General features: G+C 42.5%; 3 protein-coding genes across 5 annotated transcripts; 2 read left to right on the top strand and 1 right to left on the bottom strand.

Moving 5' to 3' along the window:
• The first annotated feature begins 43114 nt into the window (after nt 1–43114).
• sgk1 (serum/glucocorticoid regulated kinase 1) lies at nt 43115–77461 on the top strand. The gene is made up of 14 exons (XM_047573657.1): nt 43115–43506; nt 43998–44187; nt 48064–48300; nt 61221–61436; nt 64495–64558; nt 73247–73322; nt 73512–73587; nt 73717–73905; nt 74021–74152; nt 74918–75154; nt 75253–75348; nt 75454–75609; nt 75706–75795; nt 75983–77461. The coding sequence occupies exons 2-14, from the start codon at nt 44050–44052 to the stop codon at nt 76148–76150; spliced, it is 1875 nt and encodes a 624-aa protein (XP_047429613.1). The 5' UTR covers nt 43115–43506; nt 43998–44049; the 3' UTR covers nt 76151–77461.
• An 8571-nt stretch (nt 77462–86032) lies between these two features.
• Nucleotides 86033–95196, top strand: slc2a12 (solute carrier family 2 member 12). Its single transcript, XM_047573881.1, has 6 exons — nt 86033–86184; nt 87386–87500; nt 89799–91085; nt 93359–93481; nt 94061–94193; nt 94283–95196. Exons 2-6 carry the CDS (start codon nt 87407–87409, stop codon nt 94422–94424), a joined length of 1779 nt encoding a protein of 592 aa, XP_047429837.1. The 5' UTR covers nt 86033–86184; nt 87386–87406; the 3' UTR covers nt 94425–95196.
• A 242-nt stretch (nt 95197–95438) lies between these two features.
• On the bottom strand, nt 95439–100302 carry tbpl1 (TBP-like 1). Of its 3 annotated transcripts, none has more exons than XM_047573883.1 (8): nt 100253–100302; nt 99432–99516; nt 98993–99237; nt 98772–98854; nt 98461–98524; nt 97914–98017; nt 97083–97177; nt 95439–96750 (listed from the first exon to the last, which is right to left on the bottom strand). In XM_047573883.1, exons 3-8 carry the CDS (start codon nt 99125–99127, stop codon nt 96662–96664), a joined length of 570 nt encoding a protein of 189 aa, XP_047429839.1. In that variant the 5' UTR covers nt 99128–99237; nt 99432–99516; nt 100253–100302; the 3' UTR covers nt 95439–96661. The 3 variants fall into 3 exon arrangements, with proteins under 3 accessions (XP_047429839.1, XP_047429838.1, XP_047429840.1); XM_047573882.1 differs by having other exon boundaries at nt 100232–100296; XM_047573884.1 differs by lacking the exon at nt 100253–100302 and adding an exon at nt 99964–100218.
• Between the last annotated feature and the right edge of the window lie 9307 nt (nt 100303–109609).

Here is a 109609-nt window from a genome sequence, read left to right as displayed (position 1 = left end):
TTCAAATCCTACAACAAAAGTATTACCAACACACAACTTCGAGCTGATGACCACAGATGAAACGATCACCAATGTGATTACACGTCATTCTAAAGAGAGGCAACATATTAAGTATTAAATTTCAATATACAGACTAAAGGCCACTGTTAAAGAGAAAGGAACTTAACTCTACATGGCTACCGTGCAGACATTGTCTTGTGTCAGCTTCTGTGGAAAAAAAGAAAGGTGTTCACCACCTCCAAATGTAGTCTGGGTCACCTGACTGTGACCAGATCTCAAATGCGCCCTCAGTGCTGGCACAGCACACGCGATCCAATCATTCAAAACGCATGTTAAATGGTGGACTGAACAAGACCATTGGAATCAATAGGTGAACCTCTTGGTGGCACTAGAGTATAGAGGTGCGCAGTGGCGTCCCTTTCCCATCACAATATCCATTAGAGTGGGTGGAAAATGCTCCTTATTGATGCTGGGAAGACGCACAATCGTACCTCAGGTCTATCAAGTGAAGATTTGTTGGTGTGTGGTTGTATATGGGCAAGTTAGTACAACTATGTGCATATTATCTGTACTCTTACTTGAGAAGCTAAGCTAGTCAGATGCACTCAGCCCACACTGACACTTCAGGTAGCTGCAGAGAAGGCAGGAACAGTTTCTCTTAAATGCACGGGTTCATTCCCTTCTTTCAGAAGTGTTTGACAAGATGTTGAGTCTATTTGTTAGCCGAACAACAGGACCTTTCCATTATTGATGTGTTTTTTTGTTTGTTTGTTTTTTGATGTGTGTGGGCTTTCGCAGCCGAGATGTTCGAGCTGCCTCTCGCCGAGCGAGTCTTTTTTGCCACTCAGCAGGTGTAACCAAACCGATTTCTGCCCACTGTGGCCAAAATCAGCAGGCTTCACCCTCAAGGAAACACAAGTGTCTCTGCTAAATTTCACGGCAGTCCATTAAATGCTTGTTTAGATATGTGCGTCTGTATCAAAGCGGTGCTCCCACTGACAAACAGATATCTCCTGCCCTAGAGCTATGCTGCTTTGGCCTAAAAAAAAAAAAAAAAAATAGATTTCCAGTATCTCAGTGCAACACATGCACAATCTGTCTTGCATGCAAAATTGTGTCTTACCTAAAAAAAACATGTCCTGTCCACCGTGTTGTGCACTTGCAGTATATGTCAAGCACAAATGAATACCGCATGTCCCTAGATTGTGTGTATTTGTCACAGCCTCCAAAACACTTGTGACTCATTAGAGAGTGGACATGGGCCTTCTGAGGGCATCCTGTGGTGTCTGGCATCAGAATGCTGTTAGTGGGGGCCTTTGGGACCCTATGAGGGGAGGAGAGGGGGCCTCTGTGGATCAGCTTTGTTCCGGTGCATCCCACAGATACTTGATCTAGTGAACACAAATGCCAGGTCCAAAGGTTTCCCAGCAGAACGTTGAATTGTCACAAGACGGTCAATGTTGTTTACTTCTCCTGTCAGTGGTTTTAATGTTGTGGCTGATCGGTGTAGAGTTCCCTTTGGAATAAAATCTATAAATTCTCTTGCATCTATTGTATGTTGTGCACCTTATTTAGGACTTCCTCTTAAATCCCACCTTAAAAAAATCCAATTCAAAAGGAGCTCTCTCTTTCCAGCCACGTCGACTTTACATCCACAACGTGCAGAACTATGGAATCATGCTTTTAAGTTACAATAACAACCTATGTAAATTCCAACCTCTCCAAACAACTTCACGTTTCGTATCTGCTCCTGAACGCATTGTTCTTGCATTTTTCAGCGCAGCGCCTTGTCCTCTCCTAGCCCCGTTAAACATCTGATCGTGACTTAATGTAAGTGTGAATGACGTGGTGGGTGCATCAAGCATGCAGATAAGAACATGTGCAGGATGCACTGTGCTTTGTTTGGGCCACCATGTCAGCTTAGGAAAAGAGGGCACTTGGGAGGGAAGTGCCCTATCCGGTAAGTGAGTGTGTAAAATCACGTCCCCTGGTGAGCTGTGTGTGACATTTGCCTCAGAGCCAGCGTGTGTGTCCCACCCTCTGTGTTTTGGCTAGGGAATGGGTATTGTGCTAGTTGGCTGCATGGCTGCGCACACACACACACACACACACACACGTACGCTGATTTGCCTTTCTAGAACATGTCGTGTGATGAAATGGATACCACCCAAAAGTCAGGTTGGGGTGTCTGAAGCTTTTATGGCACCAGCGCACACGCCCACGGAGCCATGATCTCAGAAGCGGAATGGGAACACAGTAAGGGAGCATTTATTTCATTTCCCTGCTCTTCCGCCCTTTTTCTTGATTTATCTTTCATCTCCGCTCTTGTGGACGTTTCTCTGAGAAGGAAAGGCCTCGACGAAGGAGGACTCGCCCCATGGTACGTGACTTTGAGGACGCTGCCAGTGGCTTCGGCCAAACCAAGCACTCAACTTTCACCTTAGGCCCTCGCAGGAACGAAGATAGAACATCCTTCCATTTTATATCCACTGAGAAACTGGATTATTTAGCCTGATAGCAAACACAAACAAGCTGTTTTCATGCGTGCTGCAGGGATGCGACGGGCCTCCTGCAGAGGGTCTTCTCAGTGATATGTGTGTGGAAAAGAACAGTCACAGCCAACAGCCGTTTTCTCGCTTCTCTTGGCTCTGACCCAGCTCAATAAGTCTGTGAAATGTTATCTGCTTTCTCTTTTAATTATAAATGTGGACACAGGAACATTTAGTTTCCTCTTTGGAAAGGAACATGCGAGTGTGTGTAACACACACAGAACAGCTGAGATAGAAGAGAAGCGACAGACAAAGGTCAGAAGAAATCCAGTCCTGCCGTGACCTGGATTCATTATTAAGTCTCAGATTTGGCAGATTGAAACCTTTGTTTACTTTTGTGACTTGAACTAACATAGCCTCGTCCACTACGACACGTGAGATCCCAGTTTAAATCACAGCGTGTGGCCTTCTTCATTAATTCTCTGTAAAAGTCTACTTGAATATAAATAATGAAAGCAATCAGTAGTTTACGGTTTTCCTGTCTCCTTTTTCTTCCTGTCTAGGGTGGCCTTTTTTTAAAAAGCTTGGCTTTTCCTTTATTCCCGTTCTCACTAAAAGCTCACGTGCCTCTCACGGCAAGCTTAGCTCTTTCTCGCGGCCAACCTCTTCTTCTTCTTCTTCTTCGCCTCTCACCACACCCCCTGGCTCTGTCACATTTGGGTTCAGGGAATTTTCCACAGTGGCTCGGCCTGGGTTTTGTGGTAGATAAGCACGGAGATGGAGCCCAGTCCTGAGAAAATGCTGCAGTTCAAGCAGGTTAAGCAAACTGAGCCAACGAGCCCAGTGTGTTATGCGGGGACAGAGGGAGGAAGAGCGTTACTTGGCTACAGAGGACCAAATGTTTGCAGCTACTTGTTAATCTCCGTGAGGTGCAAATACTCCAGAACCGTTGGGAAAAGGCAGCAAAGATTATTAGGCCTGCTCTCTGATAGCATTTATTAGCATTTATTGTTGCGTTGTAATCAGTTGAAACCTTAGTATTTGTCCAGTAAACTTTGATTTGTCTTCAATCCCAGTAATTTTTCCCTTTAATTATTTCCGCACTTCTAACTGGGTTAACAGATATTTTTAGCCACTGCAGTCAAAATCACAACAGTCAGCATTAGCATTGATATGCATCTGTATTTCTAACCACCTGGATGATGTGAAAAACTAAAAATCAGGCATTAGGCCTCCTTCCACCAAGCTCTGTCTTGGTGTCTACCAACTTCTAATAGGCGGTTTAGACTTCTGTGTCATTTTACAGCCCTGTGATCATGTTCAGACCCTACAAGCGGCAACCTCCAGCTGACTCCAAAAGGAAGCAAATCCCCATAGACCCTGAAGTTATTTTACTATTCATGAAAACTGTACGGAGAGTGGATTTTTTTTCTAACTTTATTTTTTATTAAGGTTTAAAATGTGCATAATTAAAGATGTTCTTGCTTTGAGTGACCGGCGGTAGCCTGAGCTAACTTGTAGCGGAGAGTTCGGTGGGCTGGTCTCAATGCCTGACACGACCCCCATGTCCATATTTGGAATTTCCAAGTGTGGGCGGAGTAAAGTTCATCCAACGTGACGACCACGGGCTCCGCCCACTTGGGGCTTCATATTCGCAGTTCAGAATCCAATGGGTGACGTCACAATGGGTTTGTTTATAGTATGTACAGTCAATGAGGCCATAGTGATGTAGCTGATGTGCTTCAAAGACACAGCGCCGATGAGCATTTGGGTGGTGTGTGGAAGTGAAGATACCAGTGATCATTAATTCATAGAAAGAATGGTTTGCATTTTTTTGTCCTTATTGTGCACAAAGCTTAGGTTATTGTTATGAACTGCTTGATGAATTTACTGGACATGCATGGCTTAGTAGTAAGAAGAGACATTGACTAGGTGTTTAGCGTCATAAAAGCAAACCTTTCACTATTTTTGTGTGACAGGTATGTGGTTTGATATGGTCATCTTCTTGACGTGTATTCTTAGCTGTGGGAAATTAGCCAATCATGTGATCATCGCTGTCTTTGTGAATACTGTAAGAGACGAATGTTTTCCTGTTGCATCTTTGAGATTGTCCTTGTCACTTTGTGCGTTGAGTGGTGTTGTTACAGAGCGAGCCCGACTGACAAGTGCATGCTGCGTAGGTCCCACAGTACTCTAAAGGAACCTTAAGAAACTCTAAGGTCCATGACACACCCTAAATCTAACAAATACAATAACCCTAACCCAGCTGATGGCCAATGTTGAGACATGTCCTTCACAGTTGTTAGTTGTTTTCATCTTTCTGGCTTGTTGAACTGGTTGCACAGCCCACTGACATTACAAGAATACTGTGTCCGCAGTCTCATAGGTGGTTTAGACTTCTGTAGCTACGGCGACATCGCAGAGCATGTGCAGACTCCATGCAGACCCTACGCTAGTACTTATGCTGCAGCTGATCTGATCGTCCTAGCGTGTTTCCGCTTTAGTTTTTCCGGCTGCTTTTCCATCTCCTCAATTTTCGAGTTGATTGTTTTGGATCAATACAGATGGAACACGTTGAGGAAAGGTTAACTGAGGAGGTTTGGAGATACAAACATTTGTATTACTTTTCTTTGGCTCTTTTCAAATGTTGGTGCAAATCTCACCATTGTTGAAAGTAAAGCAGAAAATAGAAACAAAAATGAACTGGCAAAAAAGACACAGCACCGACTAGCGTTTGGGTAGCGTTGTTACAGAGCCAGACTGATGAAATGGCTTGCACTACTGTAGGCTAGGTACGTAGGTTACGTCGTCTATGTCCCGCAGTACATTAAGTGAGCCTTTAGTTCCTCTAGTTTTAATTTCTGAATGACAAATAGGGAATTATTTCCTTTCGGACGTTAGGACAGTTCATGTTTTTTTTATTTTGTTTGTTTGCTTTTTGTAACTTCAGAAATATACTGAATGACAGGCTAAGCTAATACAGAGCAACACTGCAGTGGTCAGAGCAACGTGACCTCGATCTATTCTTCTTGACAAACTGATTAAATTAAGTGTTTGTCCTGATTAGATTTGAATGCACCATTATGTTTGTGACCATCTGGACTGTATTCACTATCAAGGTAATAGAAAGCCTATTTCACCTCTGGGCGTACATCCAGAAAACTTTCCCATATTGTGTAAACGCATCATGTGACACACAGGGTTTTTCCATGGTTAAAAAGCAAAACAACAAAGACACCATATTGGTTCATACCTACTCCTGTTCTTTGTAGTGAAATTAGAACACTGATATTTTTAGCACAGGAACAACAAGGATTATTTTGAGCATCTAATAACAACACTGACAGATTTGGTGGTGTGTGTGTGTGTGAGTGTGTGCCAAAAGACTCATGGAAAGCCTCTTGTGGTGGCTGATGGTCCTCTGATTGCACATTTGGTTGTAAATTGTTCTAGTGTGGACAAACGGAGAGAAGAAGGGATTTTGATTTTATTTGGTGTAAAAGTGAGCACAGTTCAATCATGTCAGGAAGCCCCAGGTCCTAACATGCTGATCTGGAATGTTGCCCCAATCCATAGTCTCACTCTGAAGTGACCTGATATGATGTGGCAGATAACATGACAGAAAAGCTGCAACGTTGCATCAGAAAACAAGCGGAAAATAGACAACAATCCAGGCTGCTAAAATAAAATTGCAATTGTCTATTGTTAAACATGGCCATAAAATGCAAGCACATTTAATGCCCTGGATTTCAGGTCCTCAGGCGGCAATGATGCATCCCTGAATAAATAGTTCCTCAATCTTAAAGTAGTTCCCCGCTCATTATCTTTATGAGATTCAGTATTTTGCTATTGGGAATTCTCCACATCCGTTTTGGAAGAGCTTGTTACTATCCCATTCTCTCAATAGCGTATAACAGGAGGATGTACAAGATGCTCTGAAGAGATAACCGGGCTGGGTTTAATGCATCAGAGCTCTAAGATTTTTCTTTTCTTTTCGTCATATCCGCATTTGTCCGGCGTGTACCAAGAAAATCTAATTAACTGCAGAGGAAGTCAGTGTTTCTCTTAGTCCTTTCCTACATATCGTTTTACTGAAGCTGCTTCCATGAGTTTGTTTGCTGACTTTACACAGCAAACAAGTTGGACACAAACGTTCGGGTCAACCACAGCAGAGCAAATAATAAAGAGAAACCAGGTCAGAATGGAAATATTAGATGTTTACACAAGGGTGTGTGTTGTATTACAACCGTCAGAAATGCTGAGACCGTCCACAAAAGACCAGGACACACCACATTTTAACTGGTAAAAAAGTCATACAGTGATTTTCGGATTTGTTCAGGGCGTCATTAACCATCAGCATGTTGATTCAGTGTTTACCTCCGTGTGCAGCTCTCAAGCTGAAGGACGGCAACACAAGGTGGGCAGCTGAGGGACAGGTCACCGGTGCCCTGGGGTTGCCTCTCTTCCAGTTATCTAATACTCCTCAACACAATAGGGAGGTAAATGCAGAACATGTTGTCACTTATATGCGGACCATTGTGCAGGTAGTCACTCATCTGGAGTGGAACTGTGCGCGCGCGCTCAGTGTGGGATGATCTGCCCTAAATTACTCATGTCCACCGTTTCACACAAATAATGTGTTTTATGTAATCTAAGCCTTGTTCTCCTTATACGATTATGCACGGTGACACATGCATACAACCAGGTCTGTTGGCGTTCTTTTTTAATAACTGCATGAGCCACATTAGCCACAGTGGGTATGGTTGTCGTAGAGGGTTAGAGGAGGTGGGCCAAAAGATTGTATTAACTGGGTCTGTCAACTATGCTGCAATGGTATTTGTGTACTGAGTGCTGTACTGAGCTGTTTCTGCAAGTCAGCCCCAATAGCTCCAATAACACCTCAAGTGGAAAACGTTTCAGATCAAACTTCATAAAACAAGTTCCACTTAAACACCTAGTGTATGTGGCTATTTCCTGGAGTCGGTGCAACAAGCACTGTTGATGATTATGTTCTGTACTTCAGTTTTATCTTAAGCTTCCCAGATACCAGCTCTTAGAGAGATGAGTTATTACTGAAAAACAGTTAGTGCTGATGCACAGGTAATTAGGTAACTGGATGGTTGACACCAGATTAAAATCGTGTCTAACACGGAGCCTTTAGCTAAGTTGTTCATGGAGTTTTGCTGGTGGAGTGTGGAAGAGTATTAGGGTCACCCATGAGAAAAAAAAAATTAGAGGAGGCAGATTTTTTTTCATCACGCACTTTGAGAATAAAGTCGAAATTTGAAGAAAAAAGTCAAAAGTGGACCTCTAAACCGGCAGTACCGTATGCGTATGGTACCACCAATACTTATAAATAATAATGAATAATGATAATGAAATGATAATAATGAAAAGCTGAGGCCTTGACAGTATCTGTATTATAAAACTATGAAGAAAAAAATCTATTGACTTCCTTCCATAGCCTTCTCTGAAAATGTCAACAAACACGTTGCAGCTTGTGAACCCTGAGATTCCTACTCGCACGCTCGTGAACAACACAGGATGGGAGCGTTCACGAGGATTCTCGAGAACTCTCTAAACATGACTCCACATGGAGGCATCCTGAGTTTTGCGAACTGATCCAACATTTTTTTTTTTTTTTTAATTTCATACAGGAAAACAGGCAGCATATACACGCAGCGTTACACAGTCTCAAGCTGCTTTGCTACGCGCCGATGAATCCAAATCCTCTTCGGTGGATTCTCCATAATATTCTGTACCTCACGGCAGTCGATCCTCACTGGGAAAATGTTCACAAAGGCTTGATTTCATTCTCCGCACAGACGGGAAAGGATGACACCAAATCCTCCCCCTGAACGGAGGAATAACGAAGCCAGCATGTCATGGTGGAACATTGTGCTGGGCTTGTCGCCTCCAGCGTGGCTGCCTCACAAAGGCCATCAGAGCTCCACTGAGACTGCACAGAGCCGAGACCTGTCTGTCAGCGCGTGGGTGGATGTGTGCGCGCTGAGAGAGGGGAGGAGAGGGGAGGACTGCAGTGCTGACTGGTCAGTTTCAGGCCGTAGGACCAGATGGCCCGGTTTGGCCTCCGATTCCTGAGGCCGTTCTCCAGGTGACCGTTTGTGTGCAGTCACAAACACAAAAAAACATGCGCGCGTACAGGCGCATTAAAAGCCCCCATCTCCCGGCTAATGTTTTACTTTGTCATTTTGAAAAAAAAACCTTTTCACACACAGGTTTTACTGCTTGAGCATATTTCTTGTCCGCCCACACTTCAGGTTAGCCTGTGAAAAGTGTGTCTGGAGAATGGAAATGTGACAGAAAAGGAGCATTTGTGAGGAGCCGAGTGTCTATATATAAATATACGAGCATGTGAACAGAGGGTGACAGAAGGAAAGGAAGCTGAATTCAGATGTGTTTATGGAGTGTAACTGTAAAAATGAGAGGTAAACACCCACAATAACACTTCATTTAATCTCCATATATGATTTACTCCAGTCTGGTTGTGAGCAGTTCTAATCACATTTAATCCATGTCTCTGGATAAGTATCAATACATAAGTATCAAGCTATTAATGGTGATAACAGACAATCAGTGACTTTTTAACCCCTTAAGACCTGAACATCTACCTGTGCATAAAAAGAAAGCTTGCGGTATTTGAATTACCGTAACTCACTGATGGACAAAACTGAAAGTGAGGCTGGACGCTGGGAAGCCGCCATTACGGTAATGAATGGCTGCAGGTTGGAGGAAGAGAAGAGTTGTTTAGAGGAATTTGTTGGTTCAGCCACACTTTGGATACTGTCAATAGCGCAGACCATTGTGAGCTACGGTACTTCAAATACAGAATGGATCGCCGGTCATCCGTTCAGGCTTTGAAGGGTTAATATAAGACTATGTTCCCTAAAAGTTCTCCCCGCCCAGAAATTTGAGTGAATTTCACACACACAGATGTTGCTCTGGAGAAGATCTGCTGGACCAGTCAAATCATTTGGGTGATGGACAGGAGAGTAGGAGAAGTGAGATGTTTAGGTTCCCCTATCACGTCTGCTAATAACTTTAAGTGATGAACATTTAATAGTTTAAGGCTTTAGTCACCCATCACATAATCCGTTGCTCTGATTGGTTGTAGGACTATTTAACGCAGTGCAGAGGTAATTTCTTTTACTCGTGTACTTTGGCACTTTAAGGCTTAGATAAATCGATTGTTTAAAAGAGAACATTCAGTAAAACACTTGACATTTCATCACGTTTTCTCTCCTCACACCACGTCGCCGCTCCTTTCATCATGCCGCTGCTCGTGCATCCGTCTCCTCGCCTCACTCGTCTCACTCGTCTGTTGTTTTTGAGGCTTGTACCTTTTCCTGCCGTTCTATTGGATCGCTGAGGACACACCACCTCTGGGAACGCAGCCACGAGAGATCAAACACGGCCAGCTACACGAAGAGTGGCTGACCCTTCCTGGCGCATGACACAAAAAAGGCGCCTTCTGACCTCTTCCACTGTTTACATTCCCTTCCTGTCACTGAACGGCTGTTCAGCCACAGCTCCGTCCAACGGCATCGATCCCTTCTCTCGTAGGTGACACCAAAACATGGAGTAGAATTAACAAATTCCTGACTTAACTTGTGTTTTCCATTACCAAAGCAGTATATTGTTGTTGATTTATCTTTTTTTTATTATTATTATTTATTCATCGATCCGTCATGGATCAGTTTGCTGCTGTGACCTGAAATATAGGCCATATCAGTTTCATAACACACACACACCCCTATTTACCTGTGAAATCAGTGCAAGGCCAATTCAGCCGGTCCATGAACCTAGATTCAGACCAAAAGTATTATTTTAAAAGTGCATTGACCTTACACACACACACTGACTCGTTCAGCTTTTTGGTGACAATGGCTCCTTGTCTCAGCGCATTTCCTGAGCCAGCGCGCAGAGAAAGGGAAACTTTCCGGGGATTCTTCTTTCGCCGCTTTGACCTCGTCCACGAAACACGCTCATCTGTGCAGGGTCTGCAGCTGAACACTCCCAGCGGAACATAAAAAGGATTTGATTCAGTTATACCAATCAGTTGTGAACACCGTCATAAATGCGACGTCTTTGTAGGCAGACAATGAGTCGTTCCCACTGCCCCTGCTTGGTGGCTGGAGTTTAACTCCTGATACGATCGACGCGGGTTTTCCTTTTACGTAAAAGCATCCCACCAGTCGTAGGAATGCTGCTACACCCTGGGACAACGGCAGTTTGTGGTGATTTCATCTCACAAACGGAATTAACCGATTCCATTAGATCAGTCATGGAGAGAGCGTGTCTGCGGAATGGAAATGCGTTGGAAAAAAGAAACTTTGTGAGGAGCTGAACGTCTATAAATAAATATGAACGTGTGAACAGAGGGCGGCAGAGGGAAAGAAACACACAGGAAGCTGAATTCAGTTGTGTTTATGGAGTGTAACTGAAGAAATATGAGGGGGGAAAAAAACTCCCCCCAATCATATATTGACTTATATCTATAAACCACCTCTAATTACCATGCTATTAATGGTAATAACCAATAATTAATGCCTGTTAACACTGTTTAACGTGGCTTTAAACAAATCATTACATTTTATTTGAACACAATGTCTGATGTGTACAACTCATGCCTTTCTCTGATAAAGGGTTAGTGCAACTAAAATACAAGTTGTAATTAGTTCTGTAAAATTCCAATTTAACAGTGAATTTTATCACAAAGAAAGCCAAATATTGACTATGGCACGGTACTCTCACCAAGCATCAGCATTAGTATGGTGTGTTATGCTACATAATATATATCTGTATTCTAATAGTAGTAATAAAACCTTCAAACTATTTTCAGATGTGGATTGACACACATCATTATGACCGGTTCAGTGCATTGTTGTGCACGTGGGTTTGTTGTATATCAAGAAACTTGAGGGATTCCTTTAATTCGGTTTCATCCTTGTGGATATATATATATATGAATTATTAATAAGTTATTTAATTCCCTCTTCCTTTTACATTACTCCTTTCTGTTTATATATACACATGCATGCAAATACACTTACATATATGTCTACACATATACATATACAAACAAGTACACATATATACGCACACATATACTCTTTTTACACTACTTTCTTAATTGTGTTGCCAATATGTAATAATTAAAAGTAAAGAAAACAACAGCGAATACCTGGCGACAGAAAAATAACAGTCATCCCTATATCTTGTGAAAAACATTTTGTGTGAAGTGCATTATGTGTTTTTTGACATTAATGTTTTGCATGAATATGAATATGTGATGTGATCTTTCAATCCTCTCGTCTCCTCTCCTCTCCTCCAAGCTAATTGGATGAGTAGTACCAGTGTGTGTGTGCGCACGTGTGTGTGTGTGTGTGAGCGTATTGCGTAACACCCTGTTTGAGGAGTGCTCGAAAAAGGAAGCTGAGCCCTTTTCCTCAGAAGTGCAGCTGAAACCAACTGTGGGATTAAATAAAGAGAAAGGAGGACCTGAGAGTCACACAAAAAGACAGAGATGCCTGCGTAGACGCACACCAGGGCCTCTTGACGCCCATCGGCCGGCCGTATAGAGGCCCACTGGGATACAACGGGACCGGCTGGGGAGGTGGGGAGAGGAAGAGGAACGCAGGCGGGGAGGAAGGAGGGAGGCGGAGGCAGAGAAAAGAGTGAGCTGAAAGCTTCTGAGAATAGAGATTTATAAATAAAGGTCAGGACGATCAGTAATGGATGGGGAGTGTAAAGAGTTCATTTCTCCCAATAGTTCCTCACTGAAATCAGACCTGAAAAAGTAACCTACAAGACTCAACACTATAACTATGGTCCGCTGGACTGGTTTGCATAGAGACACAATTCTATGGTTTGTGACGGCGAATTTTGTCTACTCCTGCTGCTCTGTTCTTCATCACTCACCTTTTGACAAGCTGTCAGAATCACTTCGTCCTCAGCTTCAGCGCCGCGACTCTCGTCCGCTGATCGCACGTGTTTTCCAAACCAATCAGTCCCAAGTCCCTGTTTTTTTAAAAATTCATTTCCATTCATCGTGCTCCACGTTGTCGCTTCTCATCAGAGTCAGGCCATCAGGACAGCCTCGAAAGCTCTCCATTAAAAATTTCTCTTCACTTACGAATCACCTCTCCTTGTTGAAATGTTTAACAGCTGTAAAAATAACCTATTCTGTTCAATCAGCATCACGAATTATGCGAGTAATTATTAAAATAGAAATGTCGCTGCGTTGAACTCTAGATAATTAACAGCGGAGGATGTATTTTCCCCCAAACATTATTTATTGCTCATTCCATCACGAGTATTTGATGTTACAAGGACACAGACATGTTGAAGTTTAAAGTGGGTTTAAGTTATATTTATGATTTTGGTTCATTTTCCCGCCCACATTTTTTGCAATGCGTATCCGTCGCTTGCAGATGTCACACAGACTCAATCTTAGCAACGGAGAATCAACGGTGACATTTTGCCGTCACACATTTCCATACTGAACTGTGCCGTCGGTGTTAAGGCTCCTGCCTCCGTGTTTCTGATGTGGCGTACTCATTCTGCTCACATCACTGCAGTGGGAGGTCACGATGAACAAAGCGGTCTGTGTCTGATTGTTTTTGGTTCTCGTTGCGCTGCTGCCGCTGGCATGCACGACAGTGGGATGCGTGTGAACGAGAGACGGAATGAGGGACGCAGGGCAAGTTGCTCGTTTACTCTCTAAAAATATATGCGGTGTTGCACGTGGTAGCCATGCGGGTATCTCGGCTGCAGACGCGTTACATAATATTTCCCTCCGGAGAGTGACCTGGTAATATAAGGCCGCCTCATCACACCCTTCACCTGCGGCATGCAGCGGTTTCCACAACTGACCAATACTGAGATATCATCAGAACATGTTTTCCCTCATGTGGTTAAATCAATTGACCTTATTCCCTCCAACTAAACTGAATCCCTCCCTCCCCTTTCCCTGGCCCATTATTATTGCCTGCTTTGCACAATAACAGACACTTGAGCAACAAAATGTGTTTTTGTGTTCTCTGTGAGCTCTGGTATTCAACAAGTGGAATGCAGCTGAGCTGGGCTGAGATCAGATGACTTAGGCAGACAGAGATATTTGGAGAATATTTTAACCTCCTGAGACCCTGCGTCCTCATATGGGGACATTAAGTTTTAGGTTTTATTGCAGCTTGTTCAGCTTAATTTAAACCCACTGTCCCATTTAAACCCACTATTATTTATTTATGATTATTAACATTTCTATTATGTGCAAATTTGGGACTGAATTGCCATGTTCAGGTATTAAAATAAACAGTTTTATTTTTTGTCACACATTGGTGACTACTTTATAATATAAATAATGAAATAATCCCAGTGTCCACATATGAGGACATTGTTTGTTTTCTTTCAAAAAATACTACTTCCTGTTCAAAGGTGATGCTTAGTTTTTACACGTTTCAAGTCCTACTTATCTCGAATACCTCTTTGAACTTTGATATTTTTTGTTGCTAAATATAGCTTTATTCAACAACCATACAGTTTCTTGTATGTCTTTACCATTTTTAACCATTTCTGTTTCAGACACGTAAAAGAGATGGAGTGCGAGTGGTGCTGAGGTCAGTGGGTATACCATTTAAATGGGTGATTCACATTCAAATTCAACACCCAATGAAGTTGTCATGAATGGGGAAATCAGCCACAGAGACAAAACGTTGCACCGGGCTTTAAACGTGTTCATTTAACAAGGAAGTCTATGGGGATCAACTTGCTGTTGGAGACAACCTCAAGTGGCTGTTCAAGGAACTGCAGTTTTTAGTTCTTCCACGTTGACTTTATTTTGGAACCTTAATAGTTGCTGCTTGACTAATTGTCAATTAGCGTGACTAATTGTGTAGTCACGGGGGATATTTGGTCACTATTCAATTAGTCCAATCATAGAAATAATCAAATCTCAGTTAACACACATGAGAAAACTGCTCTTGAACCTGTGTAAACCTTACAGTGTGGGTACTGTGTGTACTATTTCTCACACAGTCCCTTTGATACTGACATAAACACTGAAGTCTGGCATTTTAAAATAGTAAGAATATATATTGAATGTGCTGAATAACATGATGATGATAACAGAAAATGTGTTACTGTACAGTATTGACTCTAAATGTTTTACTGTTAGTTTGTGTGTACTCATCAATAAAACCTTGTCAATGGACATGATAGTACGTGTGCGCACATCACGATAGATTATTAACTCATCCCCGCTACTGTGTGTGGTCACGTTGTACGCAACCCCCAGCAAAACAACCCTCAAAAACTCACATCACAGCACGCACGTCACTGCTGACTGAGACTGCAGGTGTTTTTGTGCTCCATTGTGCACAGCGTGTCAAGGTGGAAGGGGTGGATTCGCTGACAAATAGGGAGGGAGGTAAAGAAGGAGGAGACGAGGAGGAGTAGCAGTGAATGTTTTGGTTTTGAGGAGGGAGTGTGAGGAAAGTGTGTGTAAGGTTTGGGTCAGCGAGGAGCCAGAGCATAAACATGCCAGAGGAAGTGATGTTTGTACGCCCTTCAGTGCGGATGAATGAACACTGGACTGAGGTTACTCTAACACAAATGCACACAAAAACACACCGGCCATGGATCCATTATGTTTGGGCAATACACGGTACAAGAAAAGTGAGCATAAACTTCACGGACAGGAAAGTAGTGTTTACATTCGCTGATGAGACGTGAACCAAAACCACAGCATGCATTCATAAGGTGTTTTTACACTGATTCAGACGTTTAATACACTAGATGTGATCACTTTTGCCACAGACGTAATGACATATAATATGTTTATGGAACATGGCTATAGAAATATAATACAGAAAAGAGTGATTTTATAAATTGGTACACAATGCTGCATGTCATAGTGTTACATATACTGTATATGGTGTATCACAGAGAAGTGAAAGTATATAGTATCATAGTGTTATTAATTTGAAAAGGCACTGTAGTAGATGACCATTTCCAGTTCCAACTATCTTCATTTCATTCTAACTTCTTCTCTTACACAAGAAACAATGACGGCTTACAAGCAGTGCCACAAGTATGAAATGGTGCACAGTGCCCGTCTTCAAGGTGAGTGCTAGAATTGTGGACATTTGATTTCTTTGTCATGCAACAGCCTCCAGACAAAACTTAGCTGTGATTAGCATTAGCATTAAAAGGTGTTACGGACGGACACCAACAGCTAGCTCATTCAGGCTTCTGCAGCTGGTATGAAATGTGACAGTGGATAACATTAATAGTTAATGTCTGCCTCCTTTGAAAAAAAAAATACACATGACTTCTTCTCTTATTGCAGCCTGTTACTGCATAATGCTTGGTCATTTTTTAACATGAATGCACTGATGGACTACTGCTGGTCTTTGTCGACACAATGTAACAGTAAATGCAGAACAACGTTCAGTGTTTATGCCTTATCATGTCTTAGAAGAGAAATGTTTCCAGATCTTGACAGAAAGCTGTCGAACAAAGTTTTTCCTTATTTTTCTTTTGGAAAAATTAAGTTTTCATCCACTACTTTAACAACTAGCTCAACTAACTGACTGTGGGTTGTAATGCAATAGCTTAATTTCTACTCGGTAACAAAGAAGTCTTGACTTAACTGATCTGTAGAACAAGCTGATTTAGATTGATTACATACAGAATATTAAATACACATATAGTAGTTGCAGTTACAGTGATCCGTCTTGCGTATGGATCAAAAAGGGAAAAGCATCTGAAACTGACGTGGCCTTCATCACATTGATTGCTCACTGAGTTCTGCTGTAATATACTGTATATTTTATCTAACATAATAATTATTTGGGAACTCAATATTAAATGTCAGCGAACCTAAGCTCTACATCACTGTGTGATAAATAAAATAGCATTGCCTCATTGCTCAGACATATAAGGTCAATACGCATCCACAGTTACAGTAAACTGTTCAGCCGCTAACACAGATGAAGGCAGATGCATTTTCACAACAATCCTGCTACTCATACTGCTGTATTGTACGCTGTGGAAAACCTGAACGAGTGTGTAATGTATTGAAAATAGGTTGAGATTAGCTGAGGAAAGATCAAAGAGAGGAGACTCATGGACTGACAGGATCTTTGTGCTCCCTGCGACTATTTAAAGAGCAGGGTTGAGAGTGTGCATGAGTGAAAGTGTTTGTGTGCTCCGCCGCGGTTAAAGGTTATGGACTGTATAAACAGGGATGGGATTTGTGCATCGCTTCTTTCCTGATTCCTTTTTCGCCCCACAGATTTCCAAGTCGCTGCCTCTTCCATAGATGGCATCAGATTGCGTGTGTATATGTGTGCTTGCCTCTGACCTGCAGGACACCATGCTCAGACTGCTGTCTCCATGGTGAGGTGCTGCTTCCTGTCATCCAAAGGCTGGGTTTCCTGCACTGAGGTCACTGTTACAGTATGTGTATAATGTGTCTTTTTTTTTTTTTTTTTACATAAAGGCAAAGAGACAGTACCTCCCTTTGCAAGCCGTAAGCTAAGTGTTGTAGTTGGGTTGGCAGTGCATGTTACTGGCTATCTAAAATATTCATCATAAATCAAAGCTCAATGTACTCGTCGCCCAAAAATTGGCAATTCTTCATCCCATTGTTCGCATGGCAGCGAGTAGCGGAGACAGAAACAGCCTCCAGGAAGCTGTTCCGACCCTCATGAAGCCCTGCATGACTCACTCACTCATCTCGATTAGATTCTAGCGAGCACAAGACCAAAAGAAGTAGAGCTGGACAGGCGGGTGGCCGTACGGGGGCCAAACTAAATGTGGCGGAAGCCTCTCAAAATAGCTAAAGGCAGGCCAAAGCCATTGTCTGCGCTGTTCCAGTGTCTTTTCTCTTCCTCCCGTAGACTCCATCCCTGTTCACCCCGCCCTTCGCGCTACACTGACTGGACAGTAGACACACAGGCACCAGGGGGGAAACTATTTCTCTGCACGCTATTCTTTGAGGATGGCCATTGTAAAGTGTTGGCAAAAGGCAACAGGAGGGTGCGTTCAGTAGCATAAATTGTGCAGATGAGTGTGTCAAATGTAAACTCCGAATTTTGCTATTGTACTATGCTGGTGGTTCCATCACGTTGTATACATTTTTTAATGGGAAGGTTTTCCATTGGAATTCACAGTGAGTTATTTTTCTGCTTGCGATCTTTTTTTTTTTCCATATTGTGTCTACAGAAAAACAAAGGCATTGGCACTAAAATTTAAAAGCCTACATCCTTTTCTCAAATTCTTGAAAACAGTTCCCCAAGTTGGATCTGCACCATACTTGGTAGCCTACTGGAAGGAATGTATTTCTGTCCTTAAGGGTAAAGGGCAAAGTGTTATGTAGTGTTATTGTGCAGTACAACGTCTCCTTACTACAAATAAGACTGCTTTACTTTTAACGTAAAAAAAAAAAAAAGATACATATACAGCTCCCCAAAAACGTACCTACAGGCATTTTCTTGCCCGAGTGCCTCAGTGGCTGAACAAGCACAGAAAACTCCGTCTGCCTCCTACAGCTCCCGCCGTCCACTCACTCAGATGTTCTCTTTCTCGTCTGCAGCGCAAAGATTTTGAGTATTTCACATGAGCCGCACAGTTCCATACACAGCCGACTAGCGCTCTAGCCGTGTAATTAGGTGCTGACACGCCAGTGCACAAGTATAAATTATTGCAAAGGCTCAGGCCACTGGCTCAAGCCACTGGCAAAGCCGCCGCATTCTTCTGTTGCATAAGTATGAAGCTTCAGCCGCGCTGCAAACAAACTCCAATCGAGCCGGTTAGCACTGTTAGCGTAGCAGCTAGCTAGATGATCAGGAATAGCGAACAAACCCAAGTTGAGAGTATTATGTGAATTCCACATTCTTTAAACCTCTCAATCTAACAGACTGTGTAATCTGAAGACACATATTGTAAGAGGAACTCATGACTACAGCACTATTGCTATTCATCAGTCATTCCAGGTTTTGACATTTTATTTATACTGACAGTAACGTCCTGCATTTTATTAGGCCTGGCTCGTCATCAGAGGCATGGTTGGAGTTCTCATGACCTTTCCTACTTAAACTGCAACCTTCTGCAATGGAGACGTGACTAATGGCTGTCCACTAGCAGGGCTGTGGAGCAATATTTGTAGGAGTAGCGCAAGCATCCAGTAGTGTGCTAACAATGGCTAGAGAGAAATAATATATATATATATTTATATATAACGACATAAATTAAACTGAGATAAATATAACTAAATCTACCAGGACACCATCATATTAGCTTGCCAGGAGTCCTCGTCCACCAGGGATGTTGCATCCTGGGACATTTAAAGGTGTCTGATACATATTTGTGACTGAGTGGGAGAGTAAAAGTGCTGAAATTTCCACTTTTCTCCATTTTCTTGGACTCAGCAGAAGCTGATGCTTTGTTTTACAGTCATGTAAAAATCAGCTGACATGTACCTGAGTGGAGTTTTGCCGAACTGACAACTTACCGTGTGTTATTCGTCCAAATTAAGGTACCAGTCTGCTGCCCCTCGCTTACATTCATTCAACCCGCCTGAAGTCATGTGAGGCTGCGAGTGCAGCTCCGCAGCGTCTGATGGAACTGTTCTTCTGACAACACTTGACATTTCAGTCAGCACTACTGCGCCATGCACGGAGAGGCAGTCATCATCTTTACGTAATAGCTGATATGTATCAAGCACACAAGGGCGGAGAGATTGCGATGAACTCCTACGCTACCTGAGACACAGTGTGTGGTTGTGCTTCTGCATGGCCACATATAATCCTTCCATGCGAAGCACTGGATATCTGAGATGAAAATCTAAGAGAGGCCGGAGTTACAAAAGTGTCTTCGAGCAGGATCTTGCTGCCTACTCAGAGATAGTGGAGCCTGTGCCCTGAGCAGAGGTGTCGTCCCGATTTGAAAACCAACCTCTCGACATAGGCTGAGCGCTGCTTGAAATACCTGTTCCATTTTTTTACTTTTTTTTTTTTTATCATCTCTGTGTGCCAGGAAGAAAAGGAAAGGCTTAGCAGAATGACTCTCTTGTGATTGTCTTAACTTTATGACTCATTGTATTGTTCTGTGAGGAGAACTATGCCCATCCGACACATGAGGGGCCTGAACGAGACCTTGTAAAAGAATAGCATCTGTCTCATTTCGGCAGTTCCTTTAATAGCCGGCTTCCTGTCCCTGTCAAACTGTAGTCCACGTGCGCACACTTGCAAACAATAGCGATTGGTATCGCATGTGTTGACAATGTATTACGACGAAAATGGTGCCATGTTTTAAATGCGGCATAGAAATGGTGCAAAACGTAACTCGCATAGCAGCTTTATTTAGTGGCTTCTGAAAAAAGGATATGCACCAAAATACACTTAACATCGCATTACTCAGCATTTAATAGCGGATTGCTGACGTGACATACTGTTGTTACCATGCCAACACACGTTTAGTTCAGTTTGGGAGTCATTTTGCAGCGGCTACCCCTGCGATGTTAGCCAATTTCAATCCAGAGGGGAGGAAATTGCAATGAATCTGTGAAACAAACAATCAACATGCCGGCCTTATTAGAAAGTGGTGCCAAGCGGTGAACAAAATTAACAAGTTTGTCAGCATGTTGTGTTTCACTCACAGTTACTGCGCACGAACGCATCACAGTCGCCTCCCTGCCACCAGTGACCCCTGAAGACCTGCCTGCTCCTGTGACGCAACCCAGGAGGTGATGTAACGTCGGCGTAACAGCGGCGACAGCCTTGTTGCAGAGGTGTCTCTTTAATGCGCACATTGAAGTCTGATGCTGATACTTGAACTGATAAAATAAATAACACGATACAATCTGATTATGTAACATCATGCGGGAGGTGACACCCAGATTCTATCCGATCATTCTTCTACCCCACCTGACGAACGATGATGAAGCCTACATATCTTTTTTTTATTATTTAATTTAATCCCCCCCTTCTTTTGCCTTTTCCATGGACTCTTTGTGTACCCGTGTGCCATGTGCAGAGCTAAGCAATCGCATCGGGCTTCGCGGCGAGACTACAAGTTCATCGAGCAGCGCACTGCTGATTTATGAATGTGTATATCCTTGCTGGGAATACAGGCTGACCGGTGGCATGGAGAAACTAATTCCTATGTCAGCTGGAAACACGAGCGGCTCGGATGAAGGGGGAAGTGAGGAGGAGGAGAAGAAGATGATTTAGGAGCGAGAGGGGGTGAGGGAAGGAGAAAAAGAAAGGGAAGATAATTACTCTGTGATAGTAAGAGGCTAATGACTTAGGAGAACAAAGGGTGGGGAATGATAGAGGAGGAGGTTTTAAAGAAATAATAATAATAAAAAAAGGACAGAGTTGGTGGGAAAATAAGAGCAGGAGGGAGAAACCTAGAGACAGGAGCAGGGGAAAGAGACAAATGGTTGCTGACATATAGAGGAGTCAATTAGCAACGGGTGATGAGAGGAGAATGAGAATAGGACGAGACGGAGAACACACACACAGACACAGACTCAAGCAATCAGTAATAATAATACTGATGTCTTATCCCCTTCTCTGTGACTCTGTCCCCTTCTGTCTTTGAGACAGGTCTCCCTGCTCTGTATGCAAGATGTGTCCCCTTCTCCTAATCCGCCCTCTGTGTGTGCGTGTGCGAGCACGTACGCGTGTGCGTGTTGTCGTGTACGTGCACATGCATCGGCATATCAAGATGATTCAGTCACTGAGTAGTTTCACCAGGCCGCCGGTCCACAGACCTGTCCCGCGTGCTCATTGGTTCGAGAGATGAGCCGGCTCAGCCAATGAGACGGCAGCGAGGTTTTACGGCCGTGCTGGTTCGTGCAGTCAATTTCAGACTGTGTGTGACAGAGAGAGGGAGAGGGTCAAACAGACAGCAGGACAGATAGTCAGAACACAGCGTTAATAAACAGGACTGTGTATGTAGAAGACGCGGCGTCTGTGTCAGTGTCTTCTGGCTGTGACAGGGGGAAATATGCGGCATGATATGCACATTAGAAGCAATCTGATCCCTCTCAAGAGGCACCAGGCACCATGGTGGTTATTTATTACTCTGCCCCGCTCTGTTCATCCCTAGCTTTCCCCTTACTCATGCAAGATAATGGGTAAAGACGCAGGAAGGCAACCCTTGGAGAGTCACATCGCGGGGGATCAAAGGATCTCAGCCGGAGCAGCTCTCAGCTGGTATAAAGCTGCCAGTCTGGAGCAGATCGTTTTAACTGGGAGTTGCTTTCTTCTATTAATTTCGTTCATTTACAGAAATTCTGCAGAAGTTTCACTTGACTTTTGGCACTTATCGTCCTAAGAACCTTCCACCTTTACCTTGAATATACAATAATCCTTGTGGTCACATAATAAATAACAAGAAAGTATGATATAATATAATTCTATATTATAATATAATTAAAAAGAAATTCACTCCTGTCACACTGTGTGACCAAACCATTTTTTTTTTTTTGTACCAGGAAGTAAACACGTTTATCACCACTGAGAAGTTGGACATTAACACAGAGGTCTATGGTCACTTGTCTTTTAATCCAACCTGAAGTGGCCACTTTGGGTTGACCTGGATTTTTTAGTCCTGGACGTTGTTCCAGGGTAGAAATGAAGAGTAGAGGTGACATGGTGGTGGATGGACAGGAAGTACAGGCATCTTCCATCACCAGTTCGCATCTAGTTTCATATTATTAATTAGCATACATTCATTTATCTATTTATAGCTTTATCCTTAGTGGCCAGTGGTGATGTGAATGTCAGCAGTAATGAGTCCATACAGTAAGGTAACAGTCTGATGTGTTGAGGTGGACCTTTAATACTCTGTCTGAACCTGTGTTATGCATTGGATTAACTTGGCGCAAGATGAGAAGAACATCTGCCGATGGCAGTTTTGGTAGAATGAAAGAGGATTATGCAAGAGTCCTGTCAGCCTCCACTTCACTACCTTTGCTCTTGTTGCGTGTAATCTAAAAAATAAAAGGGCCTCCACTCTAAAAGAGTGCGCTGCTCACTCATCTTTTAGTGGTAAATCTGCAGGTAGACAAAGGGCAGCTCTGTGGTACTTGGAGCTCGTTTTAGCACCTCTTTAGCAGCCTCCATTGTTGTCCTTTTATTTATTTATCTTTTCGAATTCGAAAATTGAAGCTAAATAGTTGACGAAATATATCAAAGGGTTTAGCTCAAATATGTGCAGAGCGATTTGAACAGAGGCAAATAAATTATGCAAACCTTACAAAGTCAGGCCGCGTCCTTGGAGAACCTTGCAGGTGCCAGTTTTTTTTTTTTCCCCACACATCACGTTTCTTTTTGTGTTCTTGCTATTTGAGTTGTTTTCTTTCTCAGCTCAGTATTCCCTGGAACATGGCCCTGCATTTCCATTTCAAAGCATTGCTGGAGTCTCTAAATTTGTGTGTGTGTGTATTTCTGGACGTGCATATAGACGTGTGTGTGTGTGTGTGTGTGTGGGTGGGTGGGGGAGCCTGTGCAGACTTGCGCGTGCAGACATGCGTGAGCAAACGTGCGCGCATTTGTGCTTCTTGACAAAGACAGCCTTTTAAACGTCTCTGCTGAAATGTTCAGCTGTATCTGTTTGCCTCTTACCCATGAGCAAAACGGTTATCCGTTACACACTCTTCAAAGGCACACCAATGAAGGTGGAAATGCACCTTTTTCCAAGTAATTGAGGTGAAAGGAAGAAAAAAAACAGAAACAATATCTTCAGCGTATGATTATGCAACGTGCTTCCTGCCTGGAATGAAGAGGGGCATGCAGGGTAAGGTCTGACTGCAGCTGAGCGGGGCCGTGTGTTGGCTCATGTTTACGGCTGTGTGTGTTCACCTACCTGTGAATTATCCTTATCTGAGTGCGGTGACACGCCATTTAGATTTCATCATGGGGCCAGTTTCAAAAAAATATCCTTATTCCCTACTTCTTCCTCCATTCTTCCTCTAACAAATAAAGTAAGTAGTTTGTCGTCAATAATGAACATGGGTGAAACCAGTGGTGATCCTATGTTTTTGAGAGGGAAAGGGAATAGATGAAAGGACAACTTGTTGTAGAGCCTTTTCTTTAAATAGATTTAATGGGGTTTATCGTTGTCATTTCAAAATATAACATCTGGGGGCCTTCCTCCTCATGTTTTTTTTTTTTTTTTTTTTCTCTGTGCAGTTTCTTGGTTTGCCTGTTGGGATGGTGCACCCCCTGGGTGGCTAATTTATCTTTAGGTTTTTAAAAAGTTGTGAACAAAATGTGCTTAATAAAACATACCGGTGATGACAGTTTTATAATTAATATGGTCAAAACGTGCCTTAATCGGTTCTCAGCGGGTTCACGTGTGAATGGATACAACGTCGCTTTGTGGACAAATGGAGGATATTCCTTAATGGTTTAGTTTCAGCTGGGATGTGAATACTCTTAAATTAAAGCTGGTATCATTTTAAGCCAGTATTCATTACATTGCTGTCAGTAGGTTTTGATTAAGGCTGTGTGTCAGTGTACGAACATGCGTGCAAATGAAATACTAAAACTGAAAATCTTCCCTCTGCACCAAAAGTTATCAGACTAGTGGAATCCAGGTCAGCAGAAAAAAAAAAATACATAGTCATTCCCCTCACTTGCACATTTTTTTTTATTTCATCACACTTCTTGCATAACTTGTTCTAAATGTAGGATTCACACAGTGTAATCTTTTGGAGTTACTGAGATACTTTGTTTTCTTGCCCCTTGTTCACAGAACATATATTTGAAAGAAACAAACAAAAACCCAACGTGTGCAAAACAACAACAGCAGCTCTGTTATAAATATTTTTGGTCCAAGCTGTTTTCTTTGAGTCGGGTTTTATTTTCCTGTCTTCCCTTTCCCGAAGCTGAGCACAGAAAAGCCCCTTTAATGGATGATGAAGGTGTTTATGGAACAAATGCTCGGAGTGTGCATGTGTCGTGACCCGGAGTAGAGGAATGTGCAGACGTGTGGTGGAGGCGGGAGTGGGCGTAATGTAGGAACCCCGAAATCCCTGTGCATAGATAACAAATGCATGTAAAACAGAGGGAGAAGCACAGTGAGCCTGAAAGATGAAAGAGAATAAGGAAGCAGTTGAAGATGAAATGATTCACTGGAGGCTGCAGCTAAGCTCGCTGCCTTCTCCCGCTGCAATAAATTTATATTTATTTTTATCGTGGATTATTTTACACCCTAATGTTCGAGGAGAAGTGCACGCTATTGTCTATGGTTTTTGTTAATGTGCAGTAAAGAAAGGAATAAACTGTTAAAAGCCTCGCACTTAACATAATGCACAGTAACTCACTGGCAATAATAAATAAAGCAGTCCAGTAAATCCGCCGGGGCACCGGCAGTGAATATCGTCCTCCTCAGCTAAAACCTTTAGCCTGAAAGGAATTTAAAGGGCAGGAAATACCGGGGAAAACAAAAACCTTTATCTGGACTTTTAGGGTCATCGGTCTGGACAATAGAGAGCACAACCGATAACATTTTTTAGTCAGCAGCTGAGTGAATGGACCAGACGCAATACATCCTTCTATGTTAATGCAATCCTAGATAAGCTCTTGGAGCCAAAGCCACTAGAAATGCTAAGGTCGTCAGTCTGCTATGTAAGCACATGATTTAAAACATACTTATGTTATGACCCTATCTGTAACACTGATATAATATTCTAATACTCACGTTTAGTTCTAACTATTAAAAGCATCTATAAAACAGTAAAATGAACTCTTTGCAGAATATACATGTGTGCTCATGCTAGTATTTCAGAATTGTGCTATTGCTAGCTAGAGAATTAACCTGAAACAAGAAGCTAATTTATTGTATTTGAAGTTTATTTCAAGTTTCATTTTATTTTGACACCAGCCTAACTCATAAGATTTTCTTATTTTTCTACTTCTTCTTCTCCCTTTGTGATTTTTGGTTGGTTTTGACATTACAGGGCGCGTTACTGTGCTCTGCAGTATTGCGATTATTTAATACTGCCGCTCTTTAGACTCTTCTCGCTTTCCACAGCACTGCTGCTGCGCGGACTGCTTCCACATTTACCAAACTAGGGTTTGGGCTGAGGTTATAATAACTGAATGTGCGTTATGCATTATTTATGTGTTAACTTTGACAGCCCTAACTGTAATTAATCACCCTCCGGTTCAAAAGGTCATGGTAATGCGCTGCGGAGACGCTTGTCAAGTGCAATTAAACCGAGGAAGAAGAAGAAATAGGGCATTTAATGCTAGTACATGAAATTTGGAATTGCATACTTGGTAGTTTGGTCCATACAGTCTGTAACTGTAGCAGCAGTCTATTTGATGATTCCCGGAAAGTGCACTCTGGGATACCTGGAACCACATGCCCATGCAAGTTATCTCCAAGTGCTTCTTTGATAAAATGGGTGCAACAGTATTTGGATTGTAGTTGATCAGATACGTACTTTAAATTGAAACAGTGCTTGGACAGTAAGTGATGACATTTCATTCATTCATTTTCTATAACTGCTTGTCCTCTGGATGGTCTCTCACCTTTGGCCAATTTATAATCACCAATTAACCTAAGGAGTACATATCTGGACGTGGACAGAGCCCACACACACAGGGAGAACATGCAAATTCCACACAGAAAAGCCCAAGTTGGATTCAAACCCAGAACCTTCTTGCTGCACAAATGAAATCAAGTACAGCTTGTTATTCTGAGGTGACAATTAAAGTTTTAGTGGTGCAACCCAGTCAGCCACATGTTTGGAATCAGCCTCCACTAAGAAATTGATACACAAGCTTATATGGGAATTGTATTCTAAACAGCAGGTGCAGCCCGACCCGTGGCTGTGTCTGCTAAACACAAAATGTCACCGTGCTGATTTAAAGCCTTTCGAGTTTAGTGTCGGCGGGAAAGTCGTTAACGAACATTCAACAAAAGCTGACATTTACTGTTGATGCCGGCGTGTTTTAAGCTCCCATCAAAGCCTTCAGTCAATCCATGTGTTGAGAGGAGAATGCAAGATAAACTAATTTGGGCTGTGCATTAAATTAACTCTGTATCTACTATGCTTTTATAGATCGGAGCTCCAGAGTAAATGTTTTGCTTGTGTGCTCTTGATTAAGTGTTAGATTCTACTGACAGCTCACTGTTTATGTTAGTCGGTGTGTGTGTGTGTGTGTGTGTGTGTGTGTGTGTGTGTGTGTGTGTGTGTGTGTGTGTGTGTGTGTGTGTTGAGAAAAGAAAAACCAGGCCACATCCCCTGGGGAGACAGACTGAGGCTCATATCCAATGCTCTTTATGAAAGAAAGCTGTCCCCCGTCAGATCCCTCCATCTCTTGTCTCCTCATGCCTTCATCTCTCCCTCTGCTTTATATTCATCCTTTTTTGTTCTTTTCCCTCACATCTACTCACCCCTCCAGCACACTCCCCTGTATTTCATTTATCTGGTTTTGCCCGTATCGTCTTCTCAGAATCTATAAGGCGTTCACTTTGAACTGGTCTCCCTCTCTCCCTACACACATGTCGAGGGCAGCCACGATGAAACTAAAATTCTTGCCTCACAGCTAAAATATAGTCCCGCGATCTATCTTCCTCTCAGATGAACATCACACGCAATTGCGGTTTTGAAAGGTAAGATGATGAGTCAATAACCTGTGAACTTTGATAAATGCTAACAGCAAATATGCCTGATGAATCTTTCAGTGAGCATTCTCTTTAAGGAAAGTTCTTCCCCCCAACTCCTTCCCACGCCCCTTCTCCAACACAGACACACACCCACACATGCAAAGACAGGCACATCACTTAAAAATTCATTATGTCGAGCAAATAAAACAGTATTTATTAGAACAGGAGCGCAAACAGTTGGAAACGCTATCGTTGGTAAGGAAACACCAGAGGCTAGATAACGACACCCTAAAAACCCTAAAAATAATATATAGACCCAAGAACATAAAATGAGATAAGTGAATAATTAATAATAATACTACTAATCATAAAGCACTATACAGTGCTAATTACAGAGACAATAAACGAGATTTAAAAAATAAAATAAATGAAAATTAAATAGTAAATGAGTAACTTAAAAGGTAGTTAAGATTCAATTAAAAGCCAAACTAAAAAGGTAAGTCTTGAGCTTGCCTTTAAAAATATCAGCACTCTCTGCAGCCCTCAGGTCTTCAGGCTGCTCCACAGACGTGGACCGTAGTGATAAAAAGCTGTCTTGCCGTGGGTTCTAACTCTAGGTATTATTAAAAGGCCACTACCAGAAGACCTGAGGGCTCTACGAGGTTCATGTGATGAAATCAAATCAGATAAATAGCTTGGACTAAGACCATTAAGAGCTTTATAAACCAATAAAAGCTAAATTAAAATCAGTTCTGAAGCAAATTGGAAGCCAATGCAGAAATGGCTGTGATGTGTTCCCTCTTTCTGGTCCTCATCAGCACACAGGCAGCCAAATTTTGTAATAATTGTAACAGTGAAATATTATTCTTTGGAAGACCAGAAAGTAGGGCATTGCAGTAGTCTATCCTGGAAGTAATAAAAGCATGCATCAGTATCTCTGTATCGCCTTGAGAGAGAAGAGATCGTACTCTGGCAATGTTTTTGAGATGACAAAATGCAGCTTTAGTTATGTTTTTAATGTGTGGCACAGAACTAAGATACGAATCAAATATAACACCAAGGTTTTTCACTTGCTGAGAAGATCTTAATGCCAGTGTTTGAAGTTTTGTATTCATTTTCTCTATCTGAGCTTCAGGATTAATGATTAAGACCTCAGTTTTGTCCTGGTTGAGCTGTAGAAAATTTGTTGCTGTCCATGACTTGATAAAAACTAAAAATACAGTTTTAAAGGGTGTCATTTGGCCCGGGGTCATCAGGAGACATGGCAATATAAAGCTGCGTATCATCTGCATAACTACGGAAGTTTAGGCCATGCCTCCTGATGATGCTACCAAGTGGTAGCATGTAGATTATAAAGTGTTGGGCCTAAAACAGAACCTTGAGGGACACCACAGTCCATTTTATAGGTACTTCATGAACATTTTTCTGAGGTAACATAAAATTCTCTGTCGCTAAGATAGGATTTAAACCAATTAAAAACAGTACCAAATTTTGAAGTCTGTCTAAAAGAATTGAGTGATCCATTGTGTCGAAGGCAGCAGTAAGATCAAGTAAGACCAATATGGATACTTTTCTCATATCCATACTGGACCAGAGATCATTTAAAACCTTGACCAATGCTGGTTTGTCCAGAATCCTGATTGATATGGATCACATATATATTGTGGATGTTTATAAAATCTTTTAAAACAAGTTTCTCTAAAATTTTACCCAATACTGACAAATTGGATACTGGTCTGTAGTTGCAAAGGAGTGTAGGGTCTAAATTACTTCTCATCAGAATGGGTTTAACCATGGCTGTTTTGAAAGTGGTGGGAAAAACTCCCATCTGAAAAGAATAATTTACGATATTAAGAACATCCTCATTTAAAAAACTGCAAATTGATTTAAAAAAAAGATGTAGAGATGGGATCTAAAAGCAGGTTGCTGGTTTTAATTGGGAAATAACTTTTCTAAGCATCTCAGCATCAACTAGGACAAACTTCTCTAGTGTTTCCTCACATATAAACAATGTTTCTAGGGTGTTAAAATTTATATGCTGTGACTGACGCAGATCTAATCTGATATTCTGTATTTTACTGCTGAAGTGGGCTGCAAATTCTTCACAATTGGGGCTGGCTGTCATTCTGCTAGAATTATTAAAAACAGGATTAATTAGGCGATCAATGGATGATGGATTTTTTTAGTAGTCTGTTATCAGCTTTGAAAAGTACGCCTGTCTTGCTTGTTTAATTGCCTTATTGTAGGCGGTTTGTTTTTCCCGGAATATTTGAAAATTGACCACTAATTTGTTCTTCCTCCATCTTCTTTCTGCTACACAACACTTTCTCTTTCTAGTTGTTAGGTTTCTTCGTTTCTCTGCGGAGGTGTTGGGTTGGTAGTGGTCTTTTTCACTTTTAATGGGGCCACTGTGTCAAGAGCTGATCTTAGTTTCCTGTCAAAACTATCCACAATAAAATCACAAGAGGAGCGGAAAAATTCTGCAGTGTCACTTAAAATTCTGATAAAAATTAGCGCCCAGTTCAGCAGTAAGATAGCGCTGACAGTTCGCTCTGGGAGGTTCTGTTGCATAAAACCATTGACAGTAAAAATTCACAGTAGTGATCAGAAATGACAATATCCCTGACTGAAGTGATGTGTGCTGACAGACCAGAAGTTATTACCAGGTCTAGGGTTTGTCCTTTGTGATGAGTCGGCTGAGAAAATTCATGCAGTTTAGTAAATTTAAAAATTCTGAAGCTAAGGGGTCTGATTGTTGATTGTTGAGTTAAAATCACCTAAAATAATAATTCTGTCATAGTTGATGTGAATAATTCAGAGGAATTCTGAGAAATCTGAGAAAAAAGAAGAGCATTGTGTGGGTGGCCTGTAAACACACTTGCACAATATAGGGGGACTGCTAAAACAATGGAATTATAGTCAAAAGAGCTAAACTGATCAAAGGTAATGTTGTTAAAACCCAAACACGCTGAGAGGTTGGTTGCTGTACCTCCTCCTTTTCTACCTGTCATGGTAGTTAGGTGGTGAGATTTCCACAAGAGTCGCTGGACCATCTGTGCCGTATTATATGAATATGTAAATTAGATTTATCTTCATTCAATTCAACGTATGAAACAAATTCTTTTTATCTATAAGTATCAGGCATCTAGACATCTAGGAGAAGGCCTGGGAGTTTATAAGTTATACTTCTTCCCACTCCTTTTCGAATATGTATTACATACAGAGGCCACCCCTGTGGATGTCCCTGTGCCTCCAGACACTAATTCTGTGTCCGCCTTTGCCTTTGAGGACAAATAGGATCCGAGAGCAAAGGAAAAAAACATTTGTGAGAGGTGTTGCAGAGTGTTTCTCGCTTCACTGGCCTTTAAAAAGTCCAAGATGCCCTCCTCCGCGACAGATTCTCTACATGCCATCCACCAGTGGCTGTTCACCAAGATCTGGGATGAAGTCGAGAGCGAAGGTCTTAACATGGACACAGACAAGCTGAAGGACATTCTTTCCTTTAAAAAGCACCTGAAGAGACAATCAAGGGAACCTGGCGCCATCAAAAAGTTCTTCGCAGCAATAGGCAGAGCTTTCTCCAAGTCTACAGCTGGCCCCATAGTACTGGTTTCTTAAAGCTCAACATCTACATCATCATCGGTTATATTTTTTATTTTTGCAAGTATCTATCTATCATTTCTATTGTTTCACCTCTATTTTTGGTATTTTGCTCTGCGACACCCTAATTTTCCCTAAATCTTATCTTATCTTCCGGCGAATCCAACACAGACCTCAATCAGGAGGTTACTTACTTCCCCTCCCCTTCCCCTCCACTGATTGCTGCTAGCAGTGGAGGAGGGGGTCACCTAAATGTGGGGACACTCCCTGTTCGTGCGTGTTTGCGGGTTTAAGGGGGGCGCCTACAAACAGGTCAGGATTTGAGCTCGTATCGTCATCTTGATGGACGCCAGTATAATGTCTAAATAAAAAAAATAAAAAATGATAAATAAAACTCCATACTTTGGATGCAGTGAAATAAAAGATAATAAATAATACAATAAATATTTAAAACTACAGTGCATACTCTATAAAGCATATAACACTATTACCTGTAAAATAATTTTAAAAATGTTTCATTTCATTTTAGTAATACATATATATTTAAATATTTAAATGGATGGGTCAAACTGCAGGAACAAAATTTCCCTATGGGGGATCAATACAATATCAATTATCATTTTTTAAATGTATGTTATTTATTTATTTTTGAAGCTCCATGCTGTTAGCGGCTCATGCATTGGTGCAGTACTTCCACTCTAATAACGCTTTGATCATTCAACGTCTAGCATCAGTGCGTGACGCGACCTTACACCTTTCAGCGGCGAAGCATTGCGAAATCACTCTGCAATTTCCGCAGCTAACTCGAGCCTGAATATGGGAATTTCGCCCTATCGGCATTTCCCATCTTTACTCCCTCTGCTCTCGAGGCCCCTCAGAGTGTTACCGTGGCGATGGGGGGTCGGAGGTTGGTCGCTGGTGTGGCGCCAGCTAGGAAGCAGCTGACCTCCTGTGCAGGAAGTGGACAATGAAGGACACACTGGCTTACAGGCGCATGTGAGTGTGCGCACACATCGTGTGTGTCAGTCAGTGTTTACATCATGGTGTGTAAATGCACTGACCATTGTTTTCAGTGGTGCCATATAGAGACAGAATGGGGGGCTAAATATATATCATCATCTTCAGTTTAAGAATATTACAAATTAGCACACATTTAAGTGTTATTAATTCACTTGAATACATATGACTAAGGTGTTTGGTAATAAAATCAACAAGGGTGTTGTACCTTTTATTTAAAGATAAAGATAACATTATATGATGTGTGTCCTGCTAATGTACAACTAATATGAGGTTAAAAATACATGCATAACAACAACTACTTCATGTACCATAAAAAGTTTTAGGGTTAAATCATAGTGTAAATTCAGCATATATATTATTATCATCATATTAATACCTCCCTGGTTGAACCTTATTGCTGGTGATTTGTCTGATCTGACATCTGACAACGAGATCATAGTTTCAATGTGCCCAAGCCCATATGATTGCCTTACCAGGGCACTGTGTAAATATAAACTGTGGTTTTATACCCATGACACAGATCAGATGAAGGGAAATGATTGGCATGCCATGAGCTGCCCGAGAGACAAAAGACAGAAACAAAGCAGGTCCGTAAATAGTGCCTCGGTACGCCTGAGCGTGCTCCCCGTGGCTCCTGCAGACTTCCTTATCTGAGAGGCATCGGTCTTGATTGCTCGTCTGAAGTCAACGCTTCCCATTGTTCTTGGAAAGACTGGAATTTCGCAGCTGGTACAATGGGAGGGACACAGGGCGTAGTAACGTGGACATATATGGTAGGACAGAAAACAATGGGGAAAGAATCGAGCACTCGTATGTTTTTTTTTTTTTTTTTGCAGTGTTGTGTTCATCTATGCTGAGATAGGTCCAAGAGAGTAAATAACATTTTATTATCTATAATATAATATTTAGCTGGAGATTTTTTTGTTTTGCAATTTGATAAGTCAAAAGATCTGCAATCTGCACAATCTGTGAGACATTTTTTTAATCTTTTATCTTATAATAACACTAATACTATTTGGGCTCTTGCTCGCAAGAAGAAAACTCATTCATGATTTGCTGTGTTGTCAAAGAGAAGACACCCGAGGCTGAATATATACTCCCCTTTAAATTCACTGTGAGTTTGGGAGAATCAGAACTCAGCAAAACTTTAAAAAATATATATCCCTTATGAATAAAAAAAAAAAAGAAAAAAATACTTTTCATGCCTAGCAAGAAACTTTATGCACTATTCAACTTGTCAGGCTCAAAAGTTTCCAGTAGGCAATTGAAAATCAGGTTGCCATGCAAAAAGAAAATAAAACGATGGTGAAATGGATTTATTCGGTGTTTGTGCGGGGGTGATTCAGCGGCACCGTTCGTGTATACAAACTAATATATCATGTGATGGGTGGAGTGGCACCACTGGCTCTATATAAACGTCAGGCGTCAGGCACAGGAGTCCTGTGGACTGGTTATGACGTGGGCGGCTCTAGTCGTCATCATTTTTCCCAACTCCAAGTAATTCGAAAACGTGGAATTAATAACGATTGAATCCGTTTTGGATCCATCCTCAAGTGGCCATTGGGGAAACATCATATGTTCTTCTGTTCTGCACATGGCATCACAAACAGACACTGTTATGCATTGCAAAGAAGAATAGAGTAATATACACCCTTTGCAGTTTTTTCCGATGAAAGAGCTGGACTCCTGACTCATGAGGTAGAATTAAAGCATTAATAAGACCAACTCCACCTGCGTCTCTGGCCAATAAAATAAACAAACAAACAAAAATTACAGACATGCACTCGAGTTCTGCGTTGAAAATGTCTGCCTACCAGCTTAAAACCGGAGTTTCATTGTGCAACCCACATGTGTGTGCATGTGGTTTTACTCCTGCCTTTCAGACAGAATGACATCAGGATCGAGATGAAATGATATGATAAAATGCCCTTCGATCTTCGTCCTTGGAGAGGCATGACTCAAGCGCCTGTCTGCGTGTGTGCAGGTGAATAAGTCCCCTGGCTTACCCCAGTCAATCATCGAGGTGAAGACTGCATTACTGAAAAGGTCACAAGACGGTTGCTAAACAGGTAGACAGGCGGAGGTGAATATTTGATACAGTTACTGAGATAAAAAACAAAACAAAAACAAACAAACAAAAAAACCCACACATACACAAAAGAAAAGAATGGCATGGTTGTGCAACTTAATATAAGAGAAATATACACTGATCGGCCACACCATTATGACCACTGACAGGAGGATTAATTAAAATTGATGATCTTATGACAATACAAGTGTTCTGCTGGGAAACTTTTAGACCTGGCGTTCCTGTGGATGTTACTTAGACATGTACCACCCACCTAGACCAGATCCACTAGATCCCAAACTGAGCAAGTATCTGTGGGATGAACCACAGAGGCCCCTCCCCAAAGACCCCCACTAACAACATTATGTCGGACGCCCTCAGCAGACCCACGTCCATTCTCTGATGAGCCACAGCTGTTTTGTCATAAAGGTCATAGTGTTCATAATGTTATGCCTGATAGCCAGTTTCATGGTTGAATATTCCCCCTTTCAGTGGTTTATATCTGGAGAATCATTCAGTTTCTATGGCACATGACAACCTGCTGCTCCACATTCCTGGTTCTTTGACTGCAGAAGAATGTTTCTTTTGGATTCCTATCATGCTGCTCCATCAGCTCATCATCATTATAACACATCATACCTGTTCAGGTATGTAGCACAAGTAAGTGATAAACAGCCTCTCTGTTCCTCCAGCCAAGTCACAAGGTGGAGTGAAAGGACACCAGGTCAAATACAGTGCAGAGGACCTGCAAGGAGATGAAATCAAGCTTTCAAACTAGTTATCTCTGTCTGTGTGTGACTTTTTTGTTTCCAGTGGAATAGGAAACAGTGTATAGGCAAACTGCAAAACTCAATGTTTAATGTAAAACTTAAAACTAATATTAATATTTTCACTGCTGCAACTAATGCAACCCCGTTTACAATATATCAAACAAAATATTAGTAAAACAGAACCCCCGACCTACCACATGATCAACGGATTCTTGCAGGTTCTGTTCTTCCCGCATCTCCAGGCTGCAGGTGATTGGACGAAAGTGAAAGCGCTGACAGGGTGGTGCGTTCAAAATTGCAGCCAACCACTCCTCATCCTTTGTCTCTGAGAACCTCGTGGTGAAAAGCATGCGACTACTCGGCACCACGTGACTCCAGCCTCACAGAGGCACGTGAAGCGGGAGTCAGAAATGTCCACCCGAAAACACGCTCCCGTCTCGGTTTGTGGCTCCAACAGCTTTTCCGTGCGTGAAAAATGCCACCCCCACCATGGAAAACCGCACTCTCTGTGCACATGCATCACGAGAATCCTGAATCCTGCATCATATCACATGCAGCCATCGGAGGGTGAACATCTGACATTTGAAAGTCAGGTGACACAACCTTGACGCCTCCTGCACTTAGCTGAGAAATCACCGATACCACACTGTCACATGGGTTTCAACGCTTACTCTCGCTAGTCCAGTTCCTCCTATTTGTGGTGAGATTGAATAGATACAGACTGTGCAGGTACACACACTCATACACACATGCATGCACTTAAAAATCTAATTTTATGTTGACTCAGATTCTGCTTACTGGATTCTAATGTTTAAACGAGTTAAACAATTAGTTATCAGTGCCAAAATCGTGGAAAGTTAGACGCATTTTCCAATCAGCCGAACAAATTCAATCCGCCAATGAGAGCCTCGTCATATGCTCGACTAAGGGCTGAGATTATTTGGTCAGCTGGTGCTTCCCAGGCTGACAGTTAACTCAGACCGCTGGACTTTGAACACAAATAAAATGTTTCAAAAGGAATGCGTAAAGTGCAACTCATCCATTATTCAAACAATAATTGCCTCTGCGCATCTTGGAATATATTCGGATTTTAAAAGAAAAAGAAAAAAAGACTTATGAAACACGCAGAGAAGAAAACCCACTGATTGATGTTGCGCACAGGTGTTACAATCTATCATTTACTCTCACCTTGCTGTCGGAGGAGGCATTTTTGTGTCCTACTAACCTTCACTGCCGCCGCTGTAGGCGACTTGAACTAAATGGTGTTTTGCATAGTGAGATACCCGAGCCTTGTCTCCTGAAATTACGTGAAACAAATACCCTGGCCTAAAATGGAAGCATGTGCTAAGTGCGCTCTGAGGAGATCATGTGGAGGTGACATATTTAGGTAGAGTAATCGGTTACGCACTTGCACGCAAGTTTTTAACAGCCTACCCAGGACAGACTTTGTCTGGCGCTGACCCACTTCTCTGATGATTTAAAGGACGTGGTGCAGTTGCTGCGTCTACCCGCTGCACAGCCCATGCGTTATAATGACCCAGTTCAAACAGAACGTCTGCTGACATTTAGGAAACATCTGCAATCACATCATTTTTCACATGACAAGGAAAAATGCTGAGTGAATTGTTGCTTTGTTGAGCTTATTTGCATTTCTGGAATGACACAGTGAGCGACAGTTTACATAATCATGCATCCAGCTGACCAGGAGCTCATTTTATCATTCGATCGAATGTTTGTTCTGAATTTCCATCTAAACTTGCAGCATGTACAACAATTATATGTTGTGTTGTAGTGCATAAGCATACGGACTACCGGACTACAGAGTACGGACTTTTCTTGTTAACCTCCACGTGACTTGGAAGTAGCAGAAATGCAGCCCTTTGTTTACGACTTCATTGCTCTCCAGTGAAGGAGAGGGCTCCCGGGAAGCTCACGTGAGGAGGGTGTTGAAGGGAGCAGGCTGCTTCACCACTACCACCACAACCACCAGCACCACCACCACCACGTCGAAGACACACACAGATGTTTACACTCGTGCTTCAAGACCAAAAAAGCAGCGTAGCAACTTAAATCCTGCTCTTGGATCAAAGGAACAACACAGCAAATATAGCATGCATTAGACAAACTAACAAAAAAGAAAAAAAAAGACCCCCGACCCAGAGAGCAACCACCTGCTGGTACAGAACAGCCCAGCCATCCTGTTACCTCACAAGAAAGAAACCCCATTAGAGCAGACTTCCTTGTTATTTGCAGTAGACAAATAAATGAATACTTAATTAGAGCAAGGAGCCTACACGAAGTCCCCCACTTACACAGAAGATTGCAATAACCCAGAATATGGAGAACCAAAGTCAAATACCGCAGAGCAATAAAAGAATGAAGAAAATAAAACATGTGGAGGGAGAACACAAAATAAAAACAGCAGCTGCAACTCACGGCCCCTCCTTCGCTAAGTACACTGAAACTAAATTGCATATAATGTGATACTGCTCATTCCTTGCAGAGGCCAAACCATCTGTAATCAAAGCCACACACACACACACACACACACACTGTTCTCCTTTCTTCATGTAGAGTTATATAAGTGTACAAAGGAGTCGAGCGATGACCAACGTAACTTTCGCCTTGCATCTCAGTGTCACCAACGCCTTGGTCTTACATTAATGTGCCTCAAAATCTACAACGCGCTCAGGACAAAGCCAGATAAGCCTGCAAGTGCCCGCACCGGGTTCTTTTTCTTTCATAGAGAGCCGGTAGGCGAGGAAGTAAGTGTCACTTGCGTTATAAATCAGACTAATTGTTAGGTGTGGCGTAACACACGGCAGAACATTCTGAACTTTAAAAGAAGCTCGGAGGTGTGGTACGAATTCACCTGTTTCCAGGTATTTGCTCAAACAGTCTCAGCAGGCCTGAAAAACACAAACAGCTCACAAAACACCTGGTAGTATTTAGCAAAAAGCACATGAATAAATCGAAATAGTGCAACGAAATGCAACGCAAAGTTTGAAATTGTTTTAAAGTTTGAGTTTTTTTGTTCCAAAAAGAGGACACGTCCAGGAAGCAGAGGGCGTCTGATCACCCTAGTTATTAGTATTAGCGGAGGTGTGTGGCTCAGAGCATTAAGGCCTTAGTTCTGCAGGAGGTAGTTGTTAGTCAGATCAGCTTATTAACATTTACATGGGACTTGCTGACAATGAGAAAAGCACCAGTCCAGGTCACGTGACTAGACACCATGCCCCCGTAAGCAAGTACTGATGCAAAAAAAAAAAAAAAAGAAGGAACAAAACGCTACGGAAAGTACGTCAAGAATTCGGGGCCAGCGTCGCAGTTGCTGCTAACGTTTTAGCTGACCGAGCTTAGCGATGGGGCCCGCTGTAATTGGTTCTCTCCTCTCCCCCCGGTTGTTTCCCTGTGTCTTCTTTGCTCAGCACTGCGGTGATGTCAGTCCCACTGGGAGTTTCCTGGCTGCACTTCCTCCCACTCACACCGCCGCGCACACACACACACTCACACACCTGCACGGACAAACAACACACTAACGCGGGAGCACAGAATCACTGGCACATGAGGGCATGTACGCAACCCCACTACATCCTCACAACTCCCCTTCCCACGCATCTCACACACACACACACATACATACACATGCTGGCACCGACAGCATGCACGTGGTGGTGTGTGTGGTGCTCATTAGGCAGTGATAGATTCAGTGAGCTTGACTTCAGGCCCTGGGAAAACCTTGAGGTGAACTACAACTAATAAGAATCAGAGAGTGATGCGCACGCACCAAAAATACTCTTCATCACCCTGTTAATTAGTCAAAGTGAATAAATGTTGTTTGCTTTTTACGCTCTCAAAGATCTGCATTTGCTTACATACCATCACACATGAACACACATGAACACATTCACCCCGTCGACATACGCCCTGCTTAATAATCCTCTGTTATTCCATCACCTTTGTTTCCTGAGATAATTCACGTTGAACAAACGCCGCTGCTTCGCATCTATGCTAACAATCTCATGGGCAGACACTACTGACACATAAAGACGGATACATATTTTTTGGATGCATATTTTTTTTCACCCAGGGAGTCACTGGTTTTTTACATCAGAACAAACTGGGCACTCCATCATCACAACATATGCGCAAAGCCGGGGTTACTATTTTCAGCGTGGGAGGGAAGTTGCTGCGAAAGCGAAGCACTTTTCCCCACAGATGCTCAGCCTGCGGGAGCAGAGCAGGAACATGGTTAATTTATGAAAGTGACTCGGAGTCAAGAGCGGCTTCTTTAAAGCGGGGGACTGGGATAAGGGGGCCGAGAGTGTTTCGGAGAACGAGATGCATGCAGTCAGGGTCGTGCGGTTTGGGCTCGGTTCCCGGGGATGAGCTCACCAGTGGTCAGTCCGCCGCTGCACAGTGAAGAATTGCGCTTGGCACGGCAGCAGACCTTGAACCTGCCTATCCGAGCAGATAAGCAGAGCTGAGGAGGAAGTGGAAAAATCAATTATGCTTGACGCAGTGGCGACAGGTCAGAGGGCAAAGGCGCAAAACAGAGAAAGGGAAAGAAACACATGCTCATCATTTGTCTCCAAATTAAACTGCTGAATAAGCGCATCCTGCTAAAATGACTATAGATGTATAAATACCTCTTTGCTGCATGAATGTAGAGCAAGTGTGAACAGAATAAAAATCAATTTCCAATTGATGAAAAGTTGACTCAGAGTACAAAAATGTTCTAGTTATGGTTTCTTCCAGAAGTTCAGTCAAGCTGCGGTGCTTTTTCTCTCTAAAAGGCTAAAAAGGATTAACAGAGATTTTTTTTATTATTTATTTTCTTTCTTTTTTTTTTTAACCAGGCCTTGTTCATATACTATCAAAACACGTGCCCAGAGGACCTCATTAGCAGTCCGCCACAGTAAGTGTATATCATCCCTTCCCATCACATGGGCTTAAAACAGCCTCACTTGGCTTTGTGTTGAAAGTTCCTGGTCTCACATGTCTGATTATGGGTAAATAATGAGGATGGAAATGCATTTGAAAGCCAACACTGACACACAGTATTACGCGGTTGTCACATTTCCATATTATTACATAGGATGCTTTACTGCCTCACTTTGGGGAAGATTCATAATTTATTGAGTTTGCAATCATTTTGGCAATTCTCTGAACCATTTAAGAAACCTTGTTGTTAATTATTCATCGGCTGCATTTGAATTCACAAGAGCTGCGCCGAATCTTTTGGGAGATCACAGAATTATTTATGCGCTACAGAGCTATATATTTGACTGAGAATCTGTTGCGGTTACGTAAGAACGTTGCCGCTGTTAGACCATGTAACAGCACCCTGGAGCCCTTGCAGCTCTTTCAGGAGATATTTTGGCAAACTAGGTTTTAGTCTTTACTCCCCTGACTGGATCCAGTGAAGCAAACCGCTGGTGCTTAAATGTTGAGAATCAAAACAAAATAGTCTTTTTCTTCCTTTATTCTGTTGACTAGAAGCAGTGGGGCGAGTATTAAAAATGCTCTTAGAAGTTAAAAGAAAAAAAAAAAAAAACTTTTATAACTCTTGTGCTATTTAAATCCTCTGACTTATGTGTACAGACGTCATTCTGTTAGTGTACCTAAACAGAATAACCTAAAAATAACTGCTAAAGTTGTGGTTACATTTCGCCGCAAAACATTTTATGTTTAGATTTCATGGTTATTATTATTATAACAAACCCGTGAGGTCGTGGAATTGGAAATTTTTCAATGAATAGCAGTCTACTCCAGAAATAAACAAATGTTTTGTCAACACATCCATCCACCCTGACCTCCTCCCTACCTACCTGATCCTTAAGCCTCTATTACACTCATTGTGTTTACATGCACATAGAGTGTTCTAGATTTTGGAATAATAGTCCTACTAAGCTGTTTACATGGCTACAAAAAGTGAATTTTGTACTACTATTCTGTCCGCATGCGGCAGGATTTCCTTCAAGAATTTCCAATGGTGGCGCACTTGGATGTGAAGTTTTCTAATGGGTGTCTTTATCCTAGCCTTGTTGACTGTTCTGTGCTCCACACAGGGCTGACTGTTAACAGGCAATAGGTCAATGTCGCAAACCCTTGTAATAATTCCAGATGAGACACACTTTCTCAATGTTTGGTCATGATGATGATGACTGATGTCAACATATGTCAGTCTTAATCTGAAGGTATTGGAAAAATTGCCGTATGACGGAAAATCCATTTTAACAGACCTGTGTGACGTCATCCAGTCTCAGTCATCCAGGTCATGGTAATCCAAAAGGTGTTTTTTTAAAAAAAAAAAAGGGAACTGGACTTGTACAGTTTTGAGAAGACGATTTGCCACTCGTCTGAGTAGCTTCTTCAGTTTGTCGGTCGTCAAAGAAAATTTTACTGCACCAGTTTCTGGTTCTTACAGAGACAAGTCGAGCAACTTTCTGATGGGCTCTTACACAGAGTTTCCTGTTCAATCCTCAGCTTCCCACTAGACCCTTAGAACTGAAGAAGCTTCAAGAAACTTTACAAGTCCAGTTGCATTTTTTAAAATGCCTTTTGGAGACCTCTGTGATGTTCATGTTCAGAATAATAGAATATTTGTGTGCATGCTAACGTACTGACTCGTTAACAGAGAAAAACAAATACACTGTTATCTTCTGGAGAAAAAATAAGTTTTGTGCATCTAGCTTCACAGCAGATTTCACCAATCACTGATGTGTGTCATTACCTCTGAGTCACTGTTGATTGGGCCCCTGACTGCTCCTGATTACAGTGAATTCTGCACAGTCATTGTTTCCCCTGGAAGGACTATATCAGTCTCAATACGGAGCTGAGGGCAAAGTGACTCGCTTGCTGCGTAATCAGAGTTCCATTTCCGCCAAATGCTTACCACATATGCAGCACAGTGTTATTAAGGAAAGCACCTTAATTCACACAGAATGTGTAGGTGTTGTTTGTCCCCAGCTAAATCTCAGATTCCTAACTTTTGCTTTCTAATTGCGTCTGTTTTCATCAGTACAAGAAACGGTGGCTGTTACTGTTCTGTTGACCTCCTGTTCACAAATAAATCAAATCATGAGTAGGCTTGAGCTTCATATTCAGTATTCAGACTCTCTGCCTGTTAAGAATATGACAAAATATAATTAAATGTGACACAACATCTTTAAAAAGCTAACTCAACTAAATCAAACTATAGAACTTCAGCAGTAGCAACACTTATAAAGTCCGTATGTTGACAGGCTTTTACTGCAACAATCACAATAACGGCGACTCATGCCAAACAAGATCTGATCAGATGTAAAAAGTTTGTTCCAGCGAAAATAAAACAAAGCCTTGGATTTATGCTCATTCATAATTCAAGTCACACTTTGACATTAGCTGCTAGAAATGCCTCGGAGCCATTTGCGTTTGTTAGATGCGGTAGATGAAGGTCAGTATGAACTAATTTCCTTATGTGTGAAATAAAGTCAGAGAACATCAACTTCCAACTGATACATAAAAAACAAGCCAGCATAAGAAATCATCTCATACATAAAACATTTATCTGCAAGAGTAAAATCTAAATATTATATGTAAAAGGGTTGTAAAGAGTTTGGGTGAAACAAGAAAGTGTTCAGATCAACACTGACTTATGACATTAGACATAGAAAAGGGTGGACATGGATGGCAGATACATACTTTCTGTGACGTGGTGATCAAAGCTGAGTTTATTGTCCAGGGTTATTTGAAACAGCCACTGATTCAGTTTTCTGGTTGTCGATAGTGATGGGCTGTTTGTTATTTCTTAGGTAATGTAATAACTGATAAATGTGTGACCGTGTTGTGATAATCCACAATGGAGGTAGTGTCAGAAAGAAGTGCGAGGATAGCCGTGTCGTCCGAATATTTGAGATAAGTCGTAGTGGGCGAGGGGCTTATACAGTCGTTGGTGTATAGAGCGAAGAGGAGGGAGCTCGGCACACATCCCTGTGGAGCTCCGGTGTTAATGGCAAGCACTGGGGATTTGGCTGAGCCCCACTTCCCCTAAATATACTTTATTTTATTTATTTTAACATTCATTTTTAAAGAAATAAAACCAACCCATAACATTTTTTTTATTATTATTATTTTTTAAATTGATCAAAGATTTATCCCAGCTTAAATGTACAAGGGTGTCACGTCAGGAAATTAATCTGCAGAGGCAAGGGCAGACAAGTGTAAGCTTTCATGCATATTTTTGGTGCCACTGTCTTCTTCAATCCTCACAGGAACAATTTCAGATAATTCAGATAAAAAAAAAAATGAAGAAAAACATGAGAGTGATGAGATGAGGCAAACCGAAGGAGGGAGGGAGGGAGGGAGAGGGCAAGGGGAGGAGCCACCACCAGCCGACTGACTGCAGCAGAAAAAATGAGTGAGCGGATGAAAAAAGGGGGAGGGCGGAGTGGAGATGAGGAGCAGTGAGGGAGGTTGGGAGAGAGGGAAAGAAAGAGAGAAAGGCAGGCGGGGGGGGAGACGGCATCTCACTGCAGAGCTTTTCATTGATAAAGTAGCACCGGTGTGAGCCAGAGGACTGCAGCTGGACACATCACACAAACATCATGCTCTCACACACTCACTTCCCGAATCTTCTTCAGTACGTTTACCCACAGTGCACCTCAGACAATTGCAGCGCTGAGGACTCACACTCACTAATCACTAACGTGACATGCTTTTACTGAACAACAACAGCAACATCTCTCCCCTCTCTTCTCTGCCTCCCGTTTCTGGGAATGTGGGCTTAGTTCACAGAGACCGACGGAGGAACACCTGTAACTGAGGAGCGGGACTTCTTGGTGCATCTGACCCGGGACTTTGGAGGATAGAACCAGGCAGTGGGGAGATCAGTGGAACCAGCCAGCGCAACAGAATAAAGGTACGGGTGCATGGAGGCATGTGTTCGTACATCCACACACAAGAGAGATACACGAACACACTGCGCACCTAGACACGCTCGCATACATGCATAAACTTCACACACATCCGACACTTCAGTGAGATCCGACTCCTGCGCCTGTAAACAAAGCTGTTTGATCCTCGCAGCAACAGGAGCCGGGATCCTCCTCCCTCCATCCCTTTCTCCCCATCTCTTACTTCAGCCCTTTCTTTATCTCTGTCCTGACACACTGGCGTTTCTGATAATTCTCATCTCAGCATCCCTCCTCTCTCCTCCCCAACATTCCGGTCCATCTGCCTCCTCCACCTCCTCTGGCTCTCACTCTCCTCCCGCATCCTCCTCCTGCCACCTCTCCCTCACAGCGCAGGAGCATCTCTCCCATTTTCACGTCCCGCACTCGGCTCTGCACCAGCCGCAGACCTGTCCCTCGCGCCCTCACATAACTCGGTCTCTTGTCCGCTCCCTGCCAGTCTCTCCGTCATCCTGGGATCTACGGAGGCAAGCGGAGTGCCGTTGTCGGCCATGAAGCTGGTGAACGGGGGAGGAGGAGGAGGAGGAGGAGGAGTAGGAGGCGGCGGCGGGGGAAGCGGAGGAGGAGGGGGAGAGAAGACTGCCTTCTCCTTTAAGAAGTGCTCTGCCTTCCAGTTTGTCAAGAGAAAGGTGAGTTTGGGTGACACACACACACACACACATTTTGGGATGGGGGCGCACATGCACCCACACGACCAGAGTGAGGGGTACGTCGGAGGTGTCACAGCCCGAGCGTTCCCTCTGTCTTTGTGCGTTCGCACCAGAGATGATGTCATTGTGTTGAGTCTCGCAAGAATCCCTTTTTGTATTTGTGTTTAGAGCCTGTGTGTGTGTGTATCCTCGCTTGTGTGCACAAAAACAAAAACACTGTTGCATTAAAGAGCCCACAAGTGTGCATTGTGCAGCAGATAAGGTCCTATAGTTAAGCTCTGCTCAGCATATCCTGCATAAAGATGCAGCACCGTCACAAGGTTAATTTCCCATGTGACGTTAAGGGTTTGCATTCAGTTTTTTTTCTTTGGCTGGTGTGTTGGCGTAATGGGTGCGGGTGCAGACTATTCTAAAAGTGCAGTTCGGGGACTTATTGTGTAACAAAGCTGTACTTTGGAGGGTTCCTTTCTATTTGGGATGTCTTCACAGCTTTAATAGAGGAAAATAAATCAAGTGTTACAGACTTCTACAACTAGTCAGTGGAATATCCCAGACCTGCACAATTGCAGATCTTGAATTTCTTCTTAATGTTCCTTTAATCCCTGTATTTTCATTCAAACTGCTATTTTACTACTATCATCAGCAGTAGATGTGTGATCTCATTCAGATGTGGCTGAATGAGATCACACTTTGAGGTCTGCAATGTTTTCCAGGCCAAGCACCCCCAAACTGATGGAGAGATACTAAAGAATGTTGGATTCATGTTAATGTATATTTAAGTACAATTAAATTTGTGGTGAAAATTAAAATATATATATAACCAAAGATTGTGTGGACCCCCTGTTGAAGACCTGTGCCTCACAGTCTAAGCCTCTTTTTCAGACTCCTGCAGAAAAATGTGTACCGCAAAGGTAACCCTTCTAAGATACGAAAGATACTGTGTTAACTGCGCCAAGACGAATGAAGTGAAGCAGAAACGTTTTAAAGAGGTTTTAGTAGAAGCCTGACTGGCAGCTGCACCAAATATCAGGATCTAGGGTTCTATGGTTTAAACACAAAACAAAATTCATCTCCAGCAATGCTTTAAAGATCACAGAGACATGTATTCAAGTCCTTAAATCTTCACAATTGTCTTTAAAGCAATAAAATTAGATTATATTCCAAGTAAAAGTTGTCATGTGATTTCGAAGTTTGGCTTGATTCTTCCCTTTCCACTGCAAATTGTTCCTGAAAATTAAATCCAGAAAGGCCAGAAAGAGAAAATACAAGTGAGTCTTCTGTCTCATTTCTTATTGGTCAGTCTTTTTTCAGGTAACAGCGAGACAGAAACCTTTTACCAACATACCTGCAAACTGTTGCATATTGCTGGTGATTAAATACTATTAAAAAAATCTCAGTTGATTTAGGATGTTTTAGGGAGAAGTTCTTTTCCCTGTTTTCTGACCTTTATAGACCAACAGATTCATTTATGATGAGAAAATTATGTGGCAGAAAAACCAATGGGTAAAACGACCCACCGTTGCAGCACTAAACAGACCTCACAAGGAAAATAATAGATGTTGGAGTGCTGATAAACTAAAAAGTGAACTGCTGCAAAAATTACTTCACATGACTGGAGGTTTATCAGGCCGGTGAGCTTCGGTAAAAGCTGTGATCGGGCTAAAACACGCCACGCTTGATAAACAACTTCATTTCTGCTTCCTTAAATCTGAATAATTTGCAGATCAAAAGAAATCACATGGAGACTGCGGGCCATAACAGGAAGGAAATGATTAACGTAACCAGGGAGAAAAAAACGTCTGAACGGATGTAGCATTCGCTGCAAGCGTGATCAATTCTGTATTCAAGAAGCTTGCGTTGTATTGAGGGTGGGGCTCATGTGCCAATCCTACATTTGGAGCTTGTTTTTCGTGCTGACCTGCTGTAGTGTTTTTCCAAGGAGGGAAAAGATTTGCATTTGATAAATTCACTCAATAATCTCAGTATGGCTCTGGGAGTGCAACAACAGAACACGTTTTTTTTTTTTTTTCTACCCCTCCAATATTAGGTTAAGATTTTATTGCACAGGTTAGTTAAGTTGCCACATTGGAAGCCTCGGGCAGCGAGCATGTTCAACAGGACGACGAACTGCCAACAATCAATGAACGGTTATAAATATTAGCTCAGTCCTTCAGATCGCTGGATAGTTTTACAGATTTTTCCAATATGTCGTAGTTTTTTTTTGTTCTTTTCTTCACAATATGGGTTTTCCGAAATGTGTGTGTGTGTGTGTTGGCCTCAGATGGTGTACAGTATGGTGTGGATCACTGATGACTCGCCTGGTGTATATGGGCAGATTGCGTTGTGTTAACTCCCCCGCACTAACACACATGTACTCCCACAGGCAGTCTGCTGCAGGAAGGCTCCCATGTTGAATCTATCTATCTATCTATCTATCTATCTATCTATCTATCTATCTATCTATCTATCTATCTATCTATCTATCTATCTATCTATCTATCTATCTATCTTGTTATGTGTTTTGCCGTCCCCATACATATAAATTTATATGCATCAGCTCCAAATCAGAATTAATGCTCGCTGCCTGTTCAGGGTTTGTCTTTCTATTGGCGTCTAAATAAGCCTAATCACATAATGAGCCCAGACGGAGCTCTGTATCATACAAATTAGGAAGGGAAATGGTGGAACCTGAATGTAAAATCGATGGCTCTGTGTATGTTTTCTGGGATCGTACATTTGAACAGATACGAACGGATGTAGTATCAGCTGCAAGTATGATCAATTCTGTGGGAAAAAAAGCTTGCGCTGTGTTATAAGGTGCGGCTCATGTGCCAATCCTACACTGGCTGGCTTGTTTTTCGTGTTGACCTGCTGCAGTGTTTTTCCAAGTCTGTTTTCTTTTAGACACAACATGCCTTGACACGCTGTCTGGCTACCCTTCGACTTAGGCATTCGATGTCAGTGTGTGTGTGTGTGTGTGGCGCAGCTGCCTGGACTTTGTGCTGCTCGGTCACACGGCCTGCAGCCCTGCGGTGTGTGTTTGCTAAGTGTTCAACTCACGCAGCAGGACGGGCTTTCGCACGGCCTCCCGTGCGCATGTTGACACTTCCCTCTCACTGTCAATTCTCCTTCTGTCTCCCGTGTGTGTTTCCTCTTTGGCGCATCTTTTTTCTTTCCGGGTCGCGTTCATTTAAAAAAGCACACACTATTTTTTTTTTTTCAGTTAATGATGACTTTGCCTTCCTGGAAAATCTTGTTTCCAGAAAGGCACTGCAGCAGCGCTGTGGAGATAGTGTGAAATATGCTTGCATGAACAGACTTGTCCCTGTTAGTGACACAGGACTATTCTTGACACCATATAGCTGCGCGATGCGAGAATCTGTTGGTGACAACAGGGTAGAAGAATGTAATCAGCTGTAGCAATCGCATGTGGATCCAGTGTTTCCCAACTTTCTGTGAAGTATTGCTGACTCATGCAGACTTTTTGTTGTTGTTGTTGTTGAGCATACTTGAAAGCGCCATCAAGGCGGTGCTTCTTGTCAGGACTCAGCAGGTGTGTATGCAATGCAAATATCTCATTCTGAGTGTCCCCCCTCGTAAGGCAATGCAATCTGTGCCTCTCTGAAGTGCCTTCCTGTGTGAGTGTGTGCCACTTGAGCTGACATGCAATCAGCGATAACATGACAAACTCCTCTGTCTCTGATCAAATGATGCAGCTGGCGGTGGTGACAGCGCCTGTGTGAGTGTGTTCGTTTGCGGGGCACCTGTGCGGGTACTTTCAAACAATCGCGAGGCAGAGGAGAAGATCAAACCGGTGGGTTCCCTCTGAAGAAGTGTCGCCTCTTTTTTGCGCAGGTGCGACGGTGGATGAGGAACCCCAAGGTGAGCGTGGAGAAAGCCCAGGGGAAAGGCCTCTACCCTTGCCCCAAGTGTCCGCTGGCCGAGGATCTGTGGTACACGCACTTCCCCTCACCTTACGGCTGCTGCCACTATGCGGGTCTGCAGGGCTGCCAGTATTACCACCAGGAGCCGTGCTCGCCTTGCCCGGCCAGTGGACAGACCAGCGGCCATGAGAAGAGCAAAGGCTGCAAGGTAAAGAAGCATGTCTGTGGACTCCTTGAGGGTAACTACTCACAAACGACATATCTTCAGGCTGTTGTTCTTTCATTAACAAGAGCACATCCCACTATGTACAAATAAGTATATTTTGACCAAATAAACTTCTTTAAAGGGAGGGAAAGATAGATGGAATAAGAGGGGTCGAGGGGATGGGATGAAGGAAGATGTAGAGACCGGTGGTGGTCAGCTGATGTTCAGATGGAAGAACCCAGGAAGAGAGTTTCAGGGTGGGGGCATATATCTGGAAGCTTCTGCTTAGTGTCCCTCAGGTTCCTGCAATGAGGTTGGACAAGAGAAGAAAGAACAGAGGCGGTTTGGGGGGAGGGGTTTGAGAACTGAGCCAAATGGGTGAGGAGAGGTTAGACGCACCTACATAGTCAGGTGCATGTTAGAGGCATGGATTTATAACTTAATTTCCGCATTTGCTGACTGATTCCTTGTTTTTCTTCCACTGATTCAAGCTAATGTTAGTGGTTGTTGTTTACACGCTGACCCTTTATTTATTTTATTTTTTTAAATGCCCGTAGCCTGTGCTGCATTCATCGGCTCGACCAATCCCTGCACACTTATAGTTTCTGTTACGCTTGGAAAGTACCAACCCTGGACTAGGAGCTAAAAGAGACCCAGAAAATGCTGACCCAGAGCTGCACTCAGTTCCTGCAATACAGATACATTCTCTAAAAGACCCAAAATGTAATAAAATGGAAACATCTCTTTATTTCTTTTAAGTCCACCTGAACCATCTTGTTCTTGCACTGATACACACACATATGTTTAAATAAATTTGGAAGGATAAATGAAGAGTTAATGTGGAGAACGTGACTTATTCCGTAATGTGTGCCAAAGAAAGGGAGAAGCCACCCACTCACCTGCTGTCCCCTCACCACAGATCTCCCCCTCTGGCCTGGAGGTGGAAATGCATCCATTAGCACACTCGGCAACGTTACTTGACTCATATGACAGACCTCCCTCTGTTTGCACATTAGCGCTGATTGAAAGGAGTCGAATTAGGTGTTAATAGGGCTCTTAGCATTGTTGCATTTCATCTGTGTTCTCCCTTTAATCTCCCATCACGAGTTTCGTTATGTAACAGAAATGCTAAGGCGCGTTTCAAAGTTCCCCTCGTTGCTGTTCACCATAGGCGGGTGTTACTGAAATTAACGAACGCTGGATTAAAAATGAAACAAAAGAAAATTGAGTACCACTGCATGAAAGGAAGTGCTACTTTTAACAAATGCCTCGGCAAAACGCACACACGCACCGGCTTGCTCATGCTGATGCAGGTTGTCCTTGATTATACAATGGCAATCACAATAGCCATCCTACTGCTTATCAATCATTACAGCCATCAGTGGGTTCCTCGCCTGTGTGGTTCTCCAGCCTCATGGGAAAGAATGAGTCATCACCGTCCCAGTTCCACTGAAACCACGCTCCCTTTGTTTGAATTTCAGTGTGCGAGGATATAAAACGGCGGCACATTGTTGTCCATCACCCCATTCTCTTCTCTCCACTTTTTTCCCCACTTAGTTTCATTTTGAGATTTACTTGCGAGCCCCTCTGTCTGGCTTGCTATCCATCAATTCCACCTCTTGCCCTCAAAACCAATAGATCTGTCAGTAGCCTCGCTGATCTGTCTCTGTGGAGATAACTGATGTGTGTGTGTGTGTGTGTGTGTGTGTAGAATTAATAGGTGTTGGAGTGAGGTGAGATCAGGCTGGGGGGGTTAAAGAGGAGGGAGCTCGGGGGTGAGTCATATCTAGTTTTTAGAGTGTCAGTGTGTGCATGTGTGTGAAGTCAGTACAAAGTGTACAAGGTTGACGTACAGTTGCTGCTCATGTAGTAAAGAGGTTTAATAAAAGATTGACAAGCACCGAAACCTACTGTTAGATCGTTAAATACACCGATTGGCCACAACACTATGACCACTGGCAGGAGAAGTAAATGACATAGACAATACAATGTTCATCTGGGAAACTTTCGGACCTGGCACCCACCTAAACCAGACCAGGCAATGACATAGAAATGACACTCCTTGATGGCAGCAGCTTGACACACACACACAAAAAAAAAAAACAGCACAAGGTGTTGACCTGGCTTCCACATTCACTAGATCCAAACTGATCAAGTATCTGTGGCCCCTCCCCTCAACCCATACTACCCAAAGACCTCCACTAACAACATTCAGTTTCCAGACACCACAGGACGCCCTCAGAAGGCCCATGTCCATTCTCTGATGAGTCACAACTACTTTGGAGGCACAAGGGAGACCTACACAATATTAGGTATTAGGTATTAGATAATGTTTTGCCTAATTAGTTTCAAGACTAAAGACTTTCACTAACCTTGAGCAAAACTTTGAGCAAAGATTTGCAACTGCAGCTGCAATGATAGTCATAATGTTATGCCTGATAGGCGCCTGTATACTCTCTCCGGTATGTAAAGTGTGGCAATGCCTTGCAGTAGCTTGCAAACATCGTGTCCTGTGCTTTTCTCTGCATACTCTGTCTTTGAACACTCTGTCCAAACACTTCACAACTCCGGTCACAAAAGGTTGGTTTGCCAAACCCTGGCAGAGCGTGACGCTTGTTCAGCAAACAGAGCAGCAATAGAAACATTTACCCCGCTTGCCAAACACGCATTGCTCTGTTCCTGAGGAGGCTACCCAAAGGCCTGACTCAAGTAATGAGCAGAGCTTCACGCTGAAATTTATCACCTCATCAAAGTGAATTGCTATCAGTCGCCGACGTCAAACTCGCTCAGACTCGGACTTAAGAAACCGGGGCAGTGACGCTAAGGGGCGGCTGTCACATTTATATGGGGGTGGAGATGAATAAAATGCCAGATGACAACAGTGTCAGATTACTCTCAAGACTGCAGAGACAGGAGTGAAAGCTTTTGGGACATTTGTCATGGTCTGACACATCAATCTTTACTCCTCACTTTTTGCGTTCTTGTAATGTGGAAGTATATTATTCCGCCCGTATTGTTGAAAGTTAAACTGTAATCCCGCTCAGGACGGCTTCTCTCATTGGGAGAGGAGGCTTTTGAAACTGTTAATCAGCATTTGGCTGTGAAATGCTGTCTCATTTGGGAGCCACTTCCGAACTGAAATTAAAGTTTTCCCTAACCCGTGCGAGGTCAAAGATAAATAAAACATGAACTCCGGTTTAATGTAAGGACACTTACCAAACCCACTTACACTTAGGAGTTATTCCCTTTCCTAAAAAAAAAATTAAAAAATCCTCTCTGACACATCGCCCACTTCCACCTCCTCTTTCCGCTCATTAAAAATCCATCACAGCATTCTTTTTCTCTATGCTTGCAAAGCAGCAGCCCCATTAAAATGCAGGTAGCTTAGCTTAGCCTTGACCCGGCGCTCTGCAAAGCCTTCACCCCTCTGCTACCTTTGATGAGTCTATCAGAGCTAAAGATGAATACGGTGCTGATTATATTATGAAACCAGTATATTAAATTTATGACAGTGCACTTTTTTCCATGCAGGGATAGTGTTGGTATGGAGGCAGAGAGGTTTACAGTAAGTAGGAGGACGGATGAGGACGGCGGTGTGTATACTACATACAGGTATATAAAACATTAAAAAGAGTAAACATGGCTTAACGGATGAAGTGGGGGGAAATGAGGGATTGGGGAGAGCTGTGGGGAGAGATATAAACAGAGGGAACAACAGCGAAAGAGAGAGGATGATAAGAGCTGAGAGGACAGTTTTATTAGAAGATAGAAGATGAGGTCAGGGCATCTGCCCCAGAGCCTGAGCATGAACAGAAATCAAAGGCATATAAATCCTCCCGATAAGGACGTCCTGTACTGTCCTATAAACACACCAGCTCTGCTAGATACCCTCCTCACACAACCAAGCGCACACCGAGCTGTACAATGCAACCGCAGCCTATCCACTAATCTCTTACATCAAGCCCGTACTGTTCTTAATCAAGACTTAATCAAAATAGAGAGAACATGAACTTCTGCTGACTGCCGGTTGTCCTTATATGTTATTTGCCCTGTCACGCAATTCCACTATTTTGCTAAAGTCCATAGGCTCGGTGACGCTTCACAGCCCTCAGCGGACATTATCCTGGCTGGGTTTAGTCATGGTTCCTTCTCGTATTATAACATCGCTCAAGCAACATTCAAACAATATTCATATGTAGATATAACGCATAGAATAAAACAATCTGTGTCTGAAAGAAAATCCTCTCCAGGATTACTGTAATTTAACAGTAAATGTAGGTTTTCACACAGTGGTCACACCCTCAGTTAAAACCAAGACAACATTCCCATAAATCGCATCATTTGTAATATTTGTAAGAAAAAAACAAGCCAATTGTGCAACATGGAGATTTTGTACTCCCTTTTTAATCATAGCTCAGTTTGGGGAGTAGTCGTGCTGTATGTTTCAGAATTACTGTCCAACTTGGGAGTTTGGTGCGATGCAAACAGAAAGTATAACATTGCAGCCGAGGAGGTAAAACTTACACGCTGCACACTGACACTGTCAAAAGTATGGCGACATGGCTGTAAGCTGTTCCTATTTGTGGATGTCCAGGCAGCTATCAGTGGATCACTTTGATGAAAACATTCAAATGCGATGATTTTTTGCTTGTAAAGAAAGTCTTTTTCTGTGCTTTTCTATGTGGATTTAATGGACGATTATCCACAACTGACATTTAAGATAATGACAGAGTTGAATCTAAAAATAGAAGCGTCTAGGTCGTGTGTTCTGATCTGACTGAGTTATGACTCCAAGAAAGTACTCATTTGGTCTCAGATTGAAGCAATGTGCTGCGAAGGGGTTGAAAATATCTTAAATCCCTCACTCCCAGGAACTGTTTGTCAGTGCACTTCTTTAGCGTGTGGAGAGGTGCAGAGGTTCTTCTTTCTTTGTTCTAACATGTCTTGGCAGGTTCCAAGTATTTAAACCTTTAAACCACATCCTTTTTACTGTACAAAATAATCACAGTGGTATTTTGTAAACTAAAGCCATACTGGAACTCCATATTAAAGGACATCCAACGACTGGAGGTCTGACAAGACAACACATAGTAAATGGAAATGTTACCTAAGCTGCTATATAGCACTATTTGCTAGTTATTTATGGCCTATTTATGGTCCTGGGTGAAGATCAGGTGATTGTGTTAATCAGTCAGTGCAGTTTAAACACCAACTTTACCCAGAAAGGCCTGAATCATTGGTGTTTACTGTCCAAAACTCAGTCATGCAGGAGAAAGAGAGAGCAGGCAGGAAGGAGGGAAGTGAAGCGAAGAAGAGGTGAAGAAATCCAAGTAGACGAGGGAAGTCAAGTGTGTCCAAGAAGAACAGTGATTTTTATCTATTCCTGTGTATCCCAATGAGACCTGACTATTGATCTAATCTAAAGATAGTTGTACAGCGCTGAGGATGGAAAAATTTGCTTGACGCAGAGTAAAAATTAATTTGTCAGTGACGTGAGCTCATCTTGTTAATGTTTTGTCAGCTTGATCATAGCGTACCTTTGTCCTCACAGTCAAAAAACGCCCTGCCCAGATGATCAGTAGGTCATTTCAAATCAGGCGTCTCACGGGCAAGTAACCAGGACATTTCATTCTCCGCAGAGAGAAAACAGTGACAATCTATGACAAACCCACTTGGTCTGTTCACCCTTAGCGATGACAAGGCCCTGCAGCGTAGCGCTCTGTTCCCCAAATGCAAATGCTTTGTGTCTGAGTCAATGAATGAGAGGGAAGAGGCGATAATGATGGGCTGAAGTCATTCATTCAGACATCCTGTCAAGTGAGACCGTGAGTCCATCACAAGTACAAATGCAGTCCAGGTGTAAAATCTGATGACCTGTTGGGAAGAATGCCTCTATTTTAGTCCTACATATTGGGTGTTGACACTGTTTTCTTTGAAAACAAGATGTCTCACTTCACTATTCTGTTTTCCGTGTATTACATCTCTGCTGGACTTTGCACTCCAGACTTTGGCTCTTGACGTAGTCCTATCTTAGATAGGCCATGCTGTTCATTCTAAGAAGCTACACTTCACTTCTTGATGGAGCTAATGGTTAATGGCACATCTAGAGAGATGACACAGCTTTACTGGTGACCTTTTACTGGCATTCCATTGACGTTTTCAAGGCCAGGACATGAACTCTGGACTGCAGCCAGATCCCTGTTTAAAACTCTACTGTGAAGATTGGATGAAAGATCTGGAGCTGCAGCTGATTCATTATATTTTCTCTGGGCTTAATTCGGTATAATGCAGCCCATTGAAGCACATCAAAATGCAGTCCCCACTATGACTGCACAGTCTCAGCAAAATGATTTATTACACGGATTCTGGAGTGGATAAAATGCGGTTAGGTGTACTTAATGAATTGTCAAACGTTGCTGAGTTGCGGTCGTCTCGCTGACCAACACTTGGTCCTCTCTTTTACCAATCAGGTAACACAGCCTCGCAAAAACCTCAGCTGAATTCAAGCTTCAGTTGCATTTGCCATGAATTGCATTACTGTCAAAAAGATTTGAGCTAGCGGTGGGAATAAAAAGGAATTAAGATGAACAACCCTCAAGGTCCAATTATATCTGATAAAAAAAAAAAAGTTACACAGAGAGCGGTGGGAGCCAAAATCCCTCTCCAAGTTGTTGGCTTGTCAGGCACACTGCGCGAATACCGCAGAGAAATGTCTCTCATTCCCAACTTCTGTCTGTGCTCGTTTGGAATAGTCCAGCTAATTGACTCAGAACTTTCTCTCTGCCATGTTAAAGGCCTCAGCGCATGTTCGCATTCAGTCCGTTTAAATGCCAAAAGTCAGAACCCCACTGAGTCTTTCAAATCCCATGTTTAGTAATGAAACTGATGAGGCGCCAGGTTAGCATTGGTGAAAAGCCAGTTTCTATCAGTCTGGACGGCTTCCAGCTCCATCTCGCCCTCCTGGCTGGCAATACCTTAAGGAGTCAGCTGGATCGGCTGTTGAAAGTCTTTAAATCTTCAATCAGTTAAAATCTTGCTTCCTTTCCTTTACAACCTTTATATATTTCAGTCATCATCCATTGCCTGCCTTATTGTTACGACTAATATTTTGCTCTCTGCCAATTTAAACTGATTATTTAAGCACCATTTTAACGAGGGAACTCTCTCAGGGCCTGAAAAACAGTTCTGTTTAGCATAAAGGTAGCAGTGGAAAACTGCTAATCCTTTGCTTTTGTTCCATAGCCCAGTGCTCTGGCAGTGGAAGAATGTGGTTGGAGCAAATAAACTTGGATTTGCTTTTCTTGCACGATCTTTCATACTTGCTCAAAATGGATGTGCAGTACACTATATACCATATATGTGCCCTTAAATGGCACAGTGTTTTTGTTTCTATTGCCCCTGCAGCATTATGCTGGCAGACTTTGTCTATGCCATTGTTTCACTGCTACCTGGATGTTTGACTTCGCTTTGTACTGCTTCACCTAGCTTTGACAAGCTAGAGGGGAACTGACAAAGAAAAAGGTGAGGCAGGTTGTGATGTTCAGAGGCACCTTGACTCATCTGTGCCAGATTTGGTGAAGATGGTGATGGCCTTTGAGGTATGTGGGCCAAGGCACACACATCTCTGGATTTTACAGGGTAAAAAGTAATTTTGGCAAAAGCTTTATTTTTTCGTAGTTCTTTCAGGAAATTGTGAATCCCTGCATACATGAAGAGAAAAATAGTTACTTTAAGATGTTTCAAATCCCGTGTATAGGTCTTATCTAATATATATTCACTATGTAATCACTCCAATATGAAAAAGCCATCACACAATGTGGATTAAACACACCACACCCGAGAGATCCACACCCTCATCAATGCCCTCCCTTTCTGTCTGCTACATCTTTTCTCTTCACTGACCTTGACCTGGCTGAATGAAAAAAAAAAAATAAGCACCCTCTCCTGTGAGTCACATTGTGAGAGAATTTGGGAATTATTGTTGTTCTAATCTACCCTGAGAACCCGGCTAATCCCATCTTCCATCTCAATGTTCCAGAGCTAATGCCAAAACTGAGGCCACAGAGGCTCAGCGGCACCCTGACTAAGCACTGCAACTTGTTTCTCTCAATCACATACTCGGCTCTGCTGAAACTGCTCTGTGCACTGAGGTTTGGGTTTATAGCACACACTTGAGCTAAAACTTCGAGCCCAGCGATAGCGTCGCTGTAGATTGTTAGTACAAAGTGTTTAGAAGCACATTGATTATCCAGTATCCTCTGTGTATCTGCCTAAATGTATCATTTTAGCTTGAAGCAGCTCAAGATCTATTAGCTTGTTGACTGTGTTGACGAACCGGTGACTGGAATAAAAGATAAAGCTACAGTGACGTCACTTATAGGTTTCCAGAAGAGCAGATTTGAAGCTCAGTGTGGTGGCTCTGGCTGTGGCCATCTTGGCCTGACTCCACGTAACTCCTGAACAGTCCAAAAACAGACAAAGGGATGAAGCATGGCTGGACTGCCAAGCTTTTAAGTATGCATGACACAATGCAACTTAAACCGGTGGATTATAATATTATAGTTTACTACCATACATTCGTCATGAATGTGGGAATTAGCTAACTCAAAGTGTTTTTTTGTACCTGGCTGTAAGCATGTTTACTTCAGGTGTGAAGTCTACGGGGCTTACTCACTAGGGGCTGTTTCAGGAACTCAGTGACTTCACTTGTTGTCCCAGGAAGTTAAAGTTGTTGCTTTTGAGAAACTAATTTTCTGACGGAATGTTGAGTACAGTGTGGTGACTAATTTGCTTTTCCATAGCTTCACCGTGAGGATGATGTTTGTGGTTCTGAGTCTCGAGGGCAGTTTAAACACAGGACTGTTGTCTGTGTGAATCACCCCTTAGCTTGTGGACCTTCCAGAGAAAGCGCCACTGTGTCTATAAGTGCCGTCTCAGAGTCTTGTTTATTAGTATTCATTCACAAATATGTGTGAAAATATTATCCTAGGCAATGAGTTAGTCAAATCCTCACTGTAACTTTATCTAAAATTAAATACATATCATCTGTGAATATGATCTGCAGTGTTGTTTTTTTGAGTCAGCTATCCAATGTTTTCACCTTTTCCTCCGATTTTTCTTAAACTCTTGAACAAATGTTTGGCCAGTTAGAGCTATCTCAGGGAGACAGGAGGGAGGCTTAATGTCAAACAAAGGAGAACAAAACCAATCTCTTGATAGCCCCTGCAGTGGGTAAATAGACTTTGTGCCACATAGATATATCCCCTTTCTCTTTAGAGAAATTAGAGAAATACAGGAGAAGGTACTCCAGAAAGTAAGGGATGGTGCAGATTTCACGTTTTGTTATTTCCAAGAAAACCTACACGGGCTCGGGCACAGTGAATGACCATGAGAGTGCAAACTTGAAAGCAGCTCGGAGCCAGTATTCCAATTTTGAACTTACTCCTTGTCCAGTTCTCTGTTAGACCGTACAGTTTTCTCGGTCTTGCGTCTCAGATACATACTCTTGTTTCGCACATCAGCTCTTCTTTGTTGTCTGGCTCTGCACAGTATCTCTGAGACTTAATCTCTCATGGGATGCGCTGTGTACTTGGCGTTTCTAATCCATTTGTATTTTCATTTTCTCTTACCCCTCGTTCATTTTAGGACCTGTGTTTGTGATCTACAAAGGGAGAAAAAAAAAGATGAAGAGGGAGCACTGACTCGGCGTTAATGAGGTGGTCTTATCTCTGACAGAGAATGGGACGGCTTATGTAACACAGTCTCACACTCTCCTTCCCTGGTTATCTTTTTGTCTGTCAAACATATTTTTCTTTGTCTCCACATCTATCTCTGCTCGCACCTCATGCCTGTGTGAGGGAGACTAATGCACTGATGGGAACTGGTGGAGGACACGAATGAATAAGCAGCACAAGGCTGAAAGGAGGTTACCAAGAAAGAGGGCTGCGAGCTGGCTAATGAGACCACAATATACAGTGTCCTTTCTTTTGGTGCTGTTCTGCGTTGTATGGGAGCCGTCGGAAAAAGCGCTGCTTGTGTTGAATGGATAAAAAAAGAAAGAAAAAAAAAAAGAAAACTCTTATGGTGCAATTTAACAGCTGAAAATACTGAACTAGTTCTCTGAAGCTTATAATAATGTGCTCTCTGTTTGTGACTGTCATTGATTCTACTCAGAGGTTACATCTGGGACCACTGTGGTGAACTGGTCTAGATCAGATATCCAGTTTAATATATTGAGAAAAACGAAATAAAAATAATCTTTTTTTTTCTAGTAAAAAGCTACAGTGTTGTATAGATGCACCAAAGGTTTGAAGGGTTTAGTATCTTATTTAAAACTTATGGTTAAGGCTGAGTCTATAGGAGCAAAGAAGAGGGCTTTAGGACAAGATTTTACATAACGTAGCCATTAAAACATTCTTGTTTTACAGAGATAAGGATATGTACAACATTTACAGCAGTCACGGTTGAAGAGGTTAGTAGGCTGAGTCAAGGAGTCTGATGGAATCTGGATATAGTGATGTTTTTATTTCTTGATTTATGGAGCTGCGCGGCCGATCTGTACACCCTGGCCTTAGTATGAGAATTTCTCCAGAATATATTACATCCTGAATTTATGAGGCAAGAGCAAAGCTCTCGGAGGAGAAGTCTGATGTTACCTAACCAGTGTTGTCTTAGTGGCTCGTAACACAAAGCAAGGTCAAAGGGCAGGTGAAGGGGTTAAGAGGAAGGGGAGTGTGCGAAGGGCATACTTACATAAATGAGTGCTATGCTCTTCCTTATTTTCATACCCCCTTAAGGAATGTATGCACCATCTCGGGAACAAGACTCAGAAAAAGGTCCCCAATCATAAAAGTAATGATAATAAAAATGATTGCGTGGCAAACATATAGAGTTCAGCCAAATAAAAGTAGACACAGGATGAAATGTTGCAGAGAGAAACATTATTTATGACCTATTCACACATTAACCGACACCTTGGCACCTTCCTGGACTTCCATGAATATTAATACGTATGTTTGAGATGAGAAAATAAAAATGCAAATATAGGCAAGATGCGATAGATGAGCTAGCTAGACTGTTACACTAGCTAGCTAGTGTAAGATAAGTTTATTATGTACTAAAAGAGACTTTAAAAAGCGGCCGAGCGTGGTCAGCTGCAGTTTCGGTGAGTCATTGTAATCAGATGCTCGTAAAGTTATGGTGTCATCTGAACTGTTATAACAAACCCAGAAAGTATGATCAGTGCATCGTTTGGGTGTAGTGCACCAGGTCCGTCATCAGCCAGCATCGCCGATTAGCCTAGCGTAGCGTAAAGCTAGCCTGGCTATATGTGAAAATAACAAAATCTACCAACAGCACTTCTGTCACACAAACTCATACATTTTTTTCTTGCTTTTTTTTTATATGGAAAAAAAGTAATACATGAATGTGCAGAAAAAGACTATTTTAAAGCTGTCTGTTTTTCAAAATAACACAGGTTGCCCGGCAACAGCTTAGAAACAAAAAGTAGGACGTTTTACGTTTTTGCTTGGATTAAACAAGTGACGCACTATGAATCATATGAAGTAGTGAGACTTTGGAGGTGTTGCTCAGCAAATTTTATTAAGCTGAAAGGGTCAGGGCAGGGTAACTGTTTTCACATGTCCCACATACCTAAGTAACCTAACGTTACTGGCTGCTGGCCATAACTTTTAACACATTTAACAGCCAGTGCCTTTATTCCTTTAATAGCAGGGAGTCAATATATGTACTGAAAACAAACAATGTTTTGACCCTTGACTAAACGCTAGTGTATTAATGGGTCACAATTAAATATTTTCCATGGTTACATAAACACACACACACTCTAATGACCGATGATGTTATGTTATGTTATTATGTTTGACGCCTTCATTAGTACAGGATCTTCTCTTTCCTCTCAGCTGTGGGGTATAAACGTCAAGGGAATGACGATCAACAGGCACAAAGAAAGTTTTTGGCTAAGTTGCAAGTTTTGACTCTCACACTCATGCAGTGTCAGTCATACATACTGTATTTGCTGTATTTGCTGTATTTGCCCACGCCAAGTTGTGGTTGTGGGCCCAGAGATCAGCAGCCACTGAGAGGCCTTGATAAGACTCATATGAAAACGCTGCAGTCAGTGAACTTGTGAGCACAGTGTGCCAAGGACACCGTTTAGCTTATATAAGAGTCATTCTAGGTCACTGACACAGACAACTATGCAATTTCCTCAAGAAACTATTTGCCCCTTGACCTTCCATGTCCACTGGCCCGTGTATCGCTCGCGAAAGCTTGTGCGCTTGAACGGCTTTTGTGTTTCTGCCCATGATGATATGTATTCTGTCGGCGTTGCCAGGCACACGCTAAATGATAACGGAGAATGGGAGGTTTGTGGTAAAATGTCCCCCTGGAGAATGTGCAGCTGCCTTGCGACAGGATATTACCGATAAAGCTGAGGCTGACTCACCCGCCGCCTCCTGTGCAAAGCAAATGCGACCGTCAAATATTTTACTCGTGAAGTCACAATGTTGACTCTCGCTGCTGTAGTGTGTTGGCTGGACTCAAGTTGCAGCTTTATGTGACAGTTACCCCTTTGAAGGATCATTAGCGTGTCTTTATGAGCGTGCTCAAGAACATACAGTACACATTTAATTTCCTGTGACATGGTATCTGTCATTTATTAAATCTTCATTGCACAAAGAATGACATTAAATGGTGCACTCAGTTTAATAGGAGCATCACCTAAACTGTCCAAACTACAGCATAATTAAAGTTTTATCAGTGGCTCAAAGTTTGATGTGGAAGTAAAGTTCAACTGGGATCAGAGTAATGAGGGCAGGTGTTTGTTCATTTAGATGCTGCAGAAATGAGTGGCCCCAGTCCAAAGTATTCAAACTTCATTGGAAAATGACCCTTACTTACAGGTCAGGAAGTGGAAGATGCTGGCTCGCCACCACAGTGACGGCACAGGAAAGCACAAGGACGCCGAGTCTGACGTCCACCTGTGCAGCTGCCAGTCCTGGGGGATCCACGGCTCGCCGCTCCTGGCCAGCCCAGTCATGCTGGAGTGCTCCATCTGCAGTGGGCCCTACATCAGCTACACCCTGGAGGATACCTGGCAGCCACGTCAGCGCACACAGGCGAGTTCAACCTACAGCTAATTAAATTAGCATAGCAAACACCAACTTAATCAGTGGGTCACAAAGGAGGGCACTTCCAGGTGTCCTTGATATGAGAAATAAAGAAATCCTCAGGGAAACGATGGACTGTTGGTGATACTTTCGATACAATAGACATAGCAGCTAAGCAATATTCTTTGGTTTCTCCTGGCTTATTCACAGCAACAATGTCTTCATTTTATAAAAGATGAATTATATCATAACCCCAGTTGGCAGCTGAAGTCATTCAATTAAAACAAAGACAATCGGATTTGTATTCTTGAGGACATTTCTCCACTCATTCAAGATGGCTTCTTCAGTTGTAAATGACTGTTTGGGAGTTTTTATTGGGATCATCCTTGGATGGTGAACCCTCACCTGCACTCCTATGACCTGGGTTATGTGCTTTTTGATACTCCATGTCTGTCTATGTCTGGCCGGTAACCTCAGGTTATAGTCTTCTTCAGCGGTGCAGGTTGTCTCCCACTACGTCTGGTATGATTTTAGGATCTGACACACCATATGCAGATTTATTTATTTTTCTAATTAGGACACCTGCAGTTTTTGGCTCTCTGCAGTATCTACAGTGCAGAGCAAAGTGCTAATGACCTCACCACCTCTATTGCCTTTAAGGCCGTGCTTGCAATTGTCATTACATAGCTTTATAATTTCTAGATAACTTTTCTGTTATCTTTACACCTTGTTTTTATCTGTCTGCTCTCATGATCAAACTAAAGGGGCACTGATGTGAGGAGATTTTTTCCACTTCTTCAAAAGTTTCTATTGAGGCGAATTAACTGTATGGTGCAGCCGAACAGATCAGTGTTTTATAGCCTCCTAAAATAAATAATTATTAACGACTCAGGCATACATAAAGTGTGATTTTGTGTATATAAAAGTCAGGAAAAAACACCAAACCCATTTAATCCTTTCACGGTGAACCTGTGAATGGTTCTTTAATCCTCTTTACTATTAAAAGTGCTCCATCTTCTGACTCACAGCCTCGTTATGAAGACCTCTACCTCTCCTTGACCCTTACACACACTCCGGCTCACGGGTGCCGCTCCAACATGCCAAACATTCTGTCTCCTTTTGGGAAAATAAATCTGCCATGAAATATTAATGAACAGAATACACCATCACTATGGATACTACCCCATCAGACCTCTGCTGAATCAATAAACAACTTGGAGAAAGGGCATAAGAGAAAACGGGGGGGACAGAGAGCAGGATGACGGTTACAACTGAGGCAAATTCAAGTAGAAAGAATGAAGGCATGCATGCTAAAGTGACTATTGACTGCAACGAGATGCTGACAGCGAAAGGGAACGCGAAGCCATAAGTCTGTATGAATGAGGAGGACGACGACGATGGATGAGGCTACTGTCAGCTATGAGGACTTGAGATGGAGATGAAATGACTGGTGTGAGGGGAAGGCTCATGAAAGCAGATTGAAACGACTCACTCATGCCTCAGAGCTCGTCTCATTCTCAGAAATCACCCATGAGAGTATACAGAGACAAGTTTTCAGAGCTGCAGCACAGAGCAGGCAAACTAGGCTAAGACTGTATCTGACAGAGACGCGAGCCACTTTGAGACGCCGGTGACTGACAGCGGCATTATGGAAAACTAATATCTGACATGGCAGCGCGGTTTCATGGGATGCAAATGCGTCCCGGTCGCGTGACAGCTGCCAATTAAGCTGTTACCCTATGAAAAGAGAAAGTGGGGCACGCTTCTTGAGTAGCTACTATTGAGGCGTTCGTGCACGGGTGTTTACGCCTAAATTAGAGATGAGCCATTGTGCCTGCCACTTGTATTAATCAAAAGGTTTTGAGGCACATAGTTTTTAACATAATGCAACTTACTTATTTAATATTACTCTACTGCATATCACTGGGAAATTGTAGCCGCAGTGTCTTCTTCTTCTCAAGTGAAGATTTTACAGTAAATGAAGCTGTTAAAAATAAAGAAAAAAAACAGCATTTCTAGCATGCAGCTTCCGCACAAGTATTTAGAGCAAGGGTTTGTGTAACAGAACTGTTCATTTCTTTATGCATGCGTCATATAATTTCTCATGACAAATCCGAATGATCTTGTGACCTTTAGTTTCCCAACTAGTGGATGAAAGTTCCTCAACAAATAACTTTTACACTGAAGGATTGGTGTTAACAGTATTTTAAATTCAAATTTAGGCGTTGTCTCCTGCAGAATTAGTTACCTTAAGTATATTTAGTAGATAGAACCTTTGAACTTTCACTAAAGTCTGTATTTTATTGAGATAACTATTCTGATCACTCGTCCATGCGTAAATCAGGAGCTGAATGGTCCTGCTGTAATGTTCGTGAAGCAGATGTCCTGTTAATGCTTTGGCCCAAGCGAGCAAGATCAGTTTCACTCTTGGCTTTCTGTCTAGCTGAAGCACTGTAATGCTTGTTGTTAGAGCAGAGGTTTCTCACCACTTTCGGCACAGGAAACCCGAGTGATTCACTGCCCCATCGTCCTGGAAACCAAGCCTCAGTAAAACATGTCAGGGGGAGCCCGCTGGAACTGGGGCACAGACCACATGAACCAGTCTGGGTCAGAGCCAGGAGGCTTTAGAAGTGCTGCTGTTCAATGACGTCACACCTTTTACAGCCACCAGTCTCTTAAAACGCTTAAGGAGAGAGTTGAGAAAAACAAAAACAAAGCGCAATGGCGTCAAACCTCACCTGATCTAGTGGGGTGAGAAGTCTGCTGCAGAAAAACTGTAACAGATTTCTCATTTTCACGAATTACCTAGCGACCTTTCAGATTAATCCTTGCAAGGATACCAGCCCTCAGCTTGTGAACTTATTAGCTAAAAAATCTTATTAGCTAAGGCTGCACAGAATGTTAAATAATCTTTGACTTGTATAGAGTTGTGTGACGGCTATCGAACTTGATGCATGGTCTAGTATATTGTATTCTATGACATAAACTCTTTTTACTTTTGCACTTTTATACTTATATTGGAGTATTTGGTTTGGGTTTACTAAGTGGTGCCATATTTCTTCCCCAGGCCATGGATCTGTACTACCACAATGAGTCAGACCCAGACAACTACTGTTGCCCTGGCGACAACAGTAAGTAACCGGCAACTAAGCCGTTGTTTTGTATTCTTCCTCTTTCTCCCGCCCTCCTTCTTTCCATGTGCTGTCACGCTGGGACTTCGTGACTCCAAACCACAACACTTTTATTCATCTCCAACTTCCTTCTCTGTCAGTCTCCAATAGTTTACTGGTACTTTATCATTGCCTCTTAGTGTTTTTACTTTCAAAAAGTTCCTCTACCGTTCATTCATTTTTGCTCGTGCGTGTTGATGCTGTTTCTGTCCGAACCTGATGGTTGTGGGAGTAAAGTGACTCACCCCTCCACACATATTTTGTAACTTTGCCTCACTGCAACCCTCGGCCCTGTGATCCAACCTCTAAACTCCCAGGATAATAACTGTTGTCCACAAACCCAGACGGCTGTTTGTTTTGTAGAAACTGGCAAAACAGTAGTTACAAACCCATCGCGCTGTACAGATGACACAGTGACCTTCTCCGTTTACAACTTGACTGTGAGATTGTTGCTACCATGCACGGCATGGATGAAAGTCCAGATGAGTTTATAGCCAATCTTACTTTAAGTGGCTTTAAATTTTCCATCATGCTCCACGTCTGTGCTGAAGATCAGAGTCCAGGCCAACAGATACAAGCTGCGTGTGAGTGTCACGTTTTGTTACAGTGACCTGGGCTCGTGTTCACGCGTACTTATCAGTGTACGACTATTTAAACGCACCATTTAGCTTCCCTTTCACTTGGCAATGGTTGAATTCATTTTTTTCTGTCTGTAAATCAGAATTAGCAGAGGGAAGATAACTTTTAACATATACTAATTTCTAATGGATTGGTATGCTTTCATAGTATTTTACTTTTCTACATAATAAGGACCATTCCTTTTCTGAATTGGTTAAGTATGCAGATATCTCTCAACCAATAGTGGAGAAAGTATTCAGATTTTTTTTACTTGAGTAAAAGTAATGTTAGTAAGTAAGTGTATTGGTAAAAATGTTATTGGTTGCATTGAATCCTTGGGACATAATTCATCGTAATTGGTGAATTGTTTTGGTTTGGTGTATGTTCTAAATACTGTTATGCGTTTTGTCTGTGTGTGTTGACGGGATAAGTTAGAAGGGATGTGTTGTTGTTGTACTCAGGAGGATTAAACCGTGTTCATCTTGAGTGGTCAAAGACAGAAAATGCCCATCTCTGCGTTCTGGCCCAACGAACAAAGAATCATTTCACTCCATGAGTGTTATATAATTGAGGCATTCATGTATTTGTAGGATTTTACAGCTATTTCGCTAGCAAATACCTCCTCTTAACTGATGTGAGTAAGCTTGTTGGTTGACAGGACCTGAGTGAAACAGGCGAAGGGGTGAATGGGTTTTTTAGGAGATGAGAAGGAAGATTGTCATTCAGACATGAAGTAAACCAGGGACAGAAACTCGAGGTGGAGGCACGTGTCAGGGAGCGTTAGCTTCTTCTTGAGTTGCGAAATCAAGAGCAAGAAAGTTCACTTTTCAGTGGATGCCACAATTAATTTCAATTAACTTACTAAGAATCATTAATTTGTGATTTTCTTCATGATATTATTATATACCTGATCCTGACATTCCCAACAGCTACAGCTACACGTTCGCTTTTTTGGACATTTGTTAGCTTGGTTCTGAACTGTCACCCTGTGCGGCTTGTAGATGGTGACAGTCACGTAGGAATGGTTTTCCCAACATACACGGCCCATGTCACTGTTTCGAGTGCCAAGAATTTTGTGTACATGACTTTCCATGTCGTAATCACAAGTTCCACTGGTAGCTTTCAGGTTGCCATTTATCGCTGGTTGTTGCAACAGAGCGTGCAGGTTTAGACTGAGATTAGGCTCACCTGAATATACCCTACTGCATAATGTGTGTACACGTTTTATGTAAAATCTCTTAACTGCAATGTAGCTCTACTCAAAGATAAATTGAAAATACTCAAAGAAGCCCAAGTCTGGTTGTGTTACAGTGCATCTAATCAGTTCAGTAAGTACACTACCGAGCAAATATACAGTCTGTGCGTTTGCTTCACCTCGGTACTGAGCACGCTATGTTATTACAGTGAATGTATTATTGCAGCAACATTGCAGCAGATCCAACGGTACCTGCTAGGCACTGGAACATCTCCAGGAAAGAAAATGTGTCAAGGACCATGTTCTGATGAAAATGTTTTTCCCTGGCTCTACTCTGTAGCCTCTTAGTATTGGGACTTTTCGGCGTATAGAGAGAAATCCAAGCAATTAGCTGAGCTGGTGACAAGCTGTTCCTGTGGCCTCCGCTGTCACACTGCTACACCCTGTCGATGCAGGTTCAGCAATTAGTGGCTCCAGGAGCACTTATCCATTGAAGAGTGTCATTTACGAGTCATTTACAGAGAAGCGGAGATGTGTGCGACAGAAGAGCAATGGAGAGCAAGAGATAGAACCAGTGCTAATAATTACAGGGCGGAGAATCCTGACCGCCTAATTTCACACAGCAAACTGGGTCTGTATTTTCACTCCTCTCAAATAAAGTACGGAACGTTCTTATGTAACAAAGAGCATCTGTTAAAGAAACCCTTATTAAAAACATTAGTGTGTTCATCAACCTGCAGCAGTGCAGCAAAGCAGCATTTACGCACTGATTTATGCTTCTCTTCTTCACCAGATGGCAACAGGTTTATATAACGTGCAATTACAAATCCTGGATTTGTGTGTGTGTGTGCCTGTTTTCTTAGGGATTACTCCTTTGTCCTGTGTGACGTGATTAATAAGACCAGGTCTTTTCTGTAGTCGTGCTTCCGTCTTTTCTCCCACCGTTCGTGACGCACAGCTCACCTGTGTCAACCTGCCCGTGGAATGGGCAAACAATCACACCTACACACACAACATTTGTGCCCTTACAAATGCAACACAAACATACACTGATCCGCCACAACTTTAAAACCACTGACAGAAAAGGTAAATGACGTTGACCACGTTTTGACAATTCAGTTTTCCGCTGGGAATACTTTTGCACCTGGAATTCATGTGGATGTTACTTAGACATGTACCACCCACCTAGACCAGACTGGGCACCCCCACCGCATAGCAATGACACTCCTTGATGGCAGCAGCCATCCCCAGCAGGATGCAGCCTGACACAGACCTCCAAATTCCTTAGATCCAAACCTGATCAAGTAACCCCCACTAACAACATTCTGTTACCAGACACCCTCAGAAGACCATTGTCCACTCTCTGATGAGTCACAACTGTTATGGAGGCACAAGGGAGACCTACACAATATTAGGAAGGTGGTCATAATGTTTAGCCTGATCAGTGCATGCACGGATTTCAAGATTAAAGACAGCAACAAAGGATGAAACAAATACAACTGGACTTCTTGAAGATGTTTCGCCACTCATGAAGATGTTCTGGATGACTGAGAACCCGCACAGATCCACTGCATATTAAATGCAGTCTGGCGGTCAAATGGAATTCATTCATTCAGGAATGCAATTAAGACTGGGAAGGCACACCATAAAACACTGGGCAGGAACCAAGCAATTGTTTGGGGGCCCTATGAATAAAACGAGAAAGGAGGCCCCTAGATCTCTACCTTTTGTCCATTTTTTCAAGGACAACTGTAACCCCCTCTAAAATCTATGGACACCTACAGTGCATCAACAATACTCCATAGGGGCCTCCTTCTATCTACCCTATCACAGTTTTTTGTTAAGTCAGACGGGTGTCTTTGTCTGAGCACATCCCAGAATCTATGATCGCCATGTTAAAACACACTCTCCATAACATGATGATATCCAAAATCTGCTTTGAAGATAATCCCATGACCATATGTAGAAGTAGCTGATGTAATAGTCAGGTTTTGGGAGTGCAGCTAGCCAACCAGGTCACACACACACACTCACACACACACAGACAGTCCACCGCGTCCAGTGACAAAATAAAAGCCCGGCTGTCCTCAGTGAATAGCTGAGGCCTTTATGTAACAGTGTCATTTGGTTCCTCACCACCAAGGCTCATTCATATTCATCGCCAGATCAAGCGTAGCCTCAAACACCCTCATCCTCCCGGACGACGCAAGGAATGGACGTTACAGCGCGGAGGGACGGGATGCCGAAAACAGACGAGCAGATTTAATGGATGTCATCTGCCGGAGACAGCGTGAATATGGGCATATGCTGGTCTTTGTGTATGTGTGGGCGCACCGTGGGGTGGGGTGTGTGTGTGTGGGATGAGGGAGCGTGTTTGTGTTTGTACTCTAATATCCTGCACCAAGTCAACCCCTCCAACGAAATGGCCCACAGAGACAGTGCGCGTGAGTCAGTGCTTTCTTTGGCATCGATGACAGTGCCACTCGTAGGTTGTGTAACATACTTGTGGCTCACACACATATAGGAAAGGCAACACACACACAAATAGAGCTTGTGTGCCGTGGAGCCTCCTTTTGTTTGGGGCCCTGAGCCTCGAGCAGCCTGTGAATCCAGAGACGAATGAGGGCCAGATAGGAAAAACACTGAGTGGACCTTTTGTTAGTAAAGCTCCCTCTCTCTCTCTCGAGCTCTTCCTCCCTTCTCATCTTCTCTCAGCACCTCTCTCCCGTTTCATTCAACTCTTGACTGTGAGCAACAGATGCAGACGCAAGCGCTGTGCTTACACCCCAGCCGAGGTAACGTGGTGACCTTCTTCTTCATCATCTCCGCGACTACGTTAGGAGCATTTCCTCCAGAAACAACTCCAAGTCATTTTGAGGAAAAAGTTTTTCAAGATCACCCTGTTCTCTCTTGCTCTGCCGGTATGTGCTTTCCTTTGAGGTTTCACCTGTTCCCCACGTGATGCCTTCAGATGCTGATAAGAGACGTCACTTTGTATTCCTCTGCCAAGATAGTGTCAGGGACGAGAAATCGCAGATGAAATGCTCACTGAAGGATGCTGCTGCAGCCTGTGCCGTCTCAAGGAGAAATGTCTTTTCCTGACAGACTGCGCCGAGCTCCCGGTGGTGCAGCGGGGAAGGGGCATGTTGGACACCTCTGGGGAATTTAAGGAGAACCTGACGTGCCCTTTTCTTTCCCTCTGTCTCTCTTTCTCACTCGCTTCTGTTTTTGCAAGAGTGTGTGTGTTCTGAAATTCTCCCCGCAGGTTTGTTTTGCCCTCTGGCTCTGGCGTATGTGTGAGCGCGCATCAGGTGGCCGCGGTGGACGGATTAATAATAGATTTGACCCGAGTTAAGGGAGAAACGGAGGCAGCGGTATAGAAAAAGTTGAGGCTATATTTAAGAACTGCAGAGTCACACATGCACACCCTGTGGGTGATCCGTAATTGCTGCTTGCCTTTCGGCCCTGCATTTCCACGGCCTAATAACAATTGCGCTCTGTGCTGCCGAGTATCAAAAGCAGCACGCTCATCTTTGAGTGTGTGAAAAGAAAAGTTGCTGCTTTCATTCCAGGACTGACATTATAAATTGGATGGAGAAAGAGGAAAGAGCTGCGCTTGCTCTTTATTTGTTATCGCAAGTGTCCATGAGCAAAAGCCCTTAATGCCCCAACTACTCACTGGACTAAGTTTGCAATGGTGGGCAACTGAAAATGTGTCAATATGTATGCATGGCTTAACATGACTTAAAAAAAATATATATTTTTTTTAAAGGTTATATAAAGGTTAGTCCTATTGCAGCTGAAAGGGGTGGGTTATATTAGGGTTATATTAGGAAGCCATACACAACATGGTTCCAAGGTTCACCTTATTAATCTATCTGGGCTGAATCTATCTGCTCCCATTGGCACGCGCTACTAACCAATACACAGATAAGTACCTGCAAAATAAAACTATAAACCTGGGGGAGGTCAGGTCACCCTGTCTGACTGTTGTCAGCTGTGTTTAATGAGATCATCCATACGTCCACTTCACGGTCCATTATCTCCTTGTCCATGCGCTCTTTGCTCTGCTCCTCGGTAATGCATCGCCACGCTACATTTCTACCTGTCTGTCACATTGTCATCCTTCTCATTCACATCTATTCTCTTTGTTCCCTCTTTTTTTTCTTCTTCACCCATCAGACAAATATGCAAAACATTATAATTCCTGTGTGAATGCAAGCGCTCAAAATAGTGGGGAAGCAATTCACCCAGAGACAAGAGTTCATTAGTATGGCTTCAACTTCTTGGCAGCTGAAATGGTGAATTGCCAAATCTGGGTTACTTTTTAATTCCAGCCGAGTGTGTGAATGACCTCAGCCGGCTGGAGTGGAAAAAAACTGCACAGAGATTGAAACTTTCTGTATCCAAGTTTGTTTGTTTTTTTTTTTTGCATTTAGACTCTTTTTTTGTGCGATGCTGAATATCACAGAGAAAAGTTTTGATCTAAGTGAAATGCAGAAGGATGAGGAAGAGGTTGAACTGAGATTGTGTGTGTGAACAAACAGCATCACACACTGACTTGAAGTTAACTACTTGTTCTTTTAGCCCATGTGCGTATGTGGCTTTTACATTTTCCTTCTACTTTTAAATCCTTGGCATGGGGAAAGCTGCACACTTAATTTGATATTTTAGTCCGTGTAAGAGTAGATGAACTCCAGACTGAACTCGAACTTCATAAGCCTATGAAAGCGGCATAAACCCCGCCCTTCGGAAAAGTCATGCAAGCATGCATGAAACACTAAACTGTGCAGTGGAAGGAAACAGAGGCGGGACGTCTCCGCCCCGAAAAGACGGGGAAAAAATGCCCTGGATGAAACTCTTCAAGACGAAGAATGCAGTGTAGTTTGATTACTTCCCTGTCGAGGAGCCTAACGCGTCTCTCTTTGTGATCCGGGAATTAAGGCATCCTTATGAAAGACAAAACGACATCTTTGACATGTAAGTAGAGCGCATTTTCTTTGGAGAACACCGGCTAAGGATTTGTCCAATTAAGAAAAAAGCTGTGTTTCTGGGGCCTGCTGTGATTCTTTTTTAATAGTTTCTCTGGTGAAGACGAAGCAATAGCTCTTAACCCACTTTTGGTGTCTGGGGTATATGAGGGGGAGAAAGAATGCGTTGGCACACATACTTGTGGGGCGCTGCGTTCACCCCATGACCTGGATTTATGATGCTCTTATCTATGGAAATACCTCGCTGATAGAGGGGGTGGGGGGTCTTATAAGTGCCAGACAAAGCTGGGCAGCTCTCTGGCAACTTGTTGAACTTTGAAGCTGCGGGCGGTCCGAAAATGAGAACCCCTTCCGAGCTGAAAGGTTGGTTTTGTGTGCAAACTGTAGTTGGGTTCTGAGATTTGTTTGTATATATTTACAGTGAAAGCTGCCTGTTTGTGTTGTGCAGCACTTGAAGCACACGGTATCGTATATATTTTCTTGTTCAGATCGTGCCCCTTTCCTTTATACTTTATAAGTGTTAAAAATGTGCAGCGCCGACTACTTCTTTGACAATTTGTTGTCTTTGTGCTTGCTTTTTACGCACGGGGATTAGTAAGTGAGTCTGGCATTTATAATCGTCTTGCATTACAGTGGCTCCTCTCACTGCATAGAGGGCTGTAGGTAAAACTTGAACCAGGTGCCTTACATAACCGTGGCTAACTGAGTCCGTCTGGCGTACACTGTGTGTGCGCGCATAGCGCCAGAGTGATATTCATCGCTGTCCGAAAATCGATCGTCACAGCATCCAAGTGCTTCGGCTGCTTTTGATGGGCTTAAAGGTACGTAGCAACAGGTCGCGGATCCGATTCCCTTTGTCTTTCTTTTCTTTTTGAACTTGGTGAGTTCAGGAGTTTCTACACCCTGTACTTTTCCGCTACCAGCGGCTTTTCTTGGCATGTGGCCCCCCTCGACTGAGACTCTCCCTCTCGTCTTTTGTGTGCTGAAGGGGCCTGAGTCACTCCCGGACGTTTAAGTTGAGAGGCAGCCAAACGGTGAAGCTGATAGGTCTCACTAGGAGGCCATCACGCTATTCGTACGGGATCTGCTTGCAAAATCAGTGCTTTTGGACACGGACGCCGTGCGCCAAGAATAATCGGCACTTTCAAGAATAATCCCAAATCTTAAGAACTATCTAAATATGCACTGATTTCAGCGCAGTTCCGAACCGTAACTGACAGCATATGGCAATTAGTGGATCATCTGGCTTTCATTTGTCTTTGGGGTTTACATTTGCAGCTTCGTGTAGACTAAAATGCCCTTTACTGTTGAGAGCCGTGTGGCATGGTATTGCACAAACGTGTGTAAATAGCACAGATCTTTCACTTCAGTGAGTGGTTAAGTTTTTTTCCCCCTTTTTCCTATGTTTTTTTTTTTTTTTTGACGCAATCACACTTGAGGTGCGGCTATGACGCGTTGGGAGCGCAACGGCCGCTGATTGGTGTAGCCGGGGATCGATCACCTTGTGATGTTTGCGGAGGATGACGCCCACCAGGGGATGTGGGAGTGCGCAGCGGCTCCTCCCACCTCCTGGCCTCTTATAAAACAGGAGTCAAAACTAGTTAGGTTATATTTTGGAATTGTATTGTTGACGATCGCGGAGCTACTGCGATACTCAACCATGACGATCAAAACAGAAGCAGAGAAGGCAGCCCTGACTTATTCAAAGTCTAGAGGACTAGTGGCATTAGTCACTGGTACGGAGCACAACTGGATATTTTTTTACAAGCATTCTTCTGTCCGTCTTTTGGCATTTTAATGGAAATGTCTAAACATTGTTTCTGTTTTTCTCTTTTTGCCATGCAGCTTTCATGAAACAGAGGAGGATGGGCCTGAACGACTTCATTCAGAGGCTCGCCACAAACTCCTACGCCTGCAAGCAGTGAGTAGCATCTGACTCATTTTATTGTTCTGCATTCGAGAACAAAACATCGGGACATGCCTCCAGAAATGTCAGCTATCTGTCTTCGGGAGAAGCGCTTAACTTCCAGATTAGCCAATTCTCCTTCAAAATGATGCTTGGATGCTTTTGTTATCAGATGAACTAAGCCTGAACTCTTTGTCTTTTCAGCCCAGAGGTGCAGTCTATTCTAAACCTGAGCCCTCCTCAGGATGCCGAGCTCATGAACACAAACCCCTCTCCTCCTGTGAGTATATCTGGACCGAACAGTGAATTGTGAGCCTCTTCCACGGGCTGATCCGCTGTTTATGTGTGTACAAAACATGCTGTTAGGTTTCTAACTTCACTTCTTCTCCTTGTCCTCCTCCTCTCACAGCCCAGTCCATCCCAACAGATCAACCTCGGCCCATCATCTAACCCTTCCGCCAAACCCAGCGACTTTCACTTCCTCAAGGTGATCGGCAAGGGCAGCTTCGGGAAGGTGCTGCTCGCCCGCCACCGCACAGACGACCAGTTCTACGCAGTCAAAGTCTTACAGAAGAAGGCGATTCTCAAGAAGAAGGAGGTATGTGCACATGCAGACACACCTTCCACTCGAAAGACAAATGCTTAAATATACATTACAGCACGAGGTGTGCCTTTGCCGGCGTATCTAAGCCCCTGCTGTTTGCTTTCCTCAGGAGAAACACATCATGTCGGAGAGGAATGTGCTACTAAAGAATGTCAAGCACCCATTCTTGGTGGGCCTGCACTACTCGTTCCAAACAGCGGACAAACTCTATTTCATCTTGGACTACATCAATGGCGGAGAGGTGAGTTGCCCGCTGAAGCGCTGCCAGAAAAGCAAGGAGAGAGGTGATAGGGGAGAGCAGAGAGCTATTTAAAGAAGGAGCCGGAGCTGAATTAATGTGTCATTTCGGAGTTTGAGGTGGAAGTCAAAGTTTTCGCAGCAGCAACATCGCCCCAGATTCATAAACGGAGATGAGACAGAGACAGACAGAGGGGATATCCTGTCATGAGAAGCAGAATAGAGGCTCTGTCCTTTTTATTTATTTTATTTTTTATTTTTTTCTGAAGTTTTACTAAAGGAAACACCTCTCAGGAAATCATGGGGCGGGCTGGGACAGAGGGGAGAAACTCTGGGCCAAAATTAGCAGCGCCATTCAAACCCTGTGTGTGTCTAATCGAGCTAATTTCCTGTGATTGTTGGACGAGCAAAGACAGTGCTGATTAAATATGTTCCTCGTCAGGAAGCAGGAGGCTTTTAAACTCTTTCTCTCCTTTCTCTTTTCTTCCCCTCCGTCCTGCTGTTCTCTCACTCCACCTTTGGCCCCGCTTTCATCCGTCTTCCCTTGTCAGACTTTTTCAAACTGTCGCCTTCCTGCCGCTTTATTTCCTCCCATCCGGTTTCCTCTCTGTCTCTGTATCTGTCTTTTTTACTTTCTGCTAACTCCGCTTGTGTCTTCGACACAGTTATTTCAGGACAGACTATACAATTTATTTTCAGTACTCACAAAACTGGACTTATTAAGTTTAATAACATGCTTCCCTCCCTTTTTTTTGCCCCTTTGTTGCAGTTGTTCTACCACCTGCAGAGAGAGCGCTGCTTCCTCGAGCCCAGGGCCCGGTTCTACGCGGCAGAGATCGCCAGCGCTCTGGGATACCTCCACTCACTCAACATTGTCTACAGAGACCTGAAGCCAGAGAACATCCTGCTCGACTCCCAGGGACACATCATTCTCACAGATTTCGGCCTCTGCAAGGAGAACATTGAACCCAACGGGACCACGTCGACCTTCTGCGGTACGCCAGAGGTAAGCAGAACGTACCCGGTGCTTAACACACGCCCACCACGTTGTAATAATCAGCAGTGTAACTTACCATCTTTTCTCCATCTTTTCCCCCTCCGCAGTATTTGGCTCCTGAGGTGTTACACAAGCAGCCGTACGACAGGACGGTAGACTGGTGGTGCTTAGGGGCCGTGCTCTACGAGATGCTGTATGGCCTGGTGTGTAAAAACTCATATTTGCATCACATGAATTAAGAGTCAGCGAAAAGCTTTCATACTCGCACCTCCTTCCTTTGTTTCACGCTTCTTTTTTTCCCTCCACAGCCTCCGTTCTACAGCCGCAACACAGCGGAGATGTACGACAACATCCTGAACAAGCCGCTGCAGCTGAAGCCCAACATTTCCAACGCGGCCAGACACCTGCTGGAGGGCCTGCTGCAAAAAGACCGCACCAAGAGACTTGGCTGCACGGAAGACTTTGTAAGTAGTGACTATGAATGTGTCCGTGTGCTTATTTGCTCTGCTGTGCACATCGAAGGGCTTCGTGTAATCATTCGTCCTTTGTGCCTTTCCCAGAATGAAATTAAGAACCACGTATTCTTCTCCCCCATCAACTGGGATGACCTCAACGCCAAGAAGATCACCCCTCCCTTCAACCCCAACGTGGTAGGTTCCCTGTTTAATACTCCATCAAAGGCAGATTTGGGACTTTCGTGCCCACGTGCCTGTCAACGTATTTGTATATATAACAAGATAAAGAGCAGGGAACATCCTCACCGCGAATTACAGCATTTCCAATTATGGCTAAGCTTGACTAATCCCTCCTTGTCGGCCCTCTCCTTCCCTCCTGCAGACGGGACCCAACGACCTGCGGCACTTTGATCCAGAGTTCACAGATGAGCCAGTGCCCAACTCCATCGGCTGTTCCCCAGACAGCGCCCTCGTCACAGCCAGCATCAAAGAAGCAGCTGAGGCCTTCGTGGGCTTCTCTTACGCCCCGTCTATGGACTCCTACCTATAGGATTAAATGCAGGCACTCAGTACGGACAAAAGCTTAGACTTACTGGACTATGGAGCACAACCATAGTCTTTGGATTGCATCTTGACCCCACCCAACGTTACCCATCGGAGAGATGGACGCTCCTGAACCAAACCCCGCAACAACTCTGCATCCACAAAGAATTTAAGCGTTTGTACTCGGCCGCATTCTCTCCAACTCTTGAATGCATTTAAAGTACTTGCTACGAGAGAGAGTGTCTGCCAAAATTAAATGGCTCGTTTTGGTTGTCGTCCTCCATCCCACCCCGAGTCCACAGCCTCTCGATTGTTCATCTCTCACCCGATAGTGGAGGTCTTTTGCACATAGCTCAGGCAGCTTAAAAGCTCCCCCCCGACCCCGAAGCCACAACTGACAAGCACACACGCATCCAAAACTCCCGCCATCTCAAAACGAGGAAGGCTGGACCGTACTGTACCAGCCCCGATTAAAGGATTTCCATTTTCGTCCATGTAGAGAAGCATCTTCCCACATGAGATTCCCTGCGCCACCAGTGTGGACCCACCTGTTGAGTCTGAATGAGTAGCTTGGACATTCATTTTTGGTGCTTTAGTTTCTTCTCATTTACATTTTGTGTGTGTTTTGACAAGGGACCTATCTGAAGCCGAATGTTACAAAGAAAAGTGGCGTTTTATTTCTCTCAAAGGTGCCTTTATTTTTTTTTTCTCTCCATCAGAACGCACTCATCGTTTGAGTTTTGAGCTAGTGTCGCGGAGTTACGTCCGCCCGGGCGCTCCGCGGGTGCGGGCGGTAGGACTCCTCTTCTAGAGGGGGACGATGTAGCACTAATTTAGCACACCTGTTCTGTCTTTAACACGCGAGGAACTCAGATGATGTTTCATATCTTCATTTGCACATAAAACAATACTTCTGATAGAGAGGTGGGAAAAAAAAAAGAAAGAGCACTGCTGCTAGGCGAGAAAGCGAGCGAGGAAGGGATGTGTCGAGGAGCGTTTCCGTAGTTCTGCTTGCCAAAGTCTTCCATTCGCCTCACGGTAATGTAACGGCGGCCGGCTGACGGGCCGACAACATCGAAAACTGAACATTCCATTTTAATATTGCTGTAATGCAGTTTGACGGTATTTAAGTTTGTTTGTATATTTGGAGTTACGTGTACTAGTTTTAATGTATATTGAACAAAAAATGACTTAAGGTATGCTTAAATATGTATATGTAACAATTCATGTTAAATGTACTGTAAATTGTAAAATTGTTTAAGATTTATGTGACCATGTTTGGTTTGAAAATAAAAGTTTAACTTTATTACACCTTAAACTGCCTGTCTGAGCGTTCCTTTGATTTTTTTCATTGAATCTCGCAGAGGATCTGTTTAAGAGGTTTCTTTGGAGATTAAGCTAAAAAAAATGTGAAGAATGAGGATCAGATGGTAAACATTTACTACTCCTGATTGAAAGGGAGTTGAGTTACGGAGTATGTCCCACATCGGTGTCGACTTTAGCCCCCCTTCATGCGTCATCGACCTTACATAACAGTGATTGTGACGTCCAAGTGTGTTGAATGTGTGTGTATTGACTGATAAGGCCAGTCCTGCTCAAATGATCTCAATGCACCCAGGACTTTTACTTTGAACGAGAGTAACACAGATATAGTGGTAGGAGGAGGATTAATATAAATAACACCTCGTGTCCTCAGCGTTTGGTTGGTGTGGTGAGGAGCTACAACGACCTTCTGCTGGGGGGTCAAGGTGGTGCTGGTGGTTAACAGCGTCTGCTGCAGAGTCTTTGAACGGGACACTGGATGTCCACCGTATCAAAGTTCTTTGAGGAGGTGACCTCTGACCTCTGACTTCATTGAGAAGGAGAAAGTGAGAAGAGAAGAGTTAGCCCACAGACATTTAGACAATAAGAGGGGTGTGAAAAACGAGTCCTGGTGGGGGCCCATAAACATTTCTGAGCAGTTGCTTGGCCAACAGTGTTGCTGGTTTCGGAGGCTACGCGACATAATGTGAACAAAAGTTAAATAATGGTGAGAATTATTCAGAATGTTTAGTTTTAGTTTAGTTTTATTTATTTCAAACATTCAAAGGAAAATAACTGAAAAAGAAACAAGACAGAAAGTACTAATATGTGAGTACTAATATTTAAAGTGTTTTACATACTTCTTCTTCATTCCTGTGCCTCGTGAAAATTGTCCCTTTATGCCTCTTCACAAATTGTGTAACATTTCCACTGCGCCTGATTTCCTCACCCAGTGCATTCCACAAAATCACCCCACAAACGGACACGCACACGCTTTTGTGCGTGCATTGTGCAAAAAGAGCGATGTTTAAAGTTTAACCCCCCTCTCCGTCCATGGACATGTTTTGTATATTGCTAGGGAGCAACATTCATAATTATTTCTTACTTAGAACTTGCTCTGTGCAGTTTTGAATTCCACCGAATCCCTAAATTTAAGTGCATGTGACTTTAAAAGGAGCTCGTTTCCCATGTTATTTGTGATCCTGATGACTCTTCTTTTGCAGTGTGCATATCCGTTGGTAGATTTCTGTTCTAAGTGTTTCCCCAAACTTCAAAGCAGTAGTCTAAATATGGTAGTACTAGAGAGCAGTATAGAATATAGAGTCAAGTATATCTCTCACTTCTCTCTAGCTAATGTCAGAGCCAAACTAAAAAAAAAAAAAAAATATCCTGGTAACATGTTGTGCAGGTGCTTTTTTTCTTAATGTGCTCTGCTAAACACAGACCGTATCACACCACCGAAATATTATTACAACATTAAGCGTAGTATTTTGGGACACTATCATCAGGCAGTACGATTTCCACTAGTCTCTGTCTCATCCGCCTTCAGAACTGTGTTGGGCTGAAGATGTGCTGCAATATTTCTGCCCCTCCTAAGCAGCCATAGTCCTGCACTGACATCTGTTGGCTGAGTTAATCAGGTAGACTTCATTATAAAGAACTTATGTAAGCGGCGCACTAATGATTAGAGGAGTTGGAACTGTACAGTCACCGATTTGAACACCCTTTGTGTCCATGGTTGAAGTGTCTGCGACAAAGGGCATGAAACTGCTCACTTATATGGTTAATACACACTCTTTGTGTGCACAAATTAACAGATTAAAAGTGGAAAGCAAATTCTATGTGTGTTAACATAAACGTCTGGTTTCTATTTGGGTATTTTGATGCCTTTATTTTTCATAGGTGAAAGAGATGGGATGTAATGGTGGGGGGGGGGCTTTAACAGAGTTTATGGTATGGTATTGTATGGTATGCTATGGTATGGTATTTGTAAAGCACTTTCAATTAAAAAAATGAACTACACAATAAATTTACATCCAACAAATTTAATTCAGTGGTTCATTCTTCAAATCTTCACATTTGACGTTAGTAAAAACATTTGTAGACTATAGCTGAGACGAGGCTTTGTTTCAATTGTTATTCATTTTTAAAGTTGTTGATTTCTCTGACGTTGAACTACCTCATATTAAATGCTCAGTTGTTTGCAGAAAAATAAACTATTCTTTCTCTTTAGTTGTTTCTCCACGTTCACTAAGTGTGACAAGAGCTGACATTAATCTACTGCTGAAACTTTCTACAATAAAATCACAAAAGAGACGCAGCATGTTTTTAGAGTATTATGTGTCAAGTCTCAGGATTAACTCCTGTCAAACATTGACCATAAAGACACATCAGTGAGGTTACTACAAAGTCTAAAATCTGACTTTTCTCATGAGCAGGCTGATAAATAAATTCATAGACATTTTCAACAAAGGAGTCGACTGACTGATACTAAATGCTAATAATAAAGTATGTTATAAAGGCAGCCTTCACTGCGGGTAGCTGGGCCATCCTTACTGAGCCATGTCTCAGTGAAGAAAATCAAAAATCAAATCTGAAGCTAAAATCAGATTCTTGAAGAAAATATTAAAGTGATCTAACCTTCAAAACCACCATGTTCAGTATAAAGGAAGGCTTACCAGTGACCCTGGGGTGGCTCAAACTGGTAAATAAATAAGGTTTTGAGCTTGTAGCTACACATCAACCTCTATAAAGCTGTTAAACATATCAGCATGAGAGATTTCAGCATGTATGGAAAAGCTCCCTAATGTTGTCTGACTCTGAAGTTACAAACGTTAATTAATCTGAGTAAACACTGCAATTGAAGAAATAAAGTGTAAAAACCATATGCACCTGGTTTATTCCTCCTGAATGTTGATGAAATACGTTTTAAACTTATTTTTGAGGGTTGTATTAGGTTCCCGAGTGCCTCTGCAAAGTGACAGAAATCCCACTAGATGTCACTATTTTCCTTCTGTTAAAGTAAACCCGGTTCACAGTGTTGGCGTTCAACACTGGCGGCTTGGTGACGGTGGTGTCATTTACCTTTTGCCGGACAGGAATTTAGGCAGAAAGAGTGATAAAGCAGCTGTGCTCAGATTTGTCCCTTTCAGCTATGTCACTTGCATCTCAGAAATATGACACTATCAGAGCTACACCCCTCATCATGTGACTGAATTAGTTAGTATACAAGCAAGTACCACATGTATGGATTTTTGACACTGCAGAGTCGATATTTCATTTATTCAGTGTGTAGCTGAAAGATCAGTAATTGGGTGTTATCTCTTTTGGATTTTGTTAAGGTTGTTTGGTGCCCATGCCGGCCCCTCATACTGTCGACCACCATAACTGATTGGACTGCTGCCCACTCCATGCACAAATCGGGAATCTCTAACCAGATTAAAGGAACCCTACTTTATTTTAAATAGGACCTGAATAGGACCTATCTATATTTTCTGTTCTGGTGCCACTTGCTAGTGGTAACATGTAGGTTTGTTATTTCTGTATCTGCTCACTAGGACTTTTTTAAAGCCACATGCTATGCTGGATTCTCTATGGCTAGGGGTGCTGGTATAAGATAAGGAGTATAAGTTATTTCCTTTTATTGCATGTGTGTGAATTAGAATATTTCTATGTCGTCTTAAATTCTGGTTTAGCGGTTTCAGACTACGTCTCTGCTTCGGTTAATTTGCCAATCATTTGCTACCCAATAACTGATTTGACAAAAAAAAACACACACACACACAAAAAAAAAAAACAATATATCAGGTTTTACCTTTACCCTTACTGATGTAACAATCTTAACAGTTCAACACAGGTCTGCCCTAAATGTTCCAGGAAATGTTTATCCTGGAATACTTCCAGTGATCCCTGATATTAGCTGTCACGGTGGATAACGGGTTATGTCATATTTATTACTCTTTTTGAGCTTACATAACGAGCTATAGCACGCTCGGCCCTTAACATTTTTGTTGATCAACCGACTGTGGGAAAAGAAGGTTTCTGTGAATGTTTCACATGTTGTGTTTGGAGCTTACACATCACGTAATCTGTTTGGGTGTACCTGTTGATTAAATCAGCTACGGGCTTCAGGTTTCTGCTCCTACAAACACTAGAGTCTGATATAACACTTGATGACAGTGGGAATTAGAGAGAAATCAATGAGTCTGGAGCCCGTTCAGAGAAGCAGTCAAACCGTGTGGTCGAGACAACTGCAACGCCACCCACAAATGTGGAACTAAAACCGAAGCAGTAGGCTCCTCAGAAAAATTAACCAGATAACTCATCTCTTAGAAGTGGTTGAAGAGTCGAAGAGCATGAAAATGGTGATCATTGACAGCTTCTCAATCATTAATAGATGACTAAAGCCAAAAGTTGTTTATGACAGTTTTTATTCTTTTATTCTAGTCACTCTGACCTTAGTGGCAAAGTGCCAAAAACGTGACATCGATCTGTGATATTTTAAAAAGAAAATGCGCTTATCTAATCATCTTTTTTATTCATTAATAAATGTTACAAATAATGTACTTTATCGTCAGTGAACTTTCTTCTCGCCGACAACAGAAATTTTATCAGTCACCAGTTGCAAAACTTGGAGAGTAGCACTGATGCAGAAGTGTGATATTGTCAGACTTGATCTTGACTTGGATGCTGTAAAATGCGACCGCTCTTAACTGAGAAGTTGATGGCAATTGACAGGTGACATGGTAGACTGTAAAACATTTCAACTTTATGATGATGCATAGTTACTGAACTAAAACACTATGGTCAGCATTAACTTTGTCTTGACCAACAACAACATTAAAGCACTATTAAAGTACACAAAGGTCGTTCTACTGCCGAATGTGAACGGTTGATACTCGCTAAACCTTCGAGTGGTACCTAGGAAGATGGAGAGGTTCACACCTGTGGTGGTGTCCCTGCACTGGGTCAAGTTGAGTCTGAAGGCTCTTTTACGAGTTTGGAAGCATCAGGTCATAGATCTACAACAGGAGGTTTGTCGGGGTACTGCAGGGAAGTCGCAAAATCTTTGGTTGATTATACATTTTTTATATATTTCTTAATTTCCGCCCACAAATTTAAATTTATTAAAATACACATTCACATGAATCCATCATATTTTAGTAAAGGGTTAAGGGATAGCTTAACAGTGAGTGCACAATGATAATAATAATGTGTATTTATAAATAGCACTAGGCCGAGTTTAATATAGAACACACTTAATCTTTCCATCAGTTTGGGGCCCTTGGCCGGAAAAATGTTGAAGACCTTGATACCTGTCTGAGCTCCTCAGACCAGTTGCTAATGTCTGTCCTCCTAAGATCTCTGGTAAGGAAAAAGGGCGGCAGCTCCTCAAAGCTTTAATTGGGACAATATACCATTTACGGTTAGGAGCACCCTCTCTGTCAACACTTCTATGGCCTACACGTTTTTACAGGCCTTTGGGTGTCCTTAAGGTTTAATCTCCTGTGGCTTACATACTCCCTTGGCAAAATATTAAGTACACTGGTGTTCGGGTTATGCTGACATAGTGTAAGAAAGGTGGAAATTCAACTGTATGGTCATTTTGGGGGATGCAGTGCGAGATTTTGTAAGACTAGACTGAACTAAACAGTGAAATCTTTCTGTTTAGCTGTTTAGCTCACTGACGAAAATGGGGTTGTCAAAATAATGTGACACATGTTGGTGTAATACAATAGGATTCGGAATCAGAAATATATATATGTGTATATAACAATATGTACAAGTGTAAGTGAACCTGTGTTCCGAGTTGTTGCACTACAGTGACATTGAATATGGGGTACTGCACAGCAGAGAAAAAATATTAAACATGGTGAGAATATAAAAGGAAATATATGAAAATAATGAAGTGGAACCTGTGTTACTGCACAATCTCAGGATCAATATAGTTATAAACATGGGTTATTGCACATAATAAGTCCAGAGTCCAATAGTATACACGGAATATGAATATGAGATGAAGTGAACATTAATTAACATGAGTTATTGCACATTATCAGTATAAATATGTTTATAAATAAGTATGGGTTTTGCACCTTCAGAGTGAGGAGCTGTACAGGTTGATGGCCACAGGCAGGAATGATTTCTTGTGACGATCTGTCGTGCATCGTGGTGTAATCAGTCTGGTGCTGAAAGAACTCCTGTGTCTGACCAGCACGTCACAGAGTGGGTTTGACTCATTGTCCAAGATGGCTTTCACCTTGTGAAGCATTCTCCTGTCTGACACCACCGTCAGAGCGTCCAGCTTCACTCCCACAACGTCACTGGCCTTGCGCATCAGTCTGTTCAGTCTGCTGGCATCCTCTACCCTCAGCCTGCTGCCCCAGCAAGCAACAGCATAGAAGATGGCACCAGCCACCACAGACTCATAGAACATCCTGAGCATAGTCCTGCAGATGTTAAAAGACCTCAACCACCTCAGAAAATAGAGGCGGCTCTGGCCCTTCCTGTACAGGGCGTCGGCGTTCTTTCCACAGTCCAGTCTATTGTCAATGTGAACCCCCAGATACTTATAATCCTCCACTATGTCCACATTGACCCCCTGGATGGAAACAGGGGTCACCGGCTCCTTGGTCCTCCTCAGGTCCACCACCACTTCCTTTGTCTTTGTCACATTGAGCTGTAGATGGTTCTCCTCACACCATGTGACAAAGTTGTCCACAACAGCCCTGTACTCCACCTCGTCACCCTTGCTGATGCATCCAACCACAGCAGAGTCATCAGAAAACTTCTGGAGATGACAGGTCTACGTGAGAGGACAGTCCCATGTGGAGCCTCAGTGTTGCTGACCAGCCTGTCACAGCGTTGCAGGCGCACATACTGTGGTCTGCCAGTCAGGTAGTCAACAATCCACAACACAAGTGGGGGAGCCCTTGTGTCCCACCTGCCATCATCTTGTCACCCAGAAGAGCCGGACGGATGTTGTTGAAAGCACTGGAGAAGCCAAAGAACATGACTCTCACAGTACTCGCCGTCTTATACAGGTGGGTGTAGACACGGTTGAGCAGGAAGATGATGGCATCCTCAACTCCGAGCTGGGGCTGGTAGGTGAACTGGAGGGGTTCCAAATGTGGCTTGACCACAGGCCAGAGTTGCTCCAAGATGAGTCTCTCCAGGGTCTTCATGATGGGGGAGATCCGCGCCACCGGTCTGTAGTCCTTCGCGCCACCGGGTAGCGGCGTCTTCGGAACTAGGCAGGACGTCTTCCACATCACAGGGACCTTCTGCAGACTCAGGCTCATGTTGAAGACATGCTGAAGAACTCCACAGAGCTGGCTGGCACAGGTTTTGAGCACCATGGGGCTGACCCCATCAGGGCCTGCAGCCTTGCCAGAGTGAAGTTTCAACAGCTGTATTCTAACATCGTCTGCCCTGATGGTCACAGTAGAGTGGGGTGGAGGTGAGAGACTGTCCTCCCCTAGAAGGCGAGAGGCCGTATGGAGGGGGAGGGGAAGAGAGTGGAAAAGGTGTTGTGGACAAAACAACAGAGGTATCGGTGGAGGGGTTGATGGTGGTGTTCACAGGGGGTGGAGGGGCAGTGGAATCAAACCTGTTAAAGAACAGATTGAGTTTGTTGGCCCACTCTACATTGCCTTCCATTCCTTTATTGATAGGACGACAAGTGAGGTGTTTTAAGCAAATGCCATATGTCATAACTACCATGAAGCTATGATTGAGTGCAAGCCGTGCCTTTTAACGTGGCGTGTCAAAATAGATTATCACCAAGCAAATAATTTCCAGCCAGAGCTGTGACATGGCATTAGATTTACTACTTTAAGTCACAGGGTTAAATCTCGATAAGAAGTTAGTGGTTTTTTCCAGGGGAGAATTTGGCAAGGTGACTATTTGCTGACAAAGTGAAGGCCAGCATGCAACAAGCCGGCCGAGTTATCTTAGTTACCGAGACATTATGTAACACGCAAGCGCAGATCAGCGCGCACACACTTCAGAGCACTGAAGCGAGAATCAAATGACAGCGGTTGAAAACAGGTCAAACCCTGGATGCCCCAGGTCGAAGCCCCCAAATACATATCTGGAAAAGTAGGCCTAGCTCGAACTTTGCAGTCAGGCCAGGCTACATTCTGTCATGTTTGAAGCAGCCGCGGCAGGTGTGACAGCTCAGTCCTGCAGCATTCGTAGAATCACGACGTGTGAACCAGTGTGTCAGCCTCTCAAAGCAGCAGGTGACTTGTCTGTTTGTTTTAACTAACAGCGTGAGTGAAAGGGAGTTATTTATGCAGGTGCGTTTTATTACTGGTTGCTTTATAATGAAAAAAAAAAAAAAGAAAGAAAGGAAAAAAATCCAAACGTTTGAGACAGTGCAAAAGAGCACAAAGATATTTCTATAGGGAACCTCTTTATGGAATATAATAACAACATGTGCTTCCAGTGATTCATTAAAATAACAACGCTGCCGTGGGCAATAACAAATCTACACTTCTTGACCAATAGGAATCCACGTCGGGAGTGCTCAGCCAAACTCGCGCTTCCGATTGGCTGCGTGCGCCGAAAGGGGCGGGGCCAATCACAGCCCCCTACCAAAACAAGTCGAGTCCGTGCACTAACACGAGAGAGGAAAGCGGACAAAAAGTGAGAGCGGGGAGAAAGTGAGGAAAAGGAGGCGAATGGACCGACAGACGCGAGTCTAAGCCGACAACAGGAACGCAGCCGGGGCCCCAGGTAGGAAGAATGTCACCGCAAACTGTTGCCATTGCAACTTGAATAGGTGTTTGTGAGAATTCCAACCCCATTTGCACGCATAGGTAATGAACAAGCCCATACTTGATCGGAGTCCAGGCTTTTGCTCCCAAGTCTGCTGTGTCTTGTTAGTCAGCTGTTTTCCAGCCTCTGCTAAACGCTTCAGCTATAGGCTACAGTTGCAAGGTCAGCCTTTTTAGCTCGAGCGTCGGATTTGCAAGAAAATGAGCAGACTTGATAAAGTAAGTTGTCGGCGGTTTGAGTGCCGTAGATCGGCAACTTGGAAAATACGTCCAAACACACTGTACCAGTTGCGGATCATTGGGAGTTTCACAGAGCTGGGATTGAATGACCGGCCCTTCATCTGCAAACACGCCGGTATCCAGGGCCACATAAAGGACTCCCTCGGTTTACCTTTAACCCTGGACAGCTAGGGAAAGGGAAGCAGGATCTGATCTGGTGATGACTTTTCCTTGTGTATTTTTGTATATTATATATCAGAATAAGTTTTTGTTGAATTTTAGTGGAAGTTAAAGGTGTGCTATTAGTTTGATGTGCACAGATTAGTTCGGCCACAGGTGTCAAACCTAGTCCACAGCATGCAAAGTGTACATAGGAGACTGTAATTTTTCAATGAAAATAACTGCTATCCCCTCTTCTTTGGACTGTATGTGGCCCCCAAACTAAAATTAATTCGACACCCCTGAGATCCCATTAGACCTTATCCGCTGGTTTATCAAGCACATCATTCTCAAGCCTGTCCTAGGGCCGTGGACATGCTTGCAACACACCGATTAAGACTCCTTCTATTTTATGATCTTGGGCTGGGTATTAAACGCTAATCAAATTGTGTGCACAGTGCATGGTCATATTGAGTGTCCGACTTAAGAACAAATGTCTGGTCAGATTTGTAATCTTGTTTTTATCAGTTAGGTGGTTTAATGTTTATTTTAAGACACAGTTCTTGCCCTAAGATATTTAAGAAGTTATTTTCATTCAATTAGATGTAGGATTTATAGGACTGTATTTACTACACCTGGCCAAAATTTGAGAGGGCTGAGTTGTCGGTCAGGTACAAGAAGATCTTTCGTATCCATTCATTCATTTGTTCTTTTATATTTATTTTGCAGAATGATTTATGTTAACTCATTGGACGTGTTGGTTTGTGTTTATTTTTTCCTAGGCTTACTGTTAGTGGTTGATAATGGAGCCCACTAGTGAGACCAAGAAGATGACCTCCTACCTCCCAGAGAGCGCAACCTGTGAGACCCAGAGACTTACTCCACCAAGAGGGCCAGGTACACCCATGACACCCTTAAAAACAGCAATTGTCACAGGTCGAAAAGTATTTAATTTGGAGCTAGTATAATATTTAAATTAGATGTCTATGGTTTGGTTAAATCAGGCACAAATGGCCTCCTCCAAAAAAGCTTCCATCACTTGATATATACGGACCTGTTCAAAGAAGTGAGTGATCTAGATTCTTGATGACTTTTCAAATAACACCCCCTGTAAATGTGGAACTAATAAGTCACGTAACTCAGAAAACATGTTCCTTGGAAGTGGTGTATGAATTCCTAGAGCATGAAAACGGTGATCATTCAACCGAAGCGGGAAGTTAGTGTGCTGCGTGTGCAAGTTCTTCACGTTCATTCTTTCTCAATCACTGATTGACGATGAAGCAAAAGGTTGTCTGTGGCTGTTTTTAGGCTTTTTGTCTAGTCAAGGTGACGTTCATAGTGAAGTGAAAACCATTGACCATCTTGCGGCAATACAATGTCTTTGCTGGGAAACTGTTAGTGTGGATGTAGCAAACCAGACCAGGCAACCCCCATCGCGTAGCATTGATACTCCTCGATGGCAGCAGCCATCCCCAACAGGATTAAGCCTGACACACAGTCAAAAAAAAATGTAAAACAGCACACCTGGCCTCCAAATTCACTAGATCCCAAACTGATCACGTATCTGCAGGATGCACTGGAACAAGCCAGATCCACAGAGGCCCCTCCCCTCAACCCAAAGGACCCAAAGACCCCCACTAACAACATCCTGTTGACAGACGCCAGATGACACCCTCAGAAGTCCATGTCTGTCAGGAGGCACAAGGGAGATCTACACAATATTAGACAATATTAGCCTGATGGGTGTATATACTGATTCCACTGATACCAATTCCAAGAGAACAAGGAGTATTATGAAATGGATATTGCCCAACAATGGGGCCATAAAGTAACACACCACACAGAGGCCGTCCTACAAAGTTCGAATGCAATGCACTACTCCTGTTAATAAAATGAACCATAAATTCTTCTAGGTCTTGGCTCAGTTCTGTATGCGCCAGAAAGCTAATGTTACGCTAGCAAGATTCAGTGCTAGTCACACTGTATACAGTTACAGTTACTCTTTTCTAAACAGACAGACAGTTTCATTGGAACTATTATATAATAGGTGTCCAGTATCGTAAATGAGTGGGCCATGAGTTCTATAATAACTAAGTGACTAATTACAACTTATTATAGACAATATTTGAAAAGAAAATAACTAAGACCATGCAGTCTGCAGCTGTGTCTCTTGACCTTGAGTGGTGTGCCATGATAATTACAACTGAAAGAAAGAATTCATACGCAAGATCTGAGGAAGTATTTGCAGGAACTCTCTAAAATAATAAATAAATAATAAGAAATAAAATGCAGTGTCCTTTATTCAAGCAGCTGAAGGAAAAACTGCACCAGGGATTCAACTATGGCAGTTATAGCAGTACAAAAATAATTGTTGGGACATCTATTACAGAGTTTACCAAATCTTATAAAAATGTGAATATTACAGTAATAAAGGACTAATAATGAATGAAGTTAGCATGTAGTCACAGATGCCATATCTGTGACTACATGCTAACCTCATCATTCGACAATAGATAGGCACCGTAACAGATATTTTTATTATCATCTGCCACTGCCTCTTCTCTTAAGCATTTTATACATTTAACATCATTACCGCACCTTCACCTGAGCAACTTGCTGCTTTACAGCTTACAAATGAGTACACAGTGACGGTTTGATTACCAGAGTGAACATTTAGTCGACTGGTTGTTCCCAGTCTTGGTAGGTCATAGCATAGTTATGTCAGGAAGGAGGTTAAGTGTTAAAACATCACATTGAGGTGACATGCGTCAACCTGCTCACCTCATTTTATCTCGATTGAAATTGTAGGAAACCAAAATTTGAAACCTTTTACCTTTGAACCTATACAAGTCTCCACCTTGAACACTTACAGACGTACTGACATGGTCAGCATAAACCTGAGTAAAGATGTAATAGATCCCAATAGATCTTTTTCACCGTAGACATTTTGAATTGCCAAAGGAGGAACAGGTCAATTCCTTTTAGTGTTTTTAGTTAGTAAGCCTTAGCAGACAACTGTCATTTACAAGATCTGGTTTTCCCCTAAATGGACTACACTGTTCTCGGTTGATCCCATTATAAACTGTGACAAAATCTTTGAGGGCTGGAGAATGGAAGCTGGAGCCATGACTTTTTAAGTGGTTATCTTAAAGGGTAGTCTCTGACTCTTTCTGTGTTCTTCTGCTCTGTCTCCAGGCTGTAGCTGGCTGGTGGTCTTTGCGGCTGTGGTTGCCTCTCTGAGTGGCCTGATGCTGGGCTATGAAATGGGCCTGACCTCAGGGGTCCTGCTGCAGCTGCGGGGCCTCCTCTCCCTCTCCTGCAGGGAACAGGAACTGCTGGTCAGCTCCCACCTGCTCGGCGCGCTCCTCATCTGCCTGGCCGGAGGTCCGGTTCTAGATCGCTACGGTCGCCGCTGCTCACTGCTCCTGAGTGCTGGCCTGGTGGTCGGAGGAACCGTTGTGCTTGTCGCCGTGACCTCACTCGTTGCGCTCACACTGGGCCGTCTAATAGTCGGCATGGGAACATCCCTGTCAGGGACAGCGGCATGTCTGTACATAGCAGAGATCTCACCGAGAGAGAGGAGGGGTCTGCTGGTGACACTGTACGAACTGATGTTGGTGGTGGGTGTAATGTTGGGATTCGGCTGTAGTTACGCCTTTGCTACTTTGCCTCATGGTTGGGCATATACATTCGGACTAGTAATACCCCCAGCACTGTTGCAAATGGTCGCACTTGTGTTCCTTCCACATAGCCCACGCTTTCTCGTTGCTCAGGGCAAAGTGGAGCAGGCAAGGGTAGTGCTGGCAAAAATGAGAGGAGGGGTTGGGGAGCATGTGGATCTGGAGCTCAGGGACATCCAGGCTGGACTGAAAGAGGAATCCGAGCACAGTTTCCTGGAACTTTTCAGCGACAAGTCTAACCTGCGTGTACGACTGCTGACAGGTGTGGCCCTAGTCTTCCTCCAGCAGGCTACCGGACAGCCCAACATCCTTTCCTATGCGTCGCCGCTTCTCCGCAGCGTAGGCTTCAACAGTGATGCTGCGGCGACACTGGCCTCCACGGGATTCGGAGTGGTCAAAGTGGTCTTCACCATCCCTGCTGTGATGCTGGTCGACCGCGTGGGACCCAAGAGCTTTTTGTGCGTGGGCGCTGTTGCAATGGGATTGTCGCTGGCTACACTCGGTGCACTGGCACTGCAAAGCCAAACTCACCTCACAAGCCTTTGTAAAAGCCACACTACACTAAACCACACATATACACCGTGGGACCTAAACAGCACCTCTATAGAGTATGACTATGAAATGTTCTCTACTGACCTCCCCAGTCAGTGGAACAGTGAAGAGGAACTGAGGACTAAAACAGAGAAAGACTGGGGATCATTAGGAGAAAGGACTCATGTGGAAGTTGCTTCCTCATTGAAGTGGGCATCATTGATCAGCCTGTTGGTGTATGTGGCAGCCTTCTCCATTAGCCTCGGACCAAGTAAGCACCTGTTCATTCTGTGTTTTTAGACTGCCCCCTTTGCACGCACACAAACACACAACTGCTGATGACAGAACCAATCTAAACCTCTTCTATCACTGCGAGAAAGCTATAGTTGCACTACACTTTTGTTTCCCCCGTCTGACGGTGAGAGTCATTATAGATGACATATGCCCACAGTCCACACCCTCAGTCCCTTCTATTCTTTCAGCACTCTCTAGTGCGGAAAAGCCACACCAGCGGTATCTGTGTACTTGTCGTCAAACACAACGTCTGAACACGGGGTTTCTTTTCCATAGGGAGCGTCAGAAACATATCTTAGATGCCTCTTAGGTTTCAACGTTTTACTGAAGCCTGCTCCGGCTCAATCCCTGTAGCGGCTTTACCCTTCAGCTCAGGCAAGATGATACTTTACTAATGTAAAACACATTGCAGGATGTCGCAACAGCGAACACCAAATGCCAAAATACTGAGGTTACCTGACTGTCAGAATAGTTTGAAATAGTTAAGAGATGAACTTAAATGTTCTGCACAATGGCTTCAAGAATAAAAATACAATGACATGAGTCAGGAGTTAGCTGCAGATTCTCAGCTTTGTCAGTTGAGGTAAAAACCTTTGCAACACTATATTTAACTTTCATGAAAAAAAACAAACAAAAAAGATTTTATGAAATGTCAAAAAAATGTGATTTTGTTGCTTTTTCTTTATCCAGACAAAGAAACCAGGGACCCAGGACTTTACTGGTAAAAACACAATTGGTGATACCTTCTGGACAGGGACATACAGAGGCATATATGTATATATAGTTAGTATGTGCATGTACATGCATACATAGTAACTAAATGTTTTGTAAGTCGGAAACGTTTGAAGCACTCTGAAATTTAACAGCCTTAACAGCCTCAATGTAGTTCATTTGCATTTTCAGATGTTGAGCCACAATATTATAAAGACTATTACTTAGACACAGTTTGCATTCTTTAAAAAGCTAGCGCACATACAATTCACAGGGCAAACCTGAAACATTTGCAAGTAAAATAAGCTAACAAACGTGTCAGTCTTATCCATAGAAACAAATGATCCAAACGAAACGTGTAATGTAAAGGTCCTGCTGTCTGTTCCCAGGAGCGGCCTTAGAGTTGTGTCCTAATGTCCAACCTGTCCTAATGTGGTTTGGGTCACACTTGACCCTTTTAATGTTAGAAATACTGTGCCTGATTAATATTATCCATTTATTTATTAGTTTAAGGGCTTCAACAAAACCATGGTGGTCATTTTGTTTCATTTTAAAGGTGGTGCCCCTGGTCAGTATGAGAACTCCTACCCCCAACTCTATTATAGTGACGGTCATTTGGCATTTCTAAGGAACAGATAAGCCCTTTGAATGTGGGAGCCTGGGCGAGCACGTCAGTAGATCTGGGGACACGGATAACGTAGGAATGCTTCACCTCAATGTTGGCTAGTAACCAACTTAACGTCATCAATTTGTTGTTCAGACAACTATGGTTAGTTGTGAAAACTGGATAAATTTTGACAGCGTAAAACTAGTTTCTGGTCAAGAGTTGGTCATTTCTGCTTGTGTAGCTTGCAGCTGTGATTTTTATTACCTCTTGCGACGTTTTTGGTCCAGATGTTTTCACTCTGGCAGTTCAGCTCCCGACTGCAGTGGTGATTTGACAGTTTGCCCTTGACTGAAAGACAGGATGTGAAAATTAACTTTTAATTCAGTGAACATTGCACCATGAATTTTGGAGAACTGAAAAATATTGGACATCCAGGTTTTCTGAGATGAAGGCTAAACCGATACATTTACATTTTCTGGACATACTCAGACCATTCAGGTCTTGCTTATCTGCATTTCACTGTTTCCACATTTGACAAACTTGCATTTCAAGCTGTTGACCAATGGGTAAGGAGTGGATACATTTTCTCCTCCACCCAACACCAGTCCATATACAATCCATACGTACAGAGCCAGATAAGTTTTCTTGTGTACTGAGTCCCAATGGCTACAGCTAGGAACACGTTGTGCTATAATGTACAAAGTACAATGGCTGCTATCGCATGCTTTCGAGGCGTAGGTAATGTATAGATTGAAACATTTCAGTTCCCTTGATAAAGCAGTGCAGACCCTAGAGATACAACGATGAAAACTGCCTATTACCTGTCACATAAAACTATCACAATGGCACAACACCATCCTGCATCCTTTTTTTTCTTTTCAGACTTTATTAATGACATCCATGTGTGTGTCTTTGTTTTGTTTCCTCACCAGTGGTGTACGTGGTTCTCAGCGAGATCTTTCCAATGGGAGTTAGAGGGAGGGCCGTATCCGTGGTGTCGGCTGTGAACTGGGCCACGAACCTCCTCATCTCCATGACCTTCCTCACCATTACAGGTGTCATTGGTTATTATTTACTCAATGTTGGTTCAGGATAGTTAGGCCTAGACTCCAGAATCTGGATTAACGCTAGTGAAACATACAATCATACAATCATTTGTATGTTTCACTTTGAAAACCCAAAGAAATTAACCTAGAATGAACTTACATCACGTCTGCGGAGAGTTTCAGGCATCCAGGTCACGTATGATTAAATCAAATCAAAGCAAACTGGACTTGTTTGGGGTTTCTTGAAGTTCTGGACTGAAGAATCCTCCTGGATGAGTGGTGAAAATGTTCAAGATAAATCTCAAACAAAGTACAGTTGGCTTTATTTTAGATAAACATCAACATATGTAACATCTGTGACTTTAAAAAGAGATGTCTTATGGTATTTTTCCAACCTGTTATGTGGCTATAATACCAGAAGCATAACAAAACAGGAAAAACATACATGAAACACTTATTCAAATTTGGAATCTTTATCTCATCTGTCTGCAAAACTGCATCAAAATTGTAGCAGGACCAGAAGCTTACATAGCTGTGTTGTACGTAGAAAGTTAGTTGACCGATATCCATGTATTTATTCATTTCTAGAAAGGATTGGCGTTCCAAATGTGATGTTCCTGTATGCTGCCATGAGCTTTGTTCTGCTGGTGTTTGTCATCCTCTGTGTCCCTGAGACCAAAGGTCGCTCCCTGGAGGAGATATCCAAAGAGCTGGCTAAGAAGTGAGGACCAGCTTTCATGTCCTTAATGTTATCGACTTATCTTGTGAAGCGGCACGTTCAAGTAATTTCTCTATCTTTCTCTTTCCCAGGAAGAAATTTGAGGTGAGGCTGTTTCGTCAGGTTAAGCCTCAAGACATCAGCAACAGAACGTCCACAGGAAGTCCGGCAGTTAACAGACCTGCGCCTCAGCTGAAACAGAGTCAAGAGCAAACGTCAAGGATGGTGGTATAATAACACAGTTAAAACTATGCGTGTGCATCTCACTTACATTTTCACATCCCTGCAGTACCAGCTTGTTCCTGTGAGCGTTTGTGTTTCCACCGTCAGGGACGAGCGGAAAAAAGTATTTGTGAATTTACACGAATGAGGAGAAGCTCGGGATTCACTTGTGAATCTAGAAATAATCAACTGAATGTTAGATTGCATGTATGAGATTATACCTTCTTTCTATTTTAGCACAGACCCAATGGAGACTCATGGTTCATGATTGAGCCGTTCAAACTATTGGAATACTGAAATACTTCCTGGAGTTTTTCCACAATTATACTAAACCAGACACTAAATGACATTGACAATGGCGTTCGACAGTCATCTTACTACAGAAAAAAGATTTTTAAAAAATTGAGAAGGAAGTGTTATATCCCCCAGAAATATTTTTATTGTGGCCTTAATCCTTCTTCTATAACTCCGTCACATGTAGAGCAATTTAACAAACATCATGTTACTCGGTAGCTTATGCCTTATACCAGTTATGGTATATGTAGTGACAGGAAGAGGGACAACATCCAGCATCATCTCAGGAAGAGATTCCGTCTCCTCATTTACATTTCATGGCAACATGCATACAGCCACACTCTGCGTGGTCAGATAGTGAATATAAAACAGACAAAAAAAGATTGAAGAAGAAGGAAAAACTACTCACCTGGTTCTGTAATAATATTGGGTAGAGGATTTTTTTTTAAGAAGCTCTGTGAAAAGTGTTTTTTTTTTTTTTTTTTTTTTTAAAAACATGTCAGTGATACCAAAATTAACCAGTAATTAATAAATGAAATGTTTTTCTGCAAGAAAATATTTTTATGGGTGAACTGTTCACAATTAAAATGACACATTTTAATGTAGCCTGCGGTTCTCATTCACTTCTTTTCATCATAATCCATTGTGGAACACATGTGGTCCATCACACGGTCTTGTAATCTGGATATACTTTGACTAATACTTGAACATAAAACTTGAGTCCTGTGTTTGTCTGTTTAAACAGAACTTTATTTTTTACGAAATACAAAAATTCAAGTGTCACAAATCTTCTGCTGACACTACTCCAAAAAGTAATCCATCCCACGCACATAAGACAACATATCAAAGTTTCTGTCGACATATTTCCTATCAGATGCATTTATAATGTACACACACACACATATGTTCGCTCTATGTATGCAGAGCCCAACAGATCTGTCAGCAGCTACGCTACCGTAAAAATCACTTCAACTAAAAAGCAGATTTGTTTTTCAGACGATATCCTAATCCTCAGGTCAAGGCCTCTCGACACGGGCATGTTCACGGGCACATCAAAATAAGTTTTACTGCCGCCGCATGATTTGACTTCATAGAGTGGTGGTGATGGTTTTGAAATGATGAGTCGTTTACTGTTCCGCATCAAGTGCCTACCGTCTCTGTTCGCTGCTTATACAGCCGATTACTGTTTGAATACCCTTTAAAAAGAAAACACATTTTGAATGGGAGCTAATTTGAAAAGTGGAGCGAAGTTCCAAAACATATAGGACAACGATCATATTTGCACATTTTGCTGAAGCATAAGAACATTTCCAACTTTAACACATGGAAAAGACTTCAAAGTTAGGAAAGGACAAGGAATGAAGATGCGTGTGTTCTGAAATTAATGCCACAAACGTATAACCAAAAAAAACAGGAAAACCAAACACTTTGTGTAACAGTCTACTAGTCTGACTCAGCGGCTCAGCCTGCCATGGTAAAAACCGAGAGGATGTTTCGTCGTGAGCCGAGGACGGAGATTTTTCCAAGGTGGAACATTGGACGAATTGTTGATTATATAGTTGGAGGTTAGAGGCAACTCAGTCTCAACAAACAGACTCTTTTGTAATTAATGTTAAACATTAAAATAGTTACATTGTTGAAAGCTGGTATTTTGTGTGTCCATGCAAAAAAAACGCCCAGAGCAAATAAAAAGAGACGCCGTCTGATGGAGGAGCCGTTTCGGTTCGTCTGAAGGATTACAGCAAGTGTGGAAGACATTTGCAGGTTTAGGCTGTTAAAATCACAAGATCCCAACAACTCCACGACAACATTAAAATTCTGTGAAAAGGAAACTGCAACACGATGTCAGGATGTTCAGTCCGTTAATTGTGTGAGACGTTTTTTGTCACCATGTCGCGACATAAACGAGCAAATCCAAGGATAAGGTGCTTCCTCATCGGCCCTCTTGTCCTCTCTCATGGTTTTCGGTGCAGGGGTTTCTTACACTCAAACAGTAGTGGGTAGACCTGCTCCACTGCTGTCGCCACATTCTGCACATTTGGTCCTAAACCCCCCGTGTAGAAGGATGCAACAACATTAAACTATTTCTGACTCAAATAAAATAAAAAAAATAAAGAAAAATGCACACAGATATAAAGAGAATAGCAAATAACAACATGTCAACATCAAAACACAACTTCCTTATGTGGATCAGGTTTATTGTAATGCATTCTTGAGTAAAATTCTTAAAGGAATTGGATTATTTACAACCCGCTTTTCTGGTTTTATCGAGTGCATTATGTCAACATGACCTCAATCCGTTAAGCTGGTGTACCCTGAAGCTGTATGAAAAGGAGGTTAAGAGTGTGTGTGTGTGTGTGTGTGTGAGTGGCATACCTGTGACTGTGATGCTGCCAGTAGAAAACACTTGTATAGTAGCTTTTAGGTTTTTAATCCTGTACGTAGCAGCAGGATGGAGCTCGGGCTCATAACTGATGAAACACAAACACGGGGTTATTTTCACTACAGGCTCATGCACAGTAGAAGAGAGCATACACCTTTTTGGATTTCACTGTATCACATGCTGCTGCACTAGTGAAAATGAATGCATTCAAATACACCAATGTCTGTAAAAAAATATATATTGTTATTGTTTAGCCAAGACCAGTGACTAAAATGTGGTTGCCAAAATATAATAAAATCATATATAATGCGGTGCCAGTTCAACGCAATACAATTCAATATTACTATAAACCACCACCTCTAAAATGAAAACACAACTGAAACAACAGCTCTGTAAATACCATGGCCTTCACAAAGACAATATTAAGTGGTGAACCATTGTATTACACTGTGTTTGTTTTCACTAGTGTACCTTATGAACTGCCAAGTCAGCTTATATTCGTTACAGCTGTGCCAAGTGCACATTGAAGCGCTAAGCAGTGTCACAGCCACTAGAGGTCACCCTATACTAACAAAGAACTAGAGAACTAGAGAATTCACAATGCACCCAAAAAGAAAGGCAAAAAGAGGATCATGTACATGTAAACCCTGTACATGTTAAAGCTACTAAACTGAAGTAAGCGTCGTGAAATATTGGGAAGGGAATGGGACATTATTGACTGACATGTGAGTAGAGTAAGTATAACATATGATCTCTGTATATTGATTTTATGACGATTCTAATTGGTGCCATTGAAGTGATAGAGATGTGCGGTGCTGTGTTACCTGGCAATGGGTCTGTTGTTCTTGGTGAAGTCTATAAGGTGGACCGAAAACGGCATGGAGCACACTGCCAGCACATTGACAACTCTGAAAGCTGAAAATCTCACCTGAACAAACACACAAACACATGTATGAAAACAGTTACAGATGCAGACTTCTTTGTGGAAGACTATTCTTTTAGTCTTATGGCTTTAAGAACTGCATATCTATAAGTTAGCATTTGTGCTAAAGCCAGTCATTTTGCATTAAATGTAGTAGCAGAATAGAGTTATGCTGTACATTATAACAGAATGTTTCTTAGTCATGATTTGTTGTTGTTTGCATTATACTATACTACTCTTACTCTGTGTGAAGTGGACATAAGAGATCATGCTATCTTGTGAAACTTAAAGTTAAACTGACTTAATATGTCAATAATAATGTAGCTAATACAATGCAATACCTGGGAAACGTTACAAAATGAGTGTTACATGGGCATGACAATTTCATTTACAATCACATCTGAATTCGAATGCATTAAAAGTGGAGGAGCTGTGTGAGTTATTCTCACCTTGAAGCCTAGCTTCTGAAGACAGCGCGCTAACCTGCGAGCACCCAGCTTTGCCTCATCCTCGCTAGAAGAGAATTAACGAGAGACAATACAACTTTAATACATTAGTCATACATTTTGTTGTGCAAAATTGAGACTTTAACCAGAAACCGCGTGAGCATCTGTTAGGTTTGTTTGTGAACCAGTACGTTAACAGAGTGATCACTGTTCAGACACTGAATCCTGAGCTGGTCCCAGTGCTAGGCACTGGTGTGTGAAGGTGTATATTACTAGTGTATGTGTGTGTGTGGGTATTTTGTGGAAGTGTCTACCTTGTTGCTCCAGTGCAGATGATCTTCCCTGAGGACCAGATTGAGGCCGTTATCGTAGGTTTACGGAGTTTCATTAAGACTTTCTGAAAAAAAAATAAAAAAAAATAATAAATATATATACACATTAATAAGTGCAGAAATTTTCAACGACCCAGCATGGACCACTTTAATCCTTAATATAAACGCGGGCGTCCCTCTTTCCCAGACGCTGGTTTCCTTACCCCTACTTCTGGTTTGTAGATCACATTGATTCCCTCTAAGGCAATAGTGCGCAGGTTAAGATGACACCTGGTCCTGAAGGTTGCCACCACATTGGTGATAATGATATCAAGTGCCTCATCATTGCTGGAATCCATGAGGAAGTGTGCGGTGCAGCAAGAGGACCACGGGAGCTTTCTTCTCACACAGCCATCGCTAACGCCACCAGTACCATGATTTCACACAATGGAGAAAAAAGCAAGGGAAGCTAAAGCAATAAAAAAAAGAGAACATGTCAAATATTTACAAACTTTTTTTCCCCACAAATATAAGGCCACCAGTAATATCTGAAACGTATTACAGCCATCATGCTTTTGTTGCTTTCATAAATAGCATTAGCTTCCAGCCCTATTGTATGTGTGGATCTATGCTGTTTCAAGCCAAACTGTGGGGGACTGTCACCTCAGTTGCAGCACCAATTCTTTTGACACTTCAGCCGAGTGGTTCACATTTACTGGAGGTGCTGGACTGTGAGTCAAGTAGACATCTGAAAAACGAAGAAACATTTAAATGTACTTGCAAATAATGTTATTCTTTCTGCACAGTGTCAACGTTAGCCTATTTCCTGTGATGCAGGCTAATGTGTTAGCTACTATCTGTGGCTATTGCTAAGGTAAATGGAAAACAAAAACCCCCCGAGGAGAAATAAAAGGCTGGCAATTCATCTCCTAAACACGTGAAAACCATCACAGTTTCAGACATGTCACGTTGATTACATTATAGCTGGTGCATCTGTTTTTGACTGTTATTAACTGCAAGTAAGTAACGCAACCACAGAGTTTGTTTGGGGAAATGATGCTAGGTAACTTAGCCTACACAATCAGCCGACTGTCAACAGCTATTTAATAGCAAACCAATTCCGTGCAAAGCTGCTGTTGTGACTAGACCCCTTTTCCAAAATAACACAAAACAAAGAGTTGACGACTTCTCACACCTGCCCAGCCAGCTAATGCTGTGAAGAACGCTACTCGTTTGCTAGCAACAAAGAGGAGTCCAGAGGCTGTAATGAATGAAAAGTTGTTAGCGGCGCTAGCTAACGGGCTAACATGCTAGCAGGCTAACGCTGCACACAGCAAGAGGCAGCTCCTGGTGGCTTTGCAACATTATGGCAACAGATGTGCATCGGAAACGTGTGCTACAAGTCTTCACCTAACGCTTTAGCTAGCTCAGTGATGTGAGAGATATAAAAGAAAGTCAGTCACTGGTAAGATTAGTGGACAAACCCCTTCCTCTGCAGACAAACGTCCAGCAAACATCTCACTTTCCGGGTTCATGTTTCAAAATAAAACCAGTTGACTCAGTGAACTTCAGACTAACGTCAACTTCCGGATGCAACTTTCAAAATGAAAGTATGAACAAATCTATTTTACTATGGGTTGCTTGACTGTAGCACCACAGCCATCATGTTGTATTTTAGTAGTTTCACAGGAAAAAGAGGACTAGTAACACAATTGTACAAATATAGCTCGTTGTGCCAAAAAAAATATCAGTTGAAATTTTGAAAAAAAAAAAAAACTGTAAACTGAAGAGAAGACAAAGGTACAAACATAAAAATATAAAGGATTAAGTATCTATATATATGTTTGTATATATGTTATATATATGTTTTTATATGTTTTTTATATATGTTTTTTTTAGAAGTAGGTAAAACTGAGGTGGATCACTTCCTCACTAAATTGTTTCAGTTTCTTTATATTTAGTAAGATGAGCGTAGATTACTTTTGTTATAGTGATTTATGTTTATAAAGCAAAAAAAAAAGACTTGGTGTGACATTTTTCTGTAAATTGAAATATATTATGAACTGAGAAACCTCGAAAAATGAAAGAGAATAAATGAATCATAATTAATCATAAGCTTGAAGAACATGATTTATATTTCATGAGAAATACTTGTACTGCAAGAAGTAAACTGAACCAAAGTCAGTATCTTGTGCCAGCATTTGAATAATTTTCTTATTAGGAAACATTAAATAATATTGTCTCATTTTAAGAAGAGATCAGTCTTCTACACTATAATTTGCTAAATTGCTGGATTAACAACTTGTTATTATTGTTAAACTTGTTCTTATTAACATTTGAGTTAATAAAAATGACATCTCTCAAGTGTAAGTAAGGGTTAAAATGCTTACTGGATCTCGCAAGGTTCTGTGTTCACAACTTTGTCTTTGTAATCGTCCACGCCTGCCAATATTACACTTAACGGGCTTATGTTAACACCATTTCCAGACAACAATGTGTAACCTTTTTCAGTATTTATAACATAATGACATTTAGCTACGTGGATTAGTGTGACATCTCCAAGGAAAATGAGCACATCTGGTGTGTAAATGCTCCACTGGGGATTCTGGACCGGCTACAAAAGAGGAGAAGGAGTAAAGTTTGTAGGCGGCTGGGAATGTTTGTGTTATCAATGAGAGAATTTGCAGCCGCTCCCGTGGCTCATGAATGAATTCAGTCAATGAATACCGTCTTGAAGGTGTCTGCTCGCTGTCACTCTCTGACCGTGACTTTTAGGCAGACTGATGATGACTTCATGAACATTTGTGTTGGCCCGTCGAGTTTAAAGCTCATTAGATTTTCTCCATTTTATGCAACCGTGCACAACACTTTATAAACTTTAAACGGATAAGAATCACACGAAAATTGCTTAAACTAAACACAGGTCCGAATGTGCCTTTGTGTGTATGTGCACATATTTCGCGTGTTTGTTTGTGTGCATATCCGGGATTTATCGCTTTGCTTATGAACATCTGAGCATTGTGTGCTGCTCTTCATCTCAGGCCACTGCAAACACTTCTCCTGCCTGGCCCACTCCCAAAGAAAACAGAAAAATAACTTCTTTATGATTCAGCCTTGTTGTTATTGTTCTTCCTCCCTGGTAACCAAATTGTCTCTTTCCTCCTCTCATCTAATCCTCCCGGGCTTCTTCTCTTGGTGAAATATAGCCTTGTAATTCACATCCATCCCGCACAAGAGCCTCGTTCAGATGTCCTAAGATGTTTACTATAAAGGTTTAGATTTAGAGCAGGTTAGGGAAGTCAGACCACTGGCACTGCTGTTGTGTGTGTGTGCGTGTGTGTTTGTGTGCGCTGTGTGTGCTGACGCAGGGCGTTCAGGAGTATGTTTACAGTTTGTTGGGCTGCATATCACTGGGGCAGCCTCTTCCCAGAGGAACAATGCTCTTATTCCCATTAGGTCATAAGACACAGCATGTAAACCCACAGATGCGAGCACTTACGCCTTAAGAGATGCAGCTATGTCTAAGAATAAATAGACGGTCAATCACTGTAACTGCTTTGTGTGTGTGCGTGTGTCAAAAAAAAGAAAAGAAAAAAGGAGTGACTAAGAGAAAGTGAGGGATAAATCAGTTTCCATGCTTCTGGGAATATTTGCATTTGTGTGACTGTATGTGTGTGTGTGTGTGTGTGTGTGTGTGTGTGAGGATAATTTGGATCAGAATTTGGATCAATCAGTACCGTAGTTCAGATTCGTGAACAAACATTATGTTTAGTGGAACAATATCATGGCAACATTGCAGTTTTCTGTGTTCTTTGCAGAGATGTGCTGCTGGGGGAAAAGTCACTGTTGCCTGTAAACTAGGGGTGTTTGTTAGGACCCCAGTGTTCTGTTTATGTTGGGCGTACATCACAGGACCATTTCAGAGGGACTTAGAGAGCGAAGTAAAAGCTTTTGAGAGCCTTTCGCGGCAGTGTTGTAAAACCGAGATGAGCATCGGGCTGACGGCTTTGTGGGAACTCTGTGTCAGATAGTCAAATGTTTACCAGTTGTTGTTCTTTTCTCCAGGAACTAAAAAGGATGAGAAAACGATCACACCAGATAGGACACGGCTTCGAGGCTGGACAGGACAAAAAAAAAAGAAAGAAAGAGAAAAAAAAAGCTGAAACTTTGAAGTGCACGTCCCATTTGATATGTGCGCAGGCAAATTTCCACTTTGCTTCGCATATACAGTATCTGCATGTGCTGCATGTGAGAGTAAGTGTTTCTGTATGAGACAGAGATGGATAGTGTGTGAGTTCGCCTTGCAGAGGGAATCCAGTGCTCTGGTAGTGCTGCTCTGGGGTCTCCCAGTGTAAACAGAGACATGGGAACGACCAGGCCTGTTTATATCAGCTCCTTTCTTACAGTCAGCCAGGCATCAGGGGCACGGCCAGCACACTCACCCAAATTTATAGACACCCTTACACAGAAATATTTGTAAGCAGGTTTGTGGACACATATGCACAAATCCTTGAAGTCCTAAACAGAGATGTTAGTATGGATTATGTTGGGGACAGCTTTTCCTTGATGAAAAGGGAAATCTGAAATTCACACAAACATAGGCGCAGCAGTTAGTTTTTCCATTTTTATTTAGACTCGATCACTCGATTCTTCACTGTTCTCTCACCTAAATGTGGAAGAGAATACGGTAGATTAACGCAATCAAAGCCGAAAGACAAAGCTGTGACAGTCAGTCAAACAAAAATGAGTTTCTACAAAGAGACTAAGAGGTGACACTGAGAGACAGTCGCTCCGGCACTCATCGCGCCAGATTTACTGCCCTAACGTTAACACACCTGCAAAACTGTTATGGACTTCCCCGCTAAAGCCATGTTTAGACTGGTTTGGGAAACGGTGACGTGGCACCGAGCATCATCTGATACAGATCCAGTCTGCAGAAAAAGCACCTGCCATGTTCAGAAGGGAGGTGGAATAAGGCTGTAAAAAAGTGGGGCACAGAAGTTTGACACTTGTTAATAGGAAACATGCAAACTGCAGCGTAGGGATGTTTTTAGATTATTAGCACAGATAATAGAATAGCAAACATTGCTAGTAGTGATACAACATGAGAGAAGAGATTGCATGCTTTCACTTGTGATCATTTGCAGGCCGTGGAGTACTTTATGGATTACAACCATCTGGCAAAACAACAAAACACATTTCTTTTGGTTCTTTTGTCAATTTGCATCATCAAAATTAAGACAGTTTGTTTGCGCACACATAAAGGCGAGATTTAAATTGTGGCTTTTCATGCTGAGTGCACAGTAGAATAAAATTACGTTTCATGGACTCGCAACACTATATACAAATAATAAAATGTGAAACAACAATGCAAAAAATAATGAAGCCAACAGACTTACACTCTAAGACATAAACATCATTACTATAAAAAACTCTTTGAAACTAACTTGACTTTTTATTGAAAATTTGAATTAGCTCAGCTTTGATAAGGTGTCACATTAAAAACGAAAAGGCGATTGCGCAAACTATTTTTGCAGTTTTTCACTGACAAAGATCAAAAAAAAAAAAATAACAACAACAACAACAAAACAAAACAATAACTGCCGGAGAGAAGAGGCCATTTTGTCAGCGCATCTCAGGCCGACAGACAGCCAGTGTTTGGATAGGGAAGGAGTTGCTGTAAGCCGTGTGGAGTGGTTCCTTCCTCTCGCTCTAGAAAACAGAGCGCTCTGAAAACAAACTGTCGTAAGAACGTGGAGGAGACCATCGGAGCGGCACCTCACAATCACAGCGAAAAGCCACACTGCAGGAGTTGGGAGGGGGGAGTTTCTTGAGTTTACTTCAATTACACACCTAGTCGCCCTTCGAGATAACGCGCGCCCGCAATCAGCTCGCAATGCATCATTGTCACTGCTCGTCTTAACCCGTGTGTCTGCATGTACGCTGAGAGTGGAGAGACAAAAAAAAAAAGATTCACACTTTTCTGAATGTGCGTTAGCATGTGCGCTAGCGTGTGAGTGTGTGCACACTAGCGCACATGGTGAGGCTCTGAATGTGGGTGGAATGGGGGTGGGAGGCGTTGACATAGAAGGATGTTTTGGGGTGGCATTTGGGGAGCGAGTTGGGGTGAAGGTGTAGAATGATGTCAGGAGAAGGGGGGTGTGTGATAAGGGCTGTTGTGTTTTTAGCGGCTAAGATTTAGAGAGAATTATTTGGATAGTGTGTGGTATTGTTGCCAGTTCGGGGACGTGCAAACTATTTCTAATTGATCTTAAACACACTTGTATCTTGTGTGTGATAAAAGAAAGCAACAAAAAAATCTCCCGCTCCAATACGCCATGCTCGTGTACACACACACACACACAGACACACACACACACATGCACACTGATATCTAAATTAATGGTCTCCTTGGGGAGTCATCCAAAGGCCACGGGCGTTTGGGAGAAAAGTTTCTTGGAAAAATGCTTCATCATCAGAACATTTGCTCATTAGTAACCCCATCTTAGCCATCCAGAGAGAGACAGAGGTACACTAAGGAATACATGGACAAGGTCATATACTTATCATGTTGAAGAGGCATTTACTTTACAGTCTCTCCAGATGATGATGAAAGTGGTTGATAAAGAGCAGTGAGGAATCGGCTTTTGGTGTGAGCAGCAGACACAGGTATAGATTGTATATACTGTAGTTCAAAGAGAGTCCAAACCCAGACAGAAATGTATTTGAAAAAAAAAACTTATTTCCAGTTAGCTAGACTCCCTCCGTCTTTCTGAGTCGAACTCGGCACAGGAAGTCATTAAACAGTAAGCCAATAAAGCTGTGTCAGATATATTGTATTCCCCTTCCTCCGCAGAGATATAAAATATCGGCCTCCCATCCTCATCAGACACGAGGATCAGCGTTTTACAGGCCCACAATGTCCTCGTTCGGAGTTCAGAGGGTTTACCGAAATAATCAGCTGCATTGTTGTTGAGTTTAAACCTAATTGAACATGACTCCAAAGAGCGGCGCGTCGTGGGTAAAAGTTTGCTTTAAATGTGAGAAGTTTTATCTTCACTAGTCACTCACTCAAGCATTTTCACCATTACAGGAAATCCAACAGTTAGGTCTGTGATGTCTAAAAGAAAAGAAAAGCGAAATGTGATAATAAACTTAAAGCAGCATTCATATATTTTCTTCCACTAGAGGGCAGTTTCAATCAAGAGGGCAGATATATACAGTAAGACACCATAACCATCATCATTAGTGATTTACGATGTCACCGATTTCCTTTCCGATCCGATACTTAGTAAAATTCAGGCTGGTGTCGGTGATACCGATCCGATACCGATATTTCGTGTAAATACATCCGAATGTGTGTGGTAAACCTAAAAAGAGTAGTGTATTTCAAATCACAGCTTCATAAAGACATCAGAGTAATTTATTTATTTTCAGCTCTGAAGTATATTAAGGCTTTATTTACTATATAGCGGAACTAATACAAAAAATAAAAAATAAATAAAAAAATAAAATGACACAATCATGACGAAATATGTGAAAATGGCGTTTCAAACACTAAAAAATAAATAAGTAAAAATAATAAGGCCATTAAAATAAATTATTGTTTAACTATTAAGAATACTATAAAATTAAATCTTGCATCTTAATTCTGACACTGTGCTCTACTCTTCTGTCCTCCTCATCATAAATCTCTCGTACTCTATGTTGCAGTTTGTGTTGCGGTCATGTGTTGCCACAACTGAATAGTTTAGTTACTTTCCGCTGTGCTCCTTCGTTACCTCGAATGGTTGACGTATCGAAAGTATCGATATTTTGATTTGAGAATCGATTTTAGAGCTTAAAGACCTGGTATCGGAAGTATCGATGTTTCAGCATCGATCCGCACGTCACTAATCGTCATCAGCTTTAATCTTTTATTTCCCAGCAAGTTGCAAATGTAAGCACCCCGGTTACACCAAGCATGTTCAAACAGGACAATACTCACACTCTGATCCAAGTCTAAAACAACAAACATTTAAACAAAGTTTTTGAGGGTTTGCATAATGTGTTGAAGGCTGAATAATAAAATCTCGTTTCCAAATTATTATTATAAGCTATTCGGAAGTGCAGTCAGATCATATGTCGTATTACTCAGGTTAGAAGGGACTGACAGATACTGACATGTACAGAAAAGACAAAACAGGAAGTAAACAATTCAACACACACCCCATCCCATAAACCCATTCAAATTTACATACTCATAATGCCATCATTTTTTCCTCATACTTTCTCAGAAAAAAAAAAAAGGTGAGTTTAATAAAGCTCTGCGGCTCATCCCCGTGTTTGAACAGTATGTGTGGTGGGGGTGCATGTCTGTGAGTTCAAATCCCCCCACCAAGGAAGCGCTTGTGATGATACATGTTTTGCCTTTGTTCTCTGTTTGTCTTGCTTTGCCCCCCTCCCCTCCCTCATGCTCAGTTTTTAACATATTTGGACAAGCATTTTATATCTTACGCAAACAAAGACTCTAGTTTGGAGGGAAAACAAGCAGACCCGGTCGCTGTTTCTGTTGATAAGGCGGACCACGCTCTTCCAAAATAAACACGAAACGTATCACTAATAGAGCAAGAGAAGAATGTGCTATCTGTGTTTTCTTTTTAGTAATGTTAAGATAGATAGATAGATAGATAGATAGATAGATAGATAGATAGATAGATAGATAGATAGATAGATAGATAGATAGATAGATAGATAGATAGATAGATAGATAGATAGATAGAAAAAAAGAGCTTAATAAGCAATAAAACACAATGGAGGGATAGAAAAAGGAGGGAGAAGGGCCTAATCCAAACAGAACTGTGCCAGGATATTTTTACGACTGTCCCATCAGCCATTATCTGCTGGCTCTGTTATGGTTAGGAATAAATACAGACATGGGCAATACCAAGGAGCTGTAGATTTGTGCGTGGGTGTGCGCTAGTAATTGTGTGAATGGTTTCGAGTTTGTGTAGTTCCTCGGGCTTATGCATTCAGCCTCTCTCATTTACTCTGGCTCTTCTCCACTGCAGCAGCCGGGGAAAAGCAAAGATAACCACAACAGTTTATTCCATTTCATCAGACGCTCTTCTGGCCATTTTAGCCCTAATGGACACTGAGCAGGACTCGCCTTTTTATCTTCTTGCTCAATAAAAATCCCAGGGCCGGCCCGCTCGTGAGACTCGCCGTCTCTGAGCTAAATAAATATCCGCGTATTGACTTGAGCTGGTGTGAGGGGACAAAAAGAAGCGTTTTAGAGCGTGTTTGTGATAAGTGAAGGGGGATTTTCTGTGGGAAATTATCAGGAGGGTATGAGGCAGCGAGAAAGAAAGAGAAGATGAGTTTATGTAGTTACATGATATCATGATATCTGGCATCGGACTCATCTGTGCGCTCTCCAAACACCTGTGTTTAAGGCGTGGGGTGAAGATAAACGAGGGGTTTAAACTTAGACATACAAAGAAATGAGTCTCTGGGTGTGTGTGTGCGCGCGCGTTTCGCCTTTACGCACGTGTTTGCAGGCATTTGTTTGAAAGATGTAGCGTTATGTGTACTTAAAAGCCACTGACACTGTTTTTTTTTTTTTTTTTTTTCACCTTCCACTGCTTATTTAAACACACGTTTCGCCGTCGTCCATGTGAGGCCTCACTGCGCTGCAGAGACAGAGTTTACACACACCTGCCGCCTCAGGGAAGGCCCGGCGACCGCGCGCCTGAGCGAGTGTGTACGAGCCCTCGGCCCCATCTGGCCATGTGTGTGCGAGTGTGAGAGGAGCAGAGGTGACGGTGAGTTTGGAGCAGCAGAGAAATGATCTGCGGGGTTTATTATCTTAAATTAGCATCCAGGGGGAAAGAAATAGATAAGGACCCCCATTTAGCTGATGGATCTGCTCTGTGTTTATTCCAAAGCTGAGAAAAAAAAAAAAAAACCTTGTTGTAAAAAGTGGGAAAAATAGCTTTGGATGTCATCAGTCCTGGAAAAGCCCAGATGCGTCTGGTTATACCTTTATTTGCCCGCAGCACGGCTCACATGGTCACTGGCTGGGCGGTTACCGCGCTGTACCTCAAACTCTAGCAGCTTAGGGAGATAATGGCTACGGCGACTGTGTCGACTGCGATGACGAAATGTGCATTACTCTATGTGGTGGACGCTTGTTGGCCGGCAAAGTGTGAAGCCCCAAATTCTGACCCACATTTACACTTCTCACCTCTGAAGTTGTAGACTGTTGCTGTCAAATAAATAAACTGAAAAGTAAATATGCATCAAACAGCTGGACCACAGCTGATGCACCACAGTGACAGAAAGCTTTTGCGTAACCGTTTGTGGGTGTGTGTGTGTGTGTGTGTGTGTGAGACGGAGCGTATGTTTCAGAAGCAACATGGAATATGAGTTTTTTTTATGAGAAAGTTTTTGTTTTCTAATTATTTTTTATTTTATTTTTGCTAAATGAGAAAGTTAAAAAAAAAATCGAACAAACTGCCCGTTGAAGTGAAGTTACAATCCTCAGACGAAATCCTTATCAACAGAAAAAAAAAAAAAAAAAAAAAAAAAACAGGAGAAAAGGGAGTAGGCCTGTAACAAGAATGGCAGCTCTATCCAACGAAGATTCTTGGCAAAGAGTCAACAGAAGAGGTTCAGATACAAAACGGAAAACGCAGCTTTAGATATTTAAATTGGGAACAGCAAAATTATTACTTTTCTTGGCCTCCGTTTCACGAGGTACACGAGGCCTGAGACTGAATACTGTAGCGCACGGTACGCAAATACTTTAGATATGCTCAAATGCAAGAAATGCAATTTTTCAGCCTGAGCTCCCAGATGAA

This window comes from Mugil cephalus, chromosome 21 (assembly GCF_022458985.1).
Source record: "Mugil cephalus isolate CIBA_MC_2020 chromosome 21, CIBA_Mcephalus_1.1, whole genome shotgun sequence".
Taxonomy (NCBI): Eukaryota; Metazoa; Chordata; class Actinopteri; order Mugiliformes; family Mugilidae; genus Mugil; species Mugil cephalus.
This window is presented reverse-complemented; position numbering and strand designations above follow the sequence as displayed.

Bases quoted from the DNA above. Each gene is read 5' to 3' on its own strand.
- sgk1 (XM_047573657.1), top strand. From the start codon at position 44,050: ATGAAGCTGGTGAACGGGGGAGGAGGAGGAGGAGGAGGAGGAGTAGGA. The intron at 61,437-64,494 runs GCGAGTTCAACC...TTTCTTCCCCAG, and splicing joins AGCCACGTCAGCGCACACAG to GCCATGGATCTGTACTACCA. The intron at 73,588-73,716 runs GTGAGTATATCT...CTCCTCTCACAG, and splicing joins ACACAAACCCCTCTCCTCCT to CCCAGTCCATCCCAACAGAT.
- slc2a12 (XM_047573881.1), top strand. From the start codon at position 87,407: ATGGAGCCCACTAGTGAGACCAAGAAGATGACCTCCTACCTCCCAGAG. The intron at 91,086-93,358 runs GTAAGCACCTGT...TTTCCTCACCAG, and splicing joins CTCCATTAGCCTCGGACCAA to TGGTGTACGTGGTTCTCAGC. The intron at 93,482-94,060 runs GTGTCATTGGTT...ATTCATTTCTAG, and splicing joins GACCTTCCTCACCATTACAG to AAAGGATTGGCGTTCCAAAT.
- tbpl1 (XM_047573883.1), bottom strand. From the start codon at position 99,127: ATGGATTCCAGCAATGATGAGGCACTTGATATCATTATCACCAATGTG. The intron at 98,855-98,992 runs GTAAGGAAACCA...TTTTTTTTTCAG, and splicing joins TCTACAAACCAGAAGTAGGG to AAAGTCTTAATGAAACTCCG. The intron at 97,178-97,913 runs GTAACACAGCAC...GTGTTTCATCAG, and splicing joins AACAACAGACCCATTGCCAG to TTATGAGCCCGAGCTCCATC.